The 144,179-nt window shown below is 33.6% G+C and overlaps 5 protein-coding genes across 11 annotated transcripts; all 5 read right to left on the bottom strand.

Annotated features, from left to right (window-relative positions):
* Positions 1 to 3,041: 3,041 nt before the first annotated feature.
* LOC105336424 (uncharacterized) lies at positions 3,042 to 10,369 on the bottom strand. Its single transcript, XM_011440731.4, has 3 exons — positions 10,012 to 10,369; positions 7,022 to 7,635; positions 3,042 to 4,458 (listed from the first exon to the last, which is right to left on the bottom strand). Exons 1-3 carry the CDS (start codon positions 10,219 to 10,221, stop codon positions 4,092 to 4,094), a joined length of 1,191 nt encoding a protein of 396 aa, XP_011439033.3. The 5' UTR covers positions 10,222 to 10,369; the 3' UTR covers positions 3,042 to 4,091.
* A 9,666-nt stretch (positions 10,370 to 20,035) lies between these two features.
* LOC105328978 (uncharacterized) lies at positions 20,036 to 37,533 on the bottom strand. The gene is made up of 5 exons (XM_011430067.4): positions 36,611 to 37,533; positions 30,333 to 30,821; positions 27,279 to 27,454; positions 24,710 to 24,964; positions 20,036 to 20,724 (listed from the first exon to the last, which is right to left on the bottom strand). Exons 1-5 carry the CDS (start codon positions 37,080 to 37,082, stop codon positions 20,485 to 20,487), a joined length of 1,632 nt encoding a protein of 543 aa, XP_011428369.3. The 5' UTR covers positions 37,083 to 37,533; the 3' UTR covers positions 20,036 to 20,484.
* Positions 37,534 to 49,488: 11,955 nt separating this feature from the next.
* LOC105328976 (transmembrane protein 19) lies at positions 49,489 to 54,834 on the bottom strand. The gene is made up of 6 exons (XM_011430066.4): positions 54,618 to 54,834; positions 53,900 to 54,010; positions 52,819 to 52,956; positions 51,926 to 52,183; positions 51,034 to 51,249; positions 49,489 to 49,804 (listed from the first exon to the last, which is right to left on the bottom strand). Exons 1-6 carry the CDS (start codon positions 54,700 to 54,702, stop codon positions 49,638 to 49,640), a joined length of 975 nt encoding a protein of 324 aa, XP_011428368.3. The 5' UTR covers positions 54,703 to 54,834; the 3' UTR covers positions 49,489 to 49,637.
* Positions 54,835 to 57,459: 2,625 nt separating this feature from the next.
* LOC136272274 (uncharacterized) lies at positions 57,460 to 65,263 on the bottom strand. The gene is made up of 7 exons (XM_066073610.1): positions 65,200 to 65,263; positions 62,154 to 62,414; positions 61,626 to 61,745; positions 60,619 to 60,873; positions 60,055 to 60,147; positions 58,632 to 58,810; positions 57,460 to 58,118 (listed from the first exon to the last, which is right to left on the bottom strand). The coding sequence occupies exons 1-7, from the start codon at positions 65,261 to 65,263 to the stop codon at positions 57,891 to 57,893; spliced, it is 1,200 nt and encodes a 399-aa protein (XP_065929682.1). The 3' UTR covers positions 57,460 to 57,890.
* An 11,161-nt stretch (positions 65,264 to 76,424) lies between these two features.
* LOC117683700 (uncharacterized) lies at positions 76,425 to 109,598 on the bottom strand. Of its 7 annotated transcripts, XM_066074169.1 has the most exons (8): positions 103,389 to 103,736; positions 97,832 to 98,092; positions 94,414 to 94,533; positions 92,388 to 92,636; positions 81,076 to 81,168; positions 79,268 to 79,446; positions 78,465 to 78,603; positions 76,427 to 77,005 (listed from the first exon to the last, which is right to left on the bottom strand). In XM_066074169.1, the coding sequence occupies exons 1-8, from the start codon at positions 103,438 to 103,440 to the stop codon at positions 76,917 to 76,919; spliced, it is 1,182 nt and encodes a 393-aa protein (XP_065930241.1). In that variant the 5' UTR covers positions 103,441 to 103,736; the 3' UTR covers positions 76,427 to 76,916. The 7 variants fall into 7 exon arrangements, with proteins under 7 accessions (XP_065930242.1, XP_065930241.1, XP_065930243.1 ...); XM_066074170.1 differs by lacking the exon at positions 78,465 to 78,603 and having other exon boundaries at positions 76,425 to 77,005; positions 103,389 to 103,739; XM_066074171.1 differs by lacking the exons at positions 78,465 to 78,603; positions 79,268 to 79,446.
* Positions 109,599 to 144,179: the final 34,581 nt, after the last annotated feature.

Raw genomic sequence — 144,179 nt, 5'->3', positions numbered from 1 at the left:
AAATAGTTAAAAAGGATATCTTAATATATATCTTGATTTTAGAATTCAATGAAATTATCATAAATCATTGTGTACGGTATTTTAACCAAAATAAAGTATGAATATTTTATTTTAAATCCATATTTCAAAGAATGTACACAATACTAAACATCATTCAAAATTGACCTTAACTTCAAAACAAAGTTAATTTGCAGACACAGGCAGTGCATAATTAATCTCAATGTGACAGATAAAGATAAAACTTAGGATTTTCTTCCTGTGGAAGGTTAATTAATCCCAAAGGACAAAAATATTGCACAGCCTTCAAAGTATACAATGGTAACATTCTTAGCAGTTATCTCTCTTTGTCCATTCATTCTTATGCATAGTTAAGGAATCTACCCCACCACCCCAGCTCCAAACCAGAAGACATTGAGAACCAAACTTAGCATCAAAATATGCATTTCTACTGAACTACCATACCAAATTTGAACTTGATTGGGCAGCCATAAAAAAAGTTATAAGAAAAAAACAGAAAATTTGTGGAACGAAGAGTGACAGACAGAAGGACGGACAGACAGAGTGATTACTATAGGGCACCCGCAAATCCTTGCGGGCCCTAATGAAACAAAAATATTTATTAGAAATTAATTGATAAAAACACATTTATAACAATATGGTTCGTATATTTTTTGAAAACTAATTTTGGGATTAAAAAGAAAGTGCTACAGGTAAGTGGCAAAACTATTCGACACAGAGTTTTTAGTTATAAGGCTTTTCTGGTTTTAAACTTTTCAAACTTAAATTTGATTATATGTTCATTAAATCAAGATGAAAGAAAATTAAAATTATAGTATATTTTTCTTTCTTTTTTACTATCATACAACTTGGCGTGAAAACAGTAATCTATGTTTAGAATATAACAAGGACGTAATAAGGGCGTAGCAAATATCACATATTTCGCAATTCAGAATTGCTGCAGATTAATGAGTCTGTTTTAGGATTTTAAAAACAATAACAATAATGTTGATTTTTTTTTATTGTGAACTAATGATATGATATTTGGGTTTCAGAATATGCTTTTAGAATATCATTTGCCTATCAAATTACATTTTCATAAGCTTTTTAAAGCATCCATTCTATACATTGATGTTTGTGAAAAAATCACTAAAATCGGTTTTTTTCTTATTAAATGGTCATATATTAGTTTTTCTGTCAATTTATATCTTAAAGTTTATATAAAGTCTTCATAATACATAAAAATCAGAAATATTTCATGATTAGAAGCATAAAAAAATAATCAAAATATCTTCCAAATTTAAGAAAATTAGAGGAAATGCGGGCTAAGCACTATCATTTTTTAAAATAAATATTTATTCCAATTAAGTAGTATAAACTAATAGACATTTTGATATTCTACCATTTCATTGAAGAATAAAATCTTCAAATCTTAAACAAATGTCTACAGACCTACAAGGAGCTACACTTATTTTTATCATCCTTTACGTTGAGGAAAAAGGTAGTGACCTTGACCTGACCTTTATGCAAAAACAAAAAAGTTAAATTTGATTAAACTGATCGAATCAGTTGGTAATATGATCCGTTTGACTGTGTCAAAATATCATGAATTTCTTTTATAAGAAGTATGTTTGGTAACGAGAAGACTTCTACCTTAAGGTGGCTCTATACACCACTTTTTGATGACGCAGTACGCAAGAAAGTAAATCTGGAAGCATGCAATTCCGGTACTGGCTGATTTAAACTCAGGCAAATTGTGTGGGGGCCGCTCTTTTGAAAACTTTGTAAAATAGATTGAATTTCATAATTGGAAAATTCATTACGAAATAAACAATAAAATCAAGAATATTTTTTTAAATAGTGTCTTTCCCATCATCGACATATTACAGCGTAGCTCAGTGCATTTAGTGGATTCCCTACAAACATGTAGGTAATGAGTTCGAATCCCGATGAGGACGAAAAAGTTTTTAATTTTCCAAATTTTCTAAAACGTATTTTTTAGTTGAATACTGTGAAAGAAAAATCGAAACCGATGGAAGTATTTCAATAATGATATACTTTAATCCACATTAATATCGACAGATGTTTCTTACCACCTTAATGGGATGGAAGGGTGGCTTTGAATTTCTCCTAGGTTGGGTTACATAAATTCTATTAGATAATTTCCCCCTTTATTTGTTTGACTTAGTTTTGCATTAAAGCAAATATATTCACTTATATAGGCTTTTAATGAAATATGTATGTAATTATAATCCTAACATGATATTTAGGAAATTTTCTTCAACTCAGAAATGAACAGTCCACAAGATGTTTGGACCTTGGGACTTAGGAACAATAACTCTTACATGAGGAACTTTCATACCAAATAAAATTTAAAATATTTTTTGTGTTTATTTGCAATGATTTTCATCCAATTTTTTTTATGTCACATTTATTAAAACACATTTTCTTATAATATTAGGCAGCTTTTTCAGATGATTTGTGAACAAAATAAGAAAGTATGAAAAATTATATTTTGTGGAAATACTAAAAAAAAATGCAATCATAACATTTTTGAATGTTAAGAAGTGTTATATTTCTTAAGGTGTCTGAAGGAAACATCAATCATATGACAAAACAATTTCTCTCATTTTGTTCATAGTAAACTTTTAAAAAATTATTTTACAAAAACACGAAAAAACATTAACAAATTCTTTAAAAATACGTATAGTATACCTATCATCATTTTAATATTTGATAAGTATATGTTTTGAGGTCTTCTATTGAAAATTGGAATAAACTGTGGGTGTATAGAGCCACATTAATTAATTTGACATATCTGAAGATATTCTATACTATTTCTTAGATCATCTTCGGATTTTTTCTGTTTGGTTTTGGTTGTTTTCTTCGTATTTTGTTTTGTTTGTGGGGTTTTTTTCTTCCTTGTTTTCTTTGGAAGGCGAGGTGTTAAAAAGATATAGTTTTTTAATTTGCCTGTTTACAGCCAAGATTTTCCTTCAGCATATCCCAATAAAAAAAACAAAGACACAAAAAAAACAAGCACATAATTTCAATGATTTTATCTGGAAAAAAAAAAGACATACAATCCTTTCATATCTTATATAAAAATATATATTCAGAACAAGAAAACTTAAACAAAACTATTAATCCGGTTTACGAAGTTTCTTATAAATTATAATCTGTGATTATAAAGGAATAAAATATAAATTAAAATAAAGTATAACTAACCATCATCATGGTTTACATTTAACGCATGTTCAGGGAGAAAAACAAATTGAATCTTTACTTCCTGTTTTAACCTAGAATCTTGGAAAACTACACGATGACCTCATTCAACTGCTTCCTGTTTGCTCAGTCCATGCACATCTTTAATTATCAATTATTAGATTACCGATGAAGTAATCATAAATAAAAAGAAAAATCTGAAACAGAACTAAATGCACTGATGTACGAGACCAGTACATGTACATCATAATGATAAAAAAAAACCAATTAAACATGCAGAAAAAAATATCTGAAACATCTAAAAACATGACAATGAACATCATAAATAATAAAAAAAACAATATTTTCAAAATTGCTGCTCCATTATTATAGTTCAGTGCATATGCGTCTAGATAATGAATAAATGTCTAGCTCGTATGTTTTACGTAAACACTTCATAAAATTACGTACATTTTAAAACTTAACAGATCACACTGAATACATGATAATTTAACATTAAGATCATACTTGTATTCAATGCACATAGCAGAATGTGTTTTGCCAAGATGGAAAAACTTTAAATAAAAGAGGCTGGGTGGTCAACAAAATGAACAAAGTAAAAGTCAAATCTTTTATTTCCATAAATCTTAGCTTTTAATTTTGAATTTATTCCTGTATCTTAATACACCGCTCTCTTTATAAAGGAGATTAATATAGTCTAAAAATGGCCAGGACCATCAAGCCCCCTTAGCAAACAAAAAGAAACTTTATGAAGCGACTGTGCAAGGGTATTTTTTTCTCTATAAACCTCGTCCCAAAATTCAAATTATCAAAAGATTTTTGACCTAAGTAGACACGCACATTTGATGTTCAAGAACAAACTAATGTTTCTAAATTTTATTCAAAATTATAAAACCGTATACGAAGCGAACTGTATCAGAGACCGGTCTCATTTTCCCAGAAAATGGTATGGAACAGTTGTACGTTCCCATAAGGCTAAGAAAAACACACACAGTCAAAATGAAAAAGTAAGGAAAATAGACGCCTAAGAAATAAGGATCCTCCTTGTTCAGGCACAGGAAACCCGGTCTGCGACGTAGCATCCTCATCCGGTTCACGAGCCATACCTCGCCTCGTTCTCGCTTTGGGCAGTAGGTAAAGCGACAGACCCAGCATTCAAGGACGAAGTAGGACCAGCGCCATATTGGGGTCAAGTGATCACAAAGGCAGTCCCCGAAAACCATTGGTATCTTGAATCTGTTTAAGAAGCGGAAATTAATACTTTCAACGTAGGTAGAAGAACAATTCAGCGTCGTTTTAAAATCCGTATTGACATATTTACTGTATGCTATAACTATAAAGCAAAATATCAACTCTTCTTTTTGTCGATTTAATTTCACCCGCATTCCCAGCGGGCTAAAATATAGAGATCTTGTAAAAAGATAACTGTTATTCAAACTAAAAATTAATGTTACTTTTTTGTGGGTTCATGCTGGTATAAAGGGACTGCAAAGTGTCACTAGAAAAAAGATATAACCGCTTCAATCTCTTTGGGATTTTTTTTATCATTTGAGATACCGGTAAATAGTATTTAGAAAAGAAAATAATTCAAGAAAATCAAGTTGAAAAATAATCATACGGAATATAACCTGCACTTGGAATTGCTGTATGAAACATACATGAACATGTACTAAGGTTGCATGATTAAATACCAGTGATATAACATACTTAGGAAAATTAAGCCCTTTGAAAAAGATTTCGAAATGCGTTAATTTTGGGACCAAGTCAATGCACTTTGAATTTTTTTTTAAAGTGAGTCGATATCGTCGATATTAACGCACTTTGACAAATAATTGTTTCGGGTTTAGTCAAAATAATGGATACTTTTATAAATAACCATTTTTTAACTTTGTTAAGCTCAATGGGAGATATTTTAAACAAAACCCCAGATGCATTCCCAGCTAACTTGTTTTTCGATCAGAATCTTTTTTCTTTTCTCAGAAGCCTATGTAGTTTGACGATTTACAGAAAAGACAAATTGGGAGGTTTAAATTATCCAAATATAACATAAACTGCATAGCTTATCAGTTGTCTTGTCCTTTTCAATTAATGCAGCGAATTTATTTCTGATCTGGTACCATGACCTATGCGAGAAACATAATAAAGGGTTTATGTGTATTAATAATGGAGAGAAATATAATTGTAGCATATATTAACTGGGTTTAATTGAACGTAATTATAATGAATTATGTGAAAAAAGGATACGTTAGTAATGTTTATAAAAAAAAAACATATGATCTTTTAGAGAACAAAAACCCACGTCCTATGCTTATTTTAAAGTTGAAAAAAATTTAAGTTTGGCAATGTCATTTTTCTTATAATGAAGTACATGTAATTTATTTGATCTGAGTTTGGAAAAAGGTTTTATGTTGAAATCCTTACAGAATCTTGACTTCACCATCGGATAAATTATTGTATGGCCAGTTCTGTCTTTCAATATCTCTGTACTTAATTTACATCAATTTTTCTTTATCCGTTCTTAAACGTTTACTCCAAGTTGTCGATTATCATATGTTTTGGAAGGAAATGTGAGGAGTAGGGAGCCTTCTTCAAGTAATCAATTAAGTGATATATTGATAATCGACCTGCATCTTTGATTAATCCCAGCCCTCATTTCCTTTCTCAAAGACGGTTAATTAGATTCACTTGTGTTACCAAATCATCCTATTATTAACATATTGGAAATTTCAAATCCAGACTTTATGATTTATAGATATTTTTTCAAAGTGCGTTTAGTGTCTCGATAAGAAAAAATATTGATTTACCTTTATAACTTAATCCAAAATTTAACGCACATGGAAAAAGATTTCCAAAGTGCGTTGATTTTCCCCCTAATTTAACGCACTTTGAAATTCTTTTTTCAAAGTTCGTAATTTTTTTTTCAAAGATAGCGCAAATGCCCATTTGGTTTAGTCGTAAAACGCCATATAATTTTTTTTTTCAATTAAATTATTTGATAATGCTACTTACAAGTTTTCAAAAGCACAATTTCTAACAATATTCTGTTTTGAATTTTTCAACAAACGATAAGAAATAAAATACTGCCATAAGTATTGGAGGTATCGAGTCCACAACGTAAAATGCTTAGTTCTATCAGCTTTCCAAAAGCTTTGTGCTTTAAACCCTGAGCCATTTCAGTCACAAGTAGGTGCGTTGTTTAAATGCTATATGCAACTCTGGTCACGAATGCTTTGTCTTGTGTTATTTTTCTAAAACGTTCAATTGTTGGGATACGAAATGATTCCTTTTATTGTATAGTGGGTTATCCTCCAAAATTTTTGTTGATTGAAATCAATTTGTCTTCCATTATACCTTATTTAGACTATTACAAAAATATGGAGCACAAACCCTGTCCATGAAAGAAAAGGCATTGAAGTTCTAAAAAATGACACTTTTTAGAGGTTTTGATACGCATACGCCAAATTAAATCAATATATTCCAAGTATTGGACATATTTAAAAGCCACAAATCGATGTTATCTTAAATATACATTGTTTTGGATGATTTAAAAAAAAATCAGAGTTGTAAATACATGTATATTAATTTTACAGTTTTCATATCCGTCCTTTTAAAGGCATTTTAAGCGCCGTATCCACTCTACTTTGTTAATCTAATATTTCTCTCTTTAATGTAAAATGAACGATATAAACTCAGATTAACCCAGCATGTACAACTTTATGCGACATCATTTTTGATTTATTGGTGTTTTTAGAGACCTTTAATAAAATAAAAGCCTTTTGTTAGTGCATCGAATACTTACTTTCGAAATATACAAAGACAGTCCAGTTCCACAAACTGAAGAATTCTCGGTAAAATATTATCAAAACAGATGATACATTTCAGAACTCGCGTCTCCTGCAGTTTCAACATCTTATACTCATCCGCAACCCCTCTCCTGCCAAACCTGGGCAGTGGTCTACTCAAATGAAACCGGAAGTGGCAACTAACCAAGCCAACAACTGCGCACGCAGTTAGAAATTGTATATCAAAAGTGTTGTCTGTGTTGGGTGGAAGTGTAGTAGTAGTAGTAGTAGTAGTAGTCAAAGGTCGAAACCATGGAAACAGCGGAAACAAAGATCTGCCGGAATCTCCATTAGTGGAAGATGTTGAAGATGTTTTGCTACAATGTTTTGCTTTGTCACATGGGGACTTTGAATAATCTTGCAATAGAAGAAGCTGAGGCAGCTCTACAAGCAAGACCATTAGCATAGCTTCCGTCCGACCATCTAAGTAATTTAAAGGCTCCTGAAACTTGTTATCTTCGATATAGTTGGCTTTGACTTGGTAGACTATATTGCAAATTTGAGCAATGGTGAGGATTGTCCCAATGATGGTCACAACTAAATAGCGCTTCTTTATGTCTTCACAGTCACTCTAAAACGCGAAAAAAATAATAATAATTAGCAAAAATAATATATATATATATATATATATATATATATATATATATATATATATATATATATATATATATATATATATATTTTTTTTTTTTTTTTTTTTGATGAGTGATAAAGTTAATAATTTTTCATCTTTTTTAAATCTGTTGGGTTTTTTGCAGTGCATGGAACTGTAGCTGCAATATTGTTGCAATATTGTAGCACTCTCCCGATTTTTGGGAGTTGATTTTAATCAACTCTTCTATGCAGTTACTCAGACAAACCGAAAGTGAAACAGTGTTTAGACCTCAGCACAAATCATTGCTGCTGACAAGACTTGGTTCTTGCAAATAATTGATAAATTCGATGTAATGTATGCTAAAGCATTGTTTTTCAAGGAAACTTATTTATATTTTGAAAATAGTCAGATTTTAGATGGTACGAACAATTTTAATATATTTTGTAGTCGTATGTATTCCTACGCCAGAGTTCAATATAGTCTCGTTCAACTCAACGCTCGGCTGTCTCCGTAAATCCTTGCCGGAGATTCACGGTGTCAGCCGAACGTGTGGTTGAACGAGACTAGAGTTCAATAATGCTTGGGTCCATACAATTTTCAAGAAATATTTCTTTCACTGATACATAGTTTGATTAAATTAATTATATCTTTAAATATTACTTAACATTATTCGTATGGGGGTTTCTCTACATTCTTGTCGAAAAAGTCCAAAAATTCATATTATAAAAATGTGCATAATTCAAATTAGAAAAAACATGTACTTGTCATGCAAAATAACATATCATTGATTTAAAAAAAAATAAACATTGTCACAATAAACTCCGGTCAGTTCTTCAGTACTTTGATTTTTTTTTTTTTTTTTGGGGGGGGGGGAGGCCTACAACTCCATAGGATCTACGTAATGGTGCAAGTGCGGGAGTGAATGTGAATCACTCCCGCAACGATTTTGGCTCAAATGGTATATAAATGACAGTGCAAATCACATTTGCATTTCTTACCTGAACACAAACATTGTAGTTGTGTATGGCATAGATTGATCCAAAATATCAAGTATAGTCCATGGTGCTAGTTTTTTTTTCGTGTATGTCAACAACGCAAGTTGAATTTTTTCGCTAGAGTTACTTGATCGGATTTATTTTGGGGCAGCCAATGATAATTCAGGAGCAGATCTTTAACTGAATATAGGGATTCCCTTATCTTAAACATATTAAACGCGGTAAACATAAATTTTCCATTATATACCATTTTTCTTTAATGATGTGATAGAACAAGGTAAGATCGCTTATTTACACTGACATTCACGTTATCAAGCTCATATAAGCTCCAAGCGTATATCCCATAAAATTACGCGAGAACTGTCATGGCTGCTGAAAAATACGACAGGTCAACATGCTGATGTGCATTATCTGGTTTTGATTAATATACGGTTAGTTTGTTCAACCTGAATGAAAAAAAATGTTAATCTTAAGGAAGTCAAATATAAAAACCATCTTTTCAGACCGAAATCAGCCGCTTAAAAAAAATAATTTTGCACCATTACGGAGATACAATGGAATTATAGCCCTCTCCAGTAAACATCAGTATAAGAATAATAATAGAGTATAAGTATAAAAAATCGGAGAGGACTACATTATTGCAGCTACCTGGAACTGTAGATCTAAGGTAGGCAAAAAGATGTTTCATGTTTACGTGCAGGTCGTATTGCATTTCAAAATCTATAGATAAAATTTAAAGATGTTTAATTATGAATAAAACATAAAAAAATTACATATCATTTGACTATTAAAACTCTAATATTAATGTAACATTTGTTTACGTAACAAAAAAAAAGAAAATTAAAAAAAAAAAAAAAATTAGAACACCCCCCACCCCCTCCAAAATAAAATGACTTTTGAGACATTAGTTTGCTTCAGTAACTGGGGTAATAAACCTATCCTGATATATTTATTTTGTAGTAATTGATATTTATTCGATAGCTAAAGACTTAAATTTTGCGTAAAGTCAACAGCTATCAATTTTTATCACTTTATTTTATACCTTTTTCAGTATGAATCGAATTTATAATGTGCAGTCAAATGAATTCAAATGACGTATTGTTGGGGCGCAAGCTGGGTTTGCATTATTTAAAGAAATGAAAATCACATAATTATTTTTCAATATTCTAATATTTAATCGAACGATTGCTGAAATTATAGTATAAAAATGAGTAATAAGGAATCATTCTTCGAATATTATGAAGTCATAATTTGGTCGGAGCTTCATTGGATTTTAACCCGCCCCAACCAAAATTATCTCCTCATAATACTTAATTAAAGAAGAATCCCTATTCCTTAAAAAAAACTTACGACTTACATTTAATTCAGAGTACAACACCCAATCCATCGCTGTATTTGTTAGGATAAGGAGGCCACATAGAATACGTGTTACCGTGTAAATATGAACAAATCTCTTCTGTGGAAGTGCGGGCTCGGGCTCCTGAATGTCGGGAAATTCGGGTTCGGGGACGCCATGTCTTGCATGAAGACCGATGCCTTGTGATTCTATATCTCGACTGCTTGCCATTTTCTTTACTTATTGATTCCACGCGAGGTTTTTTGTTTTGTTCTCTCCTCCACTAAATAATCTATTTTGGCATTTAATTATAAGCCCTACTGTAAGTTGCAGCCTAAAAAGAAGGAAGAACATGAAATTCTTGATAATAGAAGCAGGCGTTTTTTCAGTCTGATTGGTTGATATTCGGAGACGAGACCGGTTTTATTAGTTACATATTATCTTTAAATCTTAAAGCAGAAGCATATACTTCCTCATACATGTACACGGCGCATGAAATTTTGGCCATATGATTTCACTTTGAAACTATATACATTTAAAAGGGGCTAATTAATGATAAAAATACGTATATTGACAAATTAACATGGTTTAACGTCTTCTGTTTAAAACCGGCTTAATATTTAAAATTGCCGTTTCGTCTCTCTTTTTTTTTTACTGTAAACTCAAGAAAAGTCCATAAGTCAATTTTTGATAACACATTTCTTGTCAGTGATGACTTATGAAAATCATTCTTTTGGTCTGCCATTGCAGTTAACAAATTGAGGTAAAATTAAGAACACGTTCACCCTTTTTCTTAACTAACTTTATTAAATGTTGCGAAAAAGGCTTAGTAGTTAGGTTGAAGTCAGCCGTCAATTGCAACGTTTCGTGCATTTCCGTCAAGCAGAAAAACAACTTTGAATATTATTTATCCAATACACATGTACATAGATCTTAAAGGTACATGCAATTTTCATTTTTAAAACTTGAAAAATAAATTTAGTTACAGGGCAGAGTGGCAACGCACTTTGAAAAAAAATTACGCACTTTGAAAAAAATGTTCAAAGTGCATATAAATTTGGACCACGTTAACGCACTTTAAATTTCTTTTTTCAAAGAGCGTAATGAAGGTGCATCAACATTTTTTTTCTTATCGAGACACTTAACGCACTTTGAAAAAATTTGTACAAATCACAAATTCTGGAATTGATTTTCTAATATGTTGATAGTGTGATGAATTGTTATCACTAGTGAATCTAATTTATTGTCTTTGAGAACGGAGCGGGGTGAGGATTAACCAAGGATACAGATCAATTACCAGTACATCACTTGAATGATTACAGAAAGATGGTCCTCTACCCCTCAGCCTTCCTTCCAAAACATAATAATTTAATTCTGATTCTAACGCCTCATTTGATCGGCTAAACAAATTTATATATATCGTATTACATAATTTGCCCACGTCACAATGCGACGCGCCTGCAAAACGTATTAATCCGCATGACATGACGTTTAAATTTTGTACAAATTTACATCTTTAAACTAAATAATGGGTCATTTTTCTGATTTTAGTAATAGAAAATTATCATTATTATGAATCGCGGTTTATAAAGCGAAAACTGCAAAGTCATGTTAAATCGTATAAAACAGGTAGAAATTAAATTCATTCCTTAAATGTTCTAAATATTCAGCAACTTGGAGTACACGTGTAAGAACGGAAAAAGAAATAGTTTTACGCTTTGTTGAAAATTAAGTTCACTGATATTGAAAAAAATAGTTGGACAAACAATTATTTATCTAATGGTATATTATAGAATCTGTAAGTGTTTCATTATAATTCCTCTTTTCAAATTCTAATTAAAAAATCACTTCATTATTTAAAAAAAATAAGTAACATCGACAAACCTTGAAATATTATAAACTTTAAAATAAGCATTAGAGTGTGTTTTTCTCCTTGCACTGATGTTCTAAAAGATCATATCATCTTTTAACATAACTAACGTATTCTTTTTTCACTTCATGTTTATTTATAAGCACATGCACTTGAAGCCATTAACATATGTTATACGTTGATATTCATTATCAATATATATATATATATATATATATATATATATATATATATATATATATATATATATATATATATATATATGTGTGTGTGTGTGTGTGTGTGTTTCTGGTATAGCCTCTTGTACCAGATAAGAAAGAAATGTGCTGCATACACAAAAAAGGAAAAGGTACTTGATAAGCAATGCAGTTATGTCATTTTTAGATAATTCAAAATCCCCTACTTGTTCTTTATGTAAAAAAAATGCATAAGATTATGAGGAAAGTAAAAAAATTAATCAAGAAACTGTTTATCAAGTTAGCTGGGAATGCATCTGAGTTCTTTTTTTAAATATCTCCCATTGAGCTTAAACGGTTAAAAAATTGTTATATATAAAAGAACCAATTACTTTGACCAAACCCTGAACAATTATTTGACAAAATGCGTTAATATCGACGGTATCAACGCACTTTGAAAAACAATTCAAAGTGCGTTGACTTTGTCTCAAAATTAACGTACTTTTATTTTTTTTTCAAAGTGAGTATTTATTCAAAGTGAGTTCTTACAATGCATTTGCATCTTTTCTTCCCAAACAATAATTTATTGTATAAAAAAATATCAATTATTTCGACCAAACCCTGAACAAATATTTTTACAAAGTGCGTTAGTACCGACGATATCAACGCACTCGAAAATTTTTTTTTTTCAAAGTGCGCTGACTTTGCCCCAAAATTAACGCACATTGAAATTTTTTTTTCAAAGTGCGTTATTTTTTAAAGTGCGTTGTAACAGGGCAGTGGATAATTTTGTTAAAATTTGATATAAGTTTTATCAAATTTAATGACATGCACATACCTCTAAAAAACAGTAATTCATGAATTTTATACTACATTGGCAAGATAATTTAGATCTAAAATTCACGTCTGAATGAGAGAATAAAAACGGTCCCACTACGATAGACAATTCATGGCCGATTTTGGAAGTGGTTAGGTCATGCACTAAGAAGATATATAGTCTAGGTTAAACATAAGAACTGCTTTAATCCATAAGGGCTTAGTTAAGGAAGGAAAAAGCACTCTAGTTTAGGAAGAACAATGAACACGTAAGGGATAACCAATTGAATCAAGAGAGCTTTCTTTTTTTAGGGGGGGGGGGGGGATATGGGGTGGAACTACAGAAACCCCAGAAGTTGTGATTGCTGTCGACACTAAAGGCGACTCTTAAGAAGAAAAAACATTGTTCGTCAACATTATAAACTCTACGTTCTTACAAACACTTTGTACATGTACTTACATGTACATGTAGTATTTAAATTAATAGTTCCAGTGAAATTTTAAAAAAAATAAGAACTTTTAGCTTTTCTGGGTATACCTTATAACTACAAATATCCTTTAATGCCCTAAAACCTTGCAAATAAACCGCGGCTTATATTAACTACTGGTAAGAAAGTGGGGACTTATTTACAAAACCGTCTTATTTTCAAATCCCGACTCATTATCAATGCAAAAATCCCGTTAACGATGAAATCATAATCACGGCTTATTATCAAAACTATATTAATTGTAATTAATCAATTGTGAACTATTTGACTGTTCTAAAAATAGTATATTCAGGTAGACACCTGTAAGAGTAAATTGAAAAGTGGCAAAGGTGTTTTAATTCAATTTCATTTCATGTATTAGAATATTTATAAACTCTGACCTGTGTTCCGTGTATCAAACAAGTTCTAGCCGGTGTTTTTGCCATAACGTAACCAGCCACATGTTGACTCGTATATAGCGTGGTCAATGTTTGTGTAACAATTTCCGGTGTCCTGTCGGACTTCACACAGTTTATATGACTATAGGAAGATATATATGAGCAATAATTATGAATTGAGTAAAAATTTATTTACTTTATGTCCCGTTGTGCAGTAATTGGTTTGCGTTCTGATGGACATTTTAGAAATAGAGCGATCATTTGTACGACTTAATGATGTCTTTTACTAATTAACAATTTTTTATAGTCATGGACTCATTGACAATAAAAAATTGTTAATTAGTTAAAGACAGTAATTACAATAAACGACAAACACAGACGTTTCTTCACAAAGTTTATTTAAGGTACCTCACTACACCTAGACTTATACTTTTTAAGACACTACGTCACAAGATGGCGATTTAAATGTTTTGTTAAACTGTTTATATAGTTCATTTAGGGTGTATAACGTCGTAGCTTAGTGGTTAAAGTATTGGGATTCTGATCCGCAGATCATGAGTTCGAATCCGCCTGGAACTTTTGTTCGTGTTTACTGAATTAAAGTTTCGAAAATGTAATTTTTCATCCAACCTGCAAATTTTATTTACATATTGGACTGAAATACTTCTTATTTATCTATCTTAATCAAGTAATTTTCTGCTGATTTGAGAAAATATTTCAAGGTGTAGTGGGCCACCTTTACAATAATCAAATCACAAAAGTATATTATTTCTTTTAAATGAATTTAATACACAATGCAGCCATGCATGTCGATGACTTTTAAGAAATTTCGTCTTTTTGGGGATGTGTATAATAGCTCACTAACAGCGGTTTTTTTTCTAGCATAATGTATTCTTTTGCGTGCTACACATGAGATTTTACGGTAGTCTAAAATCTTTTCAAACTTGCATTGTTATGACTGGCTTATTTTCAAAACCGGCTTGTTATTAAATCCGGCTAATTTTCAAGGTTTTAGGGTATATATGATCGAGTTTCAACTCATCTTGCACATGCATGCACGTACTGGTACATGTAGCATTTTCTATCGAGGACCATACATGTACATACAAAATATAAGATAATTTATCTTATATTTTGTATGTACATGTATAGGTAGAATTATCCAGACAAGTGATCCCTCCTTATCTTTTCAGATAAAAACTGTTTAGATTATTGAAAAAAAGATGATTGTATTGTCTACTTATAATAAACAAGAGTTATCTATCTTGCATTGGAATGTGATTACCGTTTTATGAGTTTGTTCATATATTAGCCGTTAGGGGGCACTGGGCCGGAACTTGGTGTGATATTGATCAGAATCATTTTTAAGGTGGTCTTTGTGATTTTCACCTTGATATCTCCATCTTTATATACCGAATCACATTAAGCTGTGATATCTACTTAATGTAATATGTTTTACGATGCCACCGTTGTGGCGAGCGCAGCAAGAACTACACATACCTTGCATCATTGACAACTTAGTGTTTAGGTATCAACGAACGTCAAAGAATTTTTGAGAGAGAGAGAGAGAGAGAGCAATTTACTTTTGCTTTACTTTTTTCACTTCTCGACTGGTAGTCTTTATTAGTATATTTAGAGCGACCCCTGTCCGTGCTTTCAGTAAAACAAGTACCCGATTTATTGCAACTACAAGTTAATTAAATTGTACTACATAAATACATGGTAGCAATAATATGTGCACCCTTGTTGCGCGTGCATGCATTGGTATAACCGGCATAGACGCATTAGTACATGTACATTGTACATAATAATGATGTATTTGTTGAGATATATAGTGGAGAGAGAGAGAGAGAGAGAGAGAGAGAGAGAGAGAGAGAGAGAGAGAGAGAGCGGTCCTTGTTTGTAGGTGTGTAATTTCCCATTTTCAAATTTAATTGTTTAACGTTATGCATCACTGCATCAATTTTTAACTGTTTATATTTTCTTTATTCTTTTTTATTTATTTAAAAAAATATAGTAAATATAGTGAATAAAATAAATGTGAGCATTCATACAAATGAGTGCAAGTTACAACTGTTTCCTATATCTGAAAAAATGTCCTCATTCTTTAGCTTTGCAAGATTTTGAGAGGATTTTGGTAATTTCAGCAGATTTACAATAACTTCAGTTAGAGTAATTACATGTACCCCTTATTTTGGTCAAAGTTCACGTTGGTTAAGTGTCGACTGACTTTTTAAAACTCCCCTGAGAACTAAAAATACGCGAAGTATACTGTTTTATTTACTTAAATATATTGATGTTCTTAAAATTAGATATTGGACGTAGACAAAAAAAATTGTTTGATGAATCTATAGGTTTAGTTTGTTCTTTTTCCCGTGCATACTGGTTGTAAGATTGGTTGCATTGTTTCTACGACAAATTGTATTATTTTAAGTTTGCTGTTTATTTTGTCCTCGACATTGATTTAAATGTCAAGCAATCCGAGGAAAACGTTATATATATATATATATATATATATATATATATATATATATATATATATATATATATATATATATATATATATATATATATATATATATATATGTATATATATATATATATATATATATATAAAGCACAGGGAATTTCACTTTTGTTGGAGCTCCACCTCCACCCCGACTGAGGCTTAAACTCACGACCTCTGGAACCCATTCTCCTAGCAGTGAGCGGCCACCGCGCTACCCACTCGGCCATCTAGGCAAGACAAAACTCTTGCTTTCGATGACGAACGGAACCTAGCGCGCTGGCCGCGCACTACACAGTCACTTGAGATACAGGTGGAATACAGTTAAACGACAATTTGAGAGGATCAGAACGATACACATTGCATAGATACACACATATATAATAAGCACAAACATTGCAATAACTCTCAGATTGACATATACCTGCCCATAGTGAATGATATAGATATATATAAAGTGCTAGGTTCCGTTCGTCATCGAAAGCAAGAGTTTTGTCTTGCCTAGATGGCCGAGTGGGTAGCGCGGTGGCCACTCACTGCTGGGAGAATGGGTTCCAGAGGTCGTGAGTTCAAGCCTCGGTCGGGGCGGAGGTGGAGCTCCAACAAAAGTGAACTTCCCTGTGCTTTATATATATCTATATCATTCACTATGGAGAGATATATATCAATATGAGAGTTATTGCAATGTTTGTTCTTATTATATATATATATATATATATATATATATATATATATATATATATATATATATATATATATCTATCTATCTATCTAAAAATGATGCTTTTCTTCCATAAGTGTAAGGTCATGTTCATTGGCAGTTTAAAACAATCCAAATTTTCTGAGCAGATTCTACAAAGCCGAAGTGTTTCTGATATTCAGCAAATGTCAAATGAATGCATCGTTTTGCAACCAGAGGTCAAGGTCAATGCATTGTTCTTGACTAATTGAAAGTTAAGATCAAATCAGTCACCCCGACGGCGAGACTAATAAATGTTCTTATTTCATTTAATTAATACATAAAACTGGAAGGACATTCAGAACTTTGGTTCGGTGGATGTGTAATCTTCTTCAGAAGATATTAATTATGAATTGATTTCATTTCTTAATGTATTTTGAGAACATAAACATCCTCAGAGTGTGGTTGAAAGAACGACTGCGGATTCCAAAACCAACATGCTACTAGAAGAAAACAAAAAACACGTTTGATCAATGAATGTTTTGAAGGGCCAAGCTCTATGTACATCATTGTATTGTCATGGATTAAGCAGTTTCAGATCAAACAGTTCTTGTAGAACTTGCATTTTGAAACGGTCCCCGTTGCTCCATGGGGACATGAGAATAGAGCGTTTGATCATCAGATTCATTTCTGCGCTTGATCGTTCTAGTATTTTTCAATCATCAAAGTGCATCAAAATGAAGATGAAGGTTTCCACGTGATTACCGATGCCTTTGACAATCGGTCTTAGATCTATGTTGTTTAATGCAATGAAAACAGTCGTTTAAAAGGACACGGGCCTGTTATCTCATAGTGATATCAAAGTATATTGCTTAATGATCGTTTTTAATTGAAGGTATTATTCAAAACACTTTAAAGTCTGAGTCATGCATAGCTCGATTTTTCACGATGAAGTGCTGGATGCAAATGCAAAATGAAACACCGAAAACAATACGAAATTGCTGTATACACAAAAAAAAATTATCTCATTGCTTTTGAAAGCCAGTGGGGTTGTCTTTGAACTTCACTATTTTGTTTTGATTATTCCGTTTGTTATATAAAGGTAGAGTTAGATCTAGTATATAACATAATGGTCCACATTAAATATAAGGTTACACCTACATCTAAATACTGGTGTTGCTCTATTGAAGGGATAAGGAAACATTCTTTGAGTATTATGAGGTGATAATTTCGGTTGGGGCGCGATCAAATCCAATGATGCCCCGACCAAAATTATCACCTCATAATATTCAAAGAATGATTCCTTATTACTTATATTTATATAATTCTAAGCCAATGTACGATTATTTAAATATTTAGATATGAATAAGCAAATCCCGCTGACGCCCCATTATACGCCATTTGAAGTTATGGGTTATATAGTACAAAATCGATACGTAGTTTTATCAAAAGCAAAGACACTGGAAAATGTAACTATTATTTGCTAATAATGGTCTACTATTTAAAAAAAATACGAACTGAAGGTTATTGCGGCCTTATACTTTTTGAGTCTTTTATAAATTAACTATACAAAACAAAATACATGTACGAGTCAACTCCTGTATATTGTAGAAAATTAGCCCCAGAGCAAAATGTCCATGTGTCCCACAATAAAGAACTTTATTGCTTGTTTTTTCATAATTATCTTTTTAAAGCATAATGAGAATTGCATCAAAACTTGAATGACAGCTTCTTCCTCTCGTACTTTATCGATAATATTTGACTTTCACTATGTTTAGTCAAATAGCCTTTATGATCGGGTTCCAGATAGCCTTCATTTAAAAAAAATATTCGGAAATCAGTCGTTCTTACAATTTCTCTTTAAAAATAGGATGAGTTCATTTAAGGGACTTGGACACGATTTGAGCTCAAAATAAAAAAAAAATTCTACTGTTAATGTTAAAATGTTAATATGGGTACTTTTAATGCTTTATCAAAATTTGAAATTCAAATATTGAGTTATAGGCAAGATACAGAGTTTGAAAATCTTTGTTTTGTAAACGCGAGCTTTGATATGGTTTACATATGTTTTATTAATATAAGTCTCAATCAAATGTTGCAATTGCTTTTTCTGTTTATCATATTATCTATGAACACAGTGGATCAGTTTACCTCGTTTGCCATGAGTCATTTGATCAAAGAAATAGTAATTCCATACTTTACATTCTTTGTAAGCAAATATAAGATTCGAGTCTTGTTTACATAACAATGATTTCTTACCTCAGTATTTCTTTTATAACTTGACTTTCAACATTCAAATTTTGTTCAATCATTCAAAATGAGCAAGTTAACCATTTTATACATGAAAAAAGAAAAAAATTTTTTATCTAAAATTGTGTCCAAGTCCCTTTAAAAACAACGAATTTCAATCTAAAGATAGCCAGAATCTTAAAGGAAATAGTACGTCTCTTAAAAGCACAACAAATAATTATATGTGGTTCACTATTTATTTTAAATTCTTCACTTTCTGTATTTTTTAACGTTACAACTTTCTATAATTCTTTGTTATTGTAAAATCAAAAGTTACTGTTGCTTTTAGAATTGAATAAGTTGATAATTCTTCTCTTTGAAATGCCTAAAACTGTTTTCAAATTTAAAAAAAACCCTGGTTTTTTTTTTGTAAAAACTGTATTAACATGTACACATGTATCACAGAATCGGGCTTTAACCCCTTTAAACATACAGTAACGGTTTATCGTTTTTATATGACGAGTTGATATTCCATATATTGCCATAGGACAATACACTACTCTCTAATTCTATAGCCATAGAATTAAAGTTAGATTGAATTTTGAGTTGAGATCTAAATCATTTTTCAAAATATCTGCTTTTTTTATTTATAAAAATGAATAAAAAGGGTTAATAAGTAAGTTATATGTCTCTGTAGGAGCGACATTCATTTTTCTGTGTGCTGGGAAGGGAGGAGAGGATAACAAATGATATTTAAGCATCATACTTTGTAAGTATCACACAGTACTTCATCAAAGAACGATGTTTTATCTCGTTCTTTCAAACTACATGTACATGTACTAACGATCGTGATTAAAAACAAGTTGAAAGGAGTAACAACATTTGCACAACAACACATACAATGCATTATTTAAAAAAACTGTAATAAATATTATAATACAAATGCAAATATAAATATGACACAAATTGTCAGAATCTCTTCTCATTTTGCCTTGTCCAGTCCTATTAAATAGACAGAAACTGTTCATCCAATAAAATGTCATCCATCTGAATGGCCTGTCCTTTATTTCTCAAAATGTCTGAGACCACTGAAATCACAATGGCGATAAAATGTCAACAACAGTTATTCAAAATGTGCGTTATACTCAAGTTACTATAAACAGCGCAACAAGTACTTTCAGTACGTTGATCTGATGATCTGATTTTTTTTTTCAGAACGAATAGTCATATATCTGACGTGGAATCACAAATGGGAAAAAAATTGTGACGCAATTTATCACAATAACACCACAATAGTACATGTACATAGCACTCGATACCATCTGTGCTTTGGAGGGTCACGTGACCAAACAATTATGCCCAGGGCTCATTTGCATAATCTTGTCCAAACTCAGTTTCTTCCGACGATGACAACAGTTTCTTTATCCATAGAGCGGTCGGCAGTGCCTGACATCCTAGGTAATCCTGTCTAAGTTCCTTGGCTGAGAACGGCGGGTATACATTACAAGGGGAGCCGAAAATCGTCGTTCTGACCTCACCCCTCTCGCCTTCCTTTACTTCCGGTGTGGAATGTTTTATTGCATTTTTGCTGTGCTGTTAGAAAATATGTAAAAAAAAAAAGTTTAAAAAATGAAGAGTGAGTGCAAACTCAAATTGCCTTATAAAAGAATTTTACTTTTAATAAAATTTTTGAAGAGTCAAAAGAAAAAAAAATATTGATTTGAAATCACATAACAATTTCAATTCATAAAGCTCTTTGCGAAATGTTTGGTTGCATATACAGGCAGTAGGCAGGATCACTTGATAAGCAAGAAGAGAACTTGTGCTCGAGAGGGAAAAAAGTTTTATCTATTAAACTATTAGCACATGCTCCCGCTCCGAGTAATTTATGGAGAACAAATACATCGATATCTGTTCGACATTTTTTAACCTAGTCAAGTGGTAAGCTCTGGATTTTTGCTTAGAATAAAAAAAAAGACCTCATACGTCATAGGCTTATTACGTGTTTCCGGTGGACCCGAAAAAACATGCTCAAGGATCTAAACGGTCTTAGATACGGACACGTGTGCAAAGAGTCTTTTTTTATTATTTTTTTTTTTGTTGTTGTAGATATATACATAACAGCTACTATACTTGCATGACAAAAAAGAATACATCTGTTTTCTAAATTAAATGATCGTTAAACTAAAAATTGTCTGCTAAATGTACCTTGAAATGGATATTCTGGAGAGAGAGAGAGAGAGAGAGAGAGAGAGAGAGAGAGAGAGAGAGAGAGAGATATGATTTTGCGTTTTTAAATGAAGTTAACGTTAATTAGCGAACATATTGAAATATTGTTAGTGAGAAAAGATAAAAATAATTTTCTATTAAATGAAAATATATCGAATGAACCATCTTTTTTTCCCCTTATAATATAGAGGGCATTCTGACGAGTTAGTTAAACTTACTCTCGAAGTAAACAACTATTCTTCGAACTTCAGAGCAATACAAACGGGCACTGTGAAGTACTGTCATGTCTCAAATTTTGAATTTACTGCTAAGATGTAAAGTTTTCATGTTGATTTTTTTTGTATTTACACCCTTGGACCCACCGAATTCAAAATTCACAACATGGCAATGATTCGTTCAAAATTGTTTTTGACATCATATTACAGCAATAAAAGCGAACACAACACAATCTGGTTTTGCTATCAGTTAAAAAAAAATGCAGAACAATTATTTTTATAGCCAATTGCGGTATAAACGATTGAAATTTCTTGAAATGAAATGTTAAACTAATTGCATGCCGATTGTGTTTTAACAATGGGTATACAAACCGAAAACACTCTATCTGTCTGGATCAACAATTTCACCAGACCTCCAGTTAATCTGACCTCTGACCCGTGTGTAATTTACACGTGGTCCTCTACCGCCTCTTGTTATCAGATAAAGCAAGATGCAGATGTACAATAGCGGGCTCTGAGATTTTTTTTTTTTTAAAATTCTCGTCACCGGATGCTGGCTGTATTATCAGCAGCACGTATGAATCTGGTATTATGTTTTTGTTCTTTCCTTATTTTATTTTCTTTTTTTTTTCTCTTTTTGATTTTTTTTTTGGGGGGGGGGGGTGTGATTAGTTAACATTTACATACAATTTCTAATTTTTTTAAGGTGTAAGTAATTTTTCTTACGTTATTATGACGAACAAGTTCCCAAAAATATTCATCTCTGATTTTTTTCTTTTTGAGTGTTGTAAAAACAGCAAAATTATGTGTGCAGGAAATACGCGCATACGCAAGCAGGAGTTTTTGGTGTAGTAGTTATAAGTTATAAAGCTGGCTTTTAATTGATTTATTTTTTTTGTTTATAAATATAACAATTAAATGACTAAACATAATCATCTTGCAAAAATCTAATTTTGGAAAACCCCAATTAGTTTTGATCGAAAAAAAAGATTTTCTTAACGTTAACCTTCAAATGTCAAATAAATTAAACTACGTAACAAAATCAATCAAACATGTAATTGTAATGAAAGTTTGTTTCAACATATCCAATTGGTCTTTCTGTAAAGAAAAAGAGAACAACGCTTTTTATTTAAATTTCGTTTCATAATTTGAGTTAAACAAAGATATCCATAGAACCAAAATCTGTTCTAAACCATACACTTTTTTCCATAAATGAAAAAAAAAATCTCAAGCTTTAATCTTGATTTTTTTTTAAGATGTGCTTAAACTTTTAAACTTAATAAAATGGACCAGTGCTTTCCTCGTGAGCGAAGAAGGCGTGACAAAAAGGGATTAAAATTATGAATGGAAGCTTATAACGTCAGAGAAACATATATTTCCTTGGCTCTCTTTATCATTACTCTCTATTCTGGCCACCAAAACAAATTGTGATAAAAGATCGTTATCAATGAAATACCACAAAACCACGTTCTTCGAGAGGTCGGCGGGTTCTACTAAATACCTGAAAGTGTTTACCCATCAATCAAAAACTTTTGCGTGCTACGATAGCGAGGCTCCATGTTTTCACAGGGTGCAGTTAATTAGGTTTTCATTTTTTGAAGTAGAAAAAAAATTTAAAAGTCCTCATGAATGAAGACTTGGCGCATTCCTTCGAGTTTTTTGTCATTTTAATTTGATCAAATTTCAAATCTGGACAAAAGATTGATCAAATTCTAATTTCGCATCGACTAATTTTACCTAAAAGCGTCATCAATAGATTGTAATTTTTTATGAGTATTTTTTTCTCCTTTAACCTGTTTACTGTGAAATTAAGAGGCATAGAGGCCTTTGTAACGAGCATGGAAGCCGTGACAGAAAAAAAACAGGGCTATGTTTGGAAATCTCAACCTCGCTCCCTTGGCCTTGTATCAGTGCGTCGGTTTGAACTGTTTAGATATTGTAATCGCAATGTCGTCCGCGCCTGACGCTCGCTGCCCTCAAGGTCCGATTCGTTTTACGTAAGCGTGGTTCAAGCACGCGATGTTGATCACCCTCGACAGACTTTCATAGTCCAATATGCCAGCAATTCTCTCCTTTTAGATTCCAATTTTTCTCTTTGATGTCGTTCTATCATTATTAAATATCTTGGACCTGTTTTCGCGGCTTGCATGTCTTTTCTAGATTATCTGTCATCATAAGGGCCACTTAGCAAAAATAAAATGGCGTGCGTTAAGATCGCAATATTTAATAAGATGATGAAAAGAGATAAGGTGGTTCGACAGATATTCCTTTGTGGTAACCTTCTTTCATGATTCCACATGTAAAAGAATTTAATACAAACGGTTGCTCGAGGATCGATGACTGATACTTTTCAGAATTGACAATAAAATCTTCTTTTTATCAGAAAAATACAGGAGAAAAGATTGACATACAGAAAAAAAATATTGATACCAATTGCACGCAAGAAACATTTACGATCAAGCACTATACAACATAATTATTATCGTGATATGAATCTTGATAATTCGAAAAATTCCCTGCGCATTTTGTTTAATAAATAACTGCTAATCATATGAAAGTGATTTCAGATAGATAAGAAAATAGTGCGTGTGTACTTTAAATCTGTACATGCATTACAGCTTTGGCTCTTTGCTTGCGGCAAAGTTCTTATTTTGCACAACTACGTATACATACAAAATTTTCTAGATTTTGATAAATATATAGAATATATCAATAAATGTAATTTATAACCACCCTCTCCATGTATTGTTATGGCAATTTTTTTACTGTTTTAATCTCCATGAGAAAAAGAGCTTTTTAAAAAGTTATAAGAAAATATTCATCCAAATTTTAGAGCTGAAATATCTTTGGAATTTTTAATAACCAAAAGCTTATGGATTAAGAAAAAAAAAAAAAGAGGTAAGTATGATGAGTTAATTTAATTAATCATCATCCAGTTTCCTTTATTATAGGTGCATCTTTTAACGCGTTGATTGGTTTTCTTGAAATTTTTATTTTCTTTCAAAAGAATTGGGGAGGGGTGGGAGAGTGAACAGCCGTTGACATTATCGAAAAAAAGTTACATAATGCGATTTAACCATATACTTTTTTATATAATTGATTTAACAATTTGATAATTAAATTCTAGAACTGACCTCATGAATGTCCCACGTGCAGTCAAACGTGTGGTTTGACCTCGTCCAGTGACGTGAGTACTCGTCATTGTATGCATATTCATTATTGTCGCCGCTGGCGAAAACGATGACGTTGCGATGACGTTTCGAGTTCTTGAAAGCGTCTGCAATGTCGCCCGAGAAACTTTGGTCTACCACCAAATGGACGTAGTTAGCGGCACACAGCTCCAAATCCTCTTTCAGCTCCCTTATCGTATACTCCTCGGAATTGTCAGCCTGTGGGATGAAACAATATAAATAAATACTGTAAACCAACTTATATTTCGTGTGCGAGATATTTTCGCGAGCCTTGTTGTCGCAAATATTTCTCGCTGCGAACTAGCCCTTGTCGTTTGATTCCTATCACAACATGGGTCTAGATAAGGCTTGGTCGCGAAAATTAGTCGTCGTGAACCAGTTTATCTCCAGGAAATCGCGAAATAAAGTCGCCGCGAATAAAAGTTTGTTTACAGTATACTATCAAATTTTAAGTTTATATAGATTTCCTGAGAGACAAAATGACGTCACAAAGCTATGTTATGCCGCTGTTCATCTGGAACTTATAAATAGTTAAAAAATGTAAACATCATAATATCTAAATTTATCTTCATGTTTTCAATAATACATGCAAGCCAAATCTAAAACATTAGTTAGATGCTGAATGCAGAATGCAGCGAACAAATAAATTAATTTCAAAAAGACCACCAAATATTGATCTTGATAACTCAGACAGCTTTATCTGCATATTGAAAATATTTTACAGATTACTAGTATTCTAATTATCTATAGATTAAGGTCCATTTATTCCAAGTTAGTTATATTATTGTATCTGGTAAGGAGAGATTTTTATCATGGTTTTCTTTGTGTACCGATAAAGAGATAACTTTATTTCCCATTCAAAAAAAATTCTTTAGCTCGGTTTTCTTTTCAGTTAACCATGACAAGCGGTAAATACTTTACATATTTCTATGTGTTTACATATCAATCATATCTTCCTAAGCTTATCGTGTTTTCAAAGTTCAATAAATGCTAAGCCTTATTACGTGTAATGTAAACAAATTATGAGATTATTGCGAGTTTTTCGATATAATTAAGAGAGCGTTATTTCTAAAAACCAGTGTTTTAACATACGTTATAGGTGTAATATGAAATTAGATTTAAAAAAAAACCCGGAATGCACTGAAAGATAACAGAGTTAATAACGAGCGTCTAACCTAATCTTAGACGTGTACCTTCCCAATATCATGGTTTTGACTCATATAGATATGTGTACAGAAGCTTGCTTCTTCAATTCCAATATTGATAAACATCAATCAATCCGCAGAAAATTACACAGCAATGCGAAATGTCATGCTCTTTTAAGCAATTCAGTTTACCCCTGTAATCTTTATCAAACTTCAAAAGATTGTCTGCGTCTGGAGGATAATGTTGTCAACACGTTATGTAATGTGTATTCAACACGTTGGTGATTTTTCCTACCGTCTAAAATGAGCTGGATAAAAAAAAAATCCCAAAACATAAGAGAGAGAGAGAGAGAGAGAGAGAGAGAGAGAGAGAGAGAGAGAGAGAGAGTGAGAGAGAGAGGAGAGAGAGAGAGAGAGAGAGAGAGAGAGAGAGAGAGAGAGAGAGAGAGAGAGAGAGAGAGAGAGAGAGAGAGAGTTTGGTCTTCCGCTTCCGCGACAAAATCTTTAACACAAGAAGTTGAACATAGAGACAACACTTTGACTATAAAATATTTCCCAATATATCATCCGTAAGCAAAATATTTAAACCTGTTCACATTTTAAAAATGTACCGCATGTACATAAAATAACAGTCATGTGATACTAGTATATGCGTTTTGAAATATTAAATATCGTTCACTATATAGGCCAAGTTAGAAATTTGGAGGTCATTGTCCCTTTGACCTCGGCCCGTACATTCCAAAAGTTAGCATTACATATACAAGTAAGCACAGAAGTTGGGGTCATCTCTTAACTTGTTTTGAAGGTTGGTGGGGTAGAATTATGTCCCATTTAATTTAATTTAACAGTCCTGTAATTCATTTAAATTATTTGTTACAGTATTGCTTTTTTCCATTTTTATCAAATATTTGTTTAAAATTCTATTTCAAAATTCTTCTGTCAGGTCAAATATCATCGGGTCACACAGGGTTCATAGTAATTACATGATTATAAAAATGATATAAACATTTTAAATGACTATATCTAAGATTTTGGGTTAACAAAGACTATGAAAAAATGTTGGTCTGAAGTTCACCTCTTTCATTATATTGTTCCATACTAAATAAATGCAACTCAATCTTTAAAAATTCGAACAAAATATGAAAATTGTCACATTAAGTATAATTTTATCTTCAGTCTGCTGTATTCTATCAATAAACAAGGTCATTATTAATCAGTAAGTCGGTAAGTCAATCATTCAATCAATTAATTAAGCAGGCAAGCAAGCAGTCAATCAATCGATCGATCGATCGATTCAATCAATCAATCGATCGATTCAATCAATCAATCGATCTATTCAATCAATCAATCAATCAATCAATACTTACGATTCCGTCCTCATCGAGGTCCCACAGTAGGCTAGTACCGTCGTTTTTAGCGGGACTATTAAGGTACAACACCAAGGAATTGACGCAATGGGGAACGCGGCAAAGCTTCTGTACGTGATAGCGGAAGGCATACTTCATGGCCGCCGGATGTACCTGATGCGCATGCTCACCGGGAACTACAAAAAATTACAGAAAAGACTATAAACAAAGATAATTAAAGCTTATTGAATTGTTTTATTTCAGCATAAAATGATGTAAAGTAACTGGTATGCATCAACTTATCAAATTCGAGAAAAGACAGAATAGCAAAACGATTTTCGTTTTTTTTAATATTGCTTTTTTACAGGTTCCTAATTGTATACTTCAGTAAATTTTTTGTAAAAGTTAACATTATTCAAGATCATTCCACGACTCGTGTTTCTGAGTGTTCTGTTTCAAAATATCATCTGTAATAATTTATTAATCTACAGTTGGCTTTTGGAGTTATGTTTAAAAACCCACTAATTTGAAGCACCAACATCTAGTAATGACCAGTTACCAGAAAAACACCATAAAAAGACATTAAAAAAAATAATGTACAATCATGTGATTCCAAAGCAACGCTTGCACAAGCACTGACTGACTAATGAGTGCAAAGGGGGATTAAGGTACTGCGCCCAATGCGGCTCATGTTTCCTGGATTCCATCGCACTGAATACGCCCAGGTTAATTAGAAATGTACAATGTACCTGAACTCTGCTTACGGGTTCATAGAAGATTGCGAAGTGCAATACAAGAAGCGCGTTAAAGAAACCAAATCCTTCGGTTTACCGCCATATCGCAAGACGCCTTCACATTTTGATTGTATGTGGCGATTTTGGCTGTCATCGGGGGGAGATTTTTGGTTTCGTTTATAAAACCCTTGATTGCTTGGTGAGTGTTACCGTCTACTGAATGCACGGCATGTCTCAGAATAAGTATAGGAAATAGCTCCTTTATCACAAAGTTAAGAAAGAATATTCCAAAGTTATCGTGATTTCGTACGAGACAACCTTATTACGGTAAGATAAAATAAATTCACCAATATCCCCAATACTAGTGGCGTTTCAAATATGAGTAAAATACTCTAGAAGGGAAATAAAACAACACTGAAATGAGTCAATAAGAGTGAAGGTGTTAAGATTTCATGATGAAACGTCAAACAACGAGGTCCTCATATTACGAATTTTGGATTATGTTAAGATCATTGCAAGATTTATCTAAAAGGCTTTATAAAATCATCAACAGGACTTGGCATCTTTTGATATGCCCGACTCTCTCTCAATACAACATCACTGTTTTGGTGATAGTAAAATATTCGTTCAACCAAATGCGTTTCTCCGTTCATCTGTAGACATCGAAGTCGAAAATGACAGAAACAAGACTAGAAAGACTTGCTCGGACGTTAAGCATCGAAAACGTCTTTATAATATATATACTGTATACAGGGAAATGTTCGCCCCCCCCCCCCCCCCTTTTCATTTTCGTCCCTTTCGCCCTCGTTGTCAGAATGGTCGAATTCAATACAGCAAACAATATCTCTTTAATACATCTGCATCTGGGCGAAAAGAAGACGGTGTGAAACCGTTTGCAATTGTAAAAGGGCGAAAATAACACGGGGCGAAAATAACCCTGTATATAGTACACGAGGTTTCAACTTGTTATACTTTACGTAGACAAGTGGCATAGTTCATAGTTTACCTATCATGTGTATTCATTCTAGCATTTTCTTTTTCATTACCAGACAACTGAAAACAAAAAAGTCAGGTATCTGAGGGACCATGTATTGCATTTGCATTTGGTAATCAATATCGTCCAATGATTTGATTGTGGAAAGGAAGAGAAATACTAAATTAAATCTCATTCTGCTTACGCGAGCACCTGCACAAATTGACAGTTTTCCCCCTATTGCGCTTGTTTGAGTTTCATTAGTTTTGCAAATGTATGACAATAATTTACATATTTTTATTGGCACCTGTCCGATTGGAGCCTATCTATAACAAACATGGACGGTACCAGTGTATTATCAGACTGTTATGTAACATTCAAAGACAGAAGAGTAAATAACCGTGATGGCTTCTCATACGGTGGAGAACGCTTAACACTGAACGTTTCACAGGATTGTTTACTTTTATCCATGCAGAAAAACAAAGGAATTTTGTTCATTTCTGACGTAATATTGACACTCTTTTGAACTGCGCTGACGTCAGAACACTTAAAGTGTCCTTCACCTTTTTGACCTTGAAATCGGTAACAATAAATTAAATCTTAAAACGATTTGCTCAATTGGTAGCTTGCAGACAATCGCTTTTGAAGAGAGGGAAGAGATAAAATAAACAGGCATTGGATAGGCGTGGCTCATAACGTTAAAATGATCCACTTCTTATACAAAAGTTTCTTTTGAAGTCTCCACCATTTGTTCGTTACCTGGCCTGTACTTTTACGATTGTCAATACACATTTATTCCTCGGATTGTCATTAGGGCAGACCAAGCAGAATTGTCCTATGATGTCTTTGAAGAGAGTTCATACTACTACGACTGGGCGATAAGCTCTAAAACTTAATGTGCACATTTTTATTTACGCCAATGGATTTACACTCTATGGGGGGGGGGGGGGGGGGGGGGGGCTTTAAATATAAGATAAAAATGCAGCTAGACAAATCTCATATGTTACGTAAATTAAAGTGGTAAGCAACAAAAGCTTATGTTATTGATATAAGAATGTAATTTGAATCCATGTTACTTTAGTAAGAAATAAGTTTGTTTATCAAACACAAATCATCCAATACCCCTGAAAAACAAACGTCCAATCGCAACATCTCATGCCATTTCTACCATTTCTACAAACGGAAAACAACGATCTCTGCCGAAAAGTCCCGAGACTTGCTTATTAACATCCTATTCATTAATATGGTGTCATTTCATTATTGTTACGTGCGGGTTATGTTTATAGTGCTGAATATATATGACTGGCCTTAAAATTTAACTAAATTTACTAAAAAAATAATGACAAAAGCTTACAATTACAGACTTACTGTGAAAGTTAGAGGCTCCATTGGCGTAGAACATTTTTATATTTCGCTTCTTGAAGCCGTAGTTTCGTAGCATGACGTAAAATTCCGCTAAATTCCGTTTGAATCGGACACCCGACGTCTCGCGGTTCCAACCGCCTGACAACATCACAGCTTGGTCACAAATTTCGAACACCCTGCAGCTCGTGTGAACTGTTTCATGGGTGGTTGAACACCGTTTTGTATTATCACGAATAGGGTTACAAATAAGGTCTTTAGTTTCGTTCTCTGGCCTCAGTTCCGGGCATTGTCCGAAACCTTCTATTCCTTTCCAACACTTTAGATAGTTATACTTTTTTTCTTTCCTCTGTGATTTAGAGGACTTCCGAACGTGCACAACCGGAAGGAAGTTGATTTCACAGCGCCGCGCCCAGTGTTTCCGCTTACTGTTTCGTTTAATGGCGTTTCTACATCTCTTTTTCATGGCGAACGTCAAACAATCTCGTGTCGAATCTGTGTAATAAATCAGCAAATAATAGCAAATTACTATCAGATCATGTTTTATGAGATACTATAAGTGTACCTATGATGAATTGCACTATATTATTTCAAAGTGTGAATGAAAACCTTGTCTGATTCTTTAAATGGACAATGACTTTACAAACAAATGCTATCATTTTCACATTCTTTAAAAATATGAAATTCGGATAAAATTGGGATTTAGGATAAGGTTTCATAGGCATCAGACAGATCTTCTAACGTTTCAATGGCGTCTGTAATATGCAACGTCGCAAGAAATATGACTTCAAACTGACTGAAGTGGTAGAGAATATAACTATAATTTCTTAAAACCTGATGTGAAATAGTACGCCAAATGAGTACATTGTACAAGGGTCGCAAAAATATAGCATCAATTAATTCTAATTTATTCTCTTAATCCGCAACTCCGATCACGTAAAAGCAAATCATTTAACATACATGATAAGACCAGTCCCTATTTATAACTTTTATGAAATACATGTATGTATAACGATACTTACATGTATATGGAAAAGTAATACCAATCAATTTGCTTTGGTGGACTCTAAATTGGAACGAAAATTTCATCGACTTAACTTCGATAACGTGACAAAAAGTTTTGAAGGATCAATTGCTGGAGAGAGAGAGAGAGAGAGAGAGAGAGAGAGAGAGAGAGAGTCCTTAAATCTCTTTCATCTGTCACTTTGCCTTGTTAATTCGTAAGTTCAAAACCGTGTTTAAAAGTAAAGGTTTTAGCGAGGCGATTTGAAAAAGAACAAACTTAGCGGTGGCAAAATAAGGGCTGGCGATAATCCGCCGCTTGCTGATCAATATGGCGGCTCTCTTTGATGTTTCCGACAGAGGACAAATTAAGATTTACGCAAAGTTTTTATTACGGAACGAAAGTATTCTAAACTAAATAATCACGTAATTAACAAAGTTTGATCCCAAGGAGCTTTGATGAGTAAGTTATCCAATTTACTAGTTGATCTTCGATGTAGAGCTTAGCCGCAAAGTTAATTCCTCGTTCTTTTGATAACTCTTTGACGGACAAAATAGGATTAGCCATACTGCGATGAACTTACGGTAAAAAAAAGTTGTCAAATTCAATATTTGAGAATGCCTCTAGAAAAAAAAGGGGAATATAAGGTACCCTTGATGCCTTGATGTATATTTACAGACTACAAAGAACTTCAAAGACACCGCCGGGCGCATTGATTTCGGCGAACAGTTAGCAACCTTAAGATTAATTCGGTGTTATCTCTGTTACTTTGTCACTGGTTAAGTCGTATATCGTAGAAAAAAGAGTGAAATTGTCGAGTGTTTAATTAATGAGGGATTAACTATTCTTTGATTGCGCGCTGTTTTCACCCTATTAATCTGTGTATTAGATGTGAGAGTTGCGTTTAACGGTGACATTTTTTTTTTGAGATGCTGAGGAATGACATAGCTAAATTTCAAATTTCAAAAGATAGTTAAAACATATACCTCAGAAATTTCCAGCGTTTGAAGCGTAGATCTATTCTAAAAGATTTACTATCATAAGATCAAGACTGAAAATGCAAAACTAAGAGAAAGCAAGGAAAGTAGGGGGTGAGGGAACGGCCGGGGGGGGGGGGGGGACTTACGTTTGAATAAGGGAGACAAGGGGTTGACTTGTTTGATATCATTATATTACTCCATTTCGGCATTGTTTACAGGAAGAAAAATGCAATCGTATTTCTCTATTGTTTAACGATTGGTTTTTTTTTTTTTTTAATTAATGTTCATGTGACGTCAATTTCCGTTAATTAAAAATATATAACTTTAGTTTAAAAATAAAAATTATACATCTGAGATATTACCGATATACAAGGTTCGTGCAATATTTACACAACTACATGCAATACAAAACCACGGTGCATGTAACTGTAGTAAATAAAATATATACATGTACCATGTGTTGTTTATTTTATTTGGAACGTACAGATATATTTACATTGGATGACGTTTACTAAACTATAATATTGGAAGTCGGAATATTAATCATATTCATTTAGCCATGTAGTTGTCATTACAAATATTTTTATAAACATTTGCCCCCCCCCCCCCCCCCCCCCCCCCCCCCCGCTCAATCATCTGATATGCAGAGTTGAATTGATAGATACTGTAATTTATAATTCGTGCATGCAAAACACGCATATGTATTTTGTATAGTAAGAGGAGAAAGAAATACCTCGTGACTGATGTCTTTTGAAGGTATTGTTTGTACTGTTTAAAAATAAATACTCTGGCTATGTATGATTTACCTGACGACAAGCGGAATCTGCGCATGCCGAATCATTTAACAGCATCTTTTGATCTGCAACATACCATGTCACTTCCCATACATACTCCATCTTTTTTACACAGCAAGAAGCATGCACGTACATAGGTGGGAGTTATATTTACGCACGCGCGTGGCATGTAACTGATGAAAGTATTGCTTAATCAAACTTATCATGTTTTGGTCGAATCAAGTTTCCTAAGTGAATAGTGTATGAAAAGAGCAAAAAAAAAAACGCCAGAGAGAACAGAACAGTGACGCAATTTACCAGAGAGAGAGAGAGAGAGAGAGAGAGAGAGAGAGAGAGAGAGAGAGAGAGAGAGAGAGAGAGAGATCTTAAGTCTAATTTCTGTGCTCTAAACTTTGAACACGGGCTGATTATGAGTTGTAAACAGGCCTCGTACATAGCAAAAATCGCTGAACTTGCAATGATAGTGTGTCAAAGGGCCAAGGCGTAAATTTCCACGGAAAGAAAGCGGTCCAGAATTATCAATGAAGTCTCTGGTTTCCTTCTCTTTCAGGCATATAATGGGTCATGGTACAATCAAGTGCGAGATAATCAGGACTTGTACAATTAAATGCAGAGGTATTTGCATTATATTGACATTCTTTAAAAAAAGCTCTGTTTGGAAAAGTTTCAATACATCTTTTCAAACACAAAAACGACCTATAGAAAATACGACCCTGATTTATGTATAATTTTTGATATAGAGGCATTGCCTATCTCTAATTCTTTTAAATATTACATGTATTTATTAATTTGTATGGTCAAAATCAAAAGAAGATGGTAAAAAGGGAGAAGAATTGTCGGATATTTTGGGAGAGGAGTCACCTCCTCCTTCTGCCTGCTTTCAACAAAATCGAATTTCATTCCAACGCTTGTGAACTATAATACAAAAGTACATGAGAAAAAAACTTGATTAAATATATATCATTAATGGGTTGAGATTTGGGTGTGTGTGTGTGTGTGTGGATGAGTGGGTGGGTGGGGTAGTTTAAAAAGTTTAAAGTGGTCGGAATTGGTGTACAAATAATCACAAAGTTCCAACTTAGCGTCTTTAGTTTTTATTTGTACTTCATAGAGAGGGTAAGCAGGGTTCTATCAGATAGAGCCAGACCGCTGGTGATAAGTTTCCTCTTATGATACCTACAGCAGAGTCATCAACACTCCCATCACCGCAACAGTCTGCTGTCTGCTGAAGTCGGGGGGTCCGTCGTAAACAGAGAGAGAGAGAGAGAGAGAGAGAGAGAGAGAGAGAGAGAGAGAGAGAGAGAGAGAGAGAGAGAGATTTAATTGTCATTTAATAAATGATACAAAAATGGTGGTTTGGGTTTTCAGAGAGGGGAACGGGGGGGGGGGGGTTGAAGAACATACGAAAATAGATAATAGTTTATTTATTTTACCGGAATTCAATATTACACTGTAGTACTCTATTAGTTTTCACTATGAAAAGCATGTAAAAGGTTTAATGACAAACTAGCAATATTTTCTCTTGATCTACCGTGTGCGCAGGCTCATTTTTTTTCTGGTTTGAAATGCTTGCAATATCTTCCTAATTATATAGTGTATGGTGAATTAAACAATAACAGGCATAATTACAAGGTACGCCCTCTGTAAAAACTCGGCGAACCGCAGTTATGTTGTTTAAGTTAATAGCGCTAAATGGTTCATATAATCTCCTGAAACGTTTATGTTCTTAAAAGATGAAACGTTATGATTTATTGTCGAGTTTTTTGCCCAAGTAATTTTTAAACTTTATGATATAGATATCAAACGCGATCAAACCCCAAAATTTAAAATTGGTGCGAAGAGGCTAATACGGATGTCAGGAAAGCGTGAACACGGCTTTGATATCGAAATGGTGGGTGCGAGATTCTTTGTAAACTTTTAATAAAATAAGTTTGATTGATTTTAATTTGTTTTATTGATCAATGGAAACGCGATATGCTTTTTTCTTTTTTATCATGGCGCCAAAGGATTTATATTCGAAGTAATCATCTGCCATTGCGAATCAAAAGACTTTATAAAGCTTAAAGGAACATGGAAGCGGAATTATTTCTTTTTTGATTCCTCCGTTTTATTTTTCGTTTTAATGTTGTTATTATTTCAAATCAATTTCCCACACACATATATTTACCACACAATTTGTTAACGACTGGTCTCAAGGAGCAATCACTTTAAACCGTTCTACAGAATTTTTGGAAGAGAGAGAGAGAGAAAGTAAGAGATAGACAGATGGGAAGAGAGAAGAATACTTGACAGAGAGATACGCAGACAGACAAACAAGTAGGCAGGCAGACAGACAGACAGAATTCATCATTAATTACCTTCTGGGCCATTGCCGAAAGAGGTTATTTTATTTATAGTTCACATAACAAAGCAGGTACTAAATTTATATGATATGATCTTGTCAAAAAAGTTTTACTTTTGATTCAAAAAATCTCATTTAGTTGATTGTATGCGTGTCTCATTAAAGACGTGAATGTTTTTATAACATGTTTAATAAAAACTTCTTGGATTTAAATCAACATCGTTCAAAATTGGATGCATGAGCTACATGAACCGTATATCAATACACATTATGAGGAACTTGTGTCTTTTATTTTGTTTCGTCATTAATGAAGAGGGTTCAATGCTGAAACAAATAGCCCAATCGATATTTTATAATGAGAAGTAGAAAAATAGGGGCACTGTAGAATATTTTTTAAAAAAGAAATAATTTAATTTATTACTATATATAAACTATATGATCGGTAAAAATCACACGCTGTTATAGTTTCTTTAAGTACAGTTGATAAGAGTGTTTTGCTACAGTTGGTTTTTTTTTTTGGGGGGGGGGGGATTTTGAAGAAATGGAATATCTATTATTGCGTATTATCTGTGAGGGTTAAATTAATGGCATTTACTGATTCAAATAATGAAAAGCTTCTTGTTGTTGTTGTTGTGTATTGTTTAAGAAGATTAAAATGATGTCCATTTACCGAATGACATGAAAACACAAATTGATCGGCTAAATTTTCAAATAAAACAGTGATGTTTACTAGCTGGATACAGCTGGATATTGTTTTTAATAGCGCACCGAGTATACATTGTGTATTTGTATTTATATGAGTACCACGTGTATATTGGTCATAATTTTAAGAAGTATGGTATTTATAATAACAAAAATCATTACACTGGTATGTATGGAATCTTCTGAAAATAACAGTCAGCTTTGCTTTTGACGAATACGATCAAAGTAATGGGGTGTATGTATTTGCAAATGATAAAATACAAGTCCAAAACAAATAGTCTATCGATAGATTGCGTTGACATAATTCTCTCCCGAATTAAAAGTCCGTACCTTTATATAAGACACATATACAAGAAACTTATCAGCATTTATATATATGCATTGCTCAGAAGTAAAATACACAGAAGACAGATGTAAAAGTAACAATATTTAAAGGTGGGACAGGGAAGAAAAAAGAAACTTACCGATATAGATTCCCTTTTTATGCTCACACTTAAATTTGCTTCTTACATCTACCACAAATACAATAACTAGATGTCCAAAGTTCGCATGGGGGTAGGGATCGAAAACCAGCACCCCCTCGTGGGTGTTCCTCCTTGTAAGCTTTTCATCCGGCAAAATCACGTCGTACTCCCCCTGGGGCGAAAACGGGGCCACGTGCACGATATACGAGCTCTTATGAACAAGCATCAAACGTTGACACTCTTTCGAAGAAGTAAAAAAGATGTCACTACAGTTCAATTTCTTCACGTGCGCGTACGCGGCCTCTGCCCACAAAGTCTCACGGGCGGTTACCGCCCCCACCCACTTTCCGTCGTCCAAATTCAGTCGCTCTGAACTGTTGTCTGTTATATACGGTACAAGACCCACAACGTGCAAGATTTTCAAAAGTGTTATTGAGGAAGAAAACAAAACAGTATTTCTTATCGACCGCATTGTATCGTAATTGTGAACTTTGAAAAAACAAACTTTTCTTCTTGAGTATTTCACATTTCAGCGTATTCGTGTAAAGTTTGCAAACATTCAAGAGAGCAAATTTCACGTTCGAGTCCAGTTTTCATATCTTGACGGCGAAAAGAATGTCCTCAGCCTGAACTTTGAATTTCGAACGACATAGTCACACCAAGGTAACATTCACAGGCGTTAGATATCCAAATACCTCGTTTACATTAAGCATTGAACGATCATATTCAGTATAGAGCAATCTTCTCCGAAGACTCTTTAGCGCTGCAATACCCTGTCTAAAAAATTCCCTAGTAGAGAGAAAACTACAATGTGTTGGCTCATTGATAAAATACGTAAACCGCTGGTCTTATAATCGCAGTTAATACAACACCGGGGGCTTTAAATCAAAATCACATTGCTCCACTCAGATTGCAAGGAAATCCAACCACAACGAACGCGACCTTTCTCGACCTTTTCGGACATTCTTCATAACCAATGAAAACGAATCAAATCTCAGAGCTTCCAGACGATTGGCTGAGACGGTGCTCTCTCTGATCTTCGGATGCCCTCTGAACGGATCGATGACAGACTTTGCTCCTTGATTTCGAATGAAAGTCTTTAAACTACATGGGTGTAGATTTATGTATTAGGGGCCTGTTTATATACATACATCAGTGTGTGTTCGGATTAAAAAGCGAGTAGAATAGAGAAAAAAAAAGCTTTGAAGCTAGGGGCGCTAGCAATGTAAAGGAGTTCGAATTCATACAGTACTGCTTCATATTTGCATCGCTTGAATATCAAAGATGTCAACAGTGTGTCGTGAACATGTTTTAGCAAATTATTTAAACCAAATTAAGGTTTGGGTCAATTTAATATATCATTGCAAACAATTTAATAGCTGTTACGATTTGTGAACGCCGCATGTATGATATATTACAAATATATGAGTATAGATTTAAGATATATGATCAATTTTAAGAATCTAACACATTATTAACTTGATAGAGACGACAGCCTTGAATTATGATCGAATTTTTTCAACATCATTTGATCAGATTACCCTGTCATTATTATATGGATTGCAACTGAACTGAAAAACACTAAAAAAAAAAACAGGTATGAAACTATATCAATAATTGTTTTAAGTGATATTAAATGAACAATTGATTTCTTTTTATGAATAAAAAAAGAAGGTAAAATACATGGCGAAACAGGCAGACTGAAATGCAAAACATTGCCGAGACTCTCTGAACATATCATCAGATGTTGCAACCTGTCGTTAATGGCAAAATCTGGAGACAGGGAACTCTAAGTGACTCTTTCTATAGAAATTTCTATTCATAGAATCTAATTGTCGCTGATCTGTTCCATACACCAAAAAATGCGAGCCCCGTGCATTATGGCTTTACATTTGGCGTCCAACGCAAAAAAAAAAAGACGGGAAAAAATACCGCACAATATTTACATTTTTTACCTAAAAACATAAAACGTTAGATACTGTATCGAAAGGTGTATTTCTGTCGATAACTGCAATGGAATGGAAACACCAGATTAGAAAAACATAAAAGCGATGGCGAGGAAAGCATAACTCTCGTGTTGAACACGGCGCGCGATCATCACACATGAAAGGAAACCAGCAAACGCAGAGAAGACCCTCCTCGTCAATCAAATGCTTGTTCCACAGGTCTTTCCTGCCAATTAAAAATAAATAACCGGGGTTAGTTAGTGAGAACTCTATCCGACTGCAAAATATAAAAAAAGAAAAAGGGGTAAAAAAGTAAACGAACAGAGAAAACAAATACACTGTTACATAATGAATGCAGTAGGGTTACGAGGTGCGATTTCAGGGTTTTTTTCAAAACTAGTGGTTCTGGGACAATTAATTTGTACAAACAAACTCAGACACCAAAACTAATGACGTGCGAATTAATGCGTGCAGTTTTGCTAGTTCTTCACTAAATTAGCCCCCCCCCCCACCCCCTTCTCCACAATGCAAAAAACGTTATATGGTTACATTAATATTTTAGGGCATCATATTAAGTGGATTTAGAATAAATTAAATTACATGCATATAGTTTCTGTAACACGTAAATTAATGATCGGCTCAACAACAATAATGGTACGGTTTTTTAAGATAAAAGTTGAAACCACAACATTTCTTAATTCTTTAGGACACAATTTTTTTCTTTCGTTGTTGAAAAATCATTTATTATTGTCGTTTTCTATAAATATTTCCACTTCAACTGTTTTGGTTTTTAAACATGAGTAAAATGTTCTTTATTGTAAAAAGAGAGGGGGAGAGAAAGTGATATAGAGAGAAAGAAAGAAAGAAAGAAAGAAAGCAAGAGATAGAGCATTTGTAAATCAACACTTATAACATTTACTCCCATTCTTTTTTATTAAAATTCCAGCGTAATGCATTAAGTCAAATATAAGCCCCGTTTGAAGTTAAAAGCCCCGGCAAAATCCGTAAATACCCTGATTGAGCGGATTTCATATTTATATTAGCTAAATATTGAAAATTGAAACTTCAGACAAATGTTCCGGAGAGAGCGCTGTTGACATAAGCAAGATAAGTAAACACTAATATAGATGGGGGCGGTGAATTTTCTTTTGTCCGAGTTTATCTGTGTCGATATCGAGATACATTTTTGTGAAATTATCGTGAAAGGGTCCTACCGCAAATTTTTTTTTCTAAAAAAATCGCTTCATCATGGCCAAATATATGAGTTCTAGCTAAAGCTAAAGGATGTTTAATTTCAAAAAATAAATCTGACATTTACGTATGATATTTTGTCAGACGAAAAGAGATTAAGAGGTTTGTAACAGTATTTCAATATTTCTTTGTTCGCAGCTTGAGTGATCTATTTTTCAAAATATCCTTTACTGGATCATTGACCTTTTAAAATAGATATTGAGAGAACAAAATAGGTTTGAAGCGATCTCATTTTTTCTTCAGATCGTGTAGGAGTATGGAATTAAAAAAGAAATGTTCATTTTAAAAATCAATTCGATGCTTTTGACCTACACAAAAAAGTTGCATCATCAAAGTACATTATAATTAATGACCAATAGCCGATAACATCAAGTTCAACTAGGACCATAAAATCAGATCTTGGTAGAGTTATAGTTCAAAATAACTACTTAGATTGACAATTGTTTACTGCTTAACGTCCTGTCGAATTTATTCAGGTCAATTTGAACCGTCACCATATGCCATATACAAAAAAGACTTTACTTTAAATTGATGTTCGACACTCCTGGCAATTGTACATACAGTGATGTTTCTTTATATAACGAAACTAGACCCATCTAAAGTTAAGAGGGCCTGATGTTATGTAGATCTGATGGTTAATATGTTGACCACCCAGCCTCCTAAATATCTAAAATATCGACATTTACACAAATACATGTATGTATAGATATCTACTTATTACATGCACTTCTCCTGCCTGTAGGGGTATAAAATTGCGGAAACTCAGACATGCCAGAAATGTAAGAATTAAACGTTGCATGGCCGGGACCATATCATTTGTTGAAAAATATATATATATATCGATTTGAAAAGCAATGACAAAGTCTTTGACCTAATCATGCAGTTGTTGCACAATCGCAACTTCTCGGGCCTATCCGGCAGGCTCGGAATATTCCGAGCCTGCCGGAAAGGCCCGAAAAGTTACGATTGAGTTGTTGCATAGACATTTTAGAATCGAAGCGCTCGCAACGACAGAGCGTCTTTCAGTTGGCATGACACGTTATTAAATGTATGTATATACATGTAACTATGTACCACGACGTAATATAAACACTTTCAAAAGATCTATATATGACCTCGGTATACTGGAAAAGAAAAAAGAATTCAGGGAGTCCAATCCCAAAACTTTTTATTTATTTTTTATATTTTTTATTCTGGTATCTTGTTATTGATGCAAACCATCATTGCATTACGTATATAAAGTTTAATTTCACAGATCGAAAGTTTCTCGATTGCTATATAAAGATTGCCCAAAGAACTGTTACAATTATATCGCGTTAGTATATATTGTGACAAAAATGTTCAGAATTTGGTTAAAGGGTGTTACAAACATGTTTAATAAACAACAAAAAACACACCCCCCCCCAAAAAAAAAACACAAAAAACAAAAAAAAAAACCCAGAATAACTAAAACATGATAAAATTGGCGGAAAAAACACCAAACAAAATTAGAGTTACTCGGTATATAACGAGATCTTCTGTTATTTAACGAGGAAATGTCTTATCTCAATTGCTGCTAGAGATTTATGAAATATCAAGAACATTGATAACAAACCGCTGTTTTATTATCAGAGGTAAATAAAACAAATATACAGCATTGCAAACGTGTACCTTTATTGCACATTTAAGCTAAAAGTATATCATTTTATCAACAAAGATTCGGGGTTAAAGCGGAAGTGTAGATCTGAGTTCTCGAGTTCAGAAAGGTCACCATTATTGCAAATATGCGTCTTTTCTTTAAAAAATTGATTGGCATTTGAACATACGCAAAATAAGAAAAAATTGAACAATAAACTCAATCGGATTTTTTTTTAATATGATTTCACATTTTACTTCCGTGCATACCAATGCGATAGTTAGTGGGGAAAATTGTCTCAGAATTTTATGTTTAAAATTTCATATACAATGTATATCTAAAATATTTTAAGATGAATTTGTTATCTTGCATGAAGTATCATTATGTACAGTCATATATATTATTTTCAAAATGTTCTGTATTCTGACAGTGAATAGTGGGAGATATGAAAAATGCACAGACTTTGTCTTTAATAAAAAAAAAAAACCTTCCAGATTTCAGAACACCAAAATAAAGATCAAAGGAAAGATGGGTGATACAGAGTTATTGCTATCCTTACAATGCAAACGCACACACCTAGTTTTTTGCAGGTATTAAGTACTTAAAATCATTTTCTATGACATAAAACGATAAACCTCTCCTTTGAAGATTCCTTGAAACTCCTACAAAACTTGACGAAAAAATTATAAAAACTTTAGACAAATTATCTGCAAACAACAGGCGAAGCCAAGAAATATTTACATGTGGTGAAGCCGAAAATTTATCAAATCAAAAGAAAAATTCGTATGATGTATTTTGCAAAAATTGAATATAATAGAACTGTATCTTGCAGAGGGTTATTCCATATTGCGTTTCCTTTGATATTAACCGGTAGTTCGGTTTTTATGAAATATAGTATCTGCCAAACGCACCCAAGAAAAAAAAATAATATCTGACAAGAAATGTCTCCCGAGTTTTTTTGCAAACCAAACTTCAGAATCTCTTATTTGACAGACGAACATGTTTTCAAAAGTACATCAACATGATATCAAATGCTTGTGGTCAAAGAACCCAACAAAAAAAAAATCAAAGTGGTTTTCATCTGTACTGCATGGAGACCAAAAATACTTTGAAAAGATGTATATTTTTGTAATTCCTAATGATGCTATTCAGTATGTATACAAGAAAATAGCTTTTAAGTTTATCATGAAATAATACTGTTTTCCAAAGTATAATATTCCATGCTTTGTCTCAATTCTCATTCATATAAATTTGGGAAGAAATAAAGAAATCATTCCTTAAAAATCAGAAAATAAAACAGGCGGCTGGAATATACAGGGAAAAAAAAAAGAAAAACAGTGCGACATTTAGGTATACAAAAAATGCTTAATAGCCCCATGTGCTCTTTAACAGAATGAGCAGACTGGGGATTCTTTGATCAAAATTTTGTTTAGAAAATCATTTGTTGGCATTATTCTGTGTAAAATTTGAAATTGTATGATAGCCATTGAAGTTTTGATTTTTTCGTAGCTTTACGTGGGAGTTCAAATTATAGTCTTTGTTGGTAAAAATGAAGCCGCCCTCAAGCCATTTATATGAATATATAGTTTGCTCTCTTTTTTCCTTAGTTAATAAGTTTATTATTTTAATACATGTTTTTGCAACGAAACGAACGGGACACCAAAACGAATGGGAGAATTTCATTTACCATACAAGGAGAGCATGCTAACCCAGGTATTGAATTCTCTGACAGAACAGAACTACTTTTAATGTGGGGCCCTGTTTATTTCATCAACACAATGTTCACAATGAGCGAATTCAAAATGAACATGGCTTCCAACAATGTTTTGCCTCAACAGGTGGCGTACTAGTTAAAGAATGGGGCGGGTCAACTCGTTAATTCCCGGCTGTGATAATTCACGAGATTAGAAAAGGTCGAATGCTTTTGTAGAAAAAGAAACCCAGATCGGAATGCATTGAATGATCGCGGACGATGTAAATTCAATAACTACTGAAAGGTGTGGAATGCGTATTGAAGCAAACAGAAAATATGTACCCTCTTTTTAGAAATCTTATATTCCCACGTAACAATTGGGATAATTTTTCAGTTCAGTAAAATTCCTTTACAACGGGTTTCCCTCCCCCCCCTTTTTTTTTGGGGGGGGGGGGTTCAAGGAATTCCCCCCTCCCGTTTTGGGGGGTTGTCAATGGGTTTCGAGGAATTTCACCCGGTGTGTGCAAGTGTTTTAATTCAAGTGATAGAAATAATTTTTTTTGTTGAGGTTTATATACAGGGACGTTACTCTATAGTGACATAAATTGCTCCAGGTTCGCTATTATTACACTTTGTACCCGTAATCTTTAATGGTCTATAGACGCCATTAGAGTTAACGTTTAACGCACAGGGGCAAAAACCGTTTTGACATCAATTTCATTGTAACCATTAATAAATTTATAAATAATTTCATTGAAATTAATGTCAAAACGGGTTTGGCCACTGTGTTTTAACGTTCGTCCGCTACCATAATTCAAAAAGGAATTTATGAAATTGTGTAATACAACATGTGTATCGCTGATATTCGGCACTGTGTGCTCAAATAAACACATATAATATAAAACATTTCTGCATTACGAGACATATATAGGGATTTCAGCAACAAAATTGTTAAAAATGTAAAACAGTGAACATATTACAGGCACGTAGCATCGGGGGGGGGGGGGGGGGGGGGGGGTGGGGGGGGGGGGGCTGCCGACCCCCCCCCCCCTTTCCAACTTTTTTTGCGCAGCAAAGATTTTCTTAAATTAACATGGAGCCCCCCCCCCCTCCACTTTTATGGGACCATGTAAAAAAATTGAATTGAACATAAGGAAATAATCAGTGAAATTGAAGTTAAATGTATACCCCCGGATTAGGATTTTCAGGATTTTGGAAAGTATAACCTTTTTCCTTTTTTTTTTTAGCTTGTCAAGATTTTTTGGATGAGTCTGGTCCCCACTTCCAAAAACGATGCTACATACCTGTATTAGCAATCTAGCATCAAGAATATACCAAGAAGAAGTGTAATATTCATACATAAATATCAAAATGAAAAAGTCGTTGATGAATGGAATTGAAGAAAACATTTTAAAAAGTACACTATACTATTACATTAGCAATTTTTAAACTATAAACAGTTCTATTGATAGAATTCAATTTGAAAAATAAAAGTGGATTACGTCATTATCATAATAGACACGCAAAAAAATGTCTCCCAGGGTAGCGTTTTTCTTTCATAAAATTCATAATCGCAGTCTGTGCACCTAACCAATCAGTTAAATCAAGATGGACAGCATTCGATCCAGGTCGTGAAGGATAACCATCTATTTATGTGGAGGAAATCAAGCTTAAAAGTCTCGTAAAATATCTCAGGTTTCTAAATGCGATTCCATCGTAGATGAACAGGATAGATAATCAGCACAACGTAGCATTCCTAGAATATCATTATTATTTCTCTCTCTCGCTTGTCGACTCGAGTAAATAATGCAGTTTCATGTTTGGTCCAAAACCGTTTCATCGGATAAAAACGTAATTTGTTTTAGTTAATTATGGAGTCGATATGGCTTTTATTCTTTTATCACAATCAATATAAACACACTTGTTTTACTGTTCTTGTCAAAGCAAAGTTCAAAGGCTGGACCTATTTAAAGGTTCAGCGTTATTCCGTTTGATACTCTATCGTTTTCAGTTCTCGCGAGACATGAAAAGTCTGAAACGAGTTCTAAATCATGTTGTGAGTAAAAAAGGTCATGAAATGGAATACGTATCATCTCGTTAGTTTGAGTGCTCGTATATTTATTAACTATTAATTTTTCATTAGATAAAAAAAAGAACATAAACACCATTTTAAAAACTGTGTATTGTTCTTACCCACATTGCTTTGTCATCACGTTGTGTAAAGTGGCTTTCAATGAGATCACAGGGATTCTTTTCACAAAGGTGAAAACTTATCAAAAACGTTTTATGCATGCTTGTGTTAGTAAACTTCAGAGTTCCCAAGTTCAAAAGCTCTTTGACCTTGTACCAAGGCAAATTGTAAACATAATCATTTATTAATTTGTCTTTTAAATCAAAAGAACAATTTTGGTAAAAACAACATGATCAATCTTATACTAGTATCTAAAGCTTACCTGTCATTGTAATAAATAAATAGTTTTGTTTTGATCAAGAAATAATTTAAAAACTTCGACGTAAAAAGGAAGTAAAAAAAGAAGGTTTCTCGTAGAAATGATCTCGATCTCTCTCTTTCTCTCTCTCTCTCTCTTATGGATTTTTATTTACATTTTTTGAGACATCTAAGAAGTGTTTCTCGACTTGACAAGGTCACAATACTGTCGTCCAGAGAATTTATACATACACAGAAAATAAACCCTCCACGAAGCTTACTGGGGTTTATAATTCAGAAATAGAAATTTGTTTAAAGTACCAAAGCCTGCATAAATAAATATAATTTTACATGCATAATATTTTTACATAATGTTTCTAGGGATAGGAATTATATAATCAGAAAAATATTTTGGCCGGCGGGTTATCAATTTCTTTGAGTAAACGACGGTTTAGCATGTCGCGCAAAGCGCTTACTGTTTGAAATCCAAACTTGATATAAAAAATCATTTCAAGAAGGCTGGTTGGTCAACAAATTAGCCATTATATCTACCTAACATTTTAAGATGTCATTTAGTTAAAAATGAATCCGAATATTAATTTTTCCTTTTGAATTTTTCCATTTTTTATATAGAGCTCTTTTTCTTTAGATCAGTAGAGCCTACAAATGGCCACGACCATCGAGTCCTCTTAATTTTTTTTGAAAATCGAAAGCTTTTAATTTTTTAAATTCAGATTTAACATTGAGATTATCTGTATCATGTTCGATGTCAAATTGTGAACAAACGTGACAATAATATTGCATTATTGCACATGACTATGAAATTACAAATGTAAGCCCCCCCCCCCCCCCCCAATTTAACTCGGGGTCATAGGCTTTAAAAAACTAGATGAGGCCTCTGTCTTAAACTTACAATATTAAGCAAGCAGTAATACATCCTGCTAAATATCCAGTTGTGGAGACAAAAGAAGAGAGATTGAAGATTTTATTAAAGAGCTAAATCCATGTTCACTTTAGTATTATAGAGCCCCGCCACAACACCAAAACCCCTGATCCTGGAGCCATGAATTTCGCAATTTTGGTAAAGTCTTCCTTGCCCGTCTTGACCATGCACTTAGTTTGACTGATAGATGCCAAGTAAAGTAAAGCAGAAAAAATTGAAATAAATAATGCACATTTACTAAATGACTAACCTAATCATTGCAAGTATTAGTTTAAGGGGCAGACACCTTATTAATGGTCCCTGGGGGTGAGAATCATAATCTTCATAACTTATCCTCCCCTCCTCCCATTGATGCTACAGACCAAATTTGGTCAAACTAACTCCTAGGCTAATAGGTTCTGAGAAGAAGTTGAAAATGTTTAAATGTTAACGCACTAGCCCTACTACGAACTTTAAAACGCACAACAACGGACGAAACCGGATAGAAATAAGTCACCTGATTGTTTCCGGTAACCTAAGAAAATGAGAAACAAGATGGAAGAAACTTGTTATCAATCTGCTTTAAGTTCTAACACCGAAGTCCTTCTGAAAAGAGCAAAATAATTCAATAGCTTCTTGTTTTGTTTTCTTCGCAATCAATATTTGACCCGTTTATAAGCCGAATAAATTATACAACTTCTCTATTTCCAGGTATTTTAAACCCTTCTTGCACGTGGAGGGAAATGAAAGAGTATCATAAAGTACGCACACATAATATATTTATGTCAACACAATGAAACTTTAACGAACTCAAAACATTTTCAATCAAAAATAAAAAGTGGATATTTCTATGAAGAACCGCGATTACAAGAACCTTTTAACATTTGTTTACTTACAAGTGCAATCCCCTCATAAATGTGAGAGGCTATATGACTTTGCAGCTGAAATAGAAATGACTCATAAAGTTGATGATGAATAAAAAAATAAAATCAAAATCAAAATAATGGTTCACGGGCATCTAGACCCTTTAAATCAAACAATAATATCATTTTGTTTCACAAAGATCAAAGACCTTTTTCAGAAATCTCTTCAATCCATTATGATCCTATTCTTCAGAGAGTTTACGGCAAAACATCCGTGTCCGATCAAGTACATGTATATGTGTGTGGCAGAATGACTCAGTCTTGTCGCAGTATTAATTTATTTACTTGAAGTTCTTGCTCTGTGTGTTACATTTTTGACCCAATGAAATTAAAAAAAAAATATCTGTTTTCGATTTACAAAAAACGAAATCCGGTTCGAGGAAATAAAAACACGTGTACCACGTGGGTTTTAACCTTTTTAAGTTAAACGTAATTTTTTAGGTCAATGCTTTTTTCATATTTAAATGTTTTTAGTCATATTTCGGTTTGAAACGTTCAACGTTTCAAGTGTTTAAGAATTTTGCATTAACAAAATAAGCACACGTATGCAACCGCATCGAAACAAATTGATTTTTAATTTTCAAATTTGATTAAATCATTTAACATTCTTTTTTCTGATCAATAAAAGATACGCAGCTGAAAGTTTATTTTCACAGACGCAAACAAAATACCAAACTGTGGGTATAAATTGGTTTTCCTATGAACATATATTTCTCTACACCATACATACTCCATCATTTTGTTAAAAAAATTACAATAAAAAAAAAGAGAACATTAAAAATATCAACTAACTGCAGATTTCCTGCGTGTACCATCGCTTTTAACTGATAATGAATGAACTCAGATAAAACTCATCGCTACCATGAACGGAATAAACGCTTTTATGAGTATATTGAAGCATAAAAAACTTTGTAAAAACACTGATACATGTATTAATACCGGTATACGTGAAATTAACTAATCAAAATTAAATTTAAATTCTCAATCCGTTGCCATTTTCAAGCAGGCATGCCCACATTTTTTTTATAAACATGGATAGCCTCTTAATATTAATAACGAAATAAGTTTTTAATTAAAGAGGGTACTGTGAAAATATAACCAAAAGTAAAACTGATTACGATTATTTATTCAATAATTAACAGATCTAATATTTGTTCACAAAAGAATCATTGACGACTTGGATATTTTAAAATGAAACTATTTACTGGAAATTCCAAGTAAAATGAAATGGTTGGTTACAGTTTTTAAGGTGGTATGGGTCACTTATCAATGTGAATAAAAGTACATTATAAAATGAAAATACAATCACCTTTTTAAAGTTCATAATTTTACAATATTTGACCAAAAAGTGTGTTTTTAAAAGTTTTGGAAAGGTAACATTATAAAAGACAACGCTGTTATATTAAAATTGGGAGGGGGGTGGTCAATAAAAAAGATCATATCATTAGATTTTATTGCTTATTTTTATAGGAAGTATGTCACAATATGGAGGTGTTCCATACTACCTAAAACCAACGTGGAGATTTTTTTTCTAAATTTTTACACATTTCAACAGTGTACACATACGTTTTTATTGGTAATAAAAATAACACAAACACAACATACAAAGAGGATTTTCTGAAAATGGCAAAACATTTAAGTCAGAGTAAAGGGAATATTTAGTTAGTAATGTTGACAATTTAATTAAAATAAAAATTTTAGATCCGCGCGCTTACTCGCTACAGTTTTTGTATCGAGTACCATATAAAAAGAGCGAATCTTCAGTCTATTTTCATATCGATTGTAGTGATGACAGAGTTTAATCTGAACTCTTTAAAAAAGGTTAGACCTTTAATTTAAAACAATAACTACGTGTATATGTAGTCTACAAATAGATCTATATTATTATTACATGTATATCATTATTATGATGTGTCAAATATATAATGATTAATATATACTTCACACATAGTACAAGTAAATAAAATTGCACATACATAACATGTATATATGTTCACATATATTTGGAATGATTACATAATAAGGTATTTTAAATACACTGCATAATAATGTTCAAAAAGCGTAAAAAAGCACGGATGTCAATAACAACTGCAATACGACGAATTTTACAGCTAACAATGGTCTGTCATAACATCAATTGTGAGATCTTTTTAAAACACATTTGGCACCGTAATTTCTGAACCTATTTTTCCTTGGTTTAAAAAAAAATTAATTTTGTAAAATTCCTAACTTCCGTCCGTGTTTACAACTCAGCTGCATAAACGCCATAGTTCAAACGCTATTTTGGGTGAAATCAAAGCGGAAATCAGTGACGACAATAGATTAACACTATGATTGTCCAAAAGTTCCATCCCGGAAATATAGTCTACGTCACTTCCGGAATGTTCAACAACACACTTCCGCTTCCGATGGAAACCTATGCATCAAAATGGAAAAGTAAATGATATGCATGTAATTACGTTTATGAATATTCCAATTTTATCCCAAGATTTGAATAGAGAAAATTAATTCTTCATTTTAAAAAAATGTTAAAAGAAATTTGATACATTGTACATAGTAAGATAAATACTAAAATTAATACATGTACATGTATAATATATATACTACATGTATATGGCAATAAATTGAAGAAACTCATTCCCCCCCCCCCCCCCCCTAAAAAAAAAGAAGAAAATATGAAACTTTCAACACTTTTAATTTATTCAATGTGTCTTTAAATTGTGGTTGTTCATGTTGATAACCTGTCAGTCCAATTTATTTTTTGTTCAGCTACAGGTGTGCAGCTACATGTATATATGAGACCCCCTTCTCCAATATAACTTATCTATAATCATAGCCATTTTGCCACCCCTTGTTATTACGTTGACGAATTTAGAAGTTCTTCTAGTTATCATTAAAGTCAACTTTAAAAGTGAGAAGTTTTCCTTTCCTTTTCAAAGTAGAGTTTCCTTTTTTTCCCCCTTTTTTCCGTTCGATATCGGCTCGCCCTACCGGTCACACCGTTATTATATATATATATATATATATAGGTTGACATAGTTTGGTTGAAATATTTAACTAGACATTTATGTATTGTATTTCGAGCACAACCTGAAAGTGAAAGGATGCAGAAGAAACACAACCTCGCTGTTGTTGTTAAGATAATATTCCTTTTCCGAGAATAAAAAAAAACACTTTTGATCTACTTTTAAACTGGCGCATGCAATCCGATATCATAATTTTTTAACCAATAACTAATGAGCAAAATATAATGATTTTGTTTTTTGTGGTGTTTTTTTTGCCGCAGTCCATGATCACAAGACATAGTTTCTTACATGTACATCTAATGTGAAATCCATTTGATTCATTTCCTATTTCATGTGATAGTATTGAATAAACAGGCGAAATGAATATCAAAGTGATTACAATATTGTTCATTAGAACTGAAGAAAATTGAGCATGCTTGTGATAAACTTTATTTTTAAAAAGAATATATAAGTATAGTTCATTAAATGAATCCAAAGCATCTTTTATTTCAAGAAAGATAACTCCAAAAAAGTTTGCAGTTGATTTTAGAGCATATCTTGCAGAGACGAAACCAGAAAAATTATTTCTTTTGTTTTGCGTAAATTTCATTGTAAAATAATATCTAAGTAAAAAAATCACCTGAGTATTGGAAAGTGGCTCCTAAAAGTGAGTCTACCGTTGAACCAATGATCCCCATGAGGAGCCCCACTATCAGGAGAGGCCACTGAGGGGGTCCTCTGTCTAGAAAGGATTCTCTGAGTAGAAAAATCTGTGTTATGTAGTAAGCTAGACCCACAAGTCCCCCTCCAACCATGCTGAACAAACTTCCTATCAGGGTGATGCCACCGTTGGTCCCTGAAAATAGTCATACCCAGAAATTGTCAAAGCAAAATGATACAAATAAATAGTGATCAGTTTTCTAGCTCCTCAATTGACTTCAACAGGTTATTATTTTCTCATCTTGATCTGATTTCAAAAACCAGATAGAAACAGTAAATTTGTATTACAACAGATTATTTCTCTTTCTACAATCTTTTTCATATAATTAAAGACTTAAATAGGCAAAAACATTTTTTATGCAACTTGGTATAATCAAAGTTAATCTAGCTAGCAAATCTATGACTCCATATCATATATATATTTTTCAGGATTGAAATAGGATACATGTATTTCATCTTCTGTTGGCCCTGATAATTTATAATGAAAAAACTCCACATATTGCAGTACAGATCATGCAGTAAATTAAACCTGTAGTGAAGGGCCAGGGACTTAATTTCCATGTAATATTTTATTCATCCCATGACTCTATAACATGTTAAGGATTAGGGAAATAACACGTCTTTCTAAGCATTAATTCATAATAGGTGTGTTTCCAATAGCTATCTATTACTATATTCAGTAAAGATATTCAATTTGTGAGGGGTATTTTATTTTCCAGAGCTACGGAAGGGCTTTTTTTGTGTGTGAGAGAGAGAGAGAGAGAGAGAGAGAGAGAGAGAGAGAGAGAAGACCATGTTTTATTCATACACACCTCTAGGGACCTTCCTGAATGTGGTAATGAGCCTGGGCTCAGTATTTTTTGAGAACACGGCACCGAGCTCGGAAGAGAATGTGTCCCCACAGCAGCAGGCGAGGGACCCCAGGACGGACACCGCGAGCCAGGAGGGTGAGTAGTGGTGGGAGAAGTCAATCACCACCTCCCTACAGCCCACGTGGAACATGTACTGTAGGCCAAATATGGCCGCCATGCCACCATTGCATAGAACTTGGACCCAGTTCCTTTGGCCCCCTGTGAGGAATAAATTTTGGGTTTTTTTTTTAAACTAAACACAATTCATATTCATACATTGATGTGTTGTTGCAATGTCATGACCCTAATAAATATACATAGTAAAAAATTAATGCTAATGAAGCTGTTTTTAAATTCGACTTGATATTTGGTACAAATGAGTAGAAATGCCCACATATATAATGGTGTATGTCTGAAAGACACAACACACAACACGAAGTAAGCTGACAGGCTGCTGACAGCTAGAATAAGTACTAAGTAAGTGACAAAATACAACCCCTGACATACTTGAATGCTGAACAACTTTCAAACATTCAAAACCAGGTACTAGGCATAAGTTTACTGTATACAGAGAAATTTATTTTGGCTCCATTTGCCCTTTTTGTCAGTGGACAAATTTAAGACTGGGCGAATTCCAATGTCTCAAATTATCTCACTTTTAATACAACTTTGTTTGGACGAATTCAAGATGGAACAAAACTGTTTGCAAGTGAAGAAGGGCAAAAATAACATGGGGCGAAATTAACCCTGTGTACAATAATATGAATCACTCCATTACCAAAAACCACAAAGACATAATGTTTTAATAAATTTATGATATTTACCGGTACCAAATAATTTCTATAGATACTGACCTTCTTTATAGTTGTGTTCCATATTTTTCTTCTGCTCAGCCTTGAACTTGGTAACCTTTGACCCCATTACAAAGAATGTTAGAAGAGATGAGAAAAAACACAGATTGCTGATGGTGAGAATGAAACCAACCACCAGACCTGGAAATAAAAGATGATTGTATAATTATACAATGTCATGAACAATAGATATTACACGTATTATCCATAGATTAATTTATAAAATTAAGTGTTTCTGAATCGCAAGTGTTTTGGTAAGATGCATTTAAGTAGTCATTTCCAACAATAATCCCATTCGGAGTAAATGCAGACATGACTACTGCTTTTATATGTCAGATTATTCTTTGGGGAAGTTCTAGATGGTAGATTATCATAATCTGTTATGAAGTTAATCAAACAATTGCTGATGCATCACATTTCTCCTATAGTCTGTTCCAAGCTATTGTTTCCGTCACATTTGGGCGATTTTTTTATGAAAATACACATATCTGTGAAAGAAGTACTTCAGTCTATTGAAATTGATGAAAGGGAAAAATAATTATCTTCATTGACACATTATCATTTTTCACCCGGAAAAATTCATAGGAATGAAAACAGATTTCTTACGGAGATTTATAATGGGAAAATTTTACATCCTTTAGATCTACATTCAGAAGTCACTCAGAATACCTCACATAATATTTCAACATTATCATCCAGGTACTTTCATGGGTTTGCAATGCAAAATCCCAGTAGACTTTCTATTTTTGGCTGTGTATTGAATTCTGAAGCGGTAGAGGGGGCGTTACAAAACAGATAATGTGGACTTCTTTCATTTAGTGGATAAATGTAGTCTGGGCACAATCAAAGGTATTTATGATTAATGAAATATCAAGCGGTGGAAACAGAAACTTTAGACAGAGTATAACTATTTCAATTCTTTCCTACAAAAGAGCAGCATGAATCAATTATCCTGATGAGCCTCATTGATACATTGATATATGGTAGAAGAAGAAGAATGTTTGACTATTAGAAAATTTCACTTGATAAAATAATTTACTCCCCCTTCAAAAGCTAATAAATTTTTTCATGTTTTTTTTCATACCTGCTATAGCACCTGATCTATCCAGACTTTTTCTCTTCAGTCCCCAGGTTGCTATGACAACTGGTGCTACTATGGCTATCATCCATCGCACTGGAGAAACCGGCACAGTGTCTAAATAAGACAAAATGCAGAAGGTCATCAGATGGATGTGTATAATCATGTACAAGTTATATGTTTTGGTATACATATCATGATATGGATATGATTCTTTAAAAAATCATTTTACTTAAGAGTTTAAAAGTAGGCCTAGTACGTACTATTCTTATACAGCTAACTTGCCGACCAGTAATGATAAATTAGACAATATATCATTTAATTAAATGATAATCAACAGAAATGGAAAACCAGATAAAGGCATATTACAGATGTAATGACACATGTAATCACCAAGTGTTTTTTTAATTATGAAAAAAACCCACAACGAAACTGATTTTTTTTTTACACTGTAAGTAAAGCACAAAACAAAACACCACCACACCACACCTCCCCCCCCCCCCCCCCCACACACACACACACAAAAGAACCAGATGCTCAAGCTATTAAGAGACATACATAATGGTTTGTTATTTTTGTTCATATTAATAGTTTTTATATTAAAAAAATAACATGTCGGACTCTGATCTACTTGTATAGCTTGTGCAATACGAAGGCCTTTTCCCGAACAATTTCTATTTGTCTACAGTGCATTCACAGTTTAACTGACAAACAACATACTTACCATTATGCACATAGCTATAGAACATTGTGATAAGCCAACAAATCAAACTCAGAGGCGCAACTAAGCTCAGTAACAACAGCCACATTTTCTACTTTCACTTTCAGACCGGTGTTGATGTTAACAGAGTTCGACCCCCCGTTTATTCGGCCCACTGGTTTCCACTTCCACTTTTATTATCTAACAAATAACATGGTTGAAAATGTAACAATCACATAAAAGGAATCAAAACAAAAATGCATCAAAATCCCAAATATAATTTATATGAAATATAAATCTTGGTTGAAGGCTGTATAAAATTTTATAAATCACTTTATATGTGTATATATATACCTGGTCCAGTATATCAAAACTGGTGAAGAAAAAAAGAAAGTGAAAATACCAATCTGGAAATTAATTAATTGATAGCAAGAGAAACTTCACAAGTAAATTAACTTTGCAAAATCGTCAAAAATTATTGTCCTTTTATCTGGTTAAACTTTCACAATTAAGGAATGAATTAAATATTTATTTGTTTTCTACGATATAAAATGGTTTGGGGCAGTTTACGCTTTATAAAAAAGCGTAAACTGTTTCAAACCATTTTATATCGTATAAAACTAATAAATATTGAATTCATTGCTTATAATTTAATTTTTTTACTCTTCATTGTATAGATAAAAGTGATCATTTAACCTTTAAAATAACATAAAATTGTATGAAATTCAAACGTAACATCCGGCGTATTGATACGTTTTTGACTTTATGAGTTATATAGTACAAAATCGATACGTAGCTTTATCACAGGCAAAAACACTGGAAAATGTTAATGATAATAAACCATTGTGTAAGAAATCAAAAAGAATATATTTGTATCGAAACTCATAACCTTATCCGCAGATCGAACTCTGTTTCCAGTTGAAAGCCTAAGATTAGTGAATTAGGCCAAGCGCGGGTCATCAGATCAATTAAACTCAACGCAAAATATTGACTGGCTAGAAAGAATATTCCTTCTATTTTACATTCTGAGAAGGCAAAGGTTGAAGTAATTTATAGACAGAGGTTTAAGTATAGTAAAACTCTTTCAGGAATCATTCTTCTAAATGAAATAAAATGGACAATTTAGAATAAAATGATATTCATTTCCAATCGTAGTATGTAAACAGTCGCCATCTAGCTGAAAACGCCCTCTCTCAAAATAGTCACGCAAAATGATTTTTTATTAAAAAAAAAATTAAATCCAACATCTTTGATATGGATGTAAAGCCAAGTTGATTTAGATATCAAAACTTCCATTTCAAGTAGATTTTTGTTTCGGTTTGCATGTTTGTTATAAACACACATAAATGGTTACTACATGTAGTGTTTGTTGTGTTCAATCTATTTTTAACGCGTCATTTTCTTTTCAGTTCCAAATATATCAACAAGAAAATGGCTTGAAATTTAACTTTGTTTACATAACAATGAACCGTGAACTCTTTTCTTTCCGTTATACATGTGCATGTACTTTGATGATTGACCATTAGAGATACATTATGAATCAAAAAATTAACCAAAAAAAAATTATGAAAATTTTGAGCTCAAATTGTGACCAAGCCCAATAAAAGAGAGTCGTGATTGATTAAATGTTTTTTTGGAGATTGTAAAATTCAGTTTTAATCAAATGTTTTATGTACTGTGTTACAACGTTGAATTCCATTTAGAATTTACAAACGTATTTAAAATGATAATCTCAAATGTAATGACAATAGATGGACACATCAACTGCTCGAAACTATGTCAAAATAGCTAAAATTCTATCAAAATTTTCCTAAAAGATTCCGACCGGAATTTCTTTCTTCCCCGGACATACAAGTATATGACGTCATCGACATACGACCTTCAAGATATAACATAGGTACGCTAAACTCTGAAAAAAAACACATCAAGAATGCCCCACAAATTAACTTTTTTTTCATGGTTCAACTCTAATTCAAAATACCCAACGAGAGATGAATGTTAATAATATCTGTGTTTGGAAGTTGAAATAGCTGAACGTTCTATTATTCCAAAAACAGGTTATCGTAACTTTAGTCAAATAACATGCATACATGTAACATATAAACCTCACTTCATCAAAACTGAAGCATTACTTACATTTCTGTTGTTTTTCTCACCTAACAATTAAATCAGAAATGCTATACTGTCAATTCTTAACTCATGGACCAAAGTGATTGATCCTGCTTCTGTCTTCACACCGTCAACCACATTCAAGTCGGAATGCTGAACTCATTTGTCAGACCAAGCCAAAACATTATTCTGTAAGAGATCTACGATAAAAGACAGACATAGCAAATGACTCTACTAAATAGTTGGGTATCACATTAATGTTTTACTTTGCTGCTTTTTAAAATAATTTAACAGTTTACCTTTCATTCTGTCAGCATACTTTGAAGTATTCTGTTCCTTTTCAAAAGGAACTCTTCTATACAACAACAGTTGACGTAGAAAATGAAATACGGTACTCGTTGAGTCCTTGGATAAAGCGTAACGCTACCCTTTGTATATTATTATGATGCATTTCGGAATTTTGTGTTTTGTGTAAAATTATAACGTCTCTATTAAACTGATTATAAAGGTTCAGTTGCAACTGAATATCCTTTAAAAAAAAAAGAATGTAGCACAGTTATTTACCCCTTTTTGTCTTACCCAGAACTTGGTAAGGCTTCAATAATGGTGTGGAAATTGTTTCACATGATCTTTTGTCGTCAATCTCTGTCTCTGCCTCTGTGTGTGTGTGTGTGTGTGTGTGTGTCTCTCTCTCTCTCTCTCTCTCTCTCTCTCTCTCTCATATCACAAGATGAATTTCTGCCATCCAGTCAATTGAAAGATGACTGCATGGCAGAGCTCTGCCACTGAGTTAACTTTAAGTTAACAGTCAATTGACTGATTGACAGTGTCCATTCTGTGGATATAACACATTATACAGTATTTATATTGATCTACAAATGTACGTCGGTCGCATTAAAATGATTTGTTTGCATTTTTTTAGAAGATCATATCAAAAAGATTATTTTTTAATTCTTTTGTCGATTTTTTCCCCTCATTCAATGTATGTGGCGTTGAAAAACTATTAATTCAACCAAAACGAATCAAAATATTTCAAAAGTCTCTCATCTCTTGTAAACAAACACTACTAAAATGCATTATTTTTTAAATACATCTCAAGACTCCTGTCGATCTTTGCATTGCATATCCACATAGAATATGTCGTCTTCGCAAGGAAATCCACAAACCTTTGAATGCATATATGTGTGTTTACAAAGCTGAGGTCAATATAGACAAAAAATGAACACAAGAATCAAACAATATTTTTTCCATTTCTAAAAGAGACCAACTAATCTTACCACCTTCAGGAATGCTAAGCTGGTACTCTATTGTCTTTGACAGCGGATAGTTGCAAATGACACTGAAATTTGTTTCGAAATACTCAGCAGTCACCTGCAGAATTTCCAGCGTTGTTTCTATCCTGGAATCGGTGACTTCCTGCTCAAAAACAATATTTTGCAAGAGGGACACAATATCTATTTCTAGAGAGTAAACAAATGTAAACAAAAGTAATTGCATATATATTGTATATATATATATATATATATATATATATATATATATATATATATATATATATATATATATATATATATATATATATATATATATATACAAACTTTTCGTCGGAGTAATACGCTAAATATACAAGAAGTACGGTAATAACTAGCATCAGTCAACACTGAATAACTAATTAATTGAGTTAGATACTAAGTATAGGTTTACACAGTAACGTTTGCCTTATTACACGTCACGTGACTTTGTTCCCAGTCTTTCCATGTGTGCAATATTTAAATTTAATAATTCAATTTTTTTTTGCTTTGCGTTAACAGGTCAGTCCTGCAAATGGAGTCATTTTTCAGTTAAAAAAAAAAGCTGGCTTTTTTTTGGCCGTTTACTACCGTTCAACAAGGATTCAACCTATACTGTAAAATGCTGGAGTTGACTCACCCTACACGTTACAATGATATTTTTATAGCTGCCGGGACTATAATCTTCACCAGTGTCTCCTCGCTTCCAGCTGATTTTGTTACAAGAAATACCCTCAACATCGTACACTTCACATGTAATTATGTGTCGTTTGTTGTTAACAATAGCAGATGTATTGGTACACCTGAATTTAGGATCTCCTGTAAAGAAAACAGAATCAGTTAATAGTTTTGTTTCCTTTAAAGCTGAACACCGCTCATAAACAGGCACGTGCCGTCACGTGTACATGTACATAAACCCTTCGATTTTGTTACACCCAATTGCTCATCTGAAACTGACTGATGTGTAGAATCCATTTCGTGGTCTTTGGATTTTATGCTTTTATTTCTTATATTATATGCATATTCTGCTTCTAAATAATGCATTGACCTGTTTATTTGATGATGATCTGGCTTGGAAAGTGTTAAAAATTGTTAATTTTATTGCGACCGCGTAACTCAGCGAGGATGGATGTATGTCCACACTGGTGAGACCTCTACACCAAAATACTTTAAACTGTATAGAGGTCTGTGGCTTATATGGGGTTGCAGGATAGCTGTGATAAGAGAAATATGGCCGACAGTGCTTATCAATTTACCAGTGGTATTCAGCTTTAAGCTGAGTACAGTTTTAGATGCCAGTGAACTGTTTATCATGCTGTTTATTTCTTAGATAACTTTAACATTGTTCATTGATGCCTTCTTTGTGTTTTTCCTATCGACTTTGCTTGTTTCTTTATTGCTTATTTGATCATTTCTTCATTAATCGAAACTTCAATTAGAACCATTTTAACAAGAGCTTGTCAGCCACACAGCCAAAGCTCTCTGAAATTAACAAGATTTGTCTGGCTTTTGAGCTTAGACTACGCAATCGGTCAAACTTCGCTTGAAACAGAGTCATCTTTAACTTGTTTTGACGCAAGAAATAGATAGCTACTTCCTACTGAAAGTCCAAGGTCTTGTTAAAATGGTTCTAAATTGAAAGCGTGAACTCCACGAGTTTGCATTGGCTGACATAACATTTCCAAATAGTTGCGATTACCAATGTCCATCGTAACCATCTTGTGTATGAACAATTTGCTATTCCTATTAATCTGTGTAATATTCTAATTGACAACGATTATTATTTACGTAACTGTACTCATTTTTCAGGCATAAAAGATATAATGATGATGATCAGTGTAAATATATACATTACAATGCTTTCTGTGGTTCTTCATCCATGCTAAGAAGGAAGTAAGAATATTTCAGAAAAAAAAATACATAACATGCAACACTTTACAATGCTAGATATCCTCTTACCTGCATGAAGCATTCGTTGTTTAAATCTTTACTAAAATTCATTCAAAGTTGTCTATTGCTTTAATAATTTAATACACTGGTATTGAATTAAAAGAGCTACTTACTTTGTCTGAACACTATTTGATAGGTTCGTTGACGTCTGGAGCCGGGTAATCCATCAACTTCTGCAATACACATCACATTAATATGGCTGATGCCTGCAAAATTCAGATTACAAACCTATATCTCAAGTCAACAATTATTGCACTTCTTTCAATCATCCAAGCAAATACAGCTTCGTACTAAATACCATTTAAAATATGTGAGCACTTAAATAATATCTTGTAATTGTTGCATTTACGTATTATTTGGGGTAACTAAATATAATCTATGGCAAGGTATGTGCATTAAACAGTGCAGAATTTAAAATACAATTTATAAGTGAAATACAAAAGCAAAAATATCAGATCATCTTCACCTACTAAATTTATCAAAAGGCTCCATTTAAGCAACTATAACCTTACTGATTGTGTAACAGTTTCAAGGACACGTAAATTCGTGGCCAATGATGACCAATCAACACGATATGTCACGATTACCAAAAGACCCAAAGATCCAAACCAGATGGACTTGCTAGTAATCATTCCTCCACACCTAACTTCATCCCAATACCAGAGTGAACTACTGACCTCTGAACACTGTCGCCTCAGCAAAGAACTGCGTGCCCATATTGTTTCCCATGTCCACGATCCTCCCCTGCATCATCTGGTCGCCCATCATGATCATGACATTGGCTTTGGGCATACTGCCCATCACCTCACAGGAGGGGGCGTACTTGCCCGGTAAGACTTCCCATTGGTGAAGGCCCTCATTGTTTTCCAGGGTGATCATGAGATTTTGGTTATTGTTGTGGTCAAACCTGAATACCATGCTCTTAATGGGCTCTGTAATGGTGAGAATACAATATTTGGGTCTGTTATGGTAAAAATACAATATTAAACTCCCCAATGGTAAAAATACGCACAAAATTATTCTCTTTAATCGTCAAAGTACAATATTAGGCCCTCTAATGTAAATAAACAAAAAAAACAAACCCACACACACAAATAGGCTATTTATTGGTAAAAAAAAAAAATACGAAATTAAGCTCTCTTATCGTGAAAATACATGATTTTGGTATGTAATGGTGAAAATACAATTTTATCTGTAATGTTGAAAATTCCTTAAAACTTCTTAAACTAGTCTTGATAGGTGCCATAAAAGTGATAGTACAATATTACTTATGAAAATACATAAGGTTTATAGTACAATGTACAATGTAATTTATGGAAGCATTAATATTCTTAATACATATGTAGGTTCTTTAAGGGTAATTATTGTACAATATTACTTACTGAAACAAGAGCAAAAAATGACACTATATTATACCATAAAATTTAGATGATTTTTTTTACTGCAAGCCACTTAGAAAATAATGTATTTTATAAAAAGGTCTGGAGGTGAGTAATAAATGTTTGTTTAAAGTACTTGTAGAGAAGATATCTCCTAAATCACATCCTACAGAAGATTTTGAAAAGGTTGCAGATTTACAGTCATATATCTTGTTTACAGTACTTCTTATGTAGATTCTCCTAAATCCTGCCATTCGCTTTTCTAAAAGGTTTTGTAAACGTTTGAAGATTACTAGTCTTCTTACCTCTGACTTTTATAGGCACAGATTTTATGGCCACCAATTCATTCCTGACCCACTTGTCACCTTCCTTGATCTTCTCATTCACCTCACAGGTTAGATTGCCTGCATCTGCTTTGTGAACATCTACAAAATATATCTTCTCGTCAATATTAAAAAATCCTTGATCAAAATCTCCCTTCACACAAAAAAACCTATCATAATCGCGAGAAGCGCAACTCGCGAATTTTAAAATCTCTCTTTCATTTTTCGGACATACGTAAACTACATGAAACTATTATAATAAAAATTTGGCATTCGCGATTTCATGCTCTCATGAGTTGGTCAAAAACGGTTGAATCGCAAAATTAAGTACTCGCGTAAAATAAGGAATCTACAGTATGCAATATCAACAGAATTGCGCGAAATCAAATCGACGCAATTTTTTCCCTTTTATATTTAGATAATTAGTAACCCTAAAGAATTTGATTCATTTTTCTCGATTCCAAAGTGCTAATCTCATCTCTTAAAATGTAGGGTTTATTTCATACTCACTTAATACTGTGAGTTCAAGGCTAATGTTGTTCTGCTGTGGATCCAAAACTTTGCAGCTGTATTTCAGGGTGAGGGCTATTGACAGAAACTCGCACAGACTGGTCAATGGTTGATTGTTGTGGAGCCACTTGACCTTCAAGTTACTGATAATGTCGAGGGCCCCTTGGCCGGGGATATTGCAGTTTGTCACATAATTATCCCCAGGATTTACCCAAGTGAATTGAGATGCTACATTCACAATGTACTCAGACCGTACTAGTCCTGCAAAATAATATTAATCTTATAAATGCACCAAACATATCTGGAATTTTATTATTTTTTGATATATTTTGATACATAATACAAGGTATGTTGAGGAACTTGATTTGTGATTGGAATATGTTTATATATCCATTTTGAGCTTGAGCTGAAAGTATAAGTCAGCTTTTCATGTCTCTTTTTCTTATGTACGTCTGTGCAATTATCCGTCTGTCTGTAAACTTTTTTCATATTATTTACTTCTTATCAAGAACTACTGCTTAAATTTCAAACAAACTATGCACACATCATCCTACAGATAAAAAACCTAAAGTTTAAATTAATTTGGGTCAGCCCTTCTTTAAAGGGGATATAATTTAGAAAAAAATGAAATAGGCATGCTTTGCCTTAATACACTTTTCTTCAGGATAAGATCTAGTAAATAAATCTAAAGTGCTTTTTGATGTTACATGTAGAACAGTTATGACTTCATAATTGATTTAAAGGAAAATGAAGTTTCGATGGCCACGAAATAGCAACAATTTAAAATTGACGTTTGTTTTCAAAGGTATTCATGTGTATTTATTGCTGGAACTTCACTACATAGATATGATACTTTTATTCAAGTGAATGATTAATCGCCTATTATGTGACAATTCTAAATTTACTAATTACCGACGTAGACATGTTTAGAAGTTACAAAAAGAAAGCAGCGCCAAATCTTATATCATATCTAACTTATTCGTTCATAAGACACATAAACAATTTATTCTGTAACAGAACTTGCCTCAAAGAAGTCACAAAATATAATTGTCTGTAAAACGAGAAACTAATTGGCCATATTTCACATAAGAAACAATGCCCATCTATGACTCAAATAGCTAACAAATCTTATGACAAACCGTATTTTTACAGGCATTTGATCTGTTAAATGCACATTAGTTGTAAGCCAAATTTCTTAGCAAATGCTGCCTAATTATTGCTTTAAATCAACAAGCGGTCGGCGGATTTTGAGGCCTGTAATCTCAATATCGATCTATCCCATAGGATTAATGCAATTTCAAAGAGGTGTCAGCAAGAAATTATAATTTCCTTTTAAGATTTATATAGCCACTAATATCAAATAATTCACAATGTAAACAAATCTTGAGATTATTCTGATTTATTTTATTTTTCCCCTCGAGAAAGGAGTTTTTGGGAGTTGATTTAAATCAACTCTCCTATTCAGTTACTCTGGCAAACCGCATGTGAAACAGTGTTTTGACCTAAGCACAAATCATCGCCGCTGACAAAACTTTGTTCTTGAACATAATAGAAAAATTCGATGTAACGTATGCTGAAGCATTGTTTTTCAAGGAAACTTATCTATAAACACTTTGAAAATAGTCAGATTTTATAATACTAACAATTTAGATTTTTTTGTAGTCTCACGTGTTCCTACGCCAGAGTGTACATTGTAATAAAGTCTCGATCAACCAGAAGCTCGGCTGTCTCCATAAAGAACTATATATGGTATGGGCCTTAAATGGCCCCCTAAAAGGAATATCATTATTTCACTGTAATTCTTTGTTTTCTTTGTACAGATATATATGTAATGTTTTTACTTAATTTTCATTTTTATTCAAGTGCCCATAATTTAGAAATACGGCATTGTAAAGACAACCTTTTCCCACCATTTTTGCATTTTAGTATAAAAGACCTTGTTTTCAAGCAGTTTTTCTTTCAGGAAACATAGAGCGCATGCTTGAACCAACAAAATGTTTTAATCAGAGATGTATTTAGCCAAGTCTAATAAGTGACAAAAAATTTGTCCAGGTTCAAGCATGCGCTCTATATTTCCCATTCGTAAAAAGATGAGAAAAATGTCAATTTTCGTCTGATTTTGATAAAATTATAGAAATAGCGTCACTTCTGACGTCATATACTGCAAGTGAGTGCAAATAAATCAAACAAATATGTGAAAAATATATTTTATATCAACTCTTCTAAATTATAACATAACCTTTTATTGTACCCGAAACACTTTAAAAAATGGTGAATTATGGGGGCCAAATTTAACTCTTATCATATATAGTTCTTTTCGACAAGCAGAGAGGCTCTCTTGCTTGATTAATGGAGACAGCCGAGCGTCTGGTTGAACAAGACTAGAGTTCGATATCAATAGTGCTTGGATCCATACGATTTTTTGAATTGTTTCGACTACCAATACAAAGTTTGAAATCTGTCTTTAAATATTACACAACGTGATTCATATTAGGTTTCTTGATATTCTTGTCGGAAAAGTCTAAAAATTCATAACATAAAAAAGTGCGTAATTCAAATACAGACTAGAAACTTATTGCCATGCAAGATAAGTTGCTTTTAAAATAAATGATAATCAATAAAATCAACTCCCCTCAGTACTTCAGTACTTTGATTATATTTACAGTAATATCTTCTGAAGAACATCGAAATTATAATTGTCAACATTTAAAATAGTTGTAAGTGATATGGAAAAGCAAAAGTTTAAGACCAAGATGGTTACAGGGAGTGTGACGATTAAGATGTGGAGTTTAAGTTTTACATGATTAAATGAAAAAAGTTCAGTACCAATCAGACATTCCTTACATGAAATAAAGGAAAAGTTGGTACAAATTTTCATCTCAAAATTATTTGCTTATATAATATATAATATTAAGTTTTTTATTACAAATTTCGTTTCTTTTTTATAAATCAACATGTTAAATGATTATGTGCAAAATATCAGAATACATTAAATAATACTGTGCAGTTAAACTATCTAGTTATAATATCTAACGTAAAGACTTACCTTGGTTGAAAATTAAAATGAAGGTGACCAAAGCAATTTGCTTCACTACCGTTGTTCCTTTCATTATAAATGCACTAAAATTCATAATTCTTCTAAACGTCACAGTATCGAATGTTTTTTAATCTATAGCTTTGCAGACGGAAAATAAAATTAATCTTTAATGGTCCACATCACAAATGGAAATATACTTAATTTACCGTGTTTTGGTTCACTAGGTTTGTACTAGTTTTATCTAAAAATCTATTATGGAAAGTCAGAAATATTAAAAATAAGGAAATGATAGCTCTTTTATGTCCCATTTTAAGTGCAAAATATTACGTACGTTTTAATTTTTTTTTACCAATTATGATTATAAACAAATTTAAAACATTGTAATAAAGTTTGTTTTTGATATAATCATCAAGTGAACATTTCCGTAAATGGTTGATCACAACAAATTACTTTTCCGGGTAAAGATAGACTCATCGTATTACATCTTTAGCGACAGTAAAAACTTCCTCTTATTTACATTTATGAAATTAATGGATAAACTAATACAATTGTTCCAAATAACCATTGTACATAAAAAAGAGATACCCTGTATGTAGCTTGTGGGAAAAAATACATTTTTTACGGGTCATTATACCTATGAAACATTCCCTGATTACGGGTTGTAGATGCTTTACAAATAAGGCTTGCTCAAGTGGAAATTAAATACAATAAAATACCACATATATTTTTAAGGTCCTTAACAAGTTTTTTCAAGAAGATAATTTTCCTCAGTGGCATGCTTGACAAACTGGTTAAATGTCATCTTAATTAAACTTGTTCTAAATGGATGAAAAAAATCCATGTCGTTTTTCTTCCAGAATTGATTTTTAAATTTACTTATTACTTGGTGTATAGATTTTGAATTTATTATATCGAGTTAATGCGCTTCATTTGGCACTAGAGTACCAACAAAGCCACTTGTTTACTCATCAGGGCCCGGTTTTTCGAAAGGTGGTTAAATTTAACACTGTGTTAAGGATAACGACGTGTTAAATCCTAATCAAGTGATTAGCTAACGCAGTGGTTAAATTCTGTTGATCAAAAGTAATTTAATGCATTGGTTAGCTAACACTGTGTTAACTGAGTTCACCACTTGCTAATCACTTGGTTACCCATAATTCATTTCTACTTCCTTTATATGAAGAAAAAAGAAGATTTTGCTTTGGAATTTCAATAAGTTTGAATTTAGTAAAATATTATTAATATAAGTATATGTTGAACATCTATATCATTTCCAGGGTTCAATCCTATAAAGTCTGCAATTTTCCAAATCCTTTCTTTTCTTGTTGTCTATATAACACTGTTAAAGTACAATGTAATATAGCTTCAAAATACCATTATAAATTCCTTTCAATATGTAAATTAATAAGGTACATGTATAATAAAACATGGTCCAAAGGCTCAAAAAAGTTTCTAATTAATTTATAGGGTTTACCGTACACTAACATTCTATGAAAAGACATCCTGTCTTAGAATAAGAAAGCTTATGCAATTCTGAGAAAAAGTATACCCCATATTGCCAATTCCATTGAGGTTAAAGAAATATATGGTCATTTAAGTGAACCCACTATTTCCACTTTACTCTATTTAACATAGAATCATATGGTTCTTCTTCAGCAAAACATCTTTTTTAATCTTTTAGAGGTCAATTGTTGTTCAACCTCTTATAATAAGAAACCTTATTCAGTACTGCATGTATCTACATGATATTATCATTATAAAAGCACCACTTCTCTTAGAAATACCCTTGCATGTATACCCTAAGTATTGATTTTTATGAAAAGGAGGGGTTTGAAATCTTTCACCTTATATTATGAAACTTGTGGCAATTTCCTTGTGTCAATTCTCGCACATATTTAAAAACAAGTATCACTGACACTAAAAATTGACCTATTTTGATAAATTGGATGAATTGTAGCTTTTTTAGTGACAAATATACATGCTGTCCTGCATGTAATTTCTTGTTTTTATTAAAAGTAAGCTTAGCAATCATATTTAATGAAAATCTTATTTATTCTGGTTTCAAATTCTACTACCTTTTCAAACATTATTTAAGAAAAAGACGTACCAGTGTGATGCCTGCCTTTAATTAAAATAAAATTCAAACACACCCGAATAGCTGGAGACGGATAAGAAATAAAAAAAAATGTTCAAACTTTACATGTTTTTCTACTTATTTGATGCAGAAATACAATACAAAGATAAAAATAGTGTTGCTTCTTGATCATTTCAAAGGTAGTTATTATAGCAGATGTTATTTTAATTTATGTAAAATGTTCATTTACATATCCTACATGTAATGTAAATTGAGGCAATTGAAAGGGGTGGGTGATTTTCAACTATGTAAATACATGTATATATAAAATTTCACCTTTGGACAGGAAGGAGCTTAAGGACTTGATTTTTTTTTTACACTTTGTATTCAATGATAACTGCATTTGTTTCCATGTAAACTAAATCTGAAAGAAAAATATGCTTTAAATAAAAGGGTAATTATATCAGAGGCTTCCTAGTATCAATGCATATTTTTATACGAGGACTTTATAGACAAATTTGAGTCATCTATGTGTAACATTCTGTGTATACTTGAAAGTTAGATTATTTATTAGGTATTTCATATTTGGATGAAAATCTCAACTTTTATATTATAAAAGTACAAATATAAAGTAATCAACTTACTGTTTTACATGAGAGAGAGAGAGAGAGAGAGAGAGAGAGAGAGAGAGAGAGAGAGAGAGAGAGAGAGAGAGAGAGAGACAGACAGACAGACAGACAGACAGACAAAAAAAAGTCAATTTTTTTTTACTAATGTGTATTATGATTTAAGCTTATTAGAATGAATGTCACAATAATTGTTCTCCTTCTCTTGGGGCATGGTGTTTGAGGCTTAGAGAGGTTGGTTGTCATCAAATACTCATCTTTCTCAGTGTCTCCAAGTCCTCTACAATAAAAACAATGCAGACAGTTATAATTCCTGTATCATGCAAATCTGTGAATTAAAGAGGATAAAATGTATACAAAAAGACAACAAATGTGAAATAAAGACAAATATAGTCATATTTTGGGACTGAACTGAATTCATATTCACTTCATTATTGACAAATATTTAACATTTCTGACTGCAAATTTTGTTTAAAATGGACATAATCAGAAATGATTTATGTATACATGTATGTACCCTGTTGTATGCATATGAGTCTAATATGAGTTACATGCATATTGATGATGATTTTGGTATAAGCAGAGCAGTTCACATCCAGGTGACATTAATCCCTTTATAATTCAGTAATGGTGAATAATCAGGTTTTTTGATTGAGAGTACAGTAAATGTACATTGTAATAATAGTTTCCTTGAAATTTTCAGGTAATATTAAAATATTTAGTCTTAAAGCATATGAATGCTCTGTTATATATTGTTTGTGAAATACCGTGATAATTTGAAAAATTGTCACTACAACTAAAGATACCCAACCTTCAGTAAAAAAAAGTTAATATAATCACACCTTTATGCGAACAAAAGAACCTCTCTATTTCACTTCTGGTCTTGGTAAGCATGTTGGGTTTAAAATTTCTCCTCGGCTGCAGTTTGTGGGCCTCATGAGATATGGCTTTGGTAGAATTAGGTACCAAGTATAGTTAGTGTCACCCGGCCAGCAGAATACTTTTTTCACACCTGCCATGTTCTCTGTCTTTCAAATCTTAAAATTAATAATTCTTATATTTAAAAATACAGTACAAATAATTTTTTTTAATTATAAACATACTTAAAAATTGTCAGAAATATATTTATTAATAATGTAAAATACATATGCAATATATACACTTAAAATATGTGCATCATGATAATTAGGATCTGCCCAGTGAAATGAAATAAATAAGGTCAAATTTAAATACCAATCAATAAATCAATAAAACTATACTGGCGTGCGACCAGTTCTCGCCGAGTACCATTTCTCGCCAGTGCATTGTGACGTCATTTTTCATCTATAATTTTATGTGTTGATAAAATGACGTCACAATGTACTGGCGAGAAATGGTACTCGGCGAGAACTGGTCGCACGCCAGTATGGAGTTTTAGAAATTAAATGCTTCGACAGATTTTAATGCAATTATTCTTAAGAAATTTAATTTTAAAAAAAAACATGCATGCAGCATCGTTTTTGAAAGTGGAAGAAGTGGAAGGGCCGGCAGACTTATTCAAAAAATCTTGAGAAGCAAAAAAAAAAATTCAATATTCTAACCGGGGGGGGGGGGGGGGGGGGGCTGATGCTACGTGCCTAAAAAAGGAAAATATAATATGACATACATGTACACAAAAATCATATCAATAACTCCAAAGGATAGTTTTAGTATTTAACCATTGCTTGACTGAACATAACATTTATTTAGATGTTTTAAAAATGCTCATGATCCACCACTTGCATTTTGTCAAAAGGGAGAATGGGAGATAAATCTTAATATGCAGTAACCAACATTGAAAATAAAATTATGCTAACATGTTAACTCAATATTTATCTATGAAGAAGCTAAAATTCTTTTCTCATTGATGTTTTAAAAATTCAAGGAAAAATTGTACAATGTTTTTGTACTTAGAGTACCCATTTCACTAATAATTTTGGAAATTTTTGTTGAATGTGTTAAGTGACAACAACAATATAACCAATGTGAAGGTCAAAAAAAGGAAAAACATACCTTTTTCTGCTGTCGGCCTTTTCCAATGAAGGGGTCCTTTAACATAAGGGGTATGAACCATATGCAAAATCCTTCTACCATAAATATATCACACAGATTACTGCAACTTTTCATGTCAAGTTGGTTGCTTTTCCGTAGTTTTAATATGTAAGATTTTTTAAACTTTAAAATTGTTGGAAAATGCTTCTTTGACCAACTTTTTCAGTTGAAGTGGCAAAAAAATTACACCGGCGGCCATATTTAATCACTGTGTTAAATCTTTAACCAAGGTACTGGAGGTGGATTAAAGTTAACACAGAGTTATCACATGGTTAAACTCTAACACACTTTTGAAAAACGTTTAACCATGTGGTTAACTTTAACACCGAGTTTAACACAGAGTTAACACGGTGTTAGAGTTAACCACCTTTCGAAAAACCGGGCCCTGCTGTATAAACTATTCATTCAGATTGATTTGAATTTTTGTTCAACAAAATCTTAAACAGCATTATTGCTTTTTTGTATATAAAAATCAGTATGGTAGGGGTGGTAATATTGCATTCAATTTGTAGTTTCTTTTCTTGGTTGTTGCTCGATCTATCATATCTTCATGTTCGTAGATTTTCTTTGAGGTGCAGTAACTTGGTGAAAATCTATCGCTTTCGTAGTTTAATGGCATTATGGAATCGTATTAGACTGCATACAAAGTACTGAAACTATAAACCATGAAAAACCATAAAAATGATCGAATTTTTAAAATACGATAACTTTATAATTTGGCTCATTTAAATAACGTTAACTATATATTGGGCGGAAAGAATGTCTCCTAGAGATACCTATAAAATTTAGTTAATAACATCCATGTTTTGGTAAAAGCACCAAATACATACCAATGTATATTTGAACATGCCAGTATTTAACATTTTCTATTACAGAAAATGGCATAGTGGTAAATAGTGTTGTTGCTAACAACAAAGATAAACCTATTAATGTATCCAATAAAAATTATCCGCAGAAACCAGATTATGGAAGTCACGCGAAGTCTTCAAATACGTTTACATTTCATAATTTTATGCTTTTTGGTAAAACAGGGAGCAATACGCTATCAAACCTTAGCTAGGCTATTCCGTTACCAAGGTAACAAAGACTATGGTGAAACTTAACTATTTTGATCTTATGCTCTACCCCCGGCGTCGGCGTCTGGATCCTGGTTAAAGTTTTTGTTGCAGATCTAAGTTATTACTTGACCTGTCTTCACCAAATTAAACTTGTATGGATGATGCATCTGGACCTACTTTTAAACTTGAAAGACTTGAATAATCTGGGTCCTGAATTTCAGATGCTGGAGGAGGTCAAGGTTTTTGGAGCAGGTTTAAGTTTCTTTTGCAGGTGCCCTTTGATAGCAAGATCTAAGTTACTGCTACTCACAACTTCACCAAACTTGCATGGATGGTCTTTTGATACTGATGCACCTGACAGCCATGGATGTTGAATCTGAGCCATAGGTTTCGGATACTGGAGGAGGCTAAGGTTTTTGGAGCTGGTTAAAGTTTTTGGAGCTGGTGCCCTCTGTTGATTATATCTTAGTATCTACTAGGCCTAACTTCACCAAACTTCGCATGGATAGTGTGTTTTATGATAATGATGCAAATGACAACATGGATGCTTAATCTGAGCCATATGTTTCGGATGCTGGATGAGGTTAAGTTTTTTGAAACAGGTCACATGTTTAAAAGCTAATAGTATTATTTCAAACTTGCATAGTTGATAAATGAATGCATTGCAGTGGTAGCTTCAGATGCAGAGCTTGATCTCTATTGTCAAGGGTCCTAAAAATATATCATTTTTATTACTGGTCATAACTTCACCTAACTTGCTTGGATGGTGTGTCTTATGATACTGATGCACCTGACAGGCATGGATGCTGGATCTGAGCCATAGGTTTCAGACACTGGAGGAGGTTAAAGTTTTAAAAGCTGGTCAACGTTTTTGAAACAGGTGCCCTCTGATGATGATATCTTAGTTATTTCTTGTCCTAACTTCACCAAACTTGCATTGATGATGTGTCTTATGATACTGATGCACCTGCCATTCTTGAATGCTGAATCTGATCCATGGGTTTCGGATGTTGGATGAGGTTTATTTTTTTTTTCAAAAAGGTCATGTTTTATAGTTAATAGCTTGCATAGTTGATTTAACTATAATTATATAAATGAAACGCAGAGGTAGATGCAGAGCCTGATTTCCATTATCAAGGATGCTAAAAAAAAACCTCCCACCTTACTTAAACCTGCTTGATAGATGTGTTGGTTGTAACATGATTCCTATGATATAGTATTGTATGATATGATATATACAATATTGTTAATTGTTTTCCCTTGGACTGAAATGTCACACTTTCATTGGTTTATACATAGCACGTGATTGCCTCATATATATTGGATGCTATAGGAAGGATGAATGAAACTGCCGATTCATCTTGGATCTTCTCCCTTTTTTGACAAAAAATTATAAAGAATACATAACGTCTTCTCTCCAAAAACGAAACATAGAATGTTCTTAAACGTTTTAATAAATTGATGTTACATTGAACATTATAATATGTCTTATGGTGCGACCGTTGGGGCGAGCGCAGCAGGTGATAAAAAATGATTTATGATAAATCAATAAAAATAAAAGTAGTGACGTAAAGTACACGTAAATGAAGAATGCAAAATAAAATAAATATACCAATTTTCCAGTAAAATTTTTATTATTCATAATTCATGAGATTTTTATTTATCTATATACCAATCTGATTAAAATCAGATCTTAATAACGCTCCGAAATTCTGATAGTCGCTGAACAAAGTGTAGCGACATCAGAATTTGTCGGAGCGGATCAAAAATCTGATTTTGATCAGATTGTTTATATACTGGTCGCACGCCAGTATAGAATTTATCTCAGATAAAATGTTGTTGAATAATAAAGATTTTAACATAATGTTTTAACATAATATTTCCTCTTTTTTTGCAGCAGACATTTTTCTTAAACAAATAAAAATTGACTTATCACAGAATCCCCCCTCCCCCGTTTAAAAAGAAATCAAATGTACGCATAAAAAAATTTGTTGACCACATAAGGAAAATGGATCCCCCGGTAGCATGTTATACCGTAAATAGTAGTGAAAATAAAGACACTTTTGAGCAGCTAAAGAGCTAAAGGCATACCACGCACTCCCCATTCCTCACCCCGATTAGAAATTTTCCAATTTTGAGAATTTTCTTCTTCTTTTTGCTTGTGAAGATTTTTTGAATGATGGTGCCACGCCCCATTTAAAAAAACGTTCCTGGAAATTACCGTAAATACAGTGAATAAAATAAATGTGAGCATTCATTTAAATGAGAGCAAGTTACAGCTGTTTCCTATCTCTGAAGAAATGTCTCGATTCGTTAGCTCTGCAAGATTTTGAGAAGATTTTGGTATTTATATTTCAGCAGCTTTACAATAACAACTTAGAGTTGTTTCCCCTTATTGTGACGTCAAAATTCACGTCGGTCAAGTGTAGTCTGTCTCTTTGAAAACACACTAGAAAAAACTACGCGAAAAATATTGATTGTTTACTTAAAAAGCATGATGTTCTGGAAATTACACAATTTAGCTGTTTCTCAAAAGTTTTACTTTGATTCTCGCGAGATGGTATCCAGTCTAGTGAGACCGGCCGACATTGAGGAATTGCATTGTGGGTCGAAATTTACTGACTCCGAAAAATTCAGTCGGATCAATGTGCAAGAAATCCATTGTGACGTCACTCGAAAGGACGATAACTCCGTTAGTCTTAAAAGTAATGGAAATTGGCGTTGTGTTATTTACAATGCATGTACATAGTCTTTTATCTTGTTCTCGTGCGAGTGTGAAATGGGAAACCATAATTACAGAGAACTACTGGGACGATTAAAACAATGCATTACTGGTCCGATTTACTGACGCCAAAAAAATCCGTTGAATGAATGTGCAAATAGTCCGATTTTTCTATTCACACACGCCTTGCCGGTAGAGCTCGCTTCGCGCCGGAGCTGCGCGCCGGCGAACTGCACTCGCTATAATTAGCATCGGGAGATTTTCTATAGGATTTCAAATAAAATGCCATGAAATTGATTTTTTCTCCATATCAATCTTTTCTAATTATTAAGTACTGAAAAATATAAATCTAATAGTCTAATAGTCACGTAGTTCCACAACGGTCAACCATTGGACAATTTTTTTTCTGTAATTGTCGTCTGATTTAGCCCAGAGATATTTCTATAAAGCTCTGTCCCGACAGGTAAACAATATAAGCATATACCTCACAGAAACGGATGATTTTTGGGCAAGAAAGAATTTACGGATTTATTTTTTGAATATTGGTGTTGCATTAGATTTTAAAAAGTACAATGATCTGTGACATATTTTTAAATGGCCCGTTATAAATTAATTTCTTCCTGAATGAAAATCATGTTTTAGTTATCTCTTTGTTCACAGATCTTAAAGGTTATGGAGTTGAGTCAAGTTTTGCTTTGTGAACAAAATAAACAAAATTTAACTGTAACTTTTTTTTAAACAGATCGCATATAGAGTTTATTTTCATATTTCTGTGTAGCGGATGTCTAGTTGGTAGATAGTTATTGAATTTAGGGAAAACGTTCCAGCGTTCTTTTGTTTAAAATAAAATGCAAGAGCTGCAATATAAAAATTACAAGGTTATTAAGGGGAAAGGAAGTCAAAATCATATTTTATTAATATTAATAAAGTGGTTTAAATTATCACACATAGTCATGTTGTTTTGAAAATAAATTACATAATTAAGCTTTAATGCACGTACGAATTGTATGAAGTTAGAGAAATCGTAATTCCTGGATGCGGAATGATGTTGAACTCTTTTGTATCAAAATCACCCCCAAATTAATTTTTTTTGCCGTCACACTATCTATTCCGGTTTGGTTTACATATACAATGTATCACAGGATGAATCTCTGCCATTCAGTCAACTGAAATGTGACTGAAAGGTAACTGAAATTTGACTGAATGGCATAGCTATGCCATTCAGTCACCTTTCCAGACCATTCAGTTAACATTCAGTTGACTGAATGGCAGAGATTCATCCTGTGTATATACACAGCGCTCTGAATAAAAAGCTGGTGCATGTATATGCCTTTCTGTTACTCAAGTAATCGACTGAACAAAATTGATGATGTTAAGGTTTATGCGTCAATCTAAAAAATAAATACATGTATGCATAAATATATGATTTTTTTAATAAAATAAATGACAGATATTTCTCATTTATCATTCAAAGTTGTAAATGACTCCGATTTAATTTTTATGATTTTATTCCAAGTCAAGCTCTTCAATAATTAAATAAGTATGTTATAATTGTAATCGAGATATTTAAAATACATTATTTAAAGTCCAAATTTCCATGTCGAAATAACGAGGGCAAACATCTTCTTTGATACTTGATATCTGTTGACAATGTCCACAACTATGCGGAGATTCCTCTGACACTAACCTCAGCGTTAAGATTACAACGAACAGGCTCCATTTGACGTTTTTTGTAATTTAGTGGAAAGTCACAGGTAAAATAACGATCTCAAATCGTAATTGTTTCAAACTCTCCAGAACTTATCATTTAGAACGGATATCATGATTTGCTAATACTGATGCTTCATGTATGTTGATAAAACAAATCAGAAAAGATTGTGTGACGTTATAGATTAAAGTTCAACGGCAGCTTCCATAGGGTTGGGAATTTCAAGTTAAGATATCAATTATCTTGATTTGTTCATTATTCCAAGGTTTCTAATAAATAAAAATCTAATTTACGATTTAAGCAGACGATAAGCAAATAAGATGTATAAATAAGAATGGCTCAGTAATGAACTCGTGACCATAATGTCCGTGGCTATACAGGTCAAAGTAAGGGAGTTCTTAAACAGCACAGTATTACAATATCTTCTTGTAAATTTATTGTATGATTTTCAGAAGACAATTGCATGTACTCTTAAAGTACTGTAACTAGAGGTAGGATGATGCTAAAAAGTCAACTTTTTGATATAGGTTAGGACAAATCTACTGCAATGTACTGTAGAGCAACATTTATTACCGACCTCTTCAGGATTTAATTGCATTTTTTCTGTGGTTGTTTACAGTAACAAGTCATCAAAATGTGGGCTTACTTTATTAAATTGTAAAGCAAATTGCGTGTGCATTTAAGTTATAGACTTGTTTTTAAAACAAGTATATTTGGTTTTAAACTATCAGTTATTTTTGCTTTTACGTTAATAACCCCAATCGACCCTATGAAGAGTAAGACAATAAACAGTAATGTAATATTACTCTTATAATGCCCATTTAGACTAGCTCCATAGGTAATGCCATAAGTAGTTATATACTATCACCATACCACAGACCATATTAAAATCATTAAGTTTTAGTTCAAGTATAGATCTTGGCTTACATTGATAAAAACAATGGCCAATAAATCGAGAGTTAAAAAAACGTAGAAGTATAATAAAATTTATTAGAATGTGTAAAAACATGCGCAGTGATATATACAGTCTGTTTTCTGAAAATCAGATGGTTTGAAAGTTAAAACGTATCAAAATAGATTTTTAAAACATAATAAAAACATTAGGAAACATAAGCATAGTAAAACAATCTAAAAGTTTCACACAGAGTTTCAACAGATTACTGCAGAAAAGATATTCCCTGCAATAATGTTTTCAGCTTATTTTAGAAACTGATTTTTTCTGAATATAAAAAAATCTGTTAAATTTTGATATCACAAACAATTTTCTTAATCTTATTAAAATTCACAGATCTTGATCAACACTATTTTTTTTAAAATGGTATCTTAAATAAATCAGGTTGGGTTTTGGATCTGACAAGAAACTCTGCTACATAGTCAACTAAAATGCAACTTTATGCTTTACACGGTGAAACAAAAAAGGTCTTTAATTGCAACTTTACTATTTGCTTTCTTTGTTTTTGTTGCCTAGTCACTGTATTTGTAACAAAAAACCAACGAGAACAATGGAATATATTAATGCAAGAGATGTCTGCAGGGCCGCTCCCGAGTTTCTGTATTCTGGAAAGCAAATAACAAAATTACAACAAAATAACAATTATCGAACTACAGTTAAGATATTGAAAGCCGAAGTTTACATGCAATGCTATTTTAATTTCAACTGTCCCAATTTTTTGTTTTGTAGTGAAATAAATTGGCTTTGAATAAAGAGTGGTATGAATTAAGACACACATCATAGTTTAACCATGAATGAAGCTTGATTGAGAAGGAAAAAGCAAAACACTCGTAGCAAAATTGCAATTTATACTTCCTTCAATTATCAGCTTTTATCAAAAGACTGTCATTTTTTATTTAAAGAAAGTTGTGGATTGAAAAACAAACATCGTCTGTCTTTTCTTTTCTTTTCAGCTTATTAGTAATACAGCATCCTAATTATATTTTTCGTACATATCTCTCTTCGTCCCCTTCTACATCTGACAAATTCTACTCTCCATAAAACTTCTATAAAAATGTTCTGCTAGTTCGTTGGAAGAAAAAATGAAATATTTAGGCATAATTCATTCCTTTCTAGAAAGACTATTAGTAACAAATACCAAAATGTCTTTCTTAAATTTTGTGATTTATTAAGATTGTAATAAAAAATTCTATGAACAATTTTTGATTTTTTCTTCTTCAAAGAATGTTACAATGTAAAGCTCCTATTTTGCATTCAGAACTTGGTGTGGCTTCAAAAATGACGTGAAAATTGTTCGATGCTCCTTTGTCGTCCACATCTCTCTCTCTCTCTCTCTCTCTCTCTCTCTCTCTCTCTCTCTCATTATCATCACATGATGAATCTCTGCCGTTCAGTCAATTCAAAGTACACTAAGGTAGAAGGTGAACAAGTGTCATATGCCATTTAGTGACCTTTCCAGACCTTTCAGTTAACATTCTATTTATTGAATGGCAGCGGTTCATCTTCGGTATGTAACATATAATATGATGTTCCATATTATTCAATGTATATGGCCTTAAAAACACTTAGTAGCAAGGGACAGTTTCGAATAAAGTACCCGTCAATATTTTTGTAAAATTGTGAGTTGCGGTACTTGAAGGCTTATGAGTGTTGCTAAAATCCATGAAATGATTTTTAATGATTATCATTAGTTAGACGGGTGTCTGTTGTTAAAATTGATATGCAATATGTAGGCCCCTTATGTTAGGTACATGAAAATCAGAAGTAAAATGCGATTTGCATACATTTGATATTTTGCTCGCTCTCTCTCTCTCTCTCTCTCTCTCTCTCTCTCTCTCTCTCTCTCTCTCTCTCTCTCTGTTTTATCTATGCATTACACTTTGAATATATATCACCTTCACAAGTCAAGGGTTTCGCGATCCAATCAGCGTTCTATAAAACCTTGACTTGCGATGATGAATATGCATGGAAAAGGCTGTGTGTGCACACAAGATACAAAACATGAACGAAAATCAAGCCATCAAGCTATATTTCTCTAATTCTAAAAAGACCAACTAATCTTACTAGCTTCCGGAATTATAAGCTGGAACTCTTTTGTGTGGGACAGTGTGTCATTGTAAATGACACTGAACGGTGTCTTAAAATACTCCGCCGTCACCTGCAGAATCTCCAACGTCGTTTTTATCTTAGAAATAGTTACTTCCTGCCCAAAAGAATAAGTTGCGAGTAGACCGCAAGATCTAATACTCCAATATAAACAAAATGTTCAAAATTATACCTTACACATACATACTGTAGAGCTGAATTTTTTGTTTTGTATTAGCTAATAAAACCAATCAGCAAGGAGTAAAACATCGTTGCAAATGATTCACATTTGAAAAGCACATTTTAATCGATAAATATAAATTTATACAAAATAAAGAAATCACTGAAAATAGTATCGATTTTCGTTTTATGAAAACTAATTGTAATCCATAATCCTATTATTAAGTTTATATGCAATGTACATTGTATATTTATCCGAGGTATTTATGTAAATAATAAGGATTAATTGTTTTATTTTTTCAGGTGGACTTGTATCCCTGGGGCGGTAAGGCTTTAAGAAACGAAAGAGTCAGGGCCTATAGGATACATCATTTTCGGGATCAATTCGTAAAGCCACAGTGAAAATAATACACTCCAGGTTTTTTTTTTACAATATATTAAAGAAGTAACAACAGCTGTTTTATCAACGTTCAAAATATTCAATATTTTTTAAAAGAAGTAAAATTTCATATTTCAAACATTCAGATAATATTCTTGTAATATTTGAATTAATTTTTTTTTACCTGAATGTTTGATATCTTAATTGCCAGAGTTTGGCTTACCGTACAAGCTATATTGATATTGAAATAGCTGCCGGGCATATAATCTTCACCAGTGTCTCCTCGCTTCCACAAGATGTTGTTGCAAGAAATACCCTCAATATCGTACACTTCACATGTAATTTTGTGTCGTTTGTTGTTAACAGCAGCAGATGTATTGGTACACCTGAATTTAGGATCTCCTGTAAAGAAAACAGAATTAGTCAATAGTTTTGTTTTCTTTAAACTGAGTATAGTTTCAGTAACTTATATTGTATGTACATATGTAGGACTATTCCTTTCGTAATAAAGTTTGTATCTATCAATTTTCAATGAAACCCAAATTTCAGTTTCAGTTATCACACAACTCTGTCAATTCTTCTTATTCCAAATATTAAACTAAATGTCTGAAAAACACATATATAATATTTTCAAAAGCCTCTCTCCTTCTTTTACTCTGGAACTAGTAAACGACAATAGATGCAAATCTTGCTCAATGTTTCTTACAGCAGTTGCATTAATTAGTTTTTATTTACATCAACTAAATATGTTTCCTTTTTTTCTTAGGGATGGAGTTCTAACCAGTTTAACGATCATTCAAAACCTTCAGCACACCGCTGCAATTGTGTTCAGAATGTTTTCTCTATCGTTGTTAAGTGTGTAATTAATCCAAAGGTGCTCGAATGAAAGTTAACGAGACGAGACTTCCCCAAGATTTGTTCAATTCCTGTAAAATTTCGAGCGGAAGTATATGTGTTCGGATAATATTCTCAAAATACGTAAATACTGGTCGTTCTTCATATCATATCCTACTTTAATTTATGTTTAAACATGAACGTATATTAGGATATTGTCTTTATTCATCATCTAGCGGTTATTTAAACTAAATGATGATTTTCAGAACATAGTTATTATTCGTGTTCAACCATTCTACTCGTAATTGAAAATAAAACAATCATAGCCATGTTTGATGCTTTTGGTCTGCATTAAAATTCTTTTTTTTTTTATTTCTTTAAAAAAAGAAGAATGCGTGTCTGTTTTGAATTAAAATTGAGTATATCGAGCCAATTCAAGAAACATTTTGCATAAAATAATACAGTCTGTTTCACTACTGATGCTATTAATTGATCAGGCGCAGATTTAAAATTAATCCTGGGGGTCGCTACTAAGCATGTTAATTGTAGCGAGAGCAGAAAAAAAATTATATTTTCTATTGTCACATTAATTTCTAGAACTCACTTTATCCACCAATTAATGAAGATAATGTTTAAAATCAATAAACGTCTAGATTTTATATTTTACTACAAGTACCTAGATTACTGCAAAACTGAAAAGGTAAAATAAAACCACGTGGTTTAAATTTAAAGGACAATAACATTTGCAGGGGTGAGCAACCCCCCCCCCCCCCCAAAAAAAAAAAAAATCCTGGGCTGAACAAAAAAATCATGATGAGGCAGTCTCAAATATCCGTATACATTGTAAGAATACTTGGCTATTTCTTTTATTTAAAGTACCAATGTACATTGATAAGAATTCATTTACTTTTACATGTACCTACTTTTTATGATCTATTCAATAATTTGTTAAAGAAAAAATGTAAATATAAACAATAAAATGTTTTATTTGATTATTAAAATCAATAAAGAAAGCACACATTGCAGAACATTTTTTTCTAATAATTCGCTACCTTTAAATCACAAAAGAAAACATTTAATTGTTAATTTCAAATAACACTGTATTCACTGAAAAAAATTGTCTATTGCTTAAAATTATTGACATATTCCTACAGTTTGATAAATACCGATATAACATAATTTAAAAGAGTTACTTACTTTGTCTGACCACTACTCGATAGGTTAGTTGCATTTCTGAGTTGGGTAGTCCTTCAACTTCTGCAGTACACGTTACATTAATTTGGCTGTTGCCTGCACAAAACAACATTCAAATTTCTATCTCAATTTAATATATACTCACTTATTACAAGTATCCAAGCAACACACGGATGTTTATTTAATGCAAAATAAGTAACAATTGTCGTAATGAGCATTTTCATAACATCTTTTAATTATTCCAATTATTGTTAAAGTAACAGTATTATGCTGGTAATAAAAAGTATATATTTACATTCTACTGTGTTTTTCTATTAAATTCTGTGATCTTTAAATGCCTCTAAATGCAACAAGTAGTCAAAGGTCAAATTGACGAGTTTTATTATGACGTCACAAACGTTGAACGCTTTAAACTGCAACGTCACAAGCGAAAATCAAAGTTCACGCTTGTGGCTGTTACTGTGGCTCTTCCATTAATATTAACTTACCCTTAGGATAAGATAGGAATTTTAAGGTATCAATCACATTTGCAGACAAGGCAAGAAGTTAAAAAATGTAAATATAAGCATTAAATCATGATTTTTTGAAGTATACACTCTCATAACTGCAGCGGTGTGTGCATACAAATTGAGTAACCGCTGCAGTTATGAGAGTGTATACTTCAATAAATCATGATTTAATGCTTATATTTACATTTTTTAACTTCTTGCCTTGTCTGCAAATGATTCAATGTTATAATATATTACATGATATTGTAACGAACCGAGGGTACGTGTAAAAGCTTAAACTTAATTATGGGCCGCTGTTTAATTATTATCTTGCGTCAAGGTTCAAAAAGAATTAACTTTGGTCACAGTTTATAGAAATCGTTGGTTCACTTATTATATTCAACTTGCCGAAACTAAATTAAATACTCCGTATAAAGTTTTACCATTTATTGCAACGAACGAATGGTTCCATATAAAAACACGTATAATTATTACTATTATACAGTACGATTGGTACAACGTTATTATCTCCTTTAAGTATAGCGACGAACCAATCCAGGACGCCCTAATACAAAAGTTATATTACTTTACCGTAATAGCTAAAAGACTTGGGAATGTCAATACATACCACTGTCTAGCGAGTTGCTCTTCACCGTCAACTGGACTTTGCTTTCAAAACACCGTCTTTTTATGCCCTAACTTGTTATGTTTATGCTGAGACGTTGACAACGTCAACGTCATAAGCGTCAACTAACTTGGCGCATTTTATCTCATAATAATTATATGATAACGTTGTACCGACATAAAATACATGACATTTAACATTTTTACATTATAATACAAAATTACCATTCATAAAGTTAAATAACATCAATTATTATCGTTCATTTCGATTGTCATTATTTTGTTATAAAGAGTTTAAATAGTTTTAAACATCGGGCTCAAAGTCCGTAATATACCGCAGGCATGGCGGTTAGTCCGAACGAAAGTAAACAAGTCTGTATTCCAATGGAATAAAAGGATTTATATAACAATGTAAATAAAACAAGTAAGTCACAACAACACACAAATATTTAACACAAATGATGATATAGTCTCAACCCAGGAATCGTAACATTACCCCCCTCTTAAATGAAACGTCCTCGTTTCTACTTGGTTCACTCAATCAGCAAGTTGCAAATGGACAGAACACTGAGTTTGCGCATCATGTTTCACAGATGAAGATGAGTTGATGGTCTCCTCCGTCTGGGTTGCTGTACATTTAGTTGTCGTCGATGTACGATACCAGAAGGAACGCAATTGGTAGGTGGTCCCATCAGGTAGGATGGCTGTTTCCTCCTTCCTGATGTGATCCAGGGTTGGGGGAAAAAATGATACTGCTCTGGTCCCCGTACGAATGGATCTCTCCCTAACCTTGATAAGTTCTTCAGCACAATGTTCTTTTCTGTAACTGGATGGAGCACCCAAGAAGAAAAATCTTGGGTCCAGATGGAGGTGGTCATAGGTATTTGTTCCTTCCTGTTCCTTATCCATAGGTTGCAGATCTCTCCATTCTTCATTGGTCTCGTTCATCCCATCCATAGAGCTGATGATAGTTGCTGGTGGGTCAATCTCCCGCATTTCTTGATCCTGAATATGGTTTGGCTGTGGCGACTGAGCTAGAGGAGAAAGCAGAGGTGAGGTGTTCTTGAATAATGATATGCAGGACCTCGGTGACGGGGCGGTAGGTAGCTCAACCAGTTGGATTGCAGGCCGCTCATCCTGAAATGGTGTCCCTGGCATATCTCTCTCAACTTGCGGATGAATTCTATGGTTTCTTGTCGGTCCACCATTGACTGGGTGATATTTGCACTTTGCTTCATGAGCCAGTAATTGGCTCTTTCTTGATCTGGACATGGCCAAAACACATCCATACTGGGAGTATTTGCACAATACTGGTTGACTGTCATGCTTATCTCTGATGTGTCTGCTAAGTTGGCGCCATGTAGGGTACATCCTGAAGCAGGTTTTACAAGACAACATCATTGGTACTGAAATAAAATAAAGTTATTGTCACTTCACAATCATCACTATTTTTCTTCATTGGTTATATTATAAAATGTTATCAGAAACAAAGGTCACTGGATTGGTTCACGCACAATTTTTAACAAAAATAAATTATAACTGTTTTTATCGAACGCGCTTTATTGGGATTTATTTTCATTTATTTCACTTTGGAATAATTTCATCTGATCATGGTGAATATATTTTGGTTTTTCCGTTTTTGACCTTTTGACTTTATACACGAGGTCGGATACAGCGCCTAGTACTATGTAGGGTCCTGTCCAATGGTTTTGAAGTTTCGGACTTCTCCCTTTGGTTCTGGCTTTAGACGCAATCCATACATGTTGTCCAGGTGTATACTGCTTTTGATTTGTATTGGTGTCATATTTTCTTTTCTGATTTTCATTTACTTCAATCAATTTTTGCCTGGCCTTTTCGTGGATGACTCCTATATTGGTTTTCATTTTCTCGACAAAGTCGTGGTAATTTTTATATAACTGGTCTTCCCCTGGGTGATAGCCATACACAAGATCAACTGGCAGTTTCAACTCTCTTCCCAGATTTAATTTGGCAGGACTGTATCCTGTGGTCTGGTGCACAGAGGATCTGTATGCGAGCATCACTAAAGGTAAAACTTCATCCCAATTCTTTTGGTTTGGTTGAACGTACTTGCTAATCATGTCTTCCAGGGTACGATTAAATCGCTCGACTAATCCATCGCTTTTAGGGTTGTATGGTGTAGTTCTTGTTTTCTCTATTCGCAACATCTTGCACAAATATTGAAATAATGTTGACTCAAATTGCCTGCCCTGATCAGTGTGGACCTGGAGTGGAACTCCATACCTCGAGATAAATTCTTCTGTAAAAACCTTTGCAATGGTTATTGCCTCCTGGTTTTTTTTACTGGATATGCCTCTATCCATCTTGTGAAGTAGTCGGATATGATAACAATGTACTTGTTACCCTTCTCAGTCCGTGGTAAAGGACCAAGGATGTCTATGGCTACCCTCTCCAGAGGTTCACCAACTAGATACTGACCAAGTTTTCCTCTTGCTGCCCTTGACGGATTCTTCCGTGCCTCACATATAGTACAGCATCTGATATACTTCACCACATCCTCTTTATAGGATGCCCAGTAGAATCTCTCTCGGATTTTCTCAGTGGTTTTGGCTACTCCCAAGTGTCCACCTGTGGGGTTGTCATGCACTAACTTCATTACTTCATGGTGATAGGTTTGCTCGTTTTCTTCCCATGCCCTGTAATGCACGCCGTTTCTTAAAATTAGGCGTTTCCATTGCGACCAGTATGTTTTAACTTCTGTCGACTCTTTTGCAACAATCTGCCAGGTTGGTCTTCTATCTTCCAACTTCCACTTGATGATTTTGGCTAATGATGGGTCTGTGTTCTGCTCTTTTTGTAGATCTTCTGGTGACTTCGTCATGTACCAATTTTGAGTGCTCATTTGATCTTCTCTTAACTTCAGTATTGGATTACTTTCAGGTTATATGCTCTGGTAATTTATTTCTTTCTTATCACAGTGATTACAAGGTGAACATGGACGACGACTTAGTCCATCACTATTACCATGCTGTTTTCCTGGTCGATGTTCAATCTTGGAGTTGTATTTTTGTAGTACCTCTAGCCAGCGGGCTACTTGTCCTTCTGGATTTTTGAAGCTAAGGAGCCAGGTTAGTGCTCCATGATCGGTTCTAACCAGAAAGTCTTTTCCATATAAGTAATGATGGAAATGTTTTATTGAACTCACTACTGCCAGAAGTTCTCGTCTAGTAACACAGTAGTTTCTTTCTGGTTTATTAAATGACTTGCTAAAGTATGCGATAGGTCTCTCTATTCCATCCTCTATCTGAGATAGAACTCCACCCATAGCAAATGCACTAGCATCTGTGTCTAACACAAAGGGTAAGTTCAGGTTCGGGTACCTTAAGATAGGTGCTGATGTGAGGGCTATCTTTAGGTTTTTAAATGCTTCGTCACACTGAGGGGTCCAACTGAACTTTTCTGTTTTCTCTGTCAGTTTGTGTAGAGGTCGGGCTATATCTGTAAACTTCTTTATGAATCTTCGATAGTATGAGCATGTACCCAAGAAACTTCGCACATCTGTGACTGATTTTGGTACAGGCCATTCCTTAATTGCGCTCACTTTATCTGGAGAGGTTGATATCCCTTCTTGACTAACTATGTGACCAAGGAAAGCTACCTGGTCTTTGAAGAAATCACACTTCTTCGGAGAAACCTTTAATCCCGCTTCTAGTAATCGTTGAAGTACTGCATCTATATGATTTACATGACTGTGGAAATCTTTGGAATAAACAATTATGTCGTCGATATATAAGAGACAAATTTCGAAGTTCAAACCCGCTAATACATTTTCCATTAGTCTCTCAAATGTGGCTGCCGCATTACATAAGCCGAATGGCATGACCTTGAATTGGTAAAAACCATGTGTGGTAACAAATGCTGTCTTCTCTTTATCTTTAGAGTCCATCGTTACCTGCCAGTAACCGCTTGCTAGGTCTAAACAACTAAACCATTGTGATCCTCTTAATGCATCAAGTGAGTCATCTATACGTGGTAGAGGGTATGAATCTTTTTGCGTTACTTCGTTGAGTTTCCGATAGTCGATACAATATCGAATGCTACCATCCTTTTTGGTTACTAGTACGATTGGTGCACTCCAAGCGCTAGATGATGGTTCTATAATTCCTGCTTTAAGCATTCTCTGCACTTCCTCTCTTGCTGCTTCTTTCTTATGAAGAGGTATCCGTCTAGGCTGTTGCTTGATTGGTCTTGCGTCTCCTGTGTTAATTTTGTGGGACACAATATTTGTCTTCCCTAGGTCTGTCTTTGATTTTGCAAATACTTTAATGTGCTTCTGCAAAAGATCCCTTACCAATTCTTGTTGTTCCTTAGAAAGTTTCTTGGTACAAGAGTCCCATAATGGTTTCATATAATTTGTAAAGCTTGTGTCTACATCTGGCTTTCTGTTGGTGTCATTCTTGGTTTGTACTTCACTTACATTTGGTTCTATTTCAGCTATAGCTGCAGAAGTATCTTTGTAAATTTTCAGCTCTTGGTCACTAACATTTATTACACGAATGGGTACCTTACATTCTTTGGGTTTTACTAGACATCTTGCAACTAACAATCCGGACTGTTGAAGGTCACGTTTCGTTCCATCTATGAGGAGTTCTTTATCATTTAGATTTGGGTGAACTTTTCCTTCAATTATCATCTCACTTCTTGGGGGAATAGATAAAGTCTCTTGAATAGAAATTTTAAACACACTACTGTGATCACTGACAGTGTCGCATACTAGCTTCTGGTCACCAAGTGTAAGAGTTCCTTCCCCAAGGTGTAACTGACAATTATGTTCTCTGAGGAAATCAAAGCCTAGTATCATTTGTGCATCAATGTCAGCAACTATTGCTCTGTGTTCGATTATTTCCCCTTTGATTTTGAATTGTAGTACAGTCTGACCTTCTGGGACAACAAGGTCACCATTTGCCATTCTTAAATTACTATAATTTGGTTCTAACTTTGGTCTCATACATCTGTCTATTTCATAATATTTCTTTGGATGAATGACTGTGATAGACGAACCAGTGTCAATGATCGAGTTTATTTTCAAATTGTAAACAAAGACATCAAGTGTTAATGAGTTATTACTTGATCCCTTTATTTCTAAAACTTGTGGCCCTTTTTGTTGTGTAGTTGACGTTAGGCCGCTGGCGTCAACTACTGCACGTTTTCCTGGTTCTCTGGTACTTTGGTCACTACGCTGTTGGTGTGACCCGATTTTCTTTGACTCTTGTTTTTCTCTGCTTCCAGGTGTCGTTGTAGTAACCTACATTCGCTCTTGATGTGACCATCCTTCTTGCAGTAGAAACATGGACCTCTCTTGTTGAACTTTTTTTCTGTGTTCTGGCTGATGAGAGCTATTTGGTGTGCATCATTTCTGATATTTGCATCCATCGGTTCTTCTCTCTGCATCCGTACCGTGATTCTGTTTCGTCTTCCGCGAGCTTGTTGAAATGCCTCATATTCTAATGCTAGTCGTACTGCATCTTCTAAATTTCTAGGTCTCCCTTGGAACACTGACCATTCCATCTCTTGCTCATTTAAACTTTCAATGAACGAATCCTTGGTAATCTGATCGCGGAAATCTAGGGGTGCGTTTGGGTAAGCCATCCTTACAAGTCGCTTGATATCTTGCATCAATTCCGTGATAGATTCATTTTTTCTCCGTACGCGGCTCTTTAACTGTGTCTTGTAAATCTCTTTCTGATTTTCTGGTTCAAATCTTGCCGATAGTGCAGAAACGAGGTGACGAAAACTATATCGATACTCTGGTCGTAGATCACTCAGAACGCTTAATGCCGGTCCCCGTAGACTCGTAGCTAACTCTAGTGCTTTAGTTTCGTCGTTCCAGTAGTTGAGTTCAGCGATCATGTCAAAATGCACTATGTAATCATTCCAATTCATAGTACCATCAAATGTTGCCGGTTTTCTTCCTCTCGGTTCCTGTGTTCGTCTGAATTCAGGTTCCGGTGCTCGTCTTGAGTAGCCATCGTAAGGTACGTCGTGTTCATAACGATCGTGCGTTCTCTCTTGAATAGTTTCAAATGGACGCATGGTTGTGCGAAATTCGTCGTGTCCGTGATTAATAGAACTTCTTGATGTCATTGGATATGACGAACTTGTTCTGGAATAATCATAGTTACGAGGTTCATCGTACGAATTCGGCATAGATGTGGTTCTGTACGGCTGATATGCGTTGTGCGTATGTTCGTCCTCGTACATGGTATTGATGCCAAAACGCACATTATTTTGGTCTGTCGGTCGCTTGTCATCACTGGTTGGTTTTACTTGATTTTGTAACAAGTTCATTTGTGATTTCAAAGATTTTATTTCGTCGAGAATCACACGCAAACTATCTTGCGCACATGGGTTTACACTGGTACTATCGCCTATTATGCTGTGGTCGTTATTGTTATTGACCCGTAAAAGAACTTCTCTGCTTGGTGTACCATCAATAAATTGTCCTTGGTGAGGTTCTTCAATATGATCGTTTTCCTCCATAACTTCTTCTTCGTTCCTTGACATCGTCGTAATTGTAAACGTGTTGCAGTTTTTAAACAGCTGATCCCACCGCTGCCACCAATGTAACGAACCGAGGGTACATGTAAACGCTTAAACTTAATTATGGGCCGCTGTTTAATTATTATCTTGCGTCAAGGTTCAAAAAGAATTAACTTTGGTCACAGTTTATAGAAATCGTTGGTTCACTTATTATATTAAACTTGCCGAAAATAAATTAAATACTCCGTATAAAGTTTTACCATTTATTGCAACGAACGAATGGTTCCATATAAAAACACGTATAATTATTACTATTATACAGTACGATTGGTACAACGTTATTATCTCCTTTAAGTATAGCGACGAACCAATCCAGGACGCCCTAATACAAAAGTTATATTACTTTACCGTAATAGCTAAAAGACTTGGTAATGTCAATACATACCACTGTCAAGCGAGTTGCTCTTCACCGTCAACTGGACTTTGCTTTCAAAACACCGTCTTTTTATGCCCTAACTTGTTATGTTTATGCTGAGACGTTGACAACGTCAACGTCATAAGCGTCAACTAACTTGGCGCATTTTATCTCATAATAATTATATGATAACGTTGTACCGACATAAAATACATGACATTTAACATTTTTACATTATAATACAAAATTACCATTCATAAAGTTAAATAACATCAATTATTATCGTTCATTTCGATTGTCATTATTTTGTTATAAAGAGTTTAAATAGTTTTAAACATCGGGCTCAAAGTCCGTAATATACCGCAGGCATGGCGGTTAGTCCGAACGAAAGTAAACAAGTCTGTATTCCAATGGAATAAAAGGATTTATATAACAATGTAAATAAAACAAGTAAGTCACAACAACACACAAATATTTAACACAAATGATGATATAGTCTCAACCCAGGAATCGTAACATTATATATGATGTACAGATTATTACAAACTATCAGTAATTTAAAAAAGGCCCATGGGACCACATCGCTCACCTGAGCAACAATGGACGTTCAAAAGATATTGTGCCATATGGCCCCGCGATAGAATAACAAAACATAAATATTGTAAAGTATTCAAAATTTACACTTATTTTTGCATACACGTAATCTTTGACTTTGTACCTTTATGGAATACTATTTTTACCCAGAATAAGAAAATCCTAAGCAAGATATAAAAGTAAACATTGGGCAAGGGTACACTTTTAACGTCCAATTCCCCATATTTTTGTTCTCCCCCCTTTCCCCCCACTTTATAAAGCGATCAATATATATGAGAGCATAAAGGTACATTTTCTTCCTAAACTACTTACTAGTTATTGTATTTTTTTTTAATATAATAGATGTTGTATTTTATTTTAAATATTCTATAGATGAGAAGAAGAAAATTGTACCTTAATGCACTCAACTCCTCAATTAAAAACATTCAAAAATTTAATTTCTCTTTTCCATTATAATTAAACGATTGTTGTTTACCTCGCGTAAACTCGTGGCTTTTATAACTTTGTAAACAATTAAACAAAAGAAACATGCACTATAACAAATAAAGAGCACAATTTATTTTTCAAAATGAAACATATACATGTATATATCTACATATTTCTGTCAGGGATATTAAACTCTATTTAAACTAAATAAACTCGAGAAAATGCTGAGCATCTCAACATTACGCAAAAGATCATACCGAATTACCGGTAGAATGAATTGTATTTTAGTACTTTGTTAATACACCAGATTTTGATTAATTCGCTCAGGTAAACAGTTAACTCTTTGATTTACCGAAGTCTCTGTTTGATTTGATACGTACAAATTACAAAATACAGACGATAGTTCCCCGATTACAAACCATAAATAATGAAAACGAAACGAAAATCAATTCAAGCTAACACCACCGTCATATGTGAAAACTGTCATCGCATTGGAATATTTAGCCTCAATTTACTTCACAAAATCGGCACCAATGTTATTTGCATCCCTTGGTACGCGAACTGTTGCATAACAAATTCATCATTGTCAGATCGACCCGTTTATCATAATGTCATGGCTGCTTTAAACAAAGAACCTCGTTTTAGAAGTATGGAATACGAGTCTTGGTAAAATGGTAAAACGGGCCGGGACAAAATAAATGCCAGGGCTGATCGGAAATTGTCAATTCTAAAATACGCATTGTTTTGCAGCATTATTTACAGCGAATACAAATTTACTGGTCCGTAACATATACTGAAAATTATAATGAGATTGACAGATTAATAACTGCCAAGCTTTTGTTTTGCCCCGGCCCGGTTTTGCCAACCCATTTTACCAAGACTCGTGGATTACCGAACCCGAAGCAATAAACTGATTTCCTTAAATATTATTTTCGTAATAACTCAGATTTGAAACAGAATTAGCTCATAATTTTTGCAATTTATATTTTCCTTTCCATAAGGCTTACTTACGCTAAATTAGATTGAATTTGACTCAGTAGTTCTTGAGAAAAAGATTTCTAAAAATGCACCCCCGTTTTTCTACAGATTCAATGTTTTCTCCGCTTTGAATAAAGATCAGTCTTTCATTTTTGCAATTTCTATTTGCCTTCCAATCAAAATGTGCCAAATTTGGTTGAAATTTGCCGAGCGGTTTTAGGGAAAAAGTTCAAAATGTAAAAAGTTTCGGACGGACAGAGAAAGACGGACAGCTGCAGACTGACGGACGGATAGACGGACGACGGACAAAATGTGATCAGAATAGCTCATTTGAGCTTTCAGCTCAGGCGATCTAAAAAAACAACAAAAGGATAACATGATCTAAAACTAATTGTTTATAAACAATACTTTTTAAGCAAGTATTTAACTTTTTTAATAGTGTACCAGGAAATAGGGAGGGGAACTTGCTGGGACTAAACCAGGGGTAATCTGGTCTAACTTTGCGTAATTTCAAGACAAAAGGATCGAAACCAGTTTGACTGGCAAGTTATCTTTCCTTGATAATGTGGTTTTATCAATATTCATGGGCATCAATATTTGTGATTTAGTAAAAAAAAAAAAGAAGGCAGATTCAAGGATCTGTAGATGCAATGCAACTTTATGGCAAATAAACTTGTCCTGGATTATTGGTCATAGGAGTTAAAGCTGTATCTCAAAGGTTGCTTGTTCAGGGCCCGCTGTGGTCACATGATGTTGTGTGTTGTGCCCTAAGATAAGGTACTATGACAACATTGTCTCGGCCTCCAGCTGAAATTGGATACCGCGATAGACTGGTGTTCCATTCTGGGGGAGTCAATGACTCTCGTTTGCATAGCATTTGGAAACCGGGGAGAAGTACCAGTCTTTTGCGCTTTCATGTCCCGAAAATTTGATATTTGATATTGCACTTCGAAGAAAAATTTTGTGGATGAACTCATTAACAAAATGGACGAATATTGGCATTCAAAGAATATTAATGAAACCACAGTACCTGAACCCAATTTCAATCCACTTAGGTTCAACCACCTGAATTCATTTTGTTGCATTCTCCACAGTGGATAGCCCGCCTTACGAGCCGGTAATTTGTTAAAGGAAGAGAAGGACAGACACAAGCCAGCTTCTGGGGCCTGAACACTACCACAAGACCCAAAGATCCCAATCAGTTGGGTTGGCTAGTAATCATTTCTCCACACACACCTAACCCCTTCACAAAACCAAAGTTAGCTACTGACCTCTGAAATCTGTCGCATCGGCAACAAATTCCGTGCCCATCTTGTTTTCTATGTCCATGATCCTCCCCTGCATCATCTGGTCGCCCATCATGATCTGGACATTGGCTTTTGGCATGCCACCGATCGCCTCACAAGAGGGGGCGTACTTGCCAGATAAGACCTCCATTGCGTGAAGGGTCTCATTGTTGTCTAGGGTGAGATATTCGTCTTTGTTGGCGTCAAACCTGAACATCATACTTTTGATTGGCTCTGTAATGGTGAAAACTCTCTAATGGTAAAACTACGCACAGAATTATACTCTTTAATCGTCGTAATACAATATTAGTCCAATGTAAAAAAAAAAAAAACACACACGCACATACAATTAGGCTCTTTATTGGTGAAAATACAAAAGTAGGCTCTCTTATGGTTAAAAAAAATGATTTGGGTCTGTAATGGTGAAAAAACAATTTTGTCTGTAATGTTGAAAATTCATTATTACTTCTGAAACTTGTCTTAATAGCTGCTATAAAAGTGATAGTACAATATTACTTATGAAAATACAGAAGGTTTTTAGAACAATATAATTTATGGAAGCATTAAAAGTCTTAATAGTGTTATGAAATTGGTATGGCCCTGTACCAATAACCAGTTCCTGTATTTATACGGTGTACACAAAATATATATTATCTATTTATATGCCATTATTTCCAATACTACGGATAGAATGATATGATTAATTTATGGAATAATGTGTATTCCGTATTTACGAGTGTACGCCATGTTTTGACACAGAAACCATGTGTCTCTTGATTACGTTTCATATAATAGTCTAATACACCGTAAATGATGCAATAGCATCGATATAAATGAAGAACATTGCATATTAATGCTTACCGTACCGTTTTCTTTACTTAATTTAATCATTTTTGTTGTTATTTCGTCCATACTTTACGCAAACGCAAACCAGCGTACTCCGTATTCCCTTCATCTTTCGTCAGCATATTCTGACGCATAATGCAAGCTGCGCGCTGATTGGCTGGCAAATATAGACTATATAAATGAGGTACTGGTAGAAATCGTGTCTTCCTTCTGTCTTCTGCTCCCGTTACCACTCGACTTCTTTGCCAAATATGGCCCAGCAGCACCTTAACCTTAACACTTCAAAGGTGCGGAAGGTGAATATTTAATTAAATTGTATTTATTACTGCACCATCTCCAGTTATTTCCAGAGGATATTATACCCATCTTTACCGTAGTGCCCCTTCACTTCCTTGTCATTGTTTATCTTAGTTACAGAAGCACCTACCCGTTGTGCACCTTCCCATATCTAAGGTGTAAGCCTGTTCCACCCGATATATGCGTACTATAGTCCTTATATTTATTTTGTCCTTACAATTATAGTTGAATTGTTATCTGCGTAGGATAATACCAGTGCCAAGCGCCAACCTGAAAAAAGATAAACCTTCCGCATTCTAGGAAGGTGCCGTTCGCGTACTCGCGTTGTTTATCATTGTATTATCAGTATAATAAATATTTTTATAACTTTTACATTGCATTGTTTTGTCAACTGATTAAAGGTACAGAGCCCACGTCATTTAACAAAAGGGAAAATAATCATTTATAGCATTTATATTTCAACCAACCTTTTCCTGTTACAATAGGTTCGATAGGTTTATAATTGTACAATATGACTTACTGAAACAAGAGCAAAACTGACTGTTAAATAATCGAAAAATATTTGTCTATCTATAAACACCCCTGCCTGTAACTATAATGCACACTATATGATACCTTAACAAATTTTGATGATTTTTTTTTACAGCAAGCCACTTAGAAATTAATATTTTTTTAAGGTCTGACAGTGAGTAATAAATGTTTGTTTAAAGTACTTCTAGAGAAGATTTCTCCTAACTCACATCCTTATGAAAAGGCCACCGATTTACAATCAAAACTCTGGTTTACAGTACTTCTATAGTAGATTCTCCTAAAGCCTACCATTAACTTTTCTAGAAGGTTTTGTCAACGTTCGAAGATTAGTTCTTACCTCTGACTTGTATAGCCAGAGATTTTATGGCCACCAATTCATCCCTGACCCACTGCTCATTCTCCTTGATCTTCTCATACACATCACAGGTTAGATTCCCTGCATCTGCTTTCTGAACATCTACCAAAAAAAAATTCTTGTCAATATTAAAGAATCCTTGATCAAAATCTCCCTATACACAAAAAGACCTATCATAAGGGCAGATAATGTTTACTGTAAAATCCCAATGATATGTTGAAATCTGCATCATGATATTGCAACATTGCATAAATGCACAAGTGTAATAATAATATTGTAACTAGACACGATCTCGTTGCGAGCAACGAGGAGGTCCTCCGTCTGATTTTAGAACTTGAGATTTATGTTCGATCTTGATTTTGCTATTTAACAGCTTAACATGATTTAAATCAGAAAAAGATGGTCTACATTTTAAGGGCCGGATACTATTTTGTTTCAGGTGTAAGAACTTTGTTCAACAAGTGTTTAGAAATTCCTGAGTTGTTGAGATATCTGTGAAAAACGTTAAAGGGATTGGTCCCTTATCTCCTTATTGGGGCCACTGAACTAAATCCTTAAGGTTGCATGTTGTTAAGTACATCATTTTGAGCATCTTTTCTTTGACACTGCATTTCAAAATATTGTTCCTTTTTTAGATAAAGGTGATCAAAGTTTTGGACTTTTGACCCCTAAAATGCCCTAATTACGTAAAATATGAGAAAATCGTTATATTGTTAGGCTAAATAAATGTAAGATAAACATATCTGCTTCTATCATTTATCACTAAATATCCCTCGGTAAAAGAACTATAGGAAAAGGACTTTAGAGCCCTCTAGGTCCCTATATTTAGGGGCCAGCCCCTTTTACTTGATATCAGATGAAATGTCATTTGATTTTATAGACAATTTGCTCAACAATTGATTAGAAATTCGTTACCATTTTTGGGATATTTGAGAAAGAATGTATAGGGGCCAGTTCCTTATCTCCTTTTTGGGGCTGCTGAGCCAAATTTTTAAGGTTGCATGTTGGTAAGTACATCATTTTGAGCATCTTTTCTTTTATACTGCATTTCAAAATATTTTCTCTTTTTGAGTTATAGGTGATCAAAGTTTAGGACTTTTGACCCCTAAAATTCCCTAATTACGTAACACATGGTAAAATCATTATACTGTTAGCTACATAACTGATTGATTAACATATTTGATTCTATAATCTATTACAAAATATCCCTCGGTAATGAGCTATATGAAAAAGACTTTAGAGCCCTCTAGTTCCTAATATTAGGGGCCAGCCCCTTTTTTATGGTATCAAATGAAAGGTCGTTTGATAATAAAGACATTTTGTTCAACAAGTGTTTAAAAATTCGTTACCATTCTTGAGATATCTGAGAAAGAATGTTTTAGGGGCCGGTCCCTTATCTCCTTATTGGGGCCACTGAGCCAAATTTTTAAGGTTTCATGTTGTTAAGTACATCATTTTGAGCATCTTTTCTTTATTGTGCTTTCAAAATATTTTCTTTTTTGAGATATAGCCATTAGGTGATCAAAGTTTTGGACTTTTGACCCCTAAAAACCCTTAGTTACGTAACACATGAGAAAATCGTTATAGTACTAGGCTTCATAAATGTAAGATAAACAAATTTGCTTCAATAATCTATTACAAAATATCCCTCGGTGAAGAGCTATGGGTAAAAGACTTTAGAGCCTTCTAGGTCCCTAATATGAGGGGCCAGCCCCTTTTTCTTGATATCAGCTAAAAGGTCTTGTAAATATAAACCTTTTTTACATTACATGTCTTATTAAAATATTTTCCAGAAAAGAGATAAAGAGAGAAGAGCACAAAAATTTACGACGCTTTTTTAATGTCAATTTTCGAGCTCTAGCAAGCTTTGGCGCCAGTAGTGCTTAACATACAAAACAACAATCATGCAAAACTTCAATCTTTTCTTTACCAACTGTAGAAATTTGAGCTTAATATATCTTATACTTTAGGAGAAAGACAGAAGACAAAATACCCATATAAAAATTAGAAAAATCTCCATATCTCAAAAACGGGTGTAAAGCCATCAACACAAACAATTTCCAATCAGGTTCAGACCAATATCTATCATATCTGAAAATTTGATTGAGATCAGACGAGCCGTTTCGAGATATCGCGTGCACAAAAATAGGAAGAAAAACAAAATAACTAGACACGATCTTGTTGCGAGCAACGAGTGGGTCTTCCGTCCGATTTTTGAACAGATTAGATCAAACTTATCAATTCAAAGATAAAACCGTTGATCTAAGCGAAAAATAGTAAAAAAAAAATTGCGGCACTCGGGGCCTGAACCCGGGTCGCCTTGGCCATGTCCACGACTCTATCGACTGAGCTACTCGGACTCTCGCTTCAGAAATTTGACGCTTAATTTCTCGATAATGCCTTAATCGATTTTAAAACAAATTACATACTCTGAATCAGTAAAAGGGTCACTATAAGGTGTAAAAAACTCAAAAAGAAATATTAAAAAAAGAAAAAAGTCGAAAAATTCAATTTTTAAAATGTCCTTCCGATGACGACCGGAAGAAACCGTAGGACATTCTCTTGACCAAGGTGCACCAGAAAAAAACCGGTAGATCTATCATCTCTGAAATTTTCAGCCTTTTATCTTTACTCGTTTTTGAGAAACCCGACAGACCAAATTGACTTTTTAAAATCGTAAACGGACGATAACTTCTGACCAGAAGTGTTTTTTTCAAAAATTAAAAAAATTGTATCAGCTTTAGATAAAAACACGTTTATATTGAAATTTTGAATGAAATCGATCGAGACTTCTCTGAGAAATCGTCTGCACAAAATCGGTAAAAAAAAAAAATAATAAGAAAAGTGAAAAAGAAACAATAGAATAATAGAAACGTCTTCGGCTGGACGGAAGACCTTAATAATAGGAAAAAAGAAACAAAGCAATAACAATAAGGTCTTCCGTTGGAAACGGAAGACCTTAATTACAATATCAAAGGTTCCGCATTTTATTTTCAACAAATCAAACCAACCAACTAGATTCAGATAAAATGTTCCACATACTGTAGAATTAAACGCAAGGAATAAAAATCCGCGTAAAATCGCGAGAAGCACAACTCGCGAATTTTAAAATCTCGCTTTCATTTTTCGGACATACGTAAACTAACATAAAACTACAATAAAAATTTGGCTTTCGAGATTTCATGCTTTCGTGAGTTGACAGTTGAATCGCGGAATTAAGTACTCGCGTGAAATAAGGAGGCCACAGTATCCGATATCTACAGAATTGTGCGAAATCAAATCGACGCAATTCTTTTTTTCCTTTTAGATAATTTGTAACCCCAAAGAATTTGATTCAACTCTCTCGATTCCAAATTGTCAATCTGATCTTTAAAAATGCAGGGTTATTTCACACACTTACTTAATACTGTGAGTTCTAAGCTGATGTTGTTCTGCTGTGGTGACAGAACTTTGCAGGAATACTTCTGGGTGAGATGAGATGACAGGAACTCACACAGACTGGTCAGGGCCTGACCGTTGTGGAACCACATGACCTTTAAGTACTGGATAATGTCGAGGGCCCCTTGGCCAGGGATATTGCAGTACGCCACATATTTATCTCCGGGATTCACCAGTGTGGATTGAGACGCTACGTTCACAATGTACTCAGACCCTACTAGTCCTGCAAAATAAGATTAATCTGATAAATGCACCAAAGATATCTTGAATTTCATTATTTTTCGATAAATGTTATTAAATAGTCCAAAGTATGTTAAGGATCTGCTCTTGATTTGCGATTGGAATATGTTTATTTATCCATTTTGAGCTTGAGCTGAAAGTATAAGTTAACTTTTCATGTCTCTTTTTTCTAATGTACGTTTGTCCAATTATCCGTCTGTCTGTAAACCTTTTCATATTTTTGACTTATCAAGAACTACTGTATAAATTTCAACCAAACTATACACGCATCCTACAAATAAAAAAACCTTAAAGTTTAATTTAACTCGGGCCAGCCCATCTTTAAAGGGATATAATTTAGAAAGAATATAAAAAAGGCATGCTATTCCTTATTATATTTTTCTTCAGGTTAAGATCTAGTAAATAATCCCAAAGTGCCTATTTGATGCTAGAACCGTTATCACTTCATAATTGATTTAACGAAAAATGATTTTTCGATGGCCAAGAAATAGCAACAATTTAAAATTGACGTTTGTTTTCACATGGATTCATATGTATTCATATTTGGAACTCCACTACATAGATATGATACTTTTATTCAATTGAATGATTCATCGCCTACTATGTGACAATTTAAAATTTCGTATACCTAATTACCGACGTAGACATGTATAGAAGTTACAAAAAGAAAACAGCGCCAAATCTTATATCATATCTAACTTGTTCGTACATAAGACTACATAAACAATTTATTGATTCTGTAACTGAACCTGCCTCAAAGGAATCGAAAAATTAAATTGGCTGTAAAACGAGAAACTAGTTGGTCATATTTCACCTAAGAAACAATGCCCATCTATGACGCAAGTAGCTAACAAATCTTATGACAAACCTTATTTTTCCGGCATTTAATCTGTTAAATGCACATTACTTGCAAGCCAAATTTCTTAGGAAATGCTGCCTTAATATTGTTTTAAATCAACAGCGGTCGGCGGATTTTGAGGCCTGTAATCTCAATATCGATCTGACCCATAAGATTCATGCAATTTCAAAGAGGTGTCAGCAAGAAATGATAATTTCCTTTTAAGATTTATATAGCCACTAATATCAAATATTTTACAATATAAACACGTCCTGAAATTGTTGTAATTTATTATATTTTCCCCTTTGAGAAAGTAGTTTTTATATTTACAGTAATATCTTCTGAAGAACATCGAAGTTATGATTTGAACATTTATAATAGTTGTAAGTGATATGGAAAAGCAAATGTTTAGAACCAAGATGGTAACATTGGGTGTCACGATTAAGATGTGGAGTTTATAGTTTACACAATTAATATGAACATAGTTCAGTACTTATCAGACAATGAAAACCTTCCTTTTATGAAACAAAAAAAAAAGTTGATATGAATTATTATCTCTCAAAATTATTTGCTATATGATATTAAGATATAACTTTTGTTTATTTTTATAAATCCACATGTTAAATTTTTAGGTGCAAAATGTCAGAAAATGTTAAATAATATAGTGCAGTTAAACTATCTAGTCATGACAGAGAGGTTTAGCAGACCGACGTGTACGTGTACTTGTACGTGTAGGTTAGAAGTTAGAACTACGCGTACCAGCTCATGTTTAGCAGTTGTAATGTGTACCTGTACGTGTAAATGTTATTATCACAGGGTAAACAAGTATTACTTTAAAAGGAATAATCGGCAATAATGATATATTGATAGCTAAAAGCAATCAACATGATCAGTCTGATGTAAAATAATTTAAAAAGTACTGTATGAATTATTGTCAAACATATTTCTATTTTCTTCGGACTTGAAAAACTTTCTGATAAAAGTCTGATAAACCTTACATAGGCGTCGGAAACGGGGGGAGGGGGGCTTAGCTCCCCCACTTTTTTGCAAAGTTAGAACTAACCATTAAGTACATAGCATCATAGAAGGGTTCAGCCCCCCCCCCCCACCTTTTTATCGCATCAATGATAATTGCTCCTAATTTTACCTTGAAAAGATGGAAATAATGATAAGTTTGAGTCATAGGTATACTACACCCCCCCCCCTCCCCCACGGATTAGGATTTTCATAATTTGGGGAATTATTTTTTTTTTTAAGATTTCTGAGGATTAGTCTAGCCCCCCCCCCCCCACCTTCAATTTACTTCCGACGCCACTACCTGAAGACAAGATCATGGAAGGAACTTTATCTAAACTTTTAAAGTGTCTCATAAAGACTAAGTCAAAAACTTTAAGACAAAATCACGGAAGGAACTTTATATACCGATCCACTGATTCTACGATTCCTCCTATAAAAACGAATATACCACATGCACAGTGTAGTGTCCTTTCTGATATATTTCATTTTATCAAATAAAATATACAACATGACAATCAATATCAAAGGTCACATTCCAAAATTGAAATGATTATTTTGTACGAAATACAATCATTAATATATTACGACTGAATAGGGGACATGTGGAGGTAAATGTATACTTTAAGAGAATAATCTTATAATTTGATATCACTGGAAATAAAATTATAAAAAAAATCCTCAGAATATCATGATTTGTCATTATTTCATACTGTACGCGTAACGCAATTTTAAGCATATATTTAGAATTTTACTGTATGCGTAGTTCTATAATTAAGCATTGGTTTGTAATGGTAAGTTAACCCAATTGAATGACCATTGTATTCATGAATGAACTCATCACTTCAAAAAATTGCAATGATGAAAACAAATATTTTTGCTGCAGCAATTTGTAATTAATAGTTTTTTTATCGACATTCAACATCCTTTTACATAGCTGCTATATGTACACGAGTGCTATTTTGAAAACAACTATATAGGTTTTGGATTAATAAGATTTAAAAGCGGAGTCCTAGCACAAGTATTTGGATTCAAGTATTTATATTGACAAGTGGAACTAGAAACTTTATTTATAATATACTTACTGTATACGCAATTGATATCAAAACCTTTAATTAATATAAAAACTAGACTTAGACCCGTGCGTGCACGGGTTGACATTGCATATTATATCGGACATTAACGTATTGTTGGCATGTACATAACTAAGCTTTAAGACTACAGTAATACTATAGATTTTACTACACTCTACCTAGTAAGAATAATCTAACTGTGTCTCGGGAGAGGACATCACCACAGTTAAACGCCTCCCATATACCTGTAATGTAGCAACAAATTGCAAAATCGCTCCAAAACGATCTTTTGAGAAAATTAATGAAGCTGCATTAAAAATAACAGTCAAATTATTTATAACAAACCTTTTTGAGGCTGTAAATACCTTTCATCTAAAACTTTTTTTTATAGTAATGAAGAATTCAACACTTTTTCATAAACGTTTTTTACTCGCCACCATGTTGACACTCGGAACTCACGGGTTTTTTCTAATTAAATGCACTGAGTTAGAATTATCTCCCGTATTTCCTTTGATGAACAGAATAAACTAATATAAATTCCTAAATTAAACGCGAGGAATTAATATCAGCGTAAAATCGCGAGAAACTCGTCTCGCGAATTATAAAATCTCGCTTTTAATATTCCGACATAGGTAAACTACATGAAACTTTGATAAAATTTCGACATTCACTATTTTATGTTCTCGCAATTTGATGGAGAATCGTTGAATCGCGGAATTAAGTACTCGCGTAAAAAAAGGAATCTACAGTATATGACAAAGCTTCAATGAAAATTTACACGTATTTGTAATATCGTTTGAGTTTCTCCATTCAAATGTGATATTGTGGAAACATAAAGTAAAGAGCCTCCCATGATTTAGTGTGAATGTAATGCGCATGCGCAAGATTGTAAAATCCAAAAAATCCAGATACATGTAATTTCCGAATTTTTAAAAGGACTTTTCGTTGATTATTAATTAGCGAAGCTTGATTTTGAGAATATAAAAACACATTGGTAATCTTCAAGTGCCAATGATGTTAAAATATATAAAACAAAAGACAGTGCTCTTCCGATTTCTCGGTATTAAAGCCCAAAAACTCGAGTCTATTATTTTCTATAGTAGTATAGATAACTAGATGACATCCCGCGCAAGCGCGGGAAATAATTTTACAAATCAATGGGCTTTGGGTTTTTTTGTATACATTTGTGTCCGATTTTTTTTAAATTTTTTTTTTGCCTTTAAAAAAACGAGTCTTACAAAACGTAATTTCATTCAACAAAAATAATACAGCTCAATATAATGTTCAAAGCTACGCATACAGATATTCATCTGCAAATCAGACCTACCCGTACTTACTTATAAGAGCTACGCGTACAGTGAGCAATATCGAAAGCATGGTCAAACACCCCCCCCCCCAAAAAAAAAGATATATCGAAAGTAAAATCAATACATGAATTGGCTATCTACACGGGTCTAAAGTCAGTGAGTAAGTTGTTCAGTTTTTCTGCCGTTCCTGATTATTTTTTTCTTTCAAATATTCCATTCACGGTTTCAAAGAAGTCAAAATCTGATAATGGGATTTCCGCCAAAAACATGGCGTCACCCTTAAATAGACCGGTGTGTCGAATTCACAGGTGAGATTCGTACAAAGTCCACGTCCAAAAGATAACATGCGCAAAACATTAAACACTGTGCCGGATAATTATGCCAGCGCCAAGGTGGCATTTTTGCACCTGCTTAAGCTGCATATATCGAAAAATTCAAATATGCCATGTGATAGACCATTGCTTAAAGAGTTAACAACCACCTTTGTTATCAGTGTATCTCACCTGTCAGGTGAGATATTTACCTTTCAAAATTAAATTCCTATAGGAAAATAATTTTTCCCATAGGAAAATCAATATTCCTATAGGTAATTTGAAATTTCCTATCGGAAAACAAGAACTTCCTACAGGAATTTCAATTCCGATAGGATTTGATTCAATCCGATAGGAAAACTTAATATCCTATAGGAAAACTACATGTTTGAATCAAATTCCTACAGGAATTACCATTCTCCTATAGGAAATATAATTCCTAGAGGAATTTTTAAAAATCCTATAGGATTGTCAATATTTCCTGTAGGAGAGTCAATTCTCCTATGGGAATTATCATTTTCCGACGGGATATTAATGTTTAAAGGTAAATATCTCACCTGTCAGGTGAAACACACTAAAAACAAAAGTGGTTATATACTCTCTAGACAATGGTCTATCATTTGGTATACATGGATTTTTCCGAAACTGCATCTTAAGCGGGTGCAAAAATGCCACCTTGGCACTGGCATAATTATCCGGCACAGTGTTATTAGTAAAACACGAACTATTAACTTACCTTGCATAAAAATTAAACCAAATATGGCCAAATAAAATTGTTGTAGTCCCATTTTCGCTTTCGTCGCAAAATGCGTAGTCCCTGTTCAAAAACACACGGTGACTTCCACGCTGTGTGACGTCACAGTAGCGCCCCCTATAATTTTAGGCCTATAGGTTAAATGGATAGACGATTCTAACCCGGGAAAGCTCCAAAAGCGAAGAAATTTTTGTGTGTGTTTTTTATTCCGTGTCACACACTGCAGAAGTAATGGATATACTCATTATTGAACATACAGGTCGGGGATACGTATTATATAGATTACTTCACATATGCATAGATGTATACAACCGCGACTCAGCTGTAGTATAGTTCGTATGCATGCATACCGATCAATACTGAAAGCCGCAGGAAGATATTTACTCCTCGATTTTTCTGATAATTTAAGATTGCAATTGGTTGTGATGGAAAGAAGGTTTATTAAAGGAAAATTTATTAACTTTAGTTTACAATTACCTGTAAAAAAAAATTGAATCATTAATAGACACCTTTTTTTTTTTACTTTTTTTGAAAAAAATAAAGTATTCATAAATATTTTTTCAAATTTATCTATCTCGCTGATATTTTCTATTGATTATTGATCTGCATGTCTGAGTTGTACAACCTTTGGTTATCATAAATAACTTTACTTTGAAATAAAATTTAGAAAAAAGTAATTTAATATCGTTTTGTCGTATGTACGTACATGTATGTATTTTAAATTCTTGAATCCTTCCCCAAGTTTAGATGTATACTGTACAGGCTTGGAATTTCGCAGAATTCTTTCTCTTATCAGCGCAGTTGCATATATCCTTGCTCCAAAGAATTTTTCCAGCACAGGCACGCAGTATATGCTGCATAAGTATATTTACAGAAAAAAAGACAAAAAGCCCAAAGAAAACAAACAAACAAACAAACAGGAATTTGACATTATATCTATAAATAAACGGAGAAGGGGTGACATATGTAATTTTTGTTTTAAGAATTGCTTGTAGCTATTTTGACAGAAAATAATTCCTTATCGCGGATTAAGCAGAATGTAAGCGCGTCCGTAATAATCCCCCACAAACAATCAAATCATTATTCGTTCCATGTTGTTGATATGTCTGCGGGGTTTGCACATCTTTATCAATAAAATTACACACTTGTTGTAAAACTTGTTGACAGGTTGATAGACATGTAATTCCTTATTTATTATACCCTCCGTACATTAATTTCATCGCACGAAAAATGAAAAAAAATAAAAGACTTCCTGCTTTTTGTACTTTTCTAACCATATCTCTCTCTCTCTCTCTCTCTCTCTCTCTCTCTCTCTCTCTCTCTTGATGTTGCCTGATTTTAAAAACATACGTCCCTTAATTGCAAGTCAATATTTTATATGATCATTTTGCGATTGGACCATTAATTAGCGAGATTACTTCATTTGAAACCCTGTTTGTAATCTAAGAAAATGCAAAAAATTTACATATGCACGTGGATATGTTTTCATGATATGCGCGTTCAAGTGGGAGAGACCAAAGCATTTGCCAAACACGTGTGGCAGCAGCCACGCCTGACAGTAAAAATAATTCTGCTTTGTATTGGTAAAAAAAGACACCTTAACTATTCTGTGTCATAATCTCTTTTTTTCTCATGAAAATACAACTGGATTCTTTTTTGTTAAATGGGATTTAAGGTAGCTCTATTGTCACTTCTCTCGACTTGATGACTACGTAATTGAACAGATAAACTATAGCGTGTACCATTATAGCTTTTAGTGCCTCGGAGGTTACGAAACATTACGGTATTCAATGACTGGGGGTAGCTGGTTAAAAAGAAATCCCTTTGTATGAACCCCCGTAACCCAGCCCCCTGAGCTCAGCGGGGGCATCTGTTATCTCCACAGGTACCCGTATTAAACACAATTGTAAATCTTCTTACAATGACAATACTGAAAAATGAAGCTCATAAAAACTACCGAGTTAATTTCTATTTTGATATACCGAGTTTAACATAAAGAGCGCACCATGAACTATATTCGTAAATTATATATACGATGTACCGAATATTTCGTACCAATAATATTGAATTCAAAATTGATCATAAAGCACCGCGCTAAACATATCTATCTCATATTTCAATTTATTTCAAGAGAATTTAACATATATCTTTCTTTTAGAATAAATAATAATAGTCAAGAGAGAGAGAGAGAGAGAGAGAGAGAGAGAGAGAGAGAGAGAGAGAGAGAGAGAGAGAGAGAGAGAGAGAGAGAGAGAGAGAGAGCATGCGCACTTGCGGCTGACGCGCTCAATGTCTTAATATGCACAATTTCCCGCTTTTTCAGATCGATTTGAATGACGATTTTTAAGCAAAGAAGATTATGAAAAAAATGCTGAGATCCTCAATACCTTTTGGAGGCCAAAAAAAAAATATTGAAAGGAAAAAAAATCATTGCACCCGGATATTTGAGCTTCCAAGGACACAAGCAAAGATTTAAATAGCAGCAACGGTTAGCTGCGCGCGGAAAGTTGCGTTTTAAAAAACTGGATACAAAAGATATTAATATAACGGGTTAACTATTCGACCTCCTCTGAATTTAAAATTTGGAAACAAATTTATCTTTTGAATCAATATGCCTTTTCTCCGAATGAAAAGGAGCATTGAAAGGTTTTGTACTTTCCGTGTTGAAATTTCATGTTTAAGTCCTCAAGGTTATAAAGCTGTAACAATTCAATCTTGGTTTGGATCACTGAATAAGGGTTCAAATGAGAGAGAGAGAGAGAGAGAGAGAGAGAGAGAGAGAGAGAGAGAGAGAGAGAGAGAGAGAGAGAGAGAGAGAGAGAACATGGTAACATTTCCTTTCATGTATCAACCTATAAGTTTTAAAATTGAGGTATACATATGTAGTTTGAAAGCATAATTTAATATATGTATAATGGTTATGATTATGATAAAAAAAACAAAACGATTTTTTCATTATTTCGTTTATAGTTCTACAAATTCGTAGTTTTTAAAGAACTAAAACGATACATGCCAAAAAAAAAAACCCAGAAAAAAACCCGCGGAGTGCTAACAAGCTAATTATTCGTGTACTTTTAAAGTACAAATCAGAAAATGACAAATCAAAGTTGCCATTTAGAATTTACGTTATCGCACAAGGAACTGTATTGCGTGAGTATTGATACCACGGAGAAATGGCGCCTCGACCAAGCCCCTATTTTAAGTGTTTTCGATCAACATTTCTATCTGAAATTCCGTGATTCCGTAAAATACAGATATAAGAATTGCATGACATAATAATTGAAAAAAAATGCATGCACCTGACTATATTTGCACATCGTTGCATGGAAACAGGTCTTGCATGGTCAGACCAATGGTGACATTCTGATACTAAGAGTTTTAGAGCAGTTGCGCAATTTTGAAATCCCAGCAGCACATTCTTTGATTGAACGTCATGCTAAAGTACTCAATTAAACTGTAAACAGTTAGTGCTACAGTATAGGTGCACTCAAGGTTCAGACTCACGATCGTAATGAAATGGTTAACATTGGTAGCGATGACGGTGGCTGCCCTTTATAGGCCGTGGTTTTATCATCATTCGTTGGGTAACAAGAGTCGTGGAATTTATTGTTGAATAAAATGTTCATTGAATAAAGAAACACACATAAGAGTAAAATTGATTGATTGGTAAAACATAACCAAGAATTTACGTATCCTCGAAACTATTACTTTTTATATCCACGAAAATTGATACCCTCGAATATTTACAACACCACAGTTCATGTTGATTGACGTTCAGATAGCGCCGATCGACTCGATCATCGTATATATCAATGTATCCTGATTATCGGCGAAGTGGTTTGGATTAATTTGGTTAATGGTTCGATGTATTAGTTCAATGAAATATTTGTTAATATATGATAAGAATGGTTTATGGTACTAAGATCTTTTTGTAAGAGCGTTGGTGTACCTTTATATAAGATATTGTCCTTTCTGATATATTTCATTTTATCAATATGCATGTTAAATGGTTGACGATAAACTGGCTCAAGGTACATGTATTTTAAATGCCAAAGTAGCCGTTGCAAGATGGTTGGAATATTAATGATTGGTGGTAGAAAAATAAATAGGTATAGTGAATGATGATTTGATAATTGATGGAATGAAAATATTGTAGTCGATGAAATTGATAATTGCATAAGATGACAATGTGGTTTGTTTGTACAAGGACAATGCTTATTATAAATGGTTGGTGGTTGAAGTCAAATTCGTTGAATAGATTGTGGGTTAGCGGGGAAAAATCGTCTGATATGCTGTCAATTTAAAACTAAATCTACATGGAGACTGTCATAGAAAGTGTCAAGTTCCATTTTAACTGTAGATATTGTGAAAGTGCACTTGTGGCTTAAGCCAAAACTTGTGATATTATGAAGGAAATAGTATCATTATTAGCAATGTCTTCTGTGTTCAATGCTTAGAACCTCTTTGCTGATGATGTATGCTTTACCATAATACAATTCTTGATCAAGTTTGGTTCCCCACCCCCATGCAGATATTTCCTCTTCTCATTGACTTACATGTAGATATCTATGAAATACTATTCCAAACGATTGACAAACCCCAGAGATGAATTTTGTCATATCTGAACTTTTCGGCTGTGTTCTTTAAAATACTTCCGTTATCACCTATTTCCTCCGGAAATAATTGCACTTCAAGCTTTTCAAAATAGTTAACCGTACTTCTCTTCTACTTCAGATATTTGATTATAAGGCAGCCTCTTGCCATGGCCATAAACACCTGATATTTCAGCCCCCCCCCCCCCTCGGTAATTCTAACAGGTAGTAAATATTACAGCGTATACTTATCCTCCTTAAGTTCAGCGCTGACACCTCGTGATAAATAGCCAAGTATACAGTATACAAAACAAGACGTAACACAAATGCCTTTGCTTGGTTTGAAAAAGCGTGTACACACGTTGCCCCAAGGGGGTATCAAATTAATTAATATCGCGCATTTGGTAGTAAATAATTAATTAACGCGATGAATGGAATTGTGGAAAATAATTTTATCGTAATTTATAGCATCATCCTGGCGATGCAGCTGTTTTATGTTGAGTTGGGACCATTGTTTGAGTTATGTGGACCTTAGCAATCCGTTACCTTGGTTCGAGGTCAAATGTCATGTAGGACATTCAATGATCTATTGGTATTTTAGTTTGTTTACTTATTTTGAGTTGGAGGGTTTATCAAGCTGCCATATGGAGAGAGAGAGAGAGAGAGAGAGAGAGAGAGAGAGAGAGAGAGAGAGAGAGAGTTTTAAAGTCTTGAACTGGAATAAGCTTATTTGCATGACCAAACCTTTCAAATGATGAGGCCAGAAAAGAACAGAAAATGACATATTTTTACCCGATATTCATGATCAGGTTTCTTTTATTCTGATGCATGTTTTACATAAATTGAGGAAAAATATGTCCATGCATGTGAATACACTCGGATATTTTATTACCTTTTTTATGTCTGTTCAGACCATTACAAATGCAATGACTTATATAGAATTAAGCTTATATATATAGTCTTCCTTTTTGTTTTATGAGCGTTTTTCACCCCAATTTGTCAACTAAATATTTTTTCAAGATCAGAAGATTTTTTGTCCGAAAAAAAAATCACACAACTACAGGTTTGGGATGATGTGTGTGTTTCTGGTCAGGATTAGGTGAAAGTAAACGTTGACATTGAAATTTAAGTGTCCAACAAAACGCAAGTAAAAGCTTCCCCTCTGCTTGATATCGATTTGTCATGGTTAACATTCATGTCTACCGCTTCCCTCAGGAAATATTTAGTTTCACAAAACAATATGATACAGGAGACATATATCAGATAGCTTTCAATTACCAACTAAACTCAATGCACAGTAAGGCACGCTAGCCATTTAATAAGTTGCGCTTTCTTGGCCCTAAACACACGATATGAAATGAAATGTATTCAAAGTACTAAAAGTACTGATAGACAGAAGCAATTAAACTAATGACAAAATATGATTTTTTTTATTTAAAGAAAAACAGCGCACTTACCGCTTATCATGTGAGAATATTCGCGAAGCGGTTTAGTATTATGGCAATTTAAGGTTGCGAGGATATTTTTCAGGTTGACACCGGATTGAAATTGAAATAGCTGTCTGGAATATAATCTTCACCAGTGTCTCCTCGCTTCCACAAGATGTTGTTACAAGAAATACCCTCAAGATCATACACTTCACATGTAATATTGTGTCGTTTGTTGTTAACAGCAGCAGATGTATTGGTACACCTGAATTTAGGATCTCCTGTAAAGAAAACAGAATTATTCAACAGTTTTGTTTTCTTTTAACTGAGTATAATTTCAGTAACTTATACTGTATGTCCATATGTAGGACTATTCCTTTGGTAATTAAGTTTGTATCTATCAATTGTCATTGAAACCCAACTTTCAGTTTCAGTTATCACACAACTCTGTCAATTCTTCTTATCCCAAATATTAAACTAAATGTCTGAAAAACACATATATAATATTTTCAAAAGCGCTGTATCTTTAAACTCTCTCCTTTTTTTACTCTGGAACTAGTAATTGACAACAGATGCAAATTTTGCTCGTTGTTTCTTACAGCAGTTGCATTTATTAATTTTTATTTACATCAACTAAATATGTTTCCTTTTTTTCTTAGGGATGGAGTTCTAACCAGTTTAACGATCATTCAAAACCTTCAGCACACCGCTGCAATTGTGTTCAGAATGTTTTCTCTATCGTTGTTAAGTGTGTAATTAATCCAAAGGTGCTCGAATGAAAGTTAACGAGACGAGACTTCCCCAAGATTTGTTCAATTCCTGTAAAATTTCGAGCGGAAATATATGTGTTCGGATAATATTCTCAAAATACGTAAATACTGGTCGTTTTTCATATCATATCCTACTTTAATTTATGTTTAAACATGAACGTATATTAGGATATTGTCTTTATTCATCATCTAGCGGTTATTTAAACTAAATGATGATTTTCAGAACAGAGTTATTATTCGTGTTCAACCATTCTACTCGTAATTGAAAATAAAACAATCATAGCCATGTTTGATGCTTTTGGTCTGCATTAAAATTCTTTTTTTTAAATTTCTTTAAAAAAAAAGAATGCGTGTCTGTTTTGAATTAAAATTAAGTATATCGAGCCAATTCAAAAAACATTTTGCATAAAATAATACAGTCTGTTTCACTACTGATGCTATTAATTGATCAGGCGCAGATTTAAAATTAATCCTGGGGGTCGCTACTAAGCATGTTAATTGTAGCGAGAGCAGAAAAAAACTATATTTTCTATTGTCACATTAATTTCTAGAACTCACTTTATCCACCAATTAATGGAGTTAATGTTTAAAATCAATAAACGTATAGATTTTATATTCGACTACAAGTACCTATATTACTGCAAAACTCTAAGGGTAAAATAAAACCACGTGGTTTAAATTCAAAGGACAATAACATTCGCAGGGGTGAGCAACCCCCCAAAAAAATTCTGGGCTGAACAAAAAAATCATGATGAGGCAGTCTCAAATATCCGTATACATTGTAAGAATACTTGGCTATTTCTTTTATTTAAAGTACCAATGTACATTGATAAGAATTCATTTACTTTTACATGTACCTACTTTTTATGATCTATTCAATAATTTGTTAAAGAAAAAATGTAAATATAAACAATAAAATGTTTTATTTGATTATTAAAATCAATAAAGAAAGCACACATTGCAGAACATTTTTTTCTAATAATTCGCTACCTTTAAATCACAAAAGAAAACATTTAATTGTTAATTTCAAATAACACTGTATTCACTGAAAAAAATTGTCTATTGCTTAAAATTATTGACATATTCCTACAGTTTGATAAATACCGATATAACATAATTTAAAAGAGTTACTTACTTTGTCTGACCACTACTCGATAGGTTAGTTGCATTTCTGAGTTGGGTAGTCCTTCAACTTCTGCAGTACACGTTACATTAATTTGGCTGTTGCCTGCACAAAACAACATTCAAATTTCTATCTCAATTTAATATATACTCACTTATTACAAGTATCCAAGCAACACACGGATGTTTATTTAATGCAAAATAAGTAACAATTGTCGTAATGAGCATTTTCATAACATCTTTTAATTATTCCAATTATTGTTAAAGTAACAGTATTATGCTGGTAATAAAAAGTATATATTTACATTCTACTGTGTTTTTCTATTAAATTCTGTGATCTTTAAATGCCTCTAAATGCAACAAGTAGTCAAAGGTCAAATTGACGAGTTTTATTATGACGTCACAAACGTTGAACGCTTTAAACTGCAACGTCACAAGCGAAAATCAAAGTTCACGCTTGTGGCTGCTACTGTGGCTCTTCCATTAATATTAACTTACCCTTAGGATAAGATAGGAATTTTAAGGTATCAATCACATTTGCAGACAAGGCAAGAAGTTAAAAAATGTAAATATAAGCATTAAATCATGATTTTTTGAAGTATACACTCTCATAACTGCAGCGGTGTGTGCATACAAATTGAGTAACCGCTGCAGTTATGAGAGTGTATACTTCAATAAATCATGATTTAATGCTTATATTTACATTTTTTAACTTCTTGCCTTGTCTGCAAATGATTCAATGTTATAATATATTACATGATATTGTAACGAACCGAGGGTACGTGTAAACGCTTAAACTTAATTATGGGCCGCTGTTTAATTATTATCTTGCGTCAAGGTTCAAAAAGAATTAACTTTGGTCACAGTTTATAGAAATCGTTGGTTCACTTATTATATTCAACTTGCCGAAAATAAATTAAATACTCCGTATAAAGTTTTACCATTTATTGCAACGAACGAATGGTTCCATATAAAAACACGTATAATTATTACTATTATACAGTACGATTGGTACAACGTTATTATCTCCTTTAAGTATAGCGACGAACCAATCCAGGACGCCCTAATACAAAAGTTATATTACTTTACCGTAATAGCTAAAAGACTTGGGAATGTCAATACATACCACTGTCAAGCGAGTTGCTCTTCACCGTCAACTGGACTTTGCTTTCAAAACACCGTCTTTTTATGCCCTAACTTGTTATGTTTATGCTGAGACGTTGACAACGTCAACGTCATAAGCGTCAACTAACTTGGCGCATTTTATCTCATAATAATTATATGATAACGTTGTACTGACATAAAATACATGACATTTAACATTTTTACATTATAATACAAAATTACCATTCATAAAGTTAAATAACATCAATTATTATCGTTCATTTCGATTGTCATTATTTTGTTATAAAGAGTTTAAATAGTTTTAAACATCGGGCTCAAAGTCCGTAATATACCGCAGGCATGGCGGTTAGTCCGAACGAAAGTAAACAAGTCTGTATTCCAATGGAATAAAAGGATTTATATAACAATGTAAATAAAACAAGTAAGTCACAACAACACACAAATATTTAACACAAATGATGATATAGTCTCAACCCAGGAATCGTAACATTACCCCCCTCTTAAATGAAACGTCCTCGTTTCTACTTGGATCACTCAATCAGCAAGTTGCAAATGGACAGAACACTGAGTTTGCGCATCATGTTTCACAGATGAAGATGAGTTGATGGTCTCCTCCGTCTGGGTTGCTGTACATTTAGTTGTCGTCGATGTACGATACCAGAAGGAACGCAATTGGTAGGTGGTCCCATCAGGTAGGATGGCTGTTTCCTCCTTCCTGATGTGATCCAGGGTTGGGGGAAAAAATGATACTGCTCTGGTCCCCGTACGAATGGATCTCTCCCTAACCTTGATAAGTTCTTCAGCACAATGTTCTTTTCTGTAACTGGATGGAGCACCCAAGAAGAAAAATCTTGGGTCCAGATGGAGGTGGTCATAGGTATTTGTTCCTTCCTGTTCCTTATCCATAGGTTGCAGATCTCTCCATTCTTCATTGGTCTCGTTCATCCCATCCATAGAGCTGATGATAGTTGCTGGTGGGTCAATCTCCCGCATTTCTTGATCCTGAATATGGTTTGGCTGTGGCGACTGAGCTAGAGGAGAAAGCAGAGGTGAGGTGTTCTTGAATAATGATATGCAGGACCTCGGTGACGGGGCGGTAGGTAGCTCAACCAGTTGGATTGCAGGCCGCTCATCCTGAACTGGTGTCCCTGGCATATCTCTCTCAACTTGCGGATGAATTCTATGGTTTCTTGTCGGTCCACCATTGACTGGGTGATATTTGCACTTTGCTTCATGAGCCAGTAATTGGCTCTTTCTTGATCTGGACATGGCCAAAACACATCCATACTGGGAGTATTTGCACAATACTGGTTGACTGTCATGCTTATCTCTGATGTGTCTGCTAAGTTGGCGCCATGTAGGGTACATCCTGAAGCAGGTTTTACAAGACAACATCATTGGTACTGAAATAAAATAAAGTTATTGTCACTTCACAATCATCACTATTTTTCTTCATTGGTTATATTATAAAATGTTATCAGAAACAAAGGTCACTGGATTGGTTCACGCACAATTTTTAACAAAAATAAATTATAACTGTTTTTATCGAACGCGCTTTATTGGGATTTATTTTCATTTATTTCACTTTGGAATAATTTCATCTGATCATGGTGAATATATTTTGGTTTTTCCGTTTTTGACCTTTTGACTTTATACACGAGGTCGGATACAGCGCCTAGTACTATGTAGGGTCCTGTCCAATGGTTTTGAAGTTTCGGACTTCTCCCTTTGGTTCTGGCTTTAGACGCAATCCATACATGTTGTCCAGGTGTATACTGCTTTTGATTTGTATTGGTGTCATATTTTCTTTTCTGATTTTCATTTACTTCAATCAATTTTTGCCTGGCCTTTTCGTGGATGACTCCTATATTGGTTTTCATTTTCTCGACAAAGTCGTGGTAATTTTCATATAACTGGTCTTCCCCTGGGTGATAGCCATACACAAGATCAACTGGCAGTTTCAACTCTCTTCCCAGATTTAATTTGGCAGAACTGTATCCTGTGGTCTGGTGCACAGAGGATCTGTATGCGAGCATCACTAAAGGTAAAACTTCATCCCAATTCTTTTGGTTTGGTTGAACGTACTTGCTAATCATGTCTTCCAGGGTACGATTAAATCGCTCGACTAATCCATCGCTTTTAGGGTTGTATGGTGTAGTTCTTGTTTTCTCTATTCGCAACATCTTGCACAAATCTTGAAATAATGTTGACTCAAATTGCCTGCCCTGATCAGTGTGGACCTGGAGTGGAACTCCATACCTCGAGATAAATTCTTCTGTAAAAACCTTTGCAATGGTTATTGCCTCCTGTTTTTTTTACTGGATATGCCTCTATCCATCTTGTGAAGTAGTCGGATATGATAACAATGTACTTGTTACCCTTCTCAGTCCGTGGTAAAGGACCAAGGATGTCTATGGCTACCCTCTCCAGAGGTTCACCAACTAGATACTGACCAAGTTTTCCTCTTGCTGCCCTTGACGGATTCTTCCGTGCCTCACATATAGTACAGCATCTGATATACTTCACCACATCCTCTTTATAGGATGCCCAGTAGAATCTCTCTCGGATTTTCTCAGTGGTTTTGGCTACTCCCAAGTGTCCACCTGTGGGGTTGTCATGCACTAACTTCATTACTTCAGTGACGCAGGCCCCTGGTACCACTATCTGGTGATAGGTTTGCTCGTTTTCTTCCCATGCCCTATAAAGCACGCCGTTTCTTATAATTAGGCGTTTCCATTGCGACCAGTATGTTTTAACTTCTGTCGACTCTTTTGCAACAATCTGCCAGGTTGGTCTTCTATCTTCCAACTTCCACTTGATGATTTTGGCTAATGATGGGTCTGTGTTCTGCTCTTTTTGTAGATCTTCTGGTGACTTCGTCATGTACCAATTTTGAGTGCTCATTTGATCTTCTCTTAACTTCAGTATTGGATTACTTTCAGGTTCTATGCTCTGGTAATTTATTTCTTTCTTATCACAGTGATTACAAGGTGAACATGGACGACGACTTAGTCCATCACTATTACCATGCTGTTTTCCTGGTCGATGTTCAATCTTGGAGTTGTATGTTTGTAGTACCTCTAGCCAGCGGGCTACTTGTCCTTCTGGATTTTTGAAGCTAAGGAGCCAGGTTAGTGCTCCATGATCGGTTCTAACCAGAAAGTCTTTTCCATATAAGTAATGATGGAAATGTTTTATTGAACTCACTACTGCCAGAAGTTCTCGTCTAGTAACACAGTAGTTTCTTTCTGGTTTATTAAATGACTTGCTAAAGTATGCGATAGGTCTCTCTATTCCATCCTCTATCTGAGATAGAACTCCACCCATAGCAAATGCACTAGCATCTGTGTCTAACACAAAGGGTAAGTTCAGGTTCGGGTACCTTAAGATAGGTGCTGATGTGAGGGCTATCTTTAGGTTTTTAAATGCTTCGTCACACTGAGGGGTCCAACTGAACTTTTCTGTTTTCTCTGTCAGTTTGTGTAGAGGTTGGGCTATATCTGTAAACTTCTTTATGAATCTTCGATAGTATGAGCATGTACCCAAGAAACTTCGCACATCTGTGACTGATTTTGGTACAGGCCATTCCTTAATTGCGCTCACTTTATCTGGAGAGGTTGATATCCCTTCTTGACTAACTATGTGACCAAGGAAAGCTACCTGGTCTTTGAAGAAATCACACTTCTTCGGAGAAACCTTTAATCCCGCTTCTAGTAATCGTTGAAGTACTGCATCTATATGATTTACATGACTGTGGAAATCTTTGGAATAAACAATTATGTCGTCGATATATAAGAGACAAATTTCGAAGTTCAAACCCGCTAATACATTTTCCATTAGTCTCTCAAATGTGGCTGCCGCATTACATAAGCCGAATGGCATGACCTTGAATTGGTAAAAACCATGTGTGGTAACAAATGCTGTCTTCTCTTTATCTTTAGAGTCCATCGTTACCTGCCAGTAACCGCTTGCTAGGTCTAAACAACTAAACCATTGTGATCCTCTTAATGCATCAAGTGAGTCATCTATACGTGGTAGAGGGTATGAATCTTTTTGCGTTACTTCGTTGAGTTTCCGATAGTCGATACAATATCGAATGCTACCATCCTTTTTGGTTACTAGTACGATTGGTGCACTCCAAGCGCTAGATGATGGTTCTATAATTCCTGCTTTAAGCATTCTCTGCACTTCCTCTCTTGCTGCTTCTTTCTTATGAAGAGGTATCCGTCTAGGCTGTTGCTTGATTGGTCTTGCGTCTCCTGTGTTAATTTTGTGGGACACAATATTTGTCTTCCCTAGGTCTGTCTTTGATTTTGCAAATACTTTAATGTGCTTCTGCAAAAGATCCCTTACCAATTCTTGTTGTTCCTTAGAAAGTTTCTTGGTACAAGAGTCCCATAATGGTTTCATATAATTTGTAAAGCTTGTGTCTACATCTGGCTCTCTGTTGGTGTCATTCTTGGTTTGTACTTCACTTACATTTGGTTCTATTTCAGCTATAGCTGCAGAAGTATCTTTGTAAATTTTCAGCTCTTGGTCACTAACATTTATTACACGAATGGGTACCTTACATTCTTTGGGTTTTACTAGACATCTTGCAACTAACAATCCGGACTGTTGAAGGTCACGTTTCGTTCCATCTATGAGGAGTTCTTTATCATTTAGATTTGGGTGAACTTTTCCTTCAATTATCATCTCACTTCTTGGGGGAATAGATAAAGTCTCTTGAATAGAAATTTTAAACACACTACTTTGATCACTGACAGTGTCGCATACTAGCTTCTGGTCACCAAGTGTAAGAGTTCCTTCCCCAAGGTGTAACTGACAATTATGTTCTCTGAGGAAATCAAAGCCTAGTATCATTTGTGCATCAATGTCAGCAACTATTGCTCTGTGTTCGATTATTTCCCCTTTGATTTTGAATTGTAGTACAGTCTGACCTTCTGGGACAACAAGGTCACCATTTGCCATTCTTAAATTACTATAATTTGGTTCTAACTTTGGTCTCATACATCTGTCTATTTCATAATATTTCTTTGGATGAATGACTGTGATAGACGAACCAGTGTCAATGATCGAGTTTATTTTCAAATTGTAAACAAAGACATCAAGTGTTAATGAGTTATTACTTGATCCCTTTATTTCTAAAACTTGTGGCCCTTTTTGTTGTGTAGTTGACGTTAGGCCGCTGGTGTCAACTACTGCACGTTTTCCTGGTTCTCTGGTACTTTGGTCACTACGCTGTTGGTGTGACCCGATTTTCTTTGACTCTTGTTTTTCTCTGCTTCCAGGTGTCGTTGTAGTAACCTACATTCGCTCTTGATGTGACCATCCTTCTTGCAGTAGAAACATGGACCTCTCTTGTTGAACTTTTTTTCTGTGTTCTGGCTGATGAGAGCTATTTGGTGTGCATCATTTCTGATATTTGCATCCATCGGTTCTTCTCTCTGCATCCGTACCGTGATTCTGTTTCGTCTTCCGCGAGCTTGTTGAAATGCCTCATATTCTAATGCTAGTCGTACTGCATCTTCTAAATTTCTAGGTCTCCCTTGGAACACTGACCATTCCATCTCTTGCTCATTTAAACTTTCAATGAACGAATCCTTGGTAATCTGATCGCGGAAATCTAGGGGTGCGTTTGGGTAAGCCATCCTTACAAGTCGCTTGATATCTTGCATCAATTCCGTGATAGATTCATTTTTTCTCCGTACGCGGCTCTTTAACTGTGTCTTGTAAATCTCTTTCTGATTTTCTGGTTCAAATCTTGCCGATAGTGCAGAAACGAGGTGACGAAAACTATATCGATACTCTGGTCGTAGATCACTCAGAACGCTTAATGCCGGTCCCCGTAGACTCGTAGCTAACTCTAGTGCTTTAGTTTCGTCGTTCCAGTAGTTGAGTTCAGCGATCATGTCAAAATGCACTATGTAATCATTCCAATTCATAGTACCATCAAATGTTGCCGGTTTTCTTCCTCTCGGTTCCTGTGTTCGTCTGAATTCAGGTTCCGGTGCTCGTCTTGAGTAGCCATCGTAAGGTACGTCGTGTTCATAACGATCGTGCGTTCTCTCTTGAATAGTTTCAAATGGACGCATGGTTGTGCGAAATTCGTCGTGTCCGTGATTAATAGAACTTCTTGATGTCATTGGATATGACGAACTTGTTCTGGAATAATCATAGTTACGAGGTTCATCGTACGAATTCGGCATAGATGTGGTTCTGTACGGCTGATATGCGTTGTGCGTATGTTCGTCCTCGTACATGGTATTGATGCCAAAACGCACATTATTTTGGTCTGTCGGTCGCTTGTCATCACTGGTTGGTTTTACTTGATTTTGTAACAAGTTCATTTGTGATTTCAAAGATTTTATTTCGTCGAGAATCACACGCAAACTATCTTGCGCACATGGGTTTACACTGGTACTATCGCCTATTATGCTGTGGTCGTTATTGTTATTGACCCGTAAAAGAACTTCTCTGCTTGGTGTACCATCAATTAATTGTCCTTGGTGAGGTTCTTCAATATGATCGTTTTCCTCCATAACTTCTTCTTCGTTCCTTGACATCGTCGTAATTGTAAACGTGTTGCAGTTTTTAAACAGCTGATCCCACCGCTGCCACCAATGTAACGAACCGAGGGTACATGTAAACGCTTAAACTTAATTATGGGCCGCTGTTTAATTATTATCTTGCGTCAAGGTTCAAAAAGAATTAACTTTGGTCACAGTTTATAGAAATCGTTGGTTCACTTATTATATTCAACTTGCCGAAAATAAATTAAATACTCCGTATAAAGTTTTACCATTTATTGCAACGAACGAATGGTTCCATATAAAAACACGTATAATTATTACTATTATACAGTACGATTGGTACAACGTTATTATCTCCTTTAAGTATAGCGACGAACCAATCCAGGACGCCCTAATACAAAAGTTATATTACTTTACCGTAATAGCTAAAAGACTTGGGAATGTCAATACATACCACTGTCAAGCGAGTTGCTCTTCACCGTCAACTGGACTTTGCTTTCAAAACACCGTCTTTTTATGCCCTAACTTGTTATGTTTATGCTGAGACGTTGACAACGTCAACGTCATAAGCGTCAACTAACTTGGCGCATTTTATCTCATAATAATTATATGATAACGTTGTACCGACATAAAATACATGACATTTAACATTTTTACATTATAATACAAAATTACCATTCATAAAGTTAAATAACATCAATTATTATCGTTCATTTCGATTGTCATTATTTTGTTATAAAGAGTTTAAATAGTTTTAAACATCGGGCTCAAAGTCCGTAATATACCGCAGGCATGGCGGTTAGTCCGAACGAAAGTAAACAAGTCTGTATTCCAATGGAATAAAAGGATTTATATAACAATGTAAATAAAACAAGTAAGTCACAACAACACACAAATATTTAACACAAATGATGATATAGTCTCAACCCAGGAATCGTAACATTATATATGATGTACAGATTATTACAAACTATCAGTAATTTAAAAAAGGCCCATGGGACCACATCGCTCACCTGAGCAACAATGGACGTTCAAAAGATATTGTGCCATATGGCCCCGCGATAGAATAACAAAACATAAATATTGTAAAGTATTCAAAATTTACACTTATTTTTGCATACACGTAATCTTTGACATTGTACCTTTATGGAATACTATTTTTACCCAGAATAAGAAAATCCTAAGCAAGATATAAAACTAAACATTGGGCAAGGGTACACTTTTAACGTCCAATTCCCCATATTTTTGTTCTCCCCCCTTTCCCCCCACTTTATAAAGCGATCAATATATATGAGAGCATAAAGGTACATTTTCTTCCTAAACTACTTACTAGTTATTGTATTTTTTTTTATATAATAGATGTTGTATTTTATTTTAAATATTCTATAGATGAGAAGAAGAAAATTGTACCTTAATGCACTCAACTCCTCCATTAAAAACATTCAAAAATTTAATTTCTCTTTTCCATTATCATTAAACGATTGTTGTTTACCTTGCGTAAACTCGTGACTTTTATAACTTTGTAAACAATTAAACAAAAGAAACATGCACTATAACAAATAAAGAGCACAATTTATTTTTCAAAATGAAACATATACATGTATATATCTACATATTTCTGTCAGGGATATTAAACTCTATTTAAACTAAATAAACTCGAGAAAATGCTGAGCATCTCAACATTACGCAAAAGATCATACCGAATTACCGGTAGAATGAATTGTATTTTAGTACTTTGTTAATACACCAGATTTTGATTAATTCGCTCAGGTAAACAGTTAACTCTTTGATTTACCGAAGTCTCTGTTTGATTTGATACGTACAAATTACAAAATACAGACGATAGTTCCCCGATTACAAACCATAAATAATGAAAACGAAACGAAAATCAATTCAAGCTAACACCACCGTCATATGTGAAAACTGTCATCGCATTGGAATATTTAGCCTCAATTTACTTCACAAAATCGGCACCAATGTTATTTGCATCCCTTGGTACGCGAACTGTTGCATAACAAATTCATCATTGTCAGATCGACCCGTTTATCATAATGTCATGGCTGCTTTAAACAAAGAACCTCGTTTTAGAAGTATGGAATACGAGTCTTGGTAAAATGGTAAAACGGGCCGGGACAAAATAAATGCCAGGGCTGATCGGAAATTGTCAATTCTAAAATACGCATTGTTTTGCAGCATTATTTACAGCGAATACAAATTTACTGGTCCGTAACATATACTGAAAATTATAATGAGATTGACAGATTAATAACTGCCAAGCTTTTGTTTTGCCCCGGCCCGGTTTTGCCAACCCATTTTACCAAGACTCGTGGATTACCGAACCCGAAGCAATAAACTGATTTCCTTAAATATTATTTTCGTAATAACTCAGATTTGAAACAGAATTAGCCCATAATTTTTGCAATTTATATTTTCCTTTCCATAAGGCTTACTTACGCTAAATTAGATTGAATTTGACTCAGTAGTTCTTGAGAAAAAGATTTCTAAAAATGCACCCCCGTTTTTCTACAGATTCAATGTTTTCTCCGCTTTGAATAAAGATCAGTCTTTCATTTTTGCAATTTCTATTTGCCTTCCAATCAAAATGTGCCAAATTTGGTTGAAATTTGCCGAGCGGTTTTAGGGAAAAAGTTCAAAATGTAAAAAGTTTCGGACGGACAGAGAAAGACGGACAGCTGCAGACTGACGGACGGATAGACGGACGACGGACAAAATGTGATCAGAATAGCTCATTTGAGCTTTCAGCTCAGGCGATCTAAAAAAACAACAAAAGGATAACATGATCTAAAACTAATTGTTTATAAACAATACTTTTTAAGCAAGTATTTAACTTTTTTAATAGTGTACCAGGAAATAGGGAGGGGAACTTGCTGGGACTAAACCAGGGGTAATATGGTCTAACTTTGCGTAATTTCAAGACAAAAGGATCGAAACCAGTTTGACTGGCAAGTTATCTTTCCTTGATAATGTGGTTTTATCAATATTCATGGGCATCAATATTTGTGATTTAGTAAAAAAAAAAAAGAAGGCAGATTCAAGGATCTGTAGATGTAATGCAACTTTATGGCAAATAAACTTGTCCTGGATTATTGGTCATAGGAGTTAAAGCTGTATCTCAAAGGTTGCTTGTTCAGGGCCCGCTGTGGTCACATGATGTTGTGTGTTGTGCCCTAAGATAAGGTACTATGACAACATTGTCTCGGCCTCCAGCTGAAATTGGATACCGCGATAGACTGGTGTTCCATTCTGGGGGAGTCAATGACTCTCGTTTGCATAGCATTTGGAAACCGGGGAGAAGTACCAGTCTTTTGCGCTTTCATGTCCCGAAAATTTGATATTTGATATTGCACTTCGAAGAAAAATTTTGTGGATGAACTCATTAACAAAATGGACGAATATTGGCATTCAAAGAATATTAATGAAACCACAGTACCTGAACCCAATTTCAATCCACTTAGGTTCAACCACCTGAATTCATTTTGTTGCATTCTCCACAGTGGATAGCCCGCCGTACGAGCCGGTAATTTGTTAAAGGAAGAGAAGGACAGACACAAGCCAGCCTCTGGGGCCTGAACACTACCAAAAGACCCAAAGATCCCAATCAGTTGGGTTGGCTAGTAATCATTTCTCCACACACACCTTACCCCATCACAAAACCAAAGTTAGCTACTGACCTCTGAAATCTGTCGCATCGGCAACAAATTCCGTGCCCATCTTGTTTTCTATGTCCATGATCCTCCCCTGCATCATCTGGTCGCCCATCATGATCTGGACATTGGCTTTTGGCATGCCACCGATCGCCTCACAAGAGGGGGCGTACTTGCCAGATAAGACCTCCATTGCGTGAAGGGTCTCATTGTTGTCTAGGGTGAGATATTCGTCTTTGTTGGCGTCAAACCTGAACATCATACTTTTGATTGGCTCTGTAATGGTGAAAACTCTCTAATGGTAAAACTACGCACAGAATTATACTCTTTAATCGTCGTAATACAATATTAGTCCAATGTAAAAAAAAAAAACACACACGCACATACAATTAGGCTCTTTATTGGTGAAAATACAAAAGTAGGCTCTCTTATGGTTAAAAAAAATGATTTGGGTCTGTAATGGTGAAAAAACAATTTTATCTGTAATGTTGAAAATTCATTATTACTTCTGAAACTTGTCTTAATAGCTGCTATAAAAGTGATAGTACAATATTACTTATGAAAATACAGAAGGTTTTTAGAACAATATAATTTATGGAAGCATTAAAAGTCTTAATAGTGTTATGAAATTGGTATGGCCCTGTACCAATAACCAGTTCCTGTATTTATACGGTGTACACAAAATATATATTATCTATTTATATGCCATTATTTCCAATACTACGGATAGAATGATATGATTAATTTATGGAATAATGTGTATTCCGTATTTACGAGTGTACGCCATGTTTTGACACAGAAACCATGTGTCTCTTGATTACGTTTCATATAATAGTCTAATACACCGTAAATGATGCAATAGCATCGATATAAATGAAGAACATTGCATATTAATGCTTACCGTACCGTTTTCTTTACTTAATTTAATCATTTTTGTTGTTATTTCGTCCATACTTTACGCAAACGCAAACCAGCGTACTCCGTATTCCCTTCATCTTTCGTCAGCATATTCTGACGCATAATGCAAGCTGCGCGCTGATTGGCTGGCAAATATAGACTATATAAATGAGGTACTGGTAGAAATCGTGTCTTCCTTCTGTCTTCTGCTCCCGTTACCACTCGACTTCTTTGCCAAATATGGCCCAGCAGCACCTTAACCTTAACACTTCAAAGGTGCGGAAGGTGAATTGTATTGTATTTATTACTGCACCTTCTCCAGTTATTTCCAGAGGATATTATACCCATCTTTACCGTAGTGCCCCTTCACTTCCTTGTCATTGTTTATCTTAGTTACAGAAGCACCTACCCGTTGTGCACCTTCCCATATCTAAGGTGTAAGCCTGTTCCACCCGATATATGCGTACTATAGTCCTTATATTTATTTTGTCCTTACAATTATAGTTGAATTGTTATCTGCGTAGGATAATACCAGTGCCAAGCGCCAACCTGAAAAAAGATAAACCTTCCGCATTCTAGGAAGGTGCCGTTCGCGTACTCGCGTTGTTTATCATTGTATTATCAGTATAATAAATATTTTTATAACTTTTACATTGCATTGTTTTGTCAACTGATTAAAGGTACAGAGCCCACGTCATTTAACAAAAGGGAAAATAATCATTTATAGCATTTATATTTCAACCAACCTTTTCCTGTTACAATAGGTTCGATAGGTTTATAATTGTACAATATGACTTACTGAAACAAGAGCAAAACTGACTGTTAAATAATCGAAAAATATTTGTCTATCTATAAACACCCCTGCCTGTAACTATAATGCACACTATATGATACCTTAACAAATTTTGATGATTTTTTTTTACAGCAAGCCACTTAGAAATTAATATTTTTTTAAGGTCTGACAGTGAGTAATAAATGTTTGTTTAAAGTACTTCTAGAGAAGATTTCTCCTAACTCACATCCTTATGAAAAGGCCACCGATTTACAATCAAAACTCTGGTTTACAGTACTTCTATAGTAGATTCTCCTAAAGCCTACCATTAACTTTTCTAGAAGGTTTTGTCAACGTTCGAAGATTAGTTCTTACCTCTGACTTGTATAGCCAGAGATTTTATGGCCACCAATTCATCCCTGACCCACTGCTCATTCTCCTTGATCTTCTCATACACATCACAGGTTAGATTCCCTGCATCTGCTTTCTGAACATCTACCAAAAAAAAATTCTTGTCAATATTAAAGAATCCTTGATCAAAATCTCCCTGTACACAAAAAGACCTATCATAAGGGCAGATAATGTTTACTGTAAAATCCCAATGATATGTTGAAATCTGCATCATGATATTGCAACATTGCATAAATGCACAAGTGTAATAATAATATTGTAACTAGACACGATCTCGTTGCGAGCAACGAGGAGGTCCTCCGTCTGATTTTAGAACTTGAGATTTATGTTCGATCTTGATTTTGCTATTTAACAGCTTAACATGATTTAAATCAGAAAAAGATGGTCTACATTTTAAGGGCCGGATACTATTTTGTTTCAGGTGTAAGAACTTTGTTCAACAAGTGTTTAGAAATTCCTGAGTTGTTGAGATATCTGTGAAGAACGTTAAAGGGATCGGTCCCTTATCTCCTTATTGGGGCCACTGAACTAAATCCTTAAGGTTGCATGTTGTTAAGTACATCATTTTGAGCATCTTTTCTTTGACACTGCATTTCAAAATATTGTTCCTTTTTTAGATAAAGGTGATCAAAGTTTTGGACTTTTGACCCCTAAAATGCCCTAATTACGTAAAATATGAGAAAATCGTTATATTGTTAGGCTAAATAAATGTAAGATAAACATATCTGCTTCTATCATTTATCACTAAATATCCCTCGGTAAAAGAACTATAGGAAAAGGACTTTAGAGCCCTCTAGGTCCCTATATTTAGGGGCCAGCCCCTTTTACTTGATATCAGATGAAATGTCATTTGATTTTATAGACAATTTGCTCAACAATTGATTAGAAATTCGTTACCATTTTTGGGATATTTGAGAAAGAATGTATAGGGGCCAGTTCCTTATCTCCTTTTTGGGGCTGCTGAGCCAAATTTTTAAGGTTGCATGTTGGTAAGTACATCATTTTGAGCATCTTTTCTTTTATACTGCATTTCAAAATATTTTCTCTTTTTGAGTTATAGGTGATCAAAGTTTAGGACTTTTGACCCCTAAAATTCCCTAATTACGTAACACATGGTAAAATCATTATACTGTTAGCTACATAACTGATTGATTAACATATTTGATTCTATAATCTATTACAAAATATCCCTCGGTAATGAGCTATATGAAAAAGACTTTAGAGCCCTCTAGTTCCTAATATTAGGGGCCAGCCCCTTTTTTATGGTATCAAATGAAAGGTCGTTTGATAATAAAGACATTTTGTTCAACAAGTGATTAAAAATTCGTTACCATTCTTGAGATATCTGAGAAAGAATGTTTTAGGGGCCGGTCCCTTATCTCCTTATTGGGGCCACTGAGCCAAATTTTTAAGGTTGCATGTTGTTAAGTACATCATTTTGAGCATCTTTTCTTTATTGTGCTTTCAAAATATTTTCTTTTTTGAGATATAGTCATTAGGTGATCAAAGTTTTGGACTTTTGACCCCTAAAAACCCTTAGTTACGTAACACATGAGAAAATCGTTATAGTACTAGGCTTCATAAATGTAAGATAAACAAATTTGCTTCAATAATCTATTACAAAATATCCCTCGGTGAAGAGCTATGGGTAAAAGACTTTAGAGCCTTCTAGGTCCCTAATATGAGGGGCCGGCCCCTTTTTCTTGATATCAGCTAAAAGGTCTTGTAAATATAAACCTTTTTTACATTACATGTCTTATTAAAATATTTTCCAGAAAAGAGATAAAGAGAGAAGAGCACAAAAATTTACGACGCTTTTTTAATGTCAATTTTCGAGCTCTAGCAAGCTTTGGCGCCAGTAGTGCTTAACATACAAAACAACAATCATGCAAAACTTCAATCTTTTCTTTACCAACTGTAGAAATTTGAGCTTAATATATCTTATACTTTAGGAGAAAGACAGAAGACAAAATACCCATATAAAAATTAGAAAAATCTCCATATCTCAAAAACGGGTGTGAAGCCATCAACACAAACAATTTCCAATCAGGTTCAGACCAATATCTATCATATCTGAAAATTTGATTGAGATCAAACGAGCCGTTTCGAGATATCGCGTGCACAAAAATAGGAAGAAAAACAAAATAACTAGACACGATCTTGTTGCGAGCAACGAGTGGGTCTTCCGTCCGATTTTTGAATAGATTAGATCAAACTTATCAATTCAAAGATAAAACCGTTGATCTAAGCGAAAAATAGTTTTAAAAAAATTGCGGCACTCGGGGCCTGAACCCGGGTCGCCTTGGCCATGTCCACGACTCTATCGACTGAGCTACTCGGACTCTCGCTTCAGAAATTTGACGCTTAATTTCTCGATAATGCCTTAATCGATTTTAAAACAAATTACATACTCTGAATCAGTAAAAGGGTCACTATAAGGTGTAAAAAACTCAAAAAGAAATATTAAAAAAAGAAAAAAGTCGAAAAATTCAATTTTTAAAATGTCCTTCCGATGACGACCGGAAGTAACCGTAGGACATTCTCTTGACCAAGGTGCACCAGAAAAAAAAACCGGTAGATCTATCATCTCTGAAATTTTCAGCCTTTTATCTTTACTCGTTTTTGAGAAACCCGACAGACCAAATTGACTTTTTAAAATCGTAAACGGACGATAACTTCTGACCAGAAGTGTTTTTTCAAAAATTAAAAAAATTGTATCAGCTTTAGATAAAAACACGTTTATATTGAAATTTTGAATGAAATCGATCGAGACTTCTCTGAGAAATCGTCTGCACAAAATCGGTAAAAAAAAAATAATAAGAAAAGTGAAAAAGAAACAATAGAATAATAGAAACGTCTTCGGCTGGACGGAAGACCTTAATAATAGGAAAAAAGAAACAAAGCAATAACAATAAGGTCTTCCGTTGGAAACGGAAGACCTTAATTACAATATCAAAGGTTCCGCATTTTATTTTCAACAAATCAAACCAACCAACTAGATTCAGATAAAATGTTCCACATACTGTAGAATTAAACGCAAGGAATAAAAATCCGCGTAAAATCGCGAGAAGCACAACTCGCGAATTTTAAAATCTCGCTTTCATTTTTCGGACATACGTAAACTAACATAAAACTCCAAAAAAATTTGGCTTTCGAGATTTCATGCTTTCGTGAGTTGACAGTTGAATCGCGGAATTAAGTACTCGCGTAAAATAAGGAGGCCACAGTATCCGATATCTACAGAATTGTGCGAAATCAAATCGACGCAATTATTTTTTTCCTTTTAGATAATTTGTAACCCCAAAGAATTTGATTCAACTCTCTCGATTCCAAATTGTCAATCTGATCTTTAAAAATGCAGGGTTATTTCACACACTTACTTAATACTGTGAGTTCTAAGCTGATGTTGTTCTGCTGTGGTGACAGAACTTTGCAGGAATACTTCTGGGTGAGATGAGATGACAGGAACTCACACAGACTGGTCAGGGCCTGACCGTTGTGGAACCACGTGACCTTTAAGTTCTGGATAATGTCGAGGGCCCCTTGGCCAGGGATATTGCAGTACGCCACATATTTATCTCCGGGATTCACCAGTGTGGATTGAGACGCTACGTTCACAATGTACTCAGACCCTACTAGTCCTGCAAAATAAGATTAATCTGATAAATGCACCAAAGATATCTTGAATTTCATTATTTTTCGATAAATGTTATTAAATAGTCCAAAGTATGTTAAGGATCTGCTCTTGATTTGCGATTGGAATATGTTTATTTATCCATTTTGAGCTTGAGCTGAAAGTATAAGTTAACTTTTCATGTCTCTTTTTTCTAATGTACGTTTGTCCAATTATCCGTCTGTCTGTAAACCTTTTCATATTTTTGACTTATCAAGAACTACTGTATAAATTTCAACCAAACTATACACGCATCCTACAAATAAAAAAACCTTAAAGTTTAATTTAACTCGGGCCAGCCCATCTTTAAAGGGATATAATTTAGAAAGAATATAAAAAAGGCATGCTATTCCTTATTATATTTTTCTTCAGGTTAAGATCTAGTAAATAATCCCAAAGTGCCTATTTGATGCTAGAACCGTTATCACTTCATAATTGATTTAACGAAAAATGATTTTTCGATGGCCAAGAAATAGCAACAATTTAAAATTGACGTTTGTTTTCACATGGATTCATATGTATTCATTACTGGAACTCCACTACATAGATATGATACTTTTATTCAATTGAATGATTCATCGCCTACTATGTGACAATTTAAAATTTCGTATACCTAATTACCGACGTAGACATGTTTAGAAGTTACAAAAAGAAAACAGCACCAAATCTTATATCATATCTAACTTGTTCGTACATAAGACTACATAAACAATTTATTGATTCTGTACCTGAACCTGCCTCAAAGGAATCGAAAAATTAAATTGGCTGTAAAACGAGAAACTAGGTGGTCATTTTTCACATAAGAAACAATGCCCATCTATGACGCAAGTAGCTAACAAATCTTATGACAAACCGTATTTTTCCGGCTTTTAATCTGTTAAATGCACATTACTTGCAAGCCAAATTTCTTAGGAAATGCTGCCTTAATATTGTTTTAAATCAACAGCGGTCGGCGGATTTTGAGGCCTGTAATCTCAATATCGATCTGACCCATAAGATTCATGCAATTTCAAAGAGGTGTCAGCAAGAAATTATAATTTCCTTTTAAGATTTATATAGCCACTAATATCAAATATTTTACAATATAAACAAGTCCTGAAATTGTTGTAATTTATTATACTTTCCCCTTTGAGAAAGTAGTTTTTATATTTACAGTAATATCTTCTGAAGAACATCGAAGTTATGATTGTGAACATTTATAATAGTTGTAAGTGATATGGAAAAGCAAATGTTTAGGACCAAGATGGTCACATTGGGTGTCACGATTAAGATGTCGAGTTTATAGTTTACACAATTAATATGAACATAGTTCAGTACTAATCAGACAATGAAAACCTTCCTTTTATGAAACAAAAAAAAAAGTTGATATGAATTATTATCTCTCCAAATTTTTTGCTATATGATATTAAGATTTTCATTATAACTTTTGTTTATTTTTATAAATCCACATGTTAAATTTTTAGGTGCAAAATGTCAGAAAATGTTAAATAATACAGTGCAGTTAAACTATCTAGTCATGACAGAGAGGTTTAGCAGACCAACGTGTACGTGTACTTGTACGTGTAGGTTACAAGTTAGAACTACGCGTACCAGCTCATGTTTAGCAGTTGTAATGTGTACCTGTACGTGTAAATGTTATTATCACAGGGTAAACAAGTATTACTTTTAAAGGAATGATCGGCAATAATGATATATTGATAGCTAAAAGCAATCAACATGATCAGTTTGATGTAAAATAATTTAAAAAGTACGGTATGAATTATGGTCAAACATATTTCTATTTTCTTCGGACTTGAAAAACTTTACCACGGAAAGAGCACGTGGTGCAGCTCGCGGGCTAACTTGATTGATAGGTATAGTACGCGGACTGAAACTGCTTTGTTGGATTCTATTACAATGTGCATTAATTTAAACGATAACATATTAGTGAATTACAAATGAAATTCTCTCTCTCTCTCTCTCTCTCTCTCTCTCTCTCTCTCTCTCTCTCTCTCTCTCTCTCTCTCTCTCTCTCTCTCTCAGTTTCTTCAAATAAATGATGTGTGAACAAAATTTTTAAAGTGTCCGATAGAGATAAAGTCAAAAATTTTAAGACAAGATCACGGAAGAAACTTTTTCTAAATGTTTAAATTGTCTGATAAAGATGAAGTGGAAATTTTTAAGACAAGATCATGGAAGGAACTCTATCTAAGTGTTTTAAAAGTCTGATAAACCTTACATAGGCGTCGGAAACGGGGGGAGGGGGTCTTAGCTCCCCCACTTTTTTGCAAAGTTAGAACTAACCATTAAGTACATAGCATCATAGAAGGGTTCAGCCCCCCCCCCCCCCACCTTTTTATCGCATCAATGATAATTGTTCCTAATTTTACCTTGAAAAGATGGAAATAATGATAAGTTTGAGTCATAGGTATACTACACCCCCCCCCCCCCCCGGATTAGGATTTTCATAATTTGGGGAATTATTTTTTTTTCCTTGTCAAGATTTCTGAGGATTAGTCTAACCCCCCCCCCCACCTTCAATTTACTTCCGACGCCACTACCTGAAGACAAGATCATGGAAGGAACTTTATCTAAACTTTTAAAGTGTCTTATAAAGGCTAAGTCAAAAACATAAAGACAAAATCACGGAAGGAAGTTTATATACTGATCCACTGATTCTACGATTCCTTCTATAAAAACGAATATACCACATGCACAGTGTAGTGTCCTTTCTGATATATTTCATTTTATCAAATAAAATATACAACATGACAATCAATATCCAAGGTCACATTCCAAAATTGAAATGATTATTTTGTACGAAATACAATCATTAATATATTACGACTGAATAGGGGACATGTGGAGGTAAATGTATACTTTAAGAGAATACTCTTATAATTTGATATCATTGGAAATAAAATAATAAAAAATCCTCAGAATATCATGATTTGTCATTATTTCATATTGTACGCGTAACGCAATTTTAAGCATATATTTAGAATTTTACTGTATGCGTAGTTCTATAATTAAGCATTGGTTTGTAATGGTAAGTTAACCCAATTGAATGACCATTGTATTCATGAATGAACTCATCACTTCAAAATTGCAATGATGAAAACAAATATTTTTGCTGCAGCAATTTGTTATTAATAGGTTTTTAATCGACATTCCACATCCTTTTACATAGCTGCTATATGTACACGAGTGCTATTTTGAAAACAACTATATAGGTTTTGGATTAGCACAAGTATTTGGATTCAAGTATTTATATTGACAAGTGGAACTAGAAACTTTATCTATAATATACTTACTGTATACGCAATTGATATCAAAACCTTTAATTAATATAAAAACTAGACTTAGACCCGTGCGTGCACGGGTTGACATTGCATATTATATCGGACATTAACGTATTGTTGGCATGTACATAACTAAGCTTTAAGACTACAGTAATACTATAGATTTTACTACACTCTACCTAGTAAGAATAATCTAACTGTGTCTCGGGAGAGGACATCACCACAGTTAAACGCCTCCCATATACCTGTAATGTAGCAACAAATTGCAAAATCGCTCCAAAACGATCTTTTGAGAAAATTAATGAAGCTGCATTAAAAATAACAGTCAAATTATTTATAACAAACCTTTTTGAGGCTGTAAATACCTTTCATCTAAAACTTTTTTTTATAGTAATGAAGAATTCAACACTTTTTCATAAACGTTTTTTACTCGCCACCATGTTGACACTCGGAACTCACGGGTTTTTTCTAATTAAATGCACTGAGTTAGAATTATCTCCCGTATTTCCTTTGATGAACAGAATAAACTAATATAAATTCCTAAATTAAACGCGAGGAATTAATATCAGCGTAAAATCGCGAGAAACTCGTCTCGCGAATTATAAAATCTCGCTTTTAATATTCCGACATAGGTAAACTACATGAAACTTTGATAAAATTTCGACATTCACTATTTTATGTTCTCGCAATTTGATGGAGAATCGTTGAATCGCGGAATTAAGTACTCGCGTAAAAAAAGGAATCTACAGTATATGACAAAGCTTCAATGAAAATTTACACGTATTTGTAATATCGTTTGAGTTTCTCCATTCAAATGTGATATTGTGGAAACATAAAGTAAAGAGCCTCCCATGATTTAGTGTGAATGTAATGCGCATGCGCAAGATTGTAAAATCCAAAAAATCCAGATACATGTAATTTCCAAATTTTTAAAAGGACTTTTCGTTGATTATTAATTAGCGAAGCTTGATTTTGAGAATATAAAAACACATTGGTAATCTTCAAGTGCCAATGATGTTAAAATATATAAAACAAAAGACAGTGCTCTTCCGATTTCTCGGTATTAAAGCCCAAAAACTCGAGTCTATTATTTTCTATAGTAGTATAGATAACTAGATGACATCCCGCGCAAGCGCGGGAAATAATTTTACAAATCAATGGGCTTTGGGTTTTTTTGTATACATTTGTGTCCGATTTTTAAAAAAATTTTTTTTTGCCTTTAAAAAAACGAGTCTTACAAAACGTAATTTCATTCAACAAAAATAATACAGCTCAATATAATGTTCAAAGCTACACATACAGATATTCATCTGCAAATCAGACCTACCCGTACTTACTTATAAGAGCTACGCGTACAGTGAGCAATATCGAAAGCATGGTCAAACACCCCCCCCCCCCAAAAAAAAAAACCCTTCAAATTCAAAGAATGCATTGCTTCCTTCATGTAGTTTTTTTATCTGAAACATCTGCACATTTCCAAAAATATTGAAATGAGAAACTTTACGTGTGGCCTTGGCTTTTGGCTTATGTTCATTGATGCAATTCCAACCCTCATCCCCACTCCACCCTTCAAGATATTAGATGTTTTTTTCTCACAAGAATTAAGGCAAATATAGTATGTTGCAATCAAATTGGAATACCCATATAATTTCCTTAGTATACTTATACTATATGAGTTTGGAAATACACGGATCCTCTCAGTATTTTTGTGATTTTCGCAAGTATATGTTTCTATTTTTGAATTAAACTCTTCCCTGTTTTTCCTAATACAAGAACTGCTCACTAAATATCTTAAGAGATATCCACTTTGGGGCTGTGACTTTCCAGTTTTGTATTGGCGTCGTTTCTGATCTTTTCCTGGCATGTAAAATACCACAATCGTTAAAAAGCCAAGAAAACTCAAAGGGACTTAGACACAATTTGACTTAAAATTTTCTAATTTTATTTTTCAATTTTCAATATCTAAACTGATAAATATAGAAGTTTTTGGTGCTATATCAAAATTTGAAAGTCAAATATCAAGTTATAAACAAGATACAGAGTTCATAATTCTCTCGATTATTGTCATTGTTTACATATATGTTGTATTGGTGTAAGTTTCAATAAAGTATAACTTTCTTTTGTTGATAATTGTATTTATGAAGATATTGAATTAGTTGAAATTGTTTTTTGCAAGTCATTTTCTCTAAGAAATGGTAATTCTCTACATTATATTCATGGTAAACAACCATAAGACTCGAGCTTTGTTTACATTACAATGATTTCTCACTTCTGTATCTCGCTTGTAACTTGACTTTAACATTCACTATCTTGGTCAATCATTTAAAATGCGCCAGTAAACCATTTTATACATAGAAAATAAAAATAAAATTGTTGATCTCAAATCGTGTCCAAGTCCCTTTAAGATGTATCGAACTAAATTCTATGTTAAAATACTCTAGATCTCTTCATATCCGTCTAAATACTCACGTCTTTCTTTTATATTCATATCGTTCCTTACAACATAATTATAATTAATCATCACATGCATGAATCGCTATCTGAGTCTCAGTGGAGAGAGAGAGAGAGAGAGAGAGAGAGAGAGAGAGAGAGAGAGAGAGAGAGAGAGAGAGATTTGACAAATTTTACCAATTACACTGGATTTATCGTCTTTGTTGCTCAAAAATTCATAAGTTATAGATGCAGACACATCTCCATGCTTGCAGATGAAGAAGTTAATATGTACATGTAAATTATGTGTTACATTTTGTTGATGAATAATTAATCTGAATACATGTACAGTTTGCCTACATGCCAGGACTATTTACATGAATTACCGATCTCTGTCTTTCTCCAGAGACGTAAAATTTCATCGATCGGCTTTTGGAGCATACTCCAAATAGTACTCAGCGGAGAACGTACTCCAAAACTTTTATAGCCTCGGTTTTTAGAGTCATACTCAGTGGATCACATACTCGGAGTACGGAGTACGAGTTGGAGTACGAGTATGGAAAAAGTTTTATAACCTCAGGGCTTGATTCGTTGAAGAAAGTTCGTGAGAAAATATTACGGGAGACAATATATGTTCTACCGTTATAATTCTACGCGCTATTTAAATTGATCAGACTACTGCGTATACGATCTTATATTATAGTTACAAAGTGACTTAAACATATGGTGGCATATCTCTGCCCCTTGTGTGCAAGTTATTTTTATGTCGAAATGCAAGATAAATATGTTGACAATCAAGATATTTATGTCAACATGCAACATAACTATGTTGACATGCAAGAAAACTGCAATCAAATAAGAGTTATACAAAATCTCAAATATTGCTAACATGTGACATCTAAGATTTTAGATACGCTACCTTATTTATGTTAACAGGCAACTTCTTTATGTTAACATGCAACTTATTTATGTCGGCATACAACTAAGTTATGTTAATATGCAAGATAAATATGTTGACATGCAACATATTTATGTTGACATGCAACTTAGTTGTGTTGACATACAGCTTATAAGTTGCATGTCAACATATTTATCTTGCATGTAAACATAACTTAGTTGCATGTCAACATATTCATCTCGCATGTCAACATAAGTAAGTTGCATGTTGACATAAATAAGTGGCATGTCGACATAAATAAGTTGCATGTTGACATAATTAAGCTGCATGTCAGCATATTTATCTTGCATGTTGACGTAAATAAGTTGCATGTCGACTTAAAAAGGTAGCATGTAGCATCTTGGATGTCACAGGTGGGTGATATTTGAGATTTTGTATAATTGTTATCTGGTTGCAATTTTATTGCATGTTTACATAATAGTGTTGCATGTTGACATAATTATCTTGCATGTCGATAAATTTTCTTGCATGTCGACATATTTGATAGAAAAATAACTTCCACACAAGGGGCAGAGATATGCTACCATATAAACAAGGTTTAAACAAAAAAGAAATTATTAGTGTTTTGATTAAGCCTTTCAATATGTCGGCGATATCCACCGGAACAATTGTACGAGGGTCAACCAAAAAATGCGAAGACAATGTGGCTGTCTATCATATATTTTTCATGAAAGTCATACTTACCAATCTACCAAATTTAGTAATGATATGACGTTAAGTAACATAGCTATGACAAAAGTCTTCGTATTTTTTTATTGACCCTCGTATAGGTTTAAGCGTTGTTTGTCTTGTAATTTGCTGTTGTTATTTTCTATTTTTCCCCTTTAGTTTCTCTTTTATTAGTAAATTAATACATAGTCAAGTCTGTTAAAAATAACTAAATAAAACCAAAAAGTATTGTTCTTGAATCCTCCCTATTTTTTTTTTTACATATATATATATATATATATATATATATATATATATATATATATATATATATATATATATATATATATATATATATATATATATTTGTTTTCCCTTGGACTGAAATGTCACATTTTCATTGGTTTAAACATTGCACGTGATTGCCTCATATATCTCTATATTTGTTCTGTGAGAAATAATATTAGGCAATATGGCCGTCATTGGTCGACGCTTCGCTTACTCATTTCGACATTTCATATTATTTTATACATAAACTGCATGCCGTAAGTTCTTAAAGTATTTGGAGTAGTTGCCCTTTGAAATTCTTTAAAATTAGAGTAGTTGCCCTTAGAATATTGACGTCACATTGTTTTGTCTGGAGCAGAACAAAATGGCAGCGTCGAAATTTGCTCAAATCTCTGCAGAGGAAAGGGAGAAAACATTTAAAATTGAATAGCAACAAAACATTGTAAGTAAACATGGGTGAAACAAATATTTTTAAAGAGTATTTGAAAAGTGAGATTGAAAATTTTGAAGAGTTTAAATGAGTTAAATTGGACGAGATGTAAGGCATCTTGTACATGGCTTTGCGTAGATCATCGCTATTTGTAAATAAATATGTCGCTTGAAAGTCCTCGAGAAAACAAAACACTTATTAGGTTAGTTACTGACTAACTACGGAAATATATTGGGTTGATCAATCTCATAGAAGGCTCGGCTTCGCCTCGCCATCTATGAGATTGATCAACCCAATATATTTCCGTAGTGAGTCAGTAACTAACCTAATAAGTAATAATATATGTATACACTGGGTGTTACACATTGTTGAGCCGTGTCGCACCGTCCGTGTTCGTAAGCTGTACTGTATGCATGATTTAAGAATCAGTGGAACAATATTTAGGGCTAAATAGTAACTTGTCAATTTTAAATGCATTCTACTAATCAGCTTCTCACTCAGCGTCGATAGCGTTGTTGACGTCGATAACAATAGATAAAAATGTTATTGACATCAGTAAGATATCATTTTTTGTATTCATTTTCTTAAAAATTCATATTGTTCACACGTGACAACCAACACCATTTCAAGTGTATGAATAAATGATGAAATCATGAGCCGGTACGTAAACTATAAAAGTGGTTGTCGTATGTGAAAGTGTCTTATTTTAACGAAAACTACTCATAAAACATCAAATTGTAACGCATTTAAATGAGCATTCCATGTTTAGCGCACATTAGTGACGTCATAATGAAAAATGACGTCATATTAGTGCCTGTAGGATTTCGCTAATAACAGAAATAGTACAATGCACAACTTCAATGACGCAGACAAAGACGTTGAAAGTATCGTAAAATTTGCGGCCAAATAATGCCAATACTGTATCTTGTTCCTTATAAATTAGATATAACAATTGATTGTTACAAACTGAATGGAAGTCAAAATTTTTCCAAGGAAAAAATACACACTCATTACATTGATTCAATAACCACTAATTTATAGGATATAAAAACGACCTATAAGATATGAGTTACAGTGGCGCTGAGGGGTCCCGGGTTCATCCTCATCATGGGCGTTTTGAATTTTTTTTTCATTTCATTTTCTAGAGCTAAAACCGTTTTTAATACCTTTTCTGTCATAAAGGTAATACATTTTGCTGGTAAATTAAGCACAATATATATATTGATTAAATTTTTCTAATGGCTTAAAGGTGGCTTAAAGGTGACTTAAAGGTTGCTTAAAAAAGTTTGGACATTAACGACCTATACGTTGTCCTTAAAGGTTGCTTAAAGGTGGCTTAAAGACAGTCTTTAGGCTGCCTTTAAGCCATCTTTACGCTTTCTTTAAGTCACCTTTAAACAGCACATATAGCTTAAAGTTGGCTTAACGATTGTTTTTAAGCTACCTTTAAGCACCTTTAAGCTATCTTTAAGATGGTCATTCATCCTGTGTATGTAATTAAAGATATCCTCTCCTACTAACCTCAGAATGCTGGTCATAAACGAGAATTAAGAAGTCTGCATGTGTTAATATTAATAAATATCATTGTTCTTATCTGCATATTTTTATTAATCGCAAATTAATAAGATAACGGAGCCAATGCATGTAAAACGCCAATAACATATTAAACTTGTAATGAAAATTTATGTTTGCAGATATCAGTATTCGCATTAAATATTTAGGCTTTAGAAATGTTATCATATTTATTAAAATAAATAGGCAACAAGGAAACATAATCTACAAGTTCGTCCTTACAGGTACTTTGCAATTTACATGTATGTTCATTCGGGTACATACGTGTAGCAATTCGTCATTACACAAACTGATGACGTAATGCACATATTTACCTTTCTTTACGTACACGTACGCGTACACGTTGGTTTGCTAAACCTCTCTAATATCTAACATAAAGACTTACCTTGGTGTAAAATAAAAATGAAGGTGACCAAAGTAATATGCTGCACTTCCGTTGTTGCTTTCGTTATGAATGCACTAAAAGTCATAATTCTTCTAAACCTCACAGTCTCAAATGTTTTTTTAATCTAAAGTTTTGTCGACAGAAAGTAAAATAAATCTTTAATGGACCCTATCACAACTCACATGAAAAATACTTTATTTTCCATGTGTTGTTTCACTTGGTTTTTACAATCTTAATCTAAAAATATTATGGAAGCGGATAAAACAGAAAAGGAAGAGATAAGGAAATTGAAATGATAGCTCTCTTATGTCCTTGTATCTATGATATAATCACCAAATGAATATAAATGGGTATAAGATGCTGTGCAAACAAGGCTTGCTCAAGTAAATATTAAATACAACAAAATGCCAAGAATATTTTCAGGGTCATTAAAGTTTTTCCACAGAAGATAATTTCTCTTCAGTGGCATGTTTATCAAATGTCATTTCAATTAAAAAAAAATTTAAATGGATGAATTAAAATCGATGTCGTTTTTATTCAAGAATTGACAGCTAAATTAACATATTACTTGTTCTATAGATTTTGAATTTATTTTATCGAGTTAATGTGCTTCATTAAAATGATCGCCTTTTTAAAAATAAGATAACAAATTTATAATTTTGCTCTCTCTCTCTCTCTCTCTCTCTCTCTCTCTCTCTCTCTCTCTCTCTCTCTCTCTCTCTCTCTCTCTCTCTATATATATATATATATATATATATATAAAGAATGTCTCCTAAATTTACCTATTAGGTTTGTTTAATAACATCCCTGTTTCGGTAAAAGAACCAAATACATACTAAAAAATATTTAAAAATCTCAATATTAAACATTTTCTATTTAAGAAAATGGCATAGTGGTAAGTAGTATTTGTTGCTTACAACAAAGATAAACCTATTAATATATATAATAGAAATTGTCCGCAGAAACAAGATTATGGAAGTCACGCAAAGTCTTCAAATACGTTTACATTTCATAATTTTATATTTTTTGATAAAACAGGGAGCAATACGCTACTTAACTTTTGCTAGGCTATGCCGATACCAAGGTACCAAAGATTTGGTGAAATTAAACTATTTTGAGCTTATCTTATAAAAATAATTAAATAATTACAGGTCATGCAAATATGTCAGTCCAAAAAAGATGTTGAAAAGGACTTTTGAAGTTTTTTCCATGGTAATTACAAGTACACATCAATTTTTAAGCAATATTTCAATTTTATTTTTTTCAAACTTTTATGGCGTATCATTAAACATGAATAAACTACAATAGAGACAAGAAATTAGGAGAAAATTGGACTTTTCAACAAATCTGATTTCTACAAATGGTATTGTACTTTCATTTCTGTATGGAGAGGATAAAATATATCCTAAAGGCATATACAGTATCGTTTGAAACTAACGTAAAATGAATTGACTGATTCTATAAAGTTCTCAAAAATAAGAACTTGTTAATATTATTTTGAGAAACAGATATACCCATAGCTAAAGCATTAATGGGTCCATTTTTCAATCAATAACAAAGCATAATACACAAATGCTTAATTTGAAAGAAAACCTTTCTTCTTAAGGTGTAATTACCTGCTAATACAAAAAATAACGCCTGTAGAATGTAAGTAATTTATTTGTAATGAAGGCATCAAACATATTCCTTTTTTAAACAAATGGTAGTGACCAAAACTATATATGAAATAAGAAAAACTCTGTTTGAAAATAAAACTGGTATCCTCTTATTTGGTAGAACATGCAAGACCAATATTTCTTTGAAAATTCAATAATTACGATCCGTTTACGTATACTCACATATATTCATCATTTTAACCCTGTTATAAAAATGTGTCATGGAATACGCAGTGTTAATAATACAAAAGTTGTAGCAGTTTTGATGACATTATTTAAGAAATAAGGTCTCGAATTTGGATGTATTTTGGAATAAATATACGGGAGGTCACGTAATCAAACCCCATAATGACAATAAACATCATCCTACGTGAATCCTAATCATTTATCCTCCCAATTGCTGTGATATATATATATATATATATATATATATATATATATATATATATATATATATATATATATATATGTGTGTGTGAAAAACAAATGAATGAATTTTTTTTTTGTACAAAAAAATGTTGATACTTTATTTTCCCATTCCTAAATTATGTGTTGTAATTACTATTCTAGGTGTGTTTAAACGTAAGTCGGTTAGTTTGACCCAGAATTGACTTTGCCCTTTCTTCCGTTGTTAAATCTTAAGGTGCAGATATTTTCTAGATGTCACTCTGTCTATATCAGTATATTGTCTTGATTTTATACTTCTACTTACATGTATAAAGGTATAAGTCGTGTATTCACAAGACAGAGAAGATGTGTGGTCTATTTTTTTGGCGGGAATATGAATATTAGGGCCCTAATAGGGGGAACATTTTAATAGGGGGTTTAATTTTAAGATAAACACGATGAAAGGTTGCATTTCAAACAATCATTTTGGATTATTAAAAAAAAGGTAACACTTTAATTAATCATAACCCGCATGATAGAAGCTAGAATTTATGAGAGAGAGAGAGAGAGAGAGATGAAGAGGATTATTATTATTCTATGCAATCGATTGAAAATACATGTACTACCTGTGATAGAATAGCTTCTTTGCATTTTCATGTGAGAGATTTTACTCTATATAGCTTAGGTGTGGGAATATTCATCTCTTAAATTGATTCATTTTATTAGCAAGTAACTATTTAGATAATTTATAAAGTTATTCCTTTTTTATCTAAAGTAGCCAAATATTTATGTCAAATGCATCAAAATTAACACATGTATTCCGAAATTTTTAAAGATAAATAGGAAAAGGCTTGCTTAAAAATATCAAATGACGTTACTTAAGATTAAAAATGACACAGTACGTGTATGAATGAATTCTAAACACACAGCCTTGACTAAGTGAGAAAAACTTGAACCATCAATAAAACCCCACAAAAAGGGCTAAAGCAACTTTAGTACACAGTTTCCTTGAACACTTAGTTTCGGTTTAACGTGGTCCTCATATTGGACATTTCAAAAATATTTCAATTAGTGAATTTTCTTAAACTCTCGTGCACATTCTCAAAAATATTGAAATGGGAAACTTTACAGGTGTCCTTGGCTTTTGGCTTATGTTCATTGATGCAATTCTAACCCTCATCCCCACTCCACCCTTCAAGATATTAGATGTTTTTTCTCACAAGAATTAAGGCAAATATAGTATGTTGCAATCAAATTGGAATACCCATATAATTTCCTTAGTGTACTTATACTATATGAGTTTGGAAATACACGGATCTTCTCAGTATTTTTGTGATTTTCCCAAGCATATGTTTCTATTTTTGAATTAAACTCTTCCCTGTTTTTCCTCATACAAGAACTGCTCACTAAATATCTTAAGAGATATCCACTTTTGGGCAGTGACTTTCCAGTTTTGTATTGGCGTCGTTTCTGATCTTTTCCTTGCATGTAAAATACCACAAATTCTTTCAGTGATCCTTCTAAGAACAGGTTGGCTTTTATAAGATTAACCGGGTTTATTTTAAGATAAACATAATGAAGGTTGCATTAAAAACAATCATTTTGGATGCTATAGGAAGGATGAAGGAAACTGCCAATGCATCTTGGATCTTTTCCCTTTTTTGACAAAAAATTATAAAGAATACATAACGTCTTCTCTCCAAAAACGGAACATAGAATGTTCTGAACCATTTTAATAAATTGATGTTACACTGAACATTATATAATTAGTATCGGGAGATTTTTTATATGATTTCAAATAAAATGTCATGAAATTGATTTTTTCTCCATATCAATCTTTTCTAATCATTAAGTACTGATAAATATAAATCTAATCAATTATGGCGTCATCATGTATAATGTACTTAAAAGAGACTTTGAAAACATTTTCTAGATATTTACCTCAATAGCCTGATCGTAAATACTGCACTGCTAGCTATTGTGAAAAATGCATTGATGTGTATTCATCCATTGTTTGGATTAGCGAGTCCCTGGCCATTTTGTCTTCCCTATTGAACTTGAAGGTCACGTAGTTCCACAACGGTCAACTATTGAACATTTTTTTCTGTAATTGTCATCTGAACTAGCCCGGAGCTATTTCTATTAAGCTCTGTCCCGACACATTAACACTATAAGCATAGACCTCACTGAAACAGAAGAGGTATGGTTAAGCAGGAAATATTTAAATCTACAGATTTATTCTTTGAATATGGGGGTTTCATGAGATTTGAAAAACTACGTTGATTTGTGACAGATTTTCAATGGCCTGTTATAATTAATTTCTTCCTGAAAAAAAATCATGTTTTAGTCATCTCTTTGTTCACAGATCTTAAAGGTTATGAAGTTGATTCAAGTTTTGCTTTGTAACAATCATATACAAAATTTGACAGTGACTAAACTTTTTTAATAAATCGCATATAGAGTTTATTTTCAGATTTCTTGGTAACGGATGTCTAGTTGGTAGATAGTTATTAAATTCGGGGAAAACGTATCAACGTTCTTTTTGTTTAAAATAAAATGCAGGAGCTGCGATATAAAAATTACAAGGTTATTAAAGGGGAAGAAGAGTCAAAAACACATTTTTTTTCTATTAACAATGTGGTTTAAATTATTACATATGGTCATGCTGTTTTGAAAATAAATTACATAATTAAGCTTTAATGCACGTTTTAAGGTAGAGAAATCGTATTTCCTGGAGGCTGACATGATGTAGAACTCTTTTGTATTTACACCCCCCCCCCCGCCCCCCCCCCCCCCCCAAAAAAAAAAATTATAATTTTGCAGACACACCATCTATTCTGGTTTGGTTTACATAAATTTGAAATTATACAATGTACACAGCGCTCGGAATAAAAAGCTGGTGTATGCCTTTCTGTTACTCAAGTAATTGACTGAACAAAATTGATGATGATTAGGTTCACGCGTCAATCTAAATAATAGGTACGTGTATGCAAAACTATATGACTTTTTATTAAATAAATGACAGGTGTTACTCTGTTATCATTCAAAGTTGAAAATGACCCCGAGTAAATTTTTATTCCAAGTCAAGCTCTTCGCTAACTAAATAAGTATGTTATAATTGTATCTGGGATATTTAAAATTCATCATTTAAAGTCCAAATTACCATGTCGAAATAACGACGGCTGACATCTTCTACCGTACTTGATATCTGTTGACAATGTCCACAAATTGTGGAGATTCCTCTGACATTAACCTCAGCGTTTAGATTTCAATGAACATGCTCCATTTGACGTTTTTTGTAAGTGGAAAGTCAAAGGTAATAGAACGATCTCAGATCGTTTTTTTTCAAACTTTCCAGAACTTATAATTTAGAGCGGATATCATGATTTGCAAAAACTGATGCTATGTTGATAAAACAAACGGGAATTGATGGTGTGACGTTATAGATTAAAGTTCAATGGCAGCTTCCATAGAGTAAATTCAAATTAAGCGATCGATTTTCTTGATTTATTCATTGTTCCAAGATTCTTAATAAAAATAAATCCAATTTACATTATAGTAGACGATAAGTAAGTAAGATATATAAAAAGGAATGACTCAGTGATGATCTCGTGGCCATGGTGTCCGTGGCTATACAAGACAGAGTGAAGAAGTTCTTTTAAAACAGAAAAGTTTTACAAAATTTTCTTGTAAAATTTATGGTATGATTTTCAGAGGATAATTGCATGTACTCTAAAAGTATTGTAACTAGA

This window comes from Magallana gigas, chromosome 10 (assembly GCF_963853765.1).
Source record: "Magallana gigas chromosome 10, xbMagGiga1.1, whole genome shotgun sequence".
In the NCBI taxonomy this organism is placed as follows: domain Eukaryota; kingdom Metazoa; phylum Mollusca; class Bivalvia; order Ostreida; family Ostreidae; genus Magallana; species Magallana gigas.
Note: the sequence above shows the minus strand (reverse complement) of the source record. Positions and strands in the feature narration are given on the sequence as shown.

What these genes read in the sequence shown, in the direction of transcription:
- LOC105328976 (XM_011430066.4), bottom strand. Translation starts at nt 54,702, where the DNA reads ATGTGGCTGTTGTTACTGAGCTTAGTTGCGCCTCTGAGTTTGATTTGT. An exon ending in GGAACACAACTATAAAGAAG is followed by an intron (nt 52,184 to 52,818) that starts GTCAGTATCTAT and finishes TATTCCTCACAG; the next exon opens with GGGGCCAAAGGAACTGGGTC. An exon ending in ATTCAGGAAGGTCCCTAGAG is followed by an intron (nt 51,250 to 51,925) that starts GTGTGTATGAAT and finishes GACTATTTTCAG; the next exon opens with GGACCAACGGTGGCATCACC.
- LOC105336424 (XM_011440731.4), bottom strand. Translation starts at nt 10,221, where the DNA reads ATGGCAAGCAGTCGAGATATAGAATCACAAGGCATCGGTCTTCATGCA. An exon ending in TGTTGTACTCTGAATTAAAT is followed by an intron (nt 7,636 to 10,011) that starts GTAAGTCGTAAG and finishes TTCGCGTTTTAG; the next exon opens with AGTGACTGTGAAGACATAAA. An exon ending in TGTCTTTGTATATTTCGAAA is followed by an intron (nt 4,459 to 7,021) that starts GTAAGTATTCGA and finishes CTTCTTAAACAG; the next exon opens with ATTCAAGATACCAATGGTTT.
- LOC117683700 (XM_066074166.1), bottom strand. Translation starts at nt 103,440, where the DNA reads ATGGGACTACAACAATTTTATTTGGCCATATTTGGTTTAATTTTTATG. An exon ending in CTTAGAACTCACAGTATTAA is followed by an intron (nt 94,534 to 97,831) that starts GTAAGTGTGTGA and finishes TTTTTTTGGTAG; the next exon opens with ATGTTCAGAAAGCAGATGCA. An exon ending in TCTGGCTATACAAGTCAGAG is followed by an intron (nt 92,637 to 94,413) that starts GTAAGAACTAAT and finishes TCACCATTACAG; the next exon opens with AGCCAATCAAAAGTATGATG.
- LOC136272274 (XM_066073610.1), bottom strand. Translation starts at nt 65,263, where the DNA reads ATGAAAGGAACAACGGTAGTGAAGCAAATTGCTTTGGTCACCTTCATT. An exon ending in TGTGCCTATAAAAGTCAGAG is followed by an intron (nt 60,874 to 61,625) that starts GTAAGAAGACTA and finishes TCACCATTACAG; the next exon opens with AGCCCATTAAGAGCATGGTA. An exon ending in TCAAATAGTGTTCAGACAAA is followed by an intron (nt 58,811 to 60,054) that starts GTAAGTAGCTCT and finishes TTTTCTTTACAG; the next exon opens with GAGATCCTAAATTCAGGTGT.
- LOC105328978 (XM_011430067.4), bottom strand. Translation starts at nt 37,082, where the DNA reads ATGCGGTCGATAAGAAATACTGTTTTGTTTTCTTCCTCAATAACACTT. An exon ending in TAAAAAGGGAATCTATATCG is followed by an intron (nt 30,822 to 36,610) that starts GTAAGTTTCTTT and finishes TTTATTACACAG; the next exon opens with ATTCGACACGAGATTGTTTG. An exon ending in TGGAGCCTCTAACTTTCACA is followed by an intron (nt 27,455 to 30,332) that starts GTAAGTCTGTAA and finishes AATTTTTTGTAG; the next exon opens with TTCCCGGTGAGCATGCGCAT.